This window comes from Bos indicus x Bos taurus, chromosome X, assembly GCF_003369695.1.
Source record: "Bos indicus x Bos taurus breed Angus x Brahman F1 hybrid chromosome X, Bos_hybrid_MaternalHap_v2.0, whole genome shotgun sequence".
In the NCBI taxonomy this organism is placed as follows: domain Eukaryota; kingdom Metazoa; phylum Chordata; class Mammalia; order Artiodactyla; family Bovidae; genus Bos; species Bos indicus x Bos taurus.
Genome location: NC_040105.1, coordinates 64,542,257 through 64,675,219, shown reverse-complemented (window position 1 = coordinate 64,675,219; position 132,963 = coordinate 64,542,257). Strand labels below are relative to the sequence as shown.

At 39.4% G+C, this 132,963-nt stretch overlaps 1 protein-coding gene, 1 long non-coding RNA gene and 1 pseudogene across 4 annotated transcripts; 2 read left to right on the top strand and 1 right to left on the bottom strand.

Moving 5' to 3' along the window:
- Positions 1–19,950: 19,950 nt before the first annotated feature.
- Positions 19,951–83,024, top strand: SNX12 (sorting nexin 12). Of its 3 annotated transcripts, none has more exons than XM_027533209.1 (5): positions 19,951–20,242; positions 25,041–25,136; positions 26,416–26,540; positions 26,951–27,041; positions 82,950–83,024. In XM_027533209.1, the coding sequence occupies exons 1-5, from the start codon at positions 20,078–20,080 to the stop codon at positions 83,007–83,009; spliced, it is 537 nt and encodes a 178-aa protein (XP_027389010.1). In that variant the 5' UTR covers positions 19,951–20,077; the 3' UTR covers positions 83,010–83,024. The 3 variants fall into 3 exon arrangements, with proteins under 3 accessions (XP_027389010.1, XP_027389009.1, XP_027389011.1); XM_027533208.1 differs by having other exon boundaries at positions 82,947–83,024; XM_027533210.1 differs by lacking the exon at positions 82,950–83,024 and adding an exon at positions 33,881–35,004 and having other exon boundaries at positions 19,952–20,242.
- On the bottom strand, positions 69,871–70,915 carry LOC113886764 (annotated as a pseudogene).
- A 36,042-nt stretch (positions 83,025–119,066) lies between the features above and the next one.
- On the top strand, positions 119,067–129,646 carry LOC113887436. The gene is made up of 3 exons (XR_003509741.1): positions 119,067–119,184; positions 121,971–122,178; positions 129,607–129,646. It is a non-coding gene; the product is annotated as an uncharacterized LOC113887436 (long non-coding RNA).
- Positions 129,647–132,963: the final 3,317 nt, after the last annotated feature.

The following is a 132,963-nucleotide window of genomic DNA, read 5'->3' as shown; positions in this document are numbered from 1 at the left end:
GATTCAGGATCGCTAGATGAGCGTGTGGAGAGATGCTAGACCGTTCCCTCTTTCCGTCAGAAGAGGGCAAAAGGAAAAAAAAAAAAATGCGGTCTCTGTAAGAAGCAGAAAACCGAAAAGCAAGAAGCAAAGAACTAACGAGGAAATAGAGTTGTTTTAGTGTTGAAGAGTTGGTCAGAGGGCTTGGGGAACATAAACGAGTGGTTAGCTGATCGTAGTGTCTCCCCTACCGCCCTCCACTCGGCATACGCAGTTCCCACCGATAGTGCGGTTGCTGACCAATCAGTTTTCTCCACTGACTCTTCTGGCCTCTTCTCAAATATTGATATTCTCCAGGTTCCCATCCTCAGCGGCTTCGCTTCTCATTCAACAGGTTCCAAACAGAACTCATTATCTGTTCTTGCGCCCACACTCCTATCCTCTGGATACTCTTATCTCTGAATTTGGTTAATGGTTGTCCTAATGTACCCGGTCTCCTAAGCTAGACTTACCCTTCGTCTTTTCATCTCCCTAACCTCCCACATCCAAATCCCAGTTCAAAATCTTATTTATCAGTGGATTAAATTGCAGTATCGCCTTAAGCCGACCTCCTACCATGAAGTTTTTCCCAACTGCTGTTTATGTTCTTTGCTGTCAACAAATAACTTTTCTAAGAAACACTCCTGGTAATAACAACTAAAATTTATGGAGCACTTATTATGTGCCAGGCAGTGTGCTGATTGCTTTATGTACATTAGCTCCTTTACTCCTCAAATCATCCTGAGGTAGGTACCCCTGTTATACCCATTTTACAGACAAGGACACTAATGCTCAGAGATTTAGTGACTTGCCCAAAGTCACACAGTTAGCAGGCAGGAGAACTGAAGTATCACTTATATGTGATCTTAGCACTTCCCTGCTTAAAACTTCCTTTGATTTTCCCTATTCCCTATGTGATAAAGTTCAAACTCCTTAGCAAGGCATACAGGGCTCTTCAGATTCAGGCTACCTTTCCTGCTTTCTCTTTCACTGGGCACATTAAGTTCCAATCAGTCCGAGTTTTGCACTGTTTCTTGGAAATATCATACATACCCTTTTATACCTTTCCCTCCTCATCCTGGAATGTTTTCCTTCTCATTATCCTTTCCCCAAGTCTCTTATTCTGGAAAACTCCTATTCAGCCTTCCTGGTCTCCCTTAGGTACAATTAGTTCTCCCTTTTCTGGAAGCATTCCCAAGCATTTTTTGCAGGCTTATGTTATACACCATAAACTGTATCATACTGTAATTCCTTGCTTTTAGGTATCTCTTCCACTAAACTGTGAACTCCTTGAAGGCAGAGACAAGTTTTATGTATCTCTGCGACCCCACATAGTAGACATTCAATAAATGTTGGTCGAATGAATGAGATAAGGAATCAAATCACATTGCACTTGTACATTTAAGAACGTTTTAATAAGTGTATCATATTTATTTACCGCCTAGCCGTGTCCCATTTTTCCTTAGACATAAAGTTCCTAGGGATAGGGACTGTAATGTAACTTATCTATATAGTGCCTAGAATTACACCATTGGCAGTGTGGCTTGATACATGCACTGTGATGACTAGTCCTACCTCCCATCAAGGTTGTAGAGCCATACAAGCCAGAATTTCTCAGAGGCCACAGCACATTGGACCTTCAAAGTGATATTAGTCTGCTCATGGTAACATAACCATTTGGTTCTACATATTTCCACCTTCTTTTACTCCAACATGCATTTGTCATGTAAGGGGTAAACAGAAGACAGTGTATTCACACCTGAGGTCCAGACTAGAGATAGGAGACAGTTGCTCACAATGACTGCAGACATTTCCTGTCCACGCCTGGGATATTTGGTAAGGGCTGCACAAACAGTGAATTTGGTAGAGGGGGGAGCCTTTTGGGCACTAGGTCACAAGGAGCTCTCTTCTAACTGAAACAGGTGTGGTGGCAGACCATGCAGAGCTGCTGAGATAGGGAAATGGCAAGGTGGGGCAGGCACTTGTCCTGGCTTGAGTTATATCTTGCATTATCTCCCTTTGTGCATTTGTTTGAAAATGTCCACCTCTCCACCAACTCATGTCCATCACCTTAAATTTCAAATTCAAATCTAAAAACTTACATGCCTTGGAAACTTTCCCCAACTAACCCAACCTGACAGATTACTTAACAACTCTACACCTCCCAAGCCTCTATGAACTCTGTATTCTTTCATTTTGTGCTGGTGGTTACATGGCTCTTCATTTCATGAGGGCATATTCTCTCCCCAACTAGAATACAAATTCTGCAATCAATCCACAAATGTTTATTGACTGTTAAGATGAGGGTATACCTTGGGACTCTGGACAGGTGAAAATGACCATAAACCATCGGACCAGATGCTTTGGGAGGGTGAGCTGAAGGATCGATGGAATGGTAAGAGCACTAAGACTTTAAAGCATGCATCTAGAGAGGTCAGAGTTATGCACTTTATTACTGTTGCTGTGTTGGAATACACAGCAGTAGTCAAGAAAGAAAGTTAACAAGGTAACCTTGGAAAATAGAAGAGACATCTTTCAGGATAGAAGACCAACACAGATGCAAGCTACTATATACAGGATAGATAAACAACAAGGACCTACTGCATAGCACAGGGAACCATATTTAATATCCTGTGATAAACCATAATGGAAAAGAATATGAAAAAAATAGATACATGTATAACTGAGTCAGTTTGCTGTACTTCAGAAATTAAACACAACATTGTAAGTCAACTGTACTTCAATTAAAAAAAAAAAAAGAGGACCAACACCAGGTCCCCAGAAAACTGGCATAGTCATAAATTATGAACAGAAATATGGCAGGATATGGGTGGGGAAGGCCTTTTTCCCAGTTGCAAGCCCAAAGTTGATGATCTCAACTGGCTCCCCTTTACCCACTTGTTTTTTCCCTCTTGATTGTCAAAGGGCTTGGCTCTCTTGCCTCTTTCACCGCTACCACCAACTCTTCTACCTGGGTGCCACCCCCCAAGCCTGCTGCCAAACCAGCTTTATTCATCCGAATTGAGATAAACATTTCCTCACTTCTTCTTACCATACCCAGCTTTGGAAAAAACCCCTCCTATCTAAGATTTGCACAGGACTTTTGCTATTACCTATAGTGAAAGATGCAGGGGTTAACAAAAATAACAATGAGAAAGCTCAAAGAATCTCAACTTGTCCCTGGTCTTCACGGACGAGTATGGAACATACATGTTTTTGTAACCCTCTTCCCTAAGTCCTTCTTTATGTGTTTCTGTGAAAGATTTCATGTTCTTCTCTTAGAAGCCAGCAATACCCTCCCAACCCTGTCGTTGTTTTTAAAAATCTTTTTAGTTAATAAACATTTCGTAAGAGCCTACATTTCCAGACACTAGGCTACGTGCTTTTGCATAAAGTACACCCCAGACTAAAATCCTAAGATTTAGCCCCAAGTAGATTTGAGTTGGCACTACTACTAAGATTGAGGCAGCTTTCAGTCCTTTCCAAACCTGGAAGTCAGTCTGATGTAGTGAGAAGAGCTCTAGATTGAGTTGGGAGATTGAGTCCTCATTGTAGTTCTGTCACAAACTAGTTGAATAATGATAATAATTGCACTACTATTAATAAGTAACATTTACTGAGTTTTAATTTTTTTTTTCATTTATTTATTTGGCTGCATTGGCTCTTAGTTGTGACAAGAGGGCTTAGTTGCCCTGAGGCATGTGAAATCTTAGTTCCCTGACCAGGGATCGAACCTTCACCCCCTGCACTGAAAGGCAGATTCTTAATCACTGGACCCCCAGGGAAATCCCTATTGAGTTTTTATTATGTATTAGGCACAGTGCTAAATGCTTTGCAAGGATTATCTGGTTTAATCCACAGAATAAGCATGTAAATTAAATACCATTACTATCTTAATTTCACAGAGGAAAATGAGACTTAAAGAGGGTAAAGGGATCTACTTAAGATCCAGAGTTACTAAGGAGAGAGCAGAGATACAAATCAGGGCCAGCTGACTCCAGAGCTTGCACAAATCAATTCACCTCTTTGGCTTTGTTTTTTTCTCTTGCAAAATGGGAATTTTGTATTAGGTGATCTCTAAAATCTCTCCTAGGTCTAAAATCCTATTTTCTGTGGTGCTTAAGATGGTTACAAGACTCCAGATTGAACTTTTGGCTTTAGACTGCCTTGAGCTTACACTTCACACCCATACAAATTCTGTCCTGGCTTCCTGCAGGAATAAGGTCCACAAAGCTTCATCTATCAGTATTCTGGCTCTTTGAACTGATCTTTGAGCTTTCTCATTAACCAGTCCTGTAGGCCTCTATGGTTCCAACCTTCAAACGGCATGATATTTACTAGGCTTATTATCAGAAGAGTGTCCAAAACACAAAAAGATGCTTGTATTTTATTTTTTAAAATTTTAACTTTTTTATTTTTATTTTTTTCTTTGGCTACACCTCACAGCATGTAGAACTTCCCCAACCAGGGATCAAACCCGAGCCCTCTGCAGTGGAAGTGTAGAATCTTAACCACTGGACAGCCAGGGAAGCCCCAAAATGCTTGCATTTTAAAATTTTATGAAAAGAGCTAGATGTGATACTTTATATGCTATATGCTCATAATTTTGTTTAAAATATGTTGAGAAAAAATAGGAAGAAATGTTTAAGTGTTAACGTGTTTTTTTTCTTTTTGCTTTCTTATATTTTTCCAATTTTCTTTGTGTATAACTCTTAAACTAAGGGCATTGTTTGATGTTTTGCTCTTTCTATAAGGAATTTGAGGCACTTTACCAGAACAAAAAACAGTACAAATGTCATCAGATTATAGAACTAGATCATCAGAGGCATGTAGAGGATGAAGCAGCTAGTGTGCAATGACTGAACATTAAATTAATCTCCTGAGCTGCCTAGGGGAACAGGGAAAACACAGTAAATTACACAATTCTTGTTATCAGAATGAAAGACACGTGGCCATTCCTCAAGAGAGATAGAGACTTTCGTCACTAAATTCTTTTTTCTTTCACTTGAAAAGACAGCGCTCCAGCAAACAAAATTTTTTGAAAAAAATAAAAAATTTGTAATCCTATTTGCCCTCATACAATTTTCAGCTTTGCCTTTTACAATTTTATGAAAACTTTTTTCAAGTTTCCTATCCTTGTCCACAGACACAAATAATTTTACATGGCTGCAATTAGATTCTATGTACCATTTTGTGTTGTTGCTTTTTTCAATGAACATATCATAAACACATTTTCATATTTTGTCTTCCAGAACTACAATTTTTACCAGCTACATAATGGTTCATCGCTGGCACTAAATTGCATAAGAAATTTCTCATATGGGATTTACCATAACAGATAATGTCCTCAGTAACAGTTTTGTAATGCACACAGAAGAGATTTTCATATTACTTTCTTGTAACTGTCCTGGCTAAAAGCCAAGGGTATAACATTAAAGCATTTCTGCAGGGGCCGAGCTAATATGGTTCAGGCATGTAACCTTCTGGTGCTCTAAGTTGATCTGAGGACACAACTTAAAATGCCACCTAAAGGAGTGGATGGATAGAATGTCCCTTACAATATATTCCATAAATATCTCTTCTCACAGTCAGGCTTTTGACAGGACCTCAGAAGCTGACTATACTTATTCTCTGATGAAGGCTAGAAGTGTTGGTATGCTCTGTTATTGACTGAGGCAGGATCCATATGTTTTGGAAGCCAAATGAACGAGTGGTTGGGTGACACGTTAACCTTCTGGCTTGAAAGTTGGGAAGTTTGACCAACTTTGTTGCCTGCATGGAAGTTTACCTCATATCACCGTGGAGGTAGGGTGCAGGTGATATCAGATTTTTCTTAGGAAGCAGCTTTTGGAACTGAGTTCCACACCACAGAGGAGGTATTTTTGATCTGAACAATTTTCAAAACCCATAACCAGTCAGGTGGCCTGAGCATAAGAAGGAAAGTCTTGTAGATATTCCAAAGGACCCTCTGCTTTTAGGAACTGTGGGATCCCATGTGTCTGCCAGTATGAATTAGCTGCAGAATGGGGGTTCATATTGACCAACTGAATCTTGGAGACTGTCACCAAGGACAATTGAAATTTTTTACGTAAATCATGTTGAGCTGTTATTTCTGGCACTAATTGTGTACCAGAGCCCATTGCCTCTGAAGAACCACATCTAATCTGTAGTAATATTATGTCAGCAGCATAAAGGTGGATTCTTCTTTTATTTAAATTTTTTATTGTATTAACATTACAGCCACAAGAAAAAAATTTTTTTTAATAGAAAAATAGAAGAAAATAATTTCCCACAAACTCACCGTCTTAACACAACTATCATTAGAATTTTGTGTACTTCTCTTATTTTTTTCAACATCAGATTTTTACATATTTATATTCATGCTTTGGCCACCTCATGCGAAGACTTGACTCATTGGAAAAGACTCTGATGCTGGGAGGGGTTGGGGGCAGGCGGAGAAGGGGACGACAGAGGATGAGATGGCTGGATGGCATCGCTGACTCGATGGACGTGAGTCTGAGTGAACTTGGGGAGTTGGTGATGGACAGGGAGGCCTGGCGTGCTGCGATTCATGGGGTCGCGAAGAGTAGGACATGACTGAGCGACTGATCTGATCTGATCTGATCTGATTCATGTTATGTATATAAATATGTGTCCTTTTAAAAAATATTTATTTATTTGGCTGCATCGGGTCTGGGTCTTAGTTGCGGTGTACTGGCCTAGTTGCCCCGAGGTATGTGAAATCTTAGGTTCCCCATAGTATGTGGGACCTTAGTTTCTTTGACCAGGGATTGAACCCACGTACCCTGCACAGCAAGACATATTCTTAACCACTGGCCACCAGGGAAGTCCCTGTGTCCTGTTTTAATATTTGCAGTTGCACAAGTAATACATGAGTACATTTTTCTTTAAAAATTCAGAACATTACAGAAAAATCCAAAAATTCCTTTGGTCCCTTATCTCACTCACCTTTCTTCCCTCCTTGAAGTTAACACTGTCATGGGTTTGATATGTACTCTTCCAGACCTTTTAAAAAATACTCTTACATAGGAAGAATGTAATATTGTTTTGTGTGCAATAAATGATTACATTCAGCAATTTTGAGATCTATCCTTATTGATATCTCTAGTTCATTCCCTTTAACTGCTGTATTGTATTCCATTTAATGAATATGCCACATTTCATTTAACCATTCCATAAGGGAGAATTCTTATCTTTGTGTGTGTGTGTGTGTGTGTGTGTGTGGTAAGAGGCTTAACAATTTTGCTAAACTGCCTCAGCTTCCCCAATGTCACTCTGAGCTGAGCATATTAATGCAAAGAGACAACCTGAAATTAAAAAAAAATAAGTCACTTTAGGAACACTACTACATTGTTGGTGGGAATGTAAACTGATACAGTCACCATGGAGAAAAATATGGAGATTTCTTTAAAAACTGAAAATAGAACTACCAGATGATTCAGCAATCCCACTCCTGGGGATATATCTGGAGAAAACCATAATTTGAAAAAAATACATTCTCCCCAATGTTTACTGCAGCATTATTTACAGTAGCCAGGACATTGAAGTAACCTAAATGTTCATCAACAGAAGAATGGATAAAGAAGATGTGGCAAATATATACAATAGAATGCTGTGCTGTGCTGTGCTGTGCTTAGTCACGCAGCTTACTCTGCCATAAAAAAGAATGAAATAGTGCCATTTTCAGCAAAATGGATGGACCTAGAGATTGTCATACTGAGTAAAGTAAGTCAGGCAGAGAAGGGCAAATATCATATAGTATCGCTCATTGGAAAAGACTCTGATGCTGGGAGGGATTGGGGGCAGGAGGAGAAGGGGACGACAGAGGATGAGATGGCTGGATGGCATCACCGACTGGATGGACATGAGTTTGAGTGAACACCGGGAGTTGGTGATGGACAGCGAGGCCTGGCGTGCTGTGATTCATGGGGTTGCAAAGAGTCGGACACGACTGAGCGACTGAACTGAACTGAACTGAACTGATCGCTTGTTTGTGGAGTCTAAAAAAAAAGCTACAAATGAACTTATCTACAAAACAAAATAAAGTTACAGATGTAGAAAATAAATTTATGGTTACCAGGGGATTAGGGAGGAGAGGGATAAATTGGAAGATTGAAATTACACATGCACACCACCCTATATAAAATAGCCTTTCTCTTCTCCACAGGATCTTCCTGACCCAGAAATTGAACCAGGGTCTGCTGCATTACAGGCAGATTCTTTACGAACTGAGCTATGAGGGAAGCCTATATAAAATAGATAACTAATAAGGACTTACTGTATAGCACATGGAAGTCTATTCAATACTCTGTAATGGACTATATGGGAAAAGAATCTAAAACGAGTGGATATATGTATATGTATAACTGATTCACTTTGCTATACACTGGAAACTAACACAATATTGTAAATCAACTATACTTTCATAAAAGAAAATTTTAAAGTCACTTTATATGCAGATACGGAGATGCTTGGTCCTCAGATCACCATCCTGTGAGTCTAGATTCTCAGTGCTATCCAATAGAAACTTCTGTGTTGATGGAAATGTTCTATATCTGTTCTGTTTGATACAGTAACCATTGGCCACATGTGTCTATTGAGCACTTGAAATGTGGCCAGGTGATTGAGGAGTTGAAATTTTAATTTAATTTAAATTTGGTCAAATGGCTAGTGGCTACTGTGTTGGATGGTGCAAGACTCTAGCATACAGTAATGGAAGCCACAATTTTCTATACTACAAATTGTATCATCAGGAGCTCTAAGACAATTGTGTCCCACTCTCTAAAGGTCAATGAATGATGCTAAGATCTTGTGTCGGTCCTTTACATATCCTACCTTTAAGGTTCAGTCTCCTTGTTCCTGATTTCCAGATGTGTTAAAAGATGGATTATCATATGGAAAAGACAGGGTTGCTAGAAAAGCTTTCTGGGAAATGACTGTACTCAAATCAAACCATGTAGAAATTAATTTCTAATTCCAGCACCCTCACTTGACATTTGATAATTGAATCCCCCCAACCAACCATCCCACTAGTCCAGTGAAAGCTTCAGGGATAACAGGGCAGTATGCAAAGTCAACAGAATAATATGAACATCTTACAAAAACAGTCTTGGCTATGAGCAAGCGTTGTACAGTTAGTCGAGTTGTTTGTCATAAATGGGTTTAGATCCAGCAAGAACTAATCTACTTGTTTTCTATAAATGCCTCTGGGACTTCCCAAATCCTTGTCCAGATCTCTTTTATCACCCAGAATGTTCCCAACCATCCCACATAGTCTGCTAAATCTATAGCTCACATAGTTAAGCACGTGGTTATGCAATTTGCTTTCAGAGTAGGCTCCAGAATGTCCAGACCTAGTGTCCAGTTGATCTTCCCTGGCAACATCAGGCAGATATGACAGCACATGTGGGCTGAAGAAATACACAGTCTGCCCCTGGGGAATAGTGAAGCACGAGGCACAAACACACGTACTCTTAATACAGATAATAATAAAATAACACAAAAAATATGCTAGCTATGCCTGTAATAAAAATCCACGACCAGCTCCTCTTTTTCACGCGGGTGCCCGATGTATGAATGTATATACATACACCTATCCCCTTGTCTTTTTCTCCCCACTCCCCTTTCCTGTTCTTTCATGTTTACTTTCTTTGATCTTTTTCTCCTTCTGCCTCTGGCAGTTTCCACTGCGGATTCACTTTCTTCTTTTCCTGTGACCGGTCTTATAGCATCCTTCAACAAGGTCATGCACTCAGTTAATCTGTGAGCGGTATCAGGCCGTTAAGGTACAAGTTAAAGAAAAAGGAGGTTTAACGCAGTCCTGTTTTACTCATGATTTAGTCCGGAATATCAGAGGACTTCTACCTACCTTTAGACTTTCTATTTCAAGCTTTTTAAACAAGAAAGTCTTCCTACAGTCAGAATAGAAATAATGCTGTTTAAATAATTTGTTCTTGAAATAAAAATTTTGAAATACAGAAAAGAATTGCTTAAAGTAACTGTGGTTCCATCACCCAATGAAAAACACAGTTAATAATTTGGCTATATTTCTTTCCAGCATTATTTTTCCCTTCCACATAGATTTTTAAACAATGTTGTATTCATACTATACATACAATTTTGTGTTTTGGGTTTTGTCTTTCTCTCACTCAACATATAAGTATGTTTTAAAATGATTACACAGATTTATAAATACAATTTTAGTGCCTAAATAATATTCTATGAGTTGGATGTATCATAGTTTAATGATTTCCTTATTACTAGACATTTATCTTGAAGTGGTATTGAATGAGGATTTTCACAAGCATTGATTACCAAGGAACTATGTTAAGCACATATGATAGTCTCCAAACAGTAATTGCCCATGAAATCACAGGAAAATGATAGTTCAATAAAAGATTCAGTTTTTCAAAGCACAGTAGATTTCTCCATAAAGTTTAAAAGAATGTAATAGTTTTCAATCTTATAGTAGTGTTAGAACCTCCCTTTCCAAGATGACAGCCTGGCATAGTAGAAAGTAAAAATACTCTGGAATCAGATATTCTTTTCTTTATTCAATAAATATTAATCGAGTGCCTATTACATGCACTGTAAATACACCAATAAGGAAAACATAGTGCTTGCCCTAATGGAACATTCAGTCTAGTGGAGGTCCCAGACAATCAACATAGTTAATTACATACAGCATGATAAATACTAAGATGGGAAAAATATGGGGGGCTATTGATGTACTAGTGAGGGACACCTAACTTGAGCTTGTGGGTCAGGAAGGCTTCCTGGAAGAAGTGGTATCTAAACTTAGTTGTGAGAGATGAGTAGGAGTCAGCAGGCTAAAGATAGGAAGGGGACTGGAGGAGAGACTCTGTATTCCAGACAGAGGGAGCAGCAAGGATAAAGGCTTACAAGCAAGACAGAGACTCTTCATCTGAAGTGGTCTTTATTTTGCTATCATTATTAAATAACATTTTTTACTGAACACATTAATAGAATTCTGGGTCAATAGTGTTTTTTTCCCCAGTAATTTAAAGATGTTTTTCTACTGTCTTCTAACATCCATAGTTTCTGAGAAGTCAATTGTTTTTGAATCATTACATGTAATGTACTATTTTTTTCTGGCAGCTTTCAAGATTTTCTCTTGATCTTTGGTTCTTAGCAGTTTGACTATGATACACATAAGTGCAGTTTTATCCGTATTTATCCTGTGTGGGCTTTGCTGAGCTTGAATCTGTAAATATATGTCTTTCACCAAATTTGGAAGTGTTCAACCATTATCTCTTCTCATAATGTTTCTGGCCTTATTCTCTCTTTTCTCTTCTTCTGGGATGCTAATCACACATATTTTAGACCGCTGATGTTCTCTCATGAAGCTGTAAGTCTCTGTTAATTTTTTTCAACCCTTTTCTTCTTCAGATCAGATACTTTTTATTGCTATACCCTCAAATTCACTTACTTTTTCCTCTGTTGTTTCTGCTATTAAATGCATCTAGTTAATTTTTAAAACTTCAGATATTGTGTTTTTCAGTTTTAGAATCTCCATTTACTTCCTTTTAAAATATTTTCTATTTCTCTGCTGAAGTTTCCTATCTTTTCATTCATTTCCAGGGCATTTTTACTCTCCTCATTGAGCATCATCATCTCAGGGTTGGCATCCATTGTTTTCCCCTTGAAAATGTGTCACGTTTTCTTGATTCTTCATATATTGAGTGATTTTAGAGTGTTTCCTAGACATTGTGAATGTTATGTTGTGGAGTCTCTGGATACTGTTATATTTCTCTTAAGAGTGAGGATGCATTTGTTTCAGCAGGCAATTAACTTGGTTAAATTAAAAATAAAAACCCTGCCTTGCCTGTGATGGGTGGCAGCTCAAATCTCAGTTCCGTTCTTTTATCTTAGATGAAAGTTGCTTTCAGTCTGCCCTGTGCATGCATGGTTTAGGATAAGTCTTGAGAGGAATTTATACGGATAATTTAGGGCTCCTTTTCTCAGGATCTCTTTCTGATCTATTCCCTCACTTTCTAGAGACTGTGGTTTCCCCAGATCCTGTCCTCTGGCTCTTCAGGCTAGAAATAGGATGGTTTTCTATTGTACTTTTAGCCATGTGGTTGGTGACTGCAGCCTGTTGTCAGGCTAAATCTGTAAAAAGTAGGAACCTTGGCCTATGCTGTCCCTTTCTTCCAAGTTCCAACCTCTGTCCAGTGTTTGCCTACTTTTGTTTTCTCTCTGGAGTTTTCAGGTGTGTGTGTGTGTGTGTGTGTGTGAGTGTGAGTGTGTGTGTGAGAGAGTGTGTGTGTGTGTATTTTGTCCAAAGTTTATAGTTGTTGCTGCTGCTGCTGCTGCTAAGTCGCTTCAGTCGTGTCCAAGTCTGTGTGACCCCATAGACAGCAGCGCACCAGGCTCCCCCGTCCCTGGGATTCTCCAGGCAAGAACACTGGAGTGGGTTGCCGTTTCCTTCTCCAATGCATGAAAGTGAAAAGTGAAGGTGAAGTCACTCAGTCGTGTCCAACTCTTAGCGACCCCATGGCCTGCAGCCTACCAGGCTCCACCGTCCATGGGATTTTCCAGGCAAGAGTACTGGAGTGGGGTGCCATTGCCTTCTCCGTTATAGTTGTTGTTGAGGGCTTATTCCACCAAACCTGTGAGAGATTCTCAGATGAGCTTACTTTATATTTTGGGAGGAAGAATCATAGCCCTCAACTTCTCTCTTTTTCACCTTAACATTTCTCTATATTATTACCCATATCCTCCTCTTGCTTCAGAGGAAAAAAAAGGCTAACTTGTTTGCTTTTTCCCATCACCTCCTGTTTTTAGCAGGAACTATAGTTATTCCAACCATTTTATTTATTCAGTTATTCAACAAATATGTATTGAGTCAGGCATTGAACTAGGCATTATAAGTATTAATAATAAGAGCAAGTCAAAATAGACTGTACTTCACTGAGACTGCTCTCTTCAAGGTGATCAAAGGTCTGGCTTCTTAATCACCAGATCAAATAACCTTATCTTAGTCTCATCCTTTCTAACTTCATTGATCCATCCTCTATTGACTCTGGTAACCAGTCTCTCCTTAAAACTCTTCTTTATCTCTCAGTTCTCTCACCTCATTGATTTCTCTTTTAATTTTCCAAGTAGAGGAATTCTCAGAGACCTTGTCCTTGGCTCCTTTCTTCTCTTGTCCTTGACAGTCTTACTCAACCTTAGTTTTTCAACTACCACTTCCACGCTCCAGACTCCAAGTCTCTATCTTCAGTCCTCATATCTCTCTTGAGATTGAAACTTGAATTTCAGCTGTTTGTATCCACTTGGTTGCCTAACAATTACATTAAACTACACATAGACAAAATCCAACTCCTTATCTAGCTCCTGAACCTACTCTTCCTCCTGTGCTTTTTATTTTGGTTAATTCTTGATACCATAAGGGTATAATTAAATAAGGGCTGAATCAGGGCCGTTGCAAAAGGGATTCTCACGTTGGGTGGGAAGTTTGACAATACAGAAAGCTCTAAAGTCCCTCCTAATTCTGTGATTCCATTATGGTTCCAGCACAGTGTTATCCATTTCCTTTAAGGAGCTGGGAATCAAACTGGGGGAGAAAACAATTGAGTGATAGTTCTGACTTCAAAGGGCTTCCCTTGTGGCTCAGACGGTAAAGCGTCTGCCTACAATGCAGGAGACCTGGGTTCGATCCCTGGGTTGGGAACTTCCCCTGGAGAAGGAAATGGCAGCCCACTCCAGTATTCTTGCCTGGAAAATCTCATGGACGGAGGAGCCTGGTAGGCTACAGTCCATGGGGTCACAAAGAGTCGGACATGACTGAGCGACTTCACTTCACTTCACTTCTGACTTCAAATGAAAGCAGGAATTCAGAGAAAGGAGATAGTGAGCATTGAAGTAGTAAGAGAAGACTAAGCTATTCAAAGGTAGAAGCTATATACTCTATTTAATTTCTATCCTCACAGCGCCCATTCTCTACACACTGTAGCAACTCTATAAAGACATTTTGAATGATTTTTGTAATCATCATTAATGTTTATTGAGTACACATTGAGTGCATAGTTCTTCACTAAATGATGCAGGGGTTAACCAAGATTTGATGTAGTCCCTGACCTTTCCCAATCAATCAGTCAACCAACAAATATTTGCTGAGTGCCTATTATTTGCAATACGCCATGCTAGGCATTATGGGGGATACATGATGCAAGAGAAATAAAAGTTGTAGTCTTTTCACTTAAGGAGTTTACAGTATGGTTGGTAAGATGAGACATGTATAAGTATAAAACTAATTAAAAATGTGAATCAGAGCCAAATGAACACTACAGATTATAAGTTTGTAGAAAATTTCAAAAGTACAGCTTACTGTAGACTGGATGAATATGGAGGTTTTATGGAGGAGGTGGGACCTGCACTGGGCTTTGAAGGATGGACAGAAATTAAATAATCTTGAAGTTACCATAGGCATTAAGAATATAGAATTCAATACAAAAAGTTTCAGATTAAAGGGCAGATGAAGAACATCTAGGCAGGAGCAGGCAATTTACACCAGAATGTTACTAAGCTGTTGTTAGTGAAATTCTACCCCTTATTCCATTTTTTTTTTTTGGTCTTTCTGCCCTTTTTCATTTTCTAATTCTTTTTTCATCTTACTCCCTTTATGGTGATATATAGGGCTAAAAGAATCTTTGTGAGGCAGGTTGAAAACCTGGGCTCAGAAACCAGACCGTGTGGGTTCAAATCCTGGCTTTACCATTCATTAGGTGTGTGATTTTGGGCAAATTGCTTAATCTGTCTGTGCCTCATCAGTAAAATGCAGCTATAAAAATAGCACCTATGCCATAGGATTATTTTGAGGATTAACTAACTGAGTTAAAATATATAAAGTGCCTAAAAGAGTGCCTGGCATATAGTATGTATTCAATAAATCTTAGCTTTTATTAAGGAAAGAAGGCTGGCTAACTACAACATTATTATCTTTCCAGGTCTTATTGTTGCTAGATAATTTGTTAAATAATTAACAAACACCCTTATGGAAGTTGGAGGCCAGCCTCCTGTCAGCTAAAGGTTAGGTCTTTAGTTAACACCTGATAAACACGCATAGACACACACACACTTAGGCCACACCACTTTTCCCCAGATAGCCCTCACCCCTAGGCAATCCAGAGACACTTTAGTAAAATAAACACAATCACCAACTCAAATAGACAAATTGAGTATTTAAAGAACTTTTCATTAACATTGTGAGGGAACTGACAACTTTTAGAAGGGATTTAGTTAAAGTAGAGGTGATCCCTAGGGAGGTGCCAGGTGAAATTAGGGTTAAATGAACTTCAAGGGGAGAAATCACTACTGGTAGTAGGCAGCTGGATGAATGTGTGCAGACAGCAGGGCATCATAAGAAGGTAGGTAAACTCTGGGCCAACATTGCCTGGAGGAGACTGTGTCATGAGTCCCACTTTCTGGATTTCCTCTCTCCACTACCTGTTTTGCACTCAGACCTTTCCCCTACTCCCTCCCTGCAGTTCTAGACCCCTGCTCCCAAGAACAAAAACACTCCAAATTATAGGTGTTCTTGATGTGCCAATTCCTCGGGACAGGCTGAAGAGAAACTAAAAAGAAGTTCTTGTCACTCTTGTTGCAAATGACTGATTCAGAGATTGTGCAATCTCCTTTGAAAAAAGTTAAAGGGCAGAAAGATGGATAAATGTATGTTTGATTAAAGTAAGTATTGCCTGTGGACAGGAGGATGAACTACTGAGATTCCTTCCAATTTGAGGATCCTAAATTCTCTCTTATCCTCCCCCCAACTCTGGATTCCTTTTGACAAAGGATGAACACAGTCAAAAAGACCCAACAGAAAAGAAAATAGGCATTGCTATCACATCACACTCTGATGTTACCTGTTTGCCAAGAGATCTGACTTGGCTATTCTATTCTGCATGTGTGTGTGTGTGTGTGTATGGGAGCCAGATGATAGCAGGAACCAGATGATAACAGCTGTCAATTGCATTATTACTGCAAAGGATTTAACTAGCCCAGTAATCAACTTCTCTCTTTCTATAAACTTCTACCCCCCTCCACAGCTGTTAAACATATTCAAATCTCCTTTCTCTTTAAACAAAACAAACAAATCTTTCTTTGTCAATGTATTGCTTTCTATCTACCACATTCCTGGATTCTTGGGCAAGCTTCTCAAAAGAATAGTCTCTACTAAACGTTTTCACTTCACCTCTGATTCAGTTCTTAATCTTCTGCAATCTGGGTTCTACTTCCAGTGCTCTGCCAAACCTTTCACCTTTAGATAATTGTTAAACTGAGTGGACATCTTCCAGGTCTTATTTGACCATTCTATTGTATTAAACATTGTTACCACCTACTTGTTCCTTTTGGAAACATTTTTTATTTCTCTCCCTTCAGATCACTAGTGTCTCCTGGTTCTCTTTCTACCTCTCTGACAACTCCTTTCTAGGTTTCCTTCACAAGATTCTCTTCCTGTGCCTGTCTTCTAATTTTTTCCCAACTATAAACAGTTTTATTTTTTTATTTTTCTGATGAAAAAAGATACATATTTATTGTTAAAGGGCTTCCTTGGTGGCTCAGTTGGTAAAGAATCTGCCTACAATGTGGGAGACCTGAGTTCGATCCCTGGGTTGGGAAATTCCATGGACTATCCATGGGGTCACAAAGAGTCGGACACGACTTTCATTTTCACTTCACCTATTGTTAAAAATTAGATCCTTTAGAAAATTATAACTAAAAACATAAAAGTGAAACTCTACAACCACACAGAGGTAACTACCACTAACATTTTGATTTATAACCTTCTGGTCTTTAAAAATTATTATATATATCATATACAGTAATACATGGCATTTTAATGGATGGTATCACTGATGCAATGGACATGAACTTGGGCAGAATTCCGGTTATGGTGAGTGACAGGGAGGCCTGGCGTGCTGCAGTCCATGGGGTCACAAAGAGTCAGACACAATTGGGCAAATGAACAACAACATACAGTAATACAAGTGGTATCATATTACAGTATCTTTTTTCACAAATAAGGTCTTATATTTGTCACCATTAAAAGTCTGCATTTTAAACAGATTCTTGGACTGGTGGCTCATACCAATCAGGTCGTTCAACTTCAGCACCTGTCTCATCCCCAATAGCTTTTCCAGAACTACTACCTTCACCATGTTGCTCCATGAGTTTTCCCAATTCAAACTTGGGCTTCTTCAGCATTTTTACTTTTCTAACAAAGACTTCATGAAACAGATAAATAGATTGGCAAGACTTTTCTATGTCTCTTCCAATGCTGTCTGGAATCAATTTATTTTTCAAGTCATTTGTCTGCACCTCTCGGGTCACAATTTCCTTCATCTTCTTCTGAACTTGGCAGATCTGCTGGTGCTGGGTATAAGAAGTCTTACAAATTTGATTGTTGCATTTTTAGTAAAACCCACACAGAAGAGATGAAGCAAATAATCATCAGTAGTCTTGACATCAATGTTAGCTTCAATCATGGTATTTTCTTTTTGGCTTCCTTTTTGTTGCCTTTCATAAGGCGCTTGTTCTTGTCGATCATCATGATTGAGGATATTTTTTTTTAACCAGCTTTCCCCCACTTTTTTTGTGGGCATTATCCCATATCAATGAATATAAGAACATTATTTTAAATGGATACATGGGAGAACCCTGAATTTGGCCATTTACACAAGACAGTGAGTTTTACTATTGAGGTGAAAATTTTGAGCCAAAAGTTTTGATAAATAACATCAAACAATTTTTTTGGCCATGCCCCCAAGGCTTGCAGGATCTTAGTTTTCTGACTAGGGATTGAACTTGGGCCCTGGCAGTGAAAGAGCCAAGTCTTAACCACTGGACTACAAGGGAATTCCCATTAAAAATTTTTTTTTAATACAAAAGCACTTAAACATAAATGAAATGAATATGAAAAACAACTCTCTCTGCTGTCCCTGATTCCTGTTTTCCAGTTCTGTTCTCCAGAGACAAGCAGTATTACGAGTTTCTTGAGGTCAAAGGCTTTTTTTTTTTTTTTTTTTTAATATATACTGCCAGTTAGCCTCCCAGAAAGACTATATGGATTTACACTCTCATCAACATTGCATGCCTTCACCAATTTTTAAATATTCTGTCCTTGCCTCTTCACATTTTTCTTTCTACACTATATGCTGATAGTTCCCAAATCTCTAGCCCTAATCACATCCTTGAGCTCCAGGCCAGTATTTCCAACCACTTCCTGAACATTTGGAGGTCCTATAGATACCCCAGATTCATCTAAATTGAACTCACTGTCTTCCCTCCCAAGTTCACTCTTCTTTCTGTAATGCCAGTTTTGATTGGTGGTACCAGCAATCTGGGCTTCCCTGGTGGCTCAGACAGTAAAGAACTTGCCTGTAATGCAGGAGACCTAGGTTCGATCCCTGGGTCGGGAAGATCTCCTGGAGAAGGGAATGGCAACTCACTCCAGTATTCTTGCCTGGAGAATCCCATGGACAGAGGAGCCTGGTGGGCTATAGTTCATATGGTCACAAAGAGTCAGACACGACTGACTGAGTTACTAACACTTTCACATTCACTGCATAGCAAGAAATGAGCAGTCACTGGATAAACTTAAAAAGTACACAAGGCTTCTGTTTGGGATCACAAAGAGTCGGACGTGGCTGGGCAACTTTCACTTCACTTTACTTCACTTTCACCAGCAATCTACCTAGTTACCTATCTCAGAAACCTAGGAGTCATTTTATTATTTTCTCTCTCTCCCTCAAATAGTAATAATAGCTAATAGTTACTGAACACTTACTGTTTGCACATATTTTATTTCATTTAATTCTCACCAAAGCCCCAGAGGTAGTTTTTAGTCTTATTTCCATTTTACAGAAGAGGAAAACTTGTTGGATAACATGTCAAGGCTGTATAGCTAGGAAGCAACGATCTAAACCCAGGCAGCCTAAGTCCATAGCTCACACATTTAGGCCCTACAACCACCATATCTAATCAGATACAACTCCTACCTATTTTATTTCCTCAGTCTCAGCCTTCTGTCTTCCCCTTTCTCCACTCCCACCGCCACCACCTGATTCCAAGTACTATTGCAGATACTCATAATTGGTCACATTCAACTCCGATACATCTTCTTCCATGTTGCCTGCAACATAATCCTTCTAAAACACAAATCTGATTGTGTCTTTTTTTTCTTTCTATTGAAGATCCTTCAGTGGTTTCTTACTGCCTACATTATAAAGCCAAAGATCCTTTGCTTAATATACAACAATCATCTTCATCTGACCATCCCCAGCCAGGCTACCTCTCTAAGCACTTCCATAACACAACCTGAATTGGTGATAACTGTCTAAAAATATTGTGCAGCTTCTTATCTGGATGACTTTGCATATGCTATTCCTTTTTGTCGCTTTCCTGGCATCATAAGTAGCGCTCACTGAGTGCTCAACTGCGTGTGAAATGAATTGAAACTATCAGTGGCACAAGTGGCCAGGCTGCGTTCTACGTTTTTAATATTGTTGGAACCCCACCCTCGGGAGACCACCTTTCTATTTTCGCGCAAAACCAGGACTTATTCAGGTCCCGGAGCTTCGGCCTATCACTGTAGGATCCCAGCTTGCGGGGAAGTGCCCACTGCTGATGGATGCATAATATAAAAACAATTTCTTGGGTTGAGGAGCAGCGATTGGCGGACCTCCCCTGTAGTCCTTCCTAGGATACTGGGGGAATACGTGTTGGAGATGCAGGTTCCGGGGCAGTCACACACACACTGCCCGGAAGTCTGAATGATGCTTTCTCGGTACAGGAGTGCAGGCCGTCAGCTTAGCCACTATTCAGGGTTCCGGGCCCTTGGCCGTGGCGGCGTGCGCGTGCGTGCGTGCGTGCGTGGGCGCGCGTGCGCGGCGCCGCCGTCTGTGGGTTGGCTGGTTATTTTGCAAGCGGGAGGGGCCGTGCGCGCTCTCTGTCTTCGGCCTCTGTCCCCCGACCCCCCCCTTTCCCCGGTCTGGGTCTCTCCTTCGGAAAGATGTCGGACACGGCAGTAGCTGACACTCGGCGCCTTAACTCGAAGCCGCAGGACCTGACCGACGCTTACGGGCCTCCGAGTAACTTCCTGGAGATCGACATCTTTAATCCACAGACGGTGGGCGTGGGCCGCGCGCGCTTCACCACCTATGAGGTTCGCATGCGGGTGAGTCACGGGGTGAGGGAGACAGCTGAGGGAGGACCGGGCGGCTGGGCGGGAAGGGCGGGGGCGGGGAGGGGGAAAGACTGCCATTGGGAAGGCTAACGGTGGAGGAAACACTTGAGGGGTCATTTGGGGGTTAGGGGCTTAGTAGGTTTGCTGAGAGGTCTGCACACAAGGTTGTGGCCTGAGGATGCAGAAAACTCCTGAGGGGGAACTCCTGGCCCAATGACCAGCCTGAGGGAAAACAAGTACCCAGGAGCAAGAAGGAAGCATGGCTGGAGACGGTGGGGGTGGAGAGGAATTCCAGGAAGTAGGAATCAGAACTGTAGCAACAGAAGGAGGGAAGGAAGAGTGGAAGAGGGCTGGGGAATGGAAAGCCAAAGCTATATGCTGCGGGGTCCCAAAACGAGGTTGTGGGAAGTCAGTCTGAGGAAGGGGATCAGGAAGGCCCAACTTCTTCCTAATGAGGTCTCCGTGGATGATCAGTTCTGCTCAGTCGTGTCCTACTCTTTGTGACCCCATGGACTGCAGCACACCAGGCTTCCCTGTCCATCACCAATTCCCGGAGCTTGCTCAAACTCACGTCGAGTCGGTGATGCCCTCCAACAATCTCATCCTCTGTCGTGGATGATGGGGTTGAGCAAAGCCTGGGTTAAAGGGAAGAGAGACTACAGGAAAGGGAGACAGTGGACTTGGTGGAGCAGAAATAAGAACGGGAGGCTCCTTGAGTGCTTCCCAGACTTGTGTGGAATTAACATCTGAAAGAAGTGTTCAGTGCTTGTTTTCTCAGGTACTACATGCTCACTGGAAAACCTGACCTTGCAACTCGGATTGGTGGATTGTTAGTCACTGCCCTCATCTTGTGCTGACCCTTTAGATTTGAAGTATCCAGAATGTTTATTTCAGTATTTACTGGCTCTCATTTGGGTTTTCTGTATATGAATGGCCATTTGCCCTTTCTGCCCTAGATAAACCTTTTGGATTCATTATATTAGTCCTTGGTCTGTAGTCAACTTTAATATATGACATTTAAGTACTGCTCTAGGAGTGGCTTCTTCCAGTGTGCACTACAGAGGACTTTATTCTCTAGTTCTTAGTCCACCATGCAAGGATGGAATGTGCAGAGTACATGGTTTGCAGGTTCTTTGCCCCCACTGAAGTGGCTACAGGCAAAAAGGTTGAGAGCCATTTCCTAATTTTCCTTATGTTTTCTTCTCAGACTAGAGGGCCAGAATATTCTCTATGGACAGCATGCTGCTCAAACAGCATTTGAAGACCTAAAAGAGTGTATGTGCTTTTATTTTTGAATGAATGAATTGAATGAGAGAGTATGCTGTCCCAACTGAACTTTGAAATCTAACTGAGAAGTGATGATCTCCAAATTCCAAGTTTGGCAAAGTCCAAACTGAAGAAAGAAACACGAATAGCAGAAAATGAGAAAAACTCATCTATATAAGAATTATATGAAATCATCTCTTTGGGGAAGAATGGATGTTAGATCCCTCAAAATATGATAAAACTTGGGAACTGTTAATGGTAGAGAATTTAATTACCTAAAGAGGCCTGGGCATAACTTGTTCAGTGTAAGAACTCTCTGCTGTGGGGTTTTGGAGACGTTGTCTTGATGTATTACCCAAGAGCTGTAGGGATTATGAATGGAATTGTTCGCTACTCTTCTTCTAATAACAAGAACTGTTCATCTAGTGCCTGTCGTGTGTCAGGCACTGAACTAGGATTTAATTTATAAATCCTTACAAAAACAGCATTTTACAGATAGGAAACTAAGGAGGAATGCAATATAAGTAATTTGCTCAAGTACACATAGCTAATAAGTGGCAGTGTTGGGATTTGAACCCAGATCTGTCTGACTCCAAAGCCCATCATACTCTTTCCACTACATTGTAGTGTCTTTGGCAGTGCTTAGTTGCAAAACTTTAGTTTGCAGGGTTTTTTTTACCCACTAAGCTTTTCATCAGGCCTTTCCACAATTACTAATTGTATGGTAATGATAGGATTGATGGCAGTTCCTAATTCTGTGGGTTTGAGTTAATTTGTATTTTTGTTAATTTGTATGGCTATATAGACTTAATATTTTGTTGAGCTCTGAGGGGAAATTGATGAAATCATTTGGTTTTAAATTGCTAATTTAAGTGACTGATCATGGTAGGTATTATAGGGAGTATGAGGCTCAGAGAGTGGGCTTTGAGAGTTGGGCGTTGTGTATGGTAGAAGCAGATGGCACTGACTTTTTTCATTTGTATAATAATAGCTCAGGGAAGGAATATCTATCCCCCTCACCCCCGCAAGAAATGAGTCTGGAGAGTTGTTCTGGTGACTTCACATGATATGTATGGGACTTTTCAAATGTCAGTTATCCTTTGGACTTGAACTTTGCTTCTTTCTTTCCTTTCCCTTGATTTTGTTTTGATCAGAGCCAAAGGACTGTGTATCCTGTACTACACAATCCTGTCTCTCTCATACAGTTTGTAGGTTGGACCTGAGAGAGTATCCTAGTACATAGTAGCCCCTTCCTTAGATGGCTAGGTGCTGAGACGAAGGGCCATTACTGTCACCATCCTGTGGGGGTAGGGAAGAATAGCATTTTTGTAAGTCAAAGGAGGAAGTCCACAAAATGACAGTGGGTGGTTTTACTGTGTCTTGGAAGAATCTACTCAACACTTTTTTCCTTACGTCTTTCTGTTGGCCTACTAGTTAAGGTTCTACTGTTTGGGGATCACAGTATTTGTAATGAACTCTGGTGGAAACCTAGAATCTCAAGATACTGAATGGCTTTTTTTCTTGAATGATTGTTTTTATTCCCAGCTTTATTGAGATATAATTGACAGATAGCGTTGTGTGTTGTTGTTCAGTTGCTCAGTCATGTCTGACTCTCTGCGACCCCATGGACTACAGCATGCCAGGCTTCCCTGTCCTTCACCATCTCCCGGATTTGCTCAAATTCTGTCCATTGAGTCAGTGATAACATTGTGTAGGTTTAAAGTATAGACTGTGATGGTTTGATACATGTACATATTTGCGTGCAGGATTCTGAGAATGTTCTCTATAATGGCTTGTTTTGAATAGTTAATACATGCACATGGTACAAAATCAAAAGGTACAAAAATGATATACTATATATATTGAAAAAAATCTGTGGACCCATGTGATTTAAAACTATGTTGTTCAAGGGTCAGCTGTACTGTAACAATGAGGTCTCCCTCTCCTGCCTTCTGGAGGTTCCTCTTTCTGAAGAAACTACTGCTTCCATTAATAAGATACTGCTTTACATATTTCTCATTCCACTTCAATCCACTGCCATTCCTGGGATCATGATCCTGAGTAGAGTTGTAACTAATGTAAGTTGGCCAGTTATTTGGCTTTATTGTTTGATGCTATATACCTAGATCCTGAAAAGTCAGTATCCAGACAAGGACTACAGAACATAACATAGCAAGGAATGTGTGAAGCTCCAGCATGGTGCCAATGCCCTTTTCCTGCTCTGAGTTAGTTGTGGAGAAAGTAGAAAAACTAGCTCCTTTTATTTCCATCTACTGATTTGAATTGACTGGTAGGAAGTAGTCGGTATTAATACATTTGTTTGGCTATTTCTGTTTAGAACCTATAGATAGGAGTGAGGATCAGGGCTTTTTGTTTGTTGGAGGTTCATGTTGCCAATGGAGCTTTGGGGAAATTCTCAGTGATTAAAATGTGGGAATCAGCTGATGTATATCAGGGAGCAAACTATGGAAAACCAACTTAATGTAATTGCTATTTCTGCTGCACTTTCTGGATAAGGGGAGGGTAAACAGATACATAGTTCACTGTTAATCAATTGAGTGTTTATTGAGTAACTTGCATAATCTGCATTTAGGGAGATGCAGCAGTAGTCATGGCTCCTGATTTCAATGAAATTATAATTTACTTTGGTAACAAGGCTAACATAATGCATAAAACAGTAGTGTGTCAGGCAATACCAAAGTCTTATGTGTCCTAAGAGTTCAGAGGAGGAGACCAATAAATTAAGCCAGTGTTGTCAGGACAGATTTCCTGGATGAAGTTGGACTTGAGCTGGGACTTTTAGAATGGAAAGGATTTGGACAGGAAAAGCAAAGGAAAGCATACTTTGAAGGTGCTTATCTCTTGTTTTTTTACAGGGACCGTAAATTCACTTTTCAATTGAAAATGTAATACATGCACATGATAAACTCAAGTTGTATAGTGAAAAATGTGACGTACCCATTCCAGTTGTCTAGTTTTATTCTCCAAAGTCAGTCACTATTATCAGTGTCTTTTCATAAATGTTTTAATTCATAAATATAAATAGATACACATATACATACCCCTTTTAAAAACACAGACTATATACTGTTCTGTGCCTTGATTTTAATGCTTAATATCTTTCCGTATTGGGACATATATATCTTTCTCATTCTTTTCATAGTTGTATTCCACTCTGCAAGTGTACCATAATTTATTTAACCAATTATCTATCTATAGACATTTATTATTATTACAAATGAGAAAATTCAGTGAAAACCCTTGTATACACATATTTATGTATAACTTCAAGTCTATTTGTGGGATAAATTCTAAGCAGCATGGGACTTCTGATCACTACCTCTGACAAGGCTGGATGTGGTGAGGATTGGTATTCACCCAGTGGTGTTTCAAAAGGGTTATAGGAGCATGGTCCTTAGGAGCTGTTTCTTTTCTTAAGATGTGTTCAAGTGGTTGTGACAGGTAGGCATCACAGGCTGAGTGTTATTTACCATCTCTCTTCTCTCATTCTTTCTCCTTGTAGACAAACCTACCTATCTTCAAACTAAAGGAGTCCTGTGTACGACGGCGCTACAGTGACTTTGAATGGCTAAAAAATGAGCTGGAGCGAGATAGTAAGGTATGGCCCTGTTCCCTGTGTGACCCTTGAGAGAGGAGATCTCCATAGGTTTATAAAATCTTGAAGGCAATAGGGAGGGTGAACATACTATATCTACCAAATCCCAATATGTTGGATCTGAGTGATACCCTTTGAGACCTGAAAGTGGGAAGTTCAGGAGAAATTGTAAAGAAAAATTATTACTTGACTCAGCGGATAGAAAAATCATGCAACTTAATTCCTATAGGTGCTAAAAATGGAAAGTTGAGCTAAATTCTTGGATGGTAGTGGACTGTTAAAGAAAGTGAAGAATATTTGAAGTTTATTTCCTTTCTTTTGAGATGGTAAACCTGTCCTACAGAAACAGAGTTGGATTAATTTTTGACCTGAGCCATCCTGTTCTTTTTTTTAAATTAATTTATTTATTTTAATTGGAGGCTAATTAGTGTACAATATTGTGGTGGTTTTTGCCATACAATGACATGAATCAGCTGCAGGTGTATATGTGTCCCCCATCCCAAACCCCCCTCCCACCGCCCTCCCCATCCCATCCCTTTGGGTTGTCCAAGTGCACCAGCTTTGAGTGCCCTATTTCATGCATCGAAGTTGGACTGGTCATCTATTTCACATATGGTAGTATACATGTTTCAATGCTGTTCTCTCAAATCAGAGTCCCACAGAGTCCAAAAGTCTGTTCTTTATATCTGTGTCTGTTTTATTGTCTCGCATATAGGGTCTTTGTTACCATCTTTCTAAATTCCATATATATGCATTAATATACTATATTGGTGTTTTTCTTTGTGACTTATTTCACTCTGGAAAATAGGCTCCAGTTTCATTCACCTCATTAGAGCTGATTCAAATGTGTTCTTTTTAATAGCTGACTAATATTCCATTGTGTATATGTACCATGACTTTCTTATCCATTCGTCTGCCGATGGACATCTAGGCTGCTTCCATGTCCTAGCTATTGTAAACAGCACTGTGATGAACATTGGGATACACGTGTCTCTTTCAATTGTGGTTTCCTTGGTATGTATGCCCAGCAGTGGGATTGCTGGGTCATATGGCAGTTCTATTTCCAGTTTTTTAAGGAATCTCCACACTGTTCTCCATAGTGTCTGTACTAGTTTGCATTCCCACCAACAGTATAAGAGGGTTCCCTTTTCTCCACACCCCTGACTGTTCTTATGATCTCAGTTCTTGCAAATTGCTGAACTATGGCATAGGATGGACCCTATTCCTAATAGGAAATTAAATGTACAATGCATTACCACGGATATTTTGCATCTGCCTACAGATTGTAGTACCTCCACTCCCTGGGAAAGCCTTGAAGCGGCAGCTCCCTTTCCGAGGAGACGAAGGGATCTTTGAGGAGTCCTTTATTGAAGAAAGGAGGCAGGGCCTGGAACAGTTTATTAACAAGTAAGCCAAGTTCCTGGGGGTTCCTTTTGCCACTTTTGCCATCTTAGTCTTTCTGTATGTTTCATCTCTCTGCTCTTTTGCAATGGGTAATATGATGTGGTGCTGATTGTGTGCTGGGGTCACTGGACAGTAAAACTCCATTCCTTTGAACAGAATTCTGGTCCTGTACCCCAGGGCCTGAGGAAGCATTGCATGTTGGATGTGTCCAGGAATTTGCCCCTACCTTACCTCTCTGTCCCCTTCCTCTCTGCAGTATTATGGTTGAAATGGTGCCCTGTTGCTGTCCTTTACTTGCTTGACCCTCAGGGCTGACTTTGCCCTTCTTCCCCTGTCCACATCCACAGCCCTGCCCCTCTGTGAATTCTCTCTGGTCCCCAAAACTACTGATAACCATCTTGGTCTCTTTATAGAATTGCTGGGCACCCACTGGCTCAGAATGAACGCTGCCTACACATGTTCCTGCAGGAGGAGGCAATTGACAGGAACTACGTCCCTGGGAAGGTGCGCCAGTAGGAGCCCCTCTCACCACTTGCCCTCTACTTTCCTGCTGAAATGACATTGGTTTTTACACTAAGCCTCTCTTTCTCTCTGATCTGAAGTTGTCTGTCCATCCCCTGGCCTGATAGACTGTCTGGCATTGTGTTCCTTGGTACCTGACTATACCATGGGCACTCTACTAGGATCCTCTTCTCTGAGGAGAGGTGGGAAACCACAGGCAGATGCCCTTTGCTTGGGATTGGGGGGGTGGGTGGGGGTATTGGACTGGAAGGCAATTTCTTGGGCATTTACCCATACCAGAAGGCCAACCTTGGGGGCGTGGGTCTTGTGTTGGTGGGGCACTTGGATACATACTGATGCTGCAAGTCCAGGGGATTTTTCTTACTCTTAGGTTTAACCAGGAACGCTGAGCAGGGAAAGACCCTGCCTTTCCTACCTGCATGAACTTTTTTCTTTGGGGAAGGTGGCAGAGACCCCAAAGCTCTCATTTTCTCTAGGCCTTTTCCCAGTTTTCTCAAGAGTTTCTTTTGTTATACTTTCTCTCTCCCTTGTTGCTTTTCATGGCAGTAATTCTAGGGTCTAAGCAGTCTGTTTATGGAGCAAGGTGTGTGGGTTTTTTGGGCCCATCATCATGGCTGCTTCAGAGTCAGAAGAAAGCCATAGGACAGTCAGGGAGATCCTGTTGCCTAGCCCCTCCTTTGTGGCTCCCCACTCTGACTACCTGTTTCTTGCTCACCAGCAGGTGAGTCAGTATGGGCTGGGCCAGCAGTTCCTCTCCCAAGCCCTCGCTACTTTTATGGGTTAGCTTTGCAGGTTTGGTGGCTTGAGGGCTGGGGGAAACTCACCACTGCCAGGTAACTCCCTGAAGGGTGGGAGTAGATCATTTTCTAGGTACCTCCCAGTGGTAGGGAAGGACATCACCACTCTCTTCCTTCCATTCTCCCTCCCCACCATCCTATTTAGTGCTGCCACAAGGTAGAAACACATGAACAAACCACACAGTCTGACTTCTCCTAAGCACTTTGAGCTGTTGAATGGGGCTTAGGGGCAAGAGTTGTCACTGCCCTCCCCAGCTTGGTCACAGGGTTATTGAACTGCCTGCACTTGTTTCCCATGGAACCCCAGCATTCTCCCCAGAAGCTGAGCTAGGGTTAGCAGCTGGGTATAGATTTCCTAAATCTTAGAGTCTGAAGCAGCTTCTTGAGGCTGGCAGCTGTCCTAGGCTTCTATCTGAGAGGTGGTGGTTTGCTTGCTGGAGCCCAATGTCTATCCCAAGTGGTGGGATGGGAGCAGGTTAACTCTGGTGTCAGGTCAAAAGTGGGGGCTCTTTGCTTAGACTTCCTGTCATGGAAGGGTTGGAGTTCTTTATATAGGGTCTTGGGGAAAAGGATTACTGATTCTGACAAGACCCTGAACAGAGAGGTTAAGGATTGGATTTTAACATGGGGTTTAAGTCCATCTATATGTTGAAGTTCCCTGAGACAGACCAGCTCTCCGGCTACCGGGCCTGAGCAGCCCCTAGAGAGACGCTCTGCTCCCTTTCCCACCTTTCCAGTGTTGGTGTTGTTGCTGCCTTTTTCATCTGTATCCTCTGTTACTATTTGTTTTTAAAGATTCCTTCTTTCATTGTGCACAAGTGCTGAAAGCCTGAGGTCCCATTTCTGCTGTGTATATATCCTGACTCGGGGCTTTCATTCAGCAAAATGTTCATTCTTCTGTCAGACAATGTCATATTCAACTCTGTTCATATTAAACCACTGTGAAGCAAGCCTCTGTTTTCCTGTTTAAGTTGTAAATTTAGTACTTTTTAGTTTCTAGAATATTCTGGGTATTGTGCAGAATTATATTAACACGGTCAATGTCCTAAAGTGATAAGTAATTTTTACATTTAAATTTTTAAAAAGCAGAATCCAAGCTACCTGTAGTAGTATTTACCTGTCCTTTTTGCAGCTTCCAATTGACTTTGTCACAGAGGTAATGCATCTGCTTGGAGGAAGTAGCCATAGGGCTCAGTAACTGTGGTTTGGGTCAGATTTAGCAAATTTGGTTTTTAAGCTTGTAGGTTTGTGCTAATTTGGGCAAAGCATATTTATAGTATGTGTGTGTATATGCAAATGCTATATGTGTACATAAACGTGTGCATATGCTCATCCTCCAATACACCCACACATGCCCTACAAACACTTTTTTTCATAGGCTTTTTACCTCAGTTGAGATGTTTTGCTTTCAAATAAATTTTATGTAGGCAGAAAGGTGAGTGAACTCTGAGAATTTTTGATGGATAGATAGTTTCACTTGACCAATGGGTTCTCAAATGGCTTCATGCACAAAGTGGGTTTTGGGAAAGGTTTGGAATGAGAGGTTAGTTAGGAATCTTGGCATTTGGGAAGTCAAAGCTACTTTTAATCATGTAGTTGAGCATGCAAAGAAGGTATAGAAAGTGATGTCATTAAAACATAATGAATTAAGAGGACTTAACAGTGATATTTGAGTCCAGGTAGAAAAGTGGGGACTGAATTGAAGAAGTTAAAGAGATTTGGGAATCAGATGCCTAAAGATATCTGAGGGAATAGGGAAGAACAGCTGTTTCTATGAGATGAGAAAAAGGAAGAGTAATAAGAGAAGTGTAGCCTTCATAGGCAGCAGTGTTGGAGAATGAATATAGAATAACCTGAAAAAGCAGCTATAAAAATATTAACAAAATTTTGACAGATAACGATATAAGTACTAATCAATAGCTGCCTGTGTGCCCAGCCTTATGCTAAAAGTTGGGCTGTGATGGGGTGGGTGCTCAAGGTACAAATAAAATGATTACATTCTCTTTCTTCATAGACTTTATACTTTTTATACTTTAGATCAGGAGATATCTCAGTAAGACAAAAATGCTAGAGACAAATTAAGAGGTCCAGATATATCTAGTTAGTTGTCCTAACTTTTTTCCTTTTTAATGTCAGTCAGGTAAATTATTTCTTTGGATTCAAATGTAACTGGGTTCTGAAAGAACCCGAAATCCAAGCCCATGAACAATGAGAAGGAGAAGCATACTTTTTATAAGAAATTCAAGTTTATGCATGCATCTAGGTATTTACTACTAATTAATCCTCTTTTTCCATAGCACAGAAGCAACTCAACTTTTCACTGGAAGCTGGGCGACAGAGGCTAACAAAAATTTTTGAATACAGTAGCTATACCCAAGGGAAGTCTAAGTCTTCACATTCCAAAGATGGCTTAGCTACCCTTTGACCCTTTCTTTGAGATGAGTTGAGCTAGTATAGGGTGGGAGAGATGAACAGCATTCAGGCTTCTTTGGAGTTTTTGTTTGATGAGGTGTCCTAGGTAAGGCATTTCCATCTTCAAATACATGCTGTAATAATTTAAGTAAAATTACTCTTTTGCTTTGGAAATGCAGACTAACTGCTGACTGAAATAGATATTTCTTCCTACCTTTGAGGATTGTTGAGTCATCTCTGGTCTTCTCAGACACAATAACAGTTCTAAGTTTTCCTCACTTCACTCATTTTTAACCCTTTTATCTTTATTATTCTGAAGTCTCTCCAAGGTCCTCATATGTCCCCAAGTCATAGAGTCTAAAACTGGATACCACTTTAATTATAGCCTGAAGTTTAGGTGGTTGTTAGTCCATCTATATATCGCAGTATTCAAGTTTACTTTAAAAATACAAACACTTTGTGACTAATTTAGCTTGTGGTTCTCTGCCACTCCCTTCCCGACCACCCACCACCCCTCATTCTTCTTATCTTTTTTATGTTATACAAAAGAATTGTTCCCTATTTTACTTTTATTTTCTCTCTCCGTCCTGTCTATCTGTCTATCTACCCTTCTGAGAACAGAAAAGTCATTCCTTAGAAAAGAGACAAACGGGTAATCATTAACAATATACAGAATAAAGGAGTTTTAAAATCACAGCAGGCTTCTTTTAAATATGTACTTCTGTGGTGGTTTTAAGTGTTTGTATATAGATAAACAACTACTTAATATAGAGAAACTGAAGGTAAAGGATTAAGAGGCACTGCCAATAGAAGAACAATCAAATTGGATAAAATGGTAGTTCTTAAGTGAATAGTAAAATACAGTTAGATTCACAGAAATTTATGCATTACTTTTCAAGAAAATATTTTTTTAATGTTATTTCTTATCCATTAATTTCTTTTGTCCAAATACAGTCAACTTTGATAATCTGTGCTAGTGGAGGGATATTATTAAATATTTTGTTATGCATTTTTGTCCTAAACTTTAAATACAGAAATGTCTAATGTTCATAAGACTTTAAAATATTCCCTAATATGTCATCAGAAAAGACACAGGAAGATCTGAAAAGTAGAAAGAGTACTAAACCTAAAGAGAAGCCTGGGTTCAGAGCTGGCTATGCTATTAGTTGGCCATAGCTCCTTAAGCAAATTGCATCACCACTCTGGGCCTGTTTTCTCAGCTATAAAGTGAGGGGGTTTAACTAAATGATATATGAGTTATCTTAAATCTCTAATGTTTATGGTTTTCAACCCTTGTTTCTCAAGGAGTTGAGAAACCCTGGAGGTGATGCTATCAAAAAAGGTAAAAGCACAATTTTCCCTCTGTGATGAGGTTTGCTATGGTGCAGTTAGGTTTTCTCTCCCAGAAATGAATGACTCTTCAGTTACCCTGATTAGATTTTCTTTGCACATATTCTGTTGTGTCATGAGTACCCATTGAATCTCAGTGGTGATTTGATGATAATTTTTTCATAGGCCTTCTAGCCAAAATTTTTATTATTTAAGAAAAAAATTTTTTTTTTGCCAAGTGACATGAGGGATCTTAGTTCCCTGACCAGGGATCAAACTGCATCCCTTGCAGTAGAAGGGTGGAACCTTAACCACTGGACCACCAGGAAGACCCTAGCCAAAATTTTTAAATAAAATAATCACCTCATAACTATATGTAGTTATTCTTATTTAAAATATATAAATTATAGCTTTGATTTGATTACAAAAGTGCCAATTTTGTTAAAATGTTTTATTGTGATGAAAGTTCAAAAGTAATTAATGCTAGTTGAAAAAATTCAAACAAAACATAAATATGTAAAAAGTGAGATTTCTCCTTATTCCCTAACCCTATTTCCATTCCTCAGGAATAACCTAATTTGGTATGGGTCTTCCTAGGCATTTTTCTATGCACAAATGCATGTATATGAATACATACGTATATTCATACACACGTAAACATCATTGAATACTCACATACTTGTATATAGTTTTAAAAACAAAATGGGATATTTTATGAAGTATTTTGGAACTTTATTTTGTAATATTGTGTGAACTTCCTCTCATTAGTACATGGAAATTTACCTCATTTTTTTAAAATGGTGACATAACATTTTACAGTGTAGTTGTATCAACATTTAATGATTCACTTATTGGTGGAAATCATCTACTATTATAAGTAATGCTGCATATAACCTTGTGTGTTTTAAGTGTTTCTGTAGGATAGATTTTGAGAGAAGGAATCCCTGGGTGAAAGGACGTGTGCATTTTACATTTTGTTAGGTACTACTAAGCTACTTTCTTAAAGAGTGCAGTTTAGTTTCCCACTTACAGAAAATGAGAATTTCTGTAACTTTACAAAAGTGGAGAAATCCTGTTTCCCTCCAAAACATTTCTTTGCCAAAAGTGGAAAAATATTAAACAATTCATAATTACCCATACTATTTGGTGAAAGTGGTGTTTTCTTAGTTTTAATTTGCATTTCCTGGCACATTTATTTGTAATGATACCACTGTCAGGTTTTTAAAATTTTCCCCATACTTTTCATTTTAGTTGTTCTATAAGCAGTTATCGCTGCTAATTGAGCATCCCTATACTTCTTATTATAGAAAAACCCATATCAATTAAAGGTTCAGGATGTTCCTAGCCTTCTTCCCACCTCAATTTGGAAGAAAATGAAACTACTAGCCTAGTGGCAAAGCAACATATCTGAGGCGCTCTCATGACGGCCAATATTTTTCTCAGGTTGGCACTACTTGAGGCCAGTCCCAGAACAGGACTGATAGCTCAACCACAGGCTCATCTGACCTCAGGGCTAATCTCCTTAGAAACTCAGGGAAATATCACTTTGCCTTTTGGACCAGGACCCCTCCAGCTTGGATCTCCTTTTCGGTTATTTAGATTACAGGTAGGGACGGGACAAGGGCAGTGACGTAGATAGAGTTGGGGACTGAAATAAGAAGCCGACTCGCCAGGCCTCCGCTTTTCTGGTTGGCTATCCACACGTCAGAAATGAGCAAACTTAATTGGTCCTATGCAACGGGAAGCACATGCTCTCCTCTGATTGGCTTCTTAATCGAGGGGGTGGGCCATAGGGATTCCAGCTGGTTGGCTGGGATGGAAGACCAATGGGGACCCTGTGGCACTGGTTTCGAAAGCATAACCTGCCTCAGGGCACCTAGAAGAGTCGGCGGGATACCTCGGAGCTCGTTTGGCTTGTTCGGTAACTTCCTGCATCCCGCAACCTAGCTACCTCTAACCACCCCCCAACCCCGTCACCCCAGGTCCACGCTTTGGCGTCTCACTGTGTCTCCGGATGTGCCGCCGCGAAACTGCCTGTAGTCTCCTTGCCTAGCACTTAGAGGGGCCGTGCCTTAACCTGCAGGGCTCCTTCCACCACCGCTGGTCCCGAGCTCTTCCTCTGATGCGGCCAGGGGAGTGAGGGTCGGGGACCTGGACGGGGGCCACAGAGAGAGGTGAAGCCGGAAGCGGGAGAGGCTGGGCTCTGCGGCTGTGAAGGCCTCCTTTGAATTAAATACCAAGAAGGAAGCAGGGGGTGCCTGACTCAGAAATTTCTCCATCTAGGTGTTCAAAACTGTTTGAGCCAACCATCCCCTCCGTCGCCTGATTTCACCGCTCGCTTTTCCTAGACTCATCAGCTCCAGACCGACTGCAGCAAATACATCGGCCATCTCAGCCTGGATTAGAGCCAGTGCCCTTTCTTTCTCAGTCAGTGGACCTGACCTCGTTGCTTTATTCCTTTACCCCAATTATTTTTAATTACACTAGAACAGTCTCCTTGGTGTGTGGGGGGGAAGCCCTCAAAACATTACACAAAAATGGTGCTAAAGTACACGTTGGCCATTACCCACAACCCTAGTCCTCTTAGCCTTCCCAAAGGTAGCCACTATCAACTGTTTTGTATATCCTTGTAGTTTTCCAACTCTTTTTAAAAGACAATGTGTTGTTGTCTATTTGTACAAAAAGTATACCATACTGTACATATCCTGAAAGTTTTTCATTCAATGTTTTTGAAACATTTCAATTTCACTAATATCAAGATTTACTTCATTAAAAAAAATGCCATAGAATTGGAGAAGGAAATGGCAATCTACTCCGGTATTTTTTGCTTGGAAAATTCCATGGACAGAGGAGCTTGGTGGGCTGCAGTCCATGGGGTTGCAAAGAGTTGGACAGGACTGAGCAACTGACCATACACAAACATGCCATAGAACAGCTATTAAATGGTTTATTTAACCATTCCTTATTGATATGGTTTTTACAAGGAGCCCTGCTATGAACATTTCCTGACTTGACATTTTTCTCAGAGTTTCTCTAGGAAAGTGGTTTTCAAACTTTTTAATGTCAGGACTCTCTACACTTCTAAGAGAATTTGTTTATGTGGGTTTATATCTATCACTATTCAATGTATTAGAAATTACAAAGTGATAATTTTAAAATAGTCATTAAAAATAACAGCAATAAACTACATGTTAAATGATATTTGTATATGAAAAATTACTTTTGCAAAGCCAAAAAAGAAGAGTAAAATTGTGCTACATTTTTTGCAAGTCTCTTAAATAGGATTAATAGGAAACATATGGATTCTAATATCTGCTTCTGTATTTGATCTACTATGATGTTTTGGTTGAAGTATATCACACAGGTGTAATTAGAAAAATGAGCAGTATTTTAATAGCCTTTTCAAATAATTGTGTATATTGTTTAATATTACATCAATCCTTAACAAGTGGTAGTTTCTTAAATAGAAGATTACTTTTAATGTGGATTTTGAAACTGTATTAGTAAATGTTTCATATTTTGTTACATTAAAACCCATGTCTACCTTGTACTTTAATAGATCTTTTACTGGTGCATGATTTTATAACATGTATTGGCAGTTTGGAAAGTGTTGTTTTCACTGTTACACAGATCTTTCAAATGTTGACACAGTTCATTATACAGAGCCAAAAAAGTCACATTCATTAATATCACCACTGCTCTCATCAGAAGTCTTTAAGTATTGAAAAGCTGCCAAACCTATCTATGGTGGAGGTGTAAGTTTTCAAAAATTCTACTTTTTGCTCGAAAGCTCAGATTCTGTCAGTTTTTCTTGAAGCAACAGGCTCATTTTGTCCATTTCGAGAAAACGCCTGCCAAGAACCCAAGTCTGAATATCCATGATTTATCTGTCAGTTGTTATTTCAAGAAAAATGGTGTTTCATTTAAAAAGTGACTAGTTCAGCTCACAACTCAGTTTCACAAGTGCTCTTCCTTGGCACAACCCAACTTGAGTATGCAACAGAAATACTTTATCTGTACTTTCTGTTTTGTTATACAAAATATTAAACCATGTACTCAACAATGGAGATGTAATAACTTTTACTGCTTCATCAAGGACATTCTTAAGTGTGTGGTGGTTAAAAAATAGTGACTGCTAGTACAGCTTGGTCCCACTGCCTTTTATCCACCTTTGCTTTTTCTTTTTCTCCCACATTTGCTTTTGCACCATCAGTGCAAATGTCAGCACAGTAAAAAAGGCAAACACATCTTAATACTTTATTTATTTATAGCTGCACTGGGTCTTCATTGCTGTGCACAAACTTTCTCTAGTTGCAGCTAGCAGGGGCTACTCTTGTTGCAGTGAGTGGGCGCTGCTCTCTAGTTGTGGTTCGTGGGCTTCTCATTGCAGTGACTTCTTTTGTTGTGGAGCACAGGTTTTAGAGTGCATTGGCTTCAGTAGTTGCAGCTCATGGTTAGTTGTGGCGGCACATACTTAGTTGCTTTACAGCATGTGGAATCTTCCTGGACCAGAGATCGAACCTGTGTCCCCTGCATTGGCAGGCACATTCTTAACCACTGGGCCACCAAGGAAGCTGTTTTGAATCTCACAGACCCTCAAATGATCTTGGGGGTTTCTAGAGATCTGTGGACCACCTTTTGAGAACATCTGAACACATACTCTAGGAGATGTACCTAGGAGTGGTATCATAAACTATATGCATTTATAATCTTAGTAGATAGATATTTTCATACTTTGGCCACCTGATGCGAAGAGCTGACTCATTTGAAGAGACCCTGACGCTGGGAAAGATTGAGGGCAGGAGAAGGGGACGAGAGAGGATGAGATGGTTGGATGGCATCACCGACTCAATGGACATGGGTTTGGGTGGACTCTGGGAGTCGGACATGACTGAGCGACTGAACTGAACTGGTGTGAGCCCTTCCAGAAATTGCCATTAGCCCAACCAACCAGTGGGAACACAGCCTTACTCATCAGCAGACAAGTGGCTTAAAATCTGTGTCATGTCTGCATCCTCTCAGGGTGGAACTGCTATGTGCCATCTTGCCTGTCTCTGACTAGCCTGCTTTCCACACTGGGGCTGTTGGCCTTGGGGCCAGTGGAGGGCGTAACCAGGTCCTTTTATCCTCTGTGTTTCATTAGGCATTCATCTGGCCAACCAGGGGATCCTCTTCATCCGGGCTCTGGAACAAGTGGTTGCCACAACCTGGAGTGGCAGACTAAGGGGTACATTTGCTGTCTTAGCAGCCTCTGAGCCTCCTTCCCAGAGCTCCCCACAGGCCTGTGTGTTTCCCCTAGGGCTTGTCCCTTTCCCCAGGCTGCCCTGTCGGGGGATCAGTGGGCAGAGATAGTGGTTCAAGGTTCAAAGCTCTTTAAGGCTGAGGAGAAAGAGCTGTCAGGAAACTCTGGTCTCACTGGAGGGCTGGGGTGAGGGTGGGAGTCCCAGCGGGGGGAGAGCAGGCAGCAGCCTCAGCTAGGACTCAAGACCTCAGGAACTTGCTCCCTTTCCTCACACACCTAAGCTGCAACTCTCTGCTCCTCTCCTCCCACTGCTTTTTACTTTTTGCTATGTCCCCCATTCCCTTCCCTTTTTTTTGTTTCCCTAGAAAAGCTTGATATTTAGCTCAGGCCAAACCTTCTCAGTAGAAAGGCAGCCTTGGGCAAAAGTGGCCCGAGACCTGGAGGTGGTGGTGCTTGAGGGTTTGCTCCAGCTGGCAAGGCCTCGGCTGCTCATTGCCTCTGCTTTCCCTTGCCTGGTACGGCGGGGCACTCTGGCCCATTCAGGGGGCTCTCTTGCCCACACGAGTCACCTGCAGGCTTTAATCTTTCATTGCTGGATTTGGCGTGGGGTGTTCCTGGCTGGCTCCTCCTCACACCTCCCATCATTCAGAGTAGCTGTTGGCCCTGCAGATGTGACCCCCAGAATGGGACTGGAGGATATAGCTGAGAGGCTAAAGTTAGGGACAGTTAGCTGAGGTTCACGTTTTCTCCCCACCCCCACCCCCCCTTTTTTTTTTTTTTTTGAGAGCCAAAGGCCAAGCTTGAATTCTGCTGCTGTATTCATGGTTATAAGCTTTCCATGCCTAGGTTCTGGGGAATTTATCTATGCATGTATATTTGTAAACATTGTTTCTTGGGTACTGGGCATGTGCCTGTCTGAGCCCCAGGCCCATCTGTCCACACCCCACCATCCACTCTGTCTCTTTCTTGGTTCCTAGAACCTAGAACTAGAGCCCATCATCAGCTGTTCTCTTCTGTAAGGAAATATAGTTTAAAAATGGCTAAAGATGACAGAGAGCAGGAGCTTGATAGATACAATCTTTTCCTTGTTTTCTTATTTGTTTCTGTTTTGGAAATGAAAGGGGGATTTAAATGGTCATTTGAATTCTCTTTTCCAAATAAAGGTTTACCTTCCCCCCCCCCCAAAAAAAATTTTTTTGATTCCAGCTTGATTTCATCTTGTGCTTCATCCAGCCTGGCATTTCGAATGATGTACTCTGCATGGAATTTAAATAAGCAGGGTGACAATATACAGCCTTGACATACTCCTTTCCCAATTTTGAACCAGTCTGTTGTTCCATGTCTGATTCTAACTGTTGCTTCTTGACCTGCATACATGTTTCTCAGAAGGCTGGTAAGGAGATCTGGTATTTCCATCTCTTTAAGAATTGTCCACAGTTTGTTGTGATCTACACAGTCAAAGACTTTAGCATAGTTAATGAAGCAGAAGTAGATGCTTTTCTGGAATTCTCTAACTTTTTCTATGATCCAACAGATGTTGGCAGTTTGATAACCTTTCCATAATAATTTCCCAATCATATCCTATCTGCCTTTGGTTGGATTATAGAGGGAATAGGAGGTAGAAGGGAGAAGCTCATAAAAGAAGCTAAGGAATGGGAAGAGACACAGGAGGAAAACTTGGAGGGTGAGGTGTCATGAAAACCAAGGGAATAGAGTATTGTTGGAAAGAAGAAAGGAAGGAGTACATTTAATACTGTATTAAATGCTGCTGAGAGACCAAAGTAAGATGAGGACTGAAAGGCATCTGTGAGATTTAGTGACCTTTGAAATGGCAATTTCTGTGGAGTGATGGGAAGCGGGAAGAACATTGAGTACATAACTCATTTAAGAATTTTCAGGGACTTGCCCAATGGTTCTGATTCCACTCCTTCACTGCAAGTGGCACGGGTTCCATCCCTGGTCAGGAAACTTAAGATCATGCATGCCACATGGTATGGCCAAAATTTTATTAAAATTAATAAAGTTTTAAAAATTATATAAAAAATAATTTTCAATTTTTTTATTTTATAAATTTTTTATTGGAGTGTAGTTGATTTACAGTATCATGTAAGTTTCAGGTATATAGCACAGCCACTCAGTTAGTACGTATATGTGTGTGTTAGTTGCTCAGTCGTGTCTGACTCTTTACGACCCCATGGATTGGGGCCCGCCAGGCTCCTCTGTCCATGGGATTTTCCAGGCAAGAATACTGAAGTGGGTTGCTATTCCCTTCTCCAGGGGATCTTTCTGACCCAGTGATTGAACCCAGGTCTCCCGCATTGCAGGCAAACTCTTTACCATGTGAGCCACTAGAGAAGACATACATATATACAAATATATTCTTTTTCAGATTCCTTTCCTTTATAGATTATTGCATAATGTTGAATATAGTTCCCTGTGCTGTATAGTAGGTCCTTGTTGGTTGTTAAAACTTATAGTTTATGTCTCCATTTTTTTTATCATTATAAGAAATTGAACACACAATATGCTGTTGTGCCATATTCTTTTAGGCCATTTCACTCATACAATTTGAAATTAATATTTAATAACTGTATGTTTTATATGGCTTGTGCATGCAGATATTCTAATTGTTGAGTTACATATATTAATTTTTTTAGTTTCTTGTTTACTTATTTCTGGCTTCATTTATCTTCTTTTACTATTTATGCACTATTGCCCTGCATTTAAATCTGAAATTAAATCAAGAAAATACAGCTACCACCATAAAATCACTGGTACCACTATGTAACGCCTGTATTGTTTTCTAATGACAAGAGAAAATTCTTTGTATATAAGAAGTGTGTATATCCATTATCAGTCACATGTGGATCCCATTTGTATATTTGAGTACTTGAAAAATACATAGAACTCGCAAGCTTTTGAGCCTGGAAATTTTATTTTAAGCTTTTATGTATAATTTATGTCTGTTTCCTCATAGTCTCATCCATTTTAAGTGTAACAGTTCTCCTGAATTTCTCAGCAAATCTTTTCCTAAGGTGAAGCTAGGATCTAACATTGTACTTCATTAGCACATGCCCTTTCTCACTTTAATATCATCAGGAGTCCCTATTATCTGAACACAGGAGGGTATACATCAGTGTCAGTCTTGAAATTTGAAATGTTTTGTTGAAATGTCAACTCTGTTTGCATAGACCTTAGCCATGCTTTTTACACCCTCAGTTTTCAGAGGAAAGAGGTAAACCATTCAGCAGTTCTGCCAACTTCTCCCTGTTGTTCTGCCAACAAGAATTCGTTGACTTATACTTTCTTTTCAACTTACAAATCAATTTTGTTTCTCTTAAGTCACTTTCTTATTTCGCTCCTTCAATTTACTATAAATTCTTCTTTTTGACCAATATCCCCCCATAGACTTTTCCTATTAATAATATTGAAGAAAGTGGTGTCTTATGTATTTGTTTCTCTAATCTGATAGTTTTTGATACTCTTTTTTTTTTATAACTTGATGAACAGTACTACTTTGCCATCGTTATTTATGAGTAGTAGTAAATATGTAAATGTTATTTTAAAAAATTCTTTTAGGAATATTATGAGTCCAAAAGCTTCCCAAGCACTTCCTGTTTCCCTTCCCACATTGTACATGCACATAAATAAAGCTAGGAGATATTTGATGTATTGAGAAAACATTTATGGTTGTTATAAAATGAACTTGGCATCATGCATTTTCCTTCATCCTGCCAGTTAAAAGTCCTCTTTAAAACTCTTTTTTAATCAGGAAATTGTGGAAAAGTATCAGTTCAGTTCAGTCCCTCAGTCATGTCCGACTCTTTGTGATCCCATGGACTGCAGCATGCCAGGCCTCCCTGTCCATCATCAACTTCTGGAGCTTGATCAAACTTGTGTCCATCGAGTCAGTGATGCCATCTAATCATCTTATCCCCTGTCGTCCCCTTTTCCTGCCTTCAGTCTTTCTCAGCATCAGGGTCTTTTCCAATGAGTCAGTTCTTCACATCAAGTGGCCAAAGTATTGGAGCTTAAGCTTCAGCATCAGTCCTCCCAATGAATATTCAGGACTGATTTCCTTTAGGATTGACTGGTTTGATCTCCTTGCAGTCCAAGGGACTCCCAAGAGTTTTCTCCAACACTGCAGTTCAAAAGCATCATTTTTTCATTGCTCAGCTTTCTTTATGGTCCAACTCTCACATCCATTTATGACTACTGGAAAAACCATAGCTTTGACTGGACGGACCTTTGCTGGCAAAGTGATGTCTCTGCTTTTTAATATGCTATCTAGGTTGGTCATAGCTTTTCTTCCAAGGAGCAAGCATCTTTTAATTTCATGGCTGCAGTCACCATCTGCAGTGATTTTGGAGCCCAAGAAAATAAAGTCTCTTACTGTTTCCATTGTTTCCCCATCTATTTGCCTTGAAGTAATGGAACTGGATGCCATGATCTTAGTTTTTGTGAATGTTGAGTTTTAAGCCAACTTTTTCACTCTCCTCTTTCACTTTCATCAAGAGGCTCTTTAGTTCTTTGCTTTCTGCCATAAGGGTGGTGTCATCCGAATATCTGAGGTTGTTGATATTTCTCCCGGCAATCTTGATTCCAGCTTGTGCTTCATCCAGCCTAGCATTTCTCATGATGTACTCTGCATAGAAGTTAAATAAGCAGGGTGACAATATATAGCCTTAACGTACTCCTTTCCCAATTTGGAACCAGTCCATTGTTCCTTGTCTGGTTCTAACTGTTGCTTCTTGACCTGATACAGGTTTCTCAGGAGGCAGGTAAGATGGTCTGGTATTCTCATCCCTTGAAGAATTTTCTACAGTTTCTTGTGATCCACATAGTCAAAGACTTTGGCATAGTCAATAAAGCAGAAGTAGATGTATTTCTGGAACTCTCTTGCTTTTTTGATGAGCCAACGGATGTTGGCAATTTGATCTCTGGTTCCTCTGCCTTTTCTAAATCCAGCTTGAACATCTGGAAGTTTACAGTTCACATACTTTTGAAGCTTTGATTCTTCAAGTAATTCATGAATATATTTTTGTTGTTTGAGTCAAACATTAAAGATAGTTTTTTTCAGCCTCTCCAATGTAGGTCCTTGTCCCAGAGGAAACTGGTGTTACCAATTTGGTGTTTGTCCTTCCAGATCATCTTCTGTGTATTTAAAAATACAAATATATATATTTTGTTTATTTTTCCCTGTATAAGTGATATACTCTACATTGTTCCACAGCTTGCTTTTTTATTTGGCAATATACCTAAGAGAGTGAGGTTAAATCAGTGTTTCTTACATAAGACATGCTGTATCATATTCTATAGTATGCATATACCATTTCCTACTTCCCTTTTTTAACTGTGATAAAATAAGCATAACATAAAATTTACCATTTAACAATTATTTTCATTTTTTGAATTGAAATATAATTGATGTATAATATTACATAAATTACAAGTGTTAGATATTGGTCCTTTGCCACATATAGTTTGAGGATCACTGAGAGAGAATTTCTAGTTTTTGGTTTTTTCCTATTAACTCTTTTTAAAAACTTTTACTATGAAAAATTTTTAATTGTTTTCTTATTATGAAAGTATAACATTATTGTAGAAAATGAGAAAATACAAATAAGAAATCATAGCAATACAATTAACCTGTCATTATGTGGATGTCAGTCTTTTCTAAGCAATGTCTAAAATTTATCTCATGTTCTCCTATTGATATACACTGGAATTTTTTGTTATTATAAATAATACTGTAATAAATACCTGGTATGTTGATTTTTTTTTCGTTTCTGATTATTTTTTTAGAACTAGTTCCTAGAACTGCTATTGGTTCAAAGCATATTGCATTTTTAAAAAACATATTATATTTTTAAGGCTTAAAATATTTTTATTGAAATATAGTTGATCTATAATATTATGTTAGTTTCAAGTATACAGCAAAATGATTCAGTTATATATACATATGTGTGTGTGTGTGTATATATGTTCTTTTTTAGATTCTTTTCCATTATAGGTTATTACAAGATATTCAGTACAGTTCCCTGTGCTATATAGTGGGTCCTTGTTTATTTTGTATATGGTGGTGTGTATATGTTAATTCCAATTCCTAATTTATCCCCCCTCATTACCTTTTTTTGTGGATATATGCAAGTGTTTCTATAGGATAGGTAATGAATAGAATTACTGGGTTGAAGGGTATGCACATTTTACATTTTAATAGATAGTACAGTATTGCTCACCAAAAGACTGAATATTTCCAACAACAGTGTGTGAGAGCACATATTTCCCCATACCTCTGCCAACAATTGATATCAATCAGACAGGGAATTCCCCTGGTGGTACAGTGGATAAGAATCTGCTTGCCAGTGTAGGGGACATGAATTCAATCTGTGGTCTGGGAAGATCCCACATGCTGCAGAGCCACTAAGCCCCTGCACCACAAATACTGAAGCCTGTGTGCCTAGAGCCTGTGATACCCCACAGGAGAGGCCTCTGCAATGAGAAGCCTGCACACCTCAACGAAGAATAACCTCTGCTCGTCTCAACTAGAGAAAGCCCACATGCAGCAGTGAAGGCCCAGCACAAGCAAAAAATTAAAATAATTTTTTTAAATCTGTAAGGCAAAAGGTGATGTTTTGATTTGTAGTTCTCTGCTTATTAGCCTAGTTATATATATTCCTTTCATATATTTATTATTTGCATTTCCTCTCTTCTTATTTGCTTATTATATCTTTTGCTCATGTTTCTATTGGGTTGTTTTTTCTCATTGATTTGTAGTTCTCTATTTTTTAGATATTAATTATCTGTCTTCTATGTATGTTACAAACACTTCCCCATTCTTTTGTATTTATTTTTTATCTCTTTAGAATAGAAACTTTAAATTTTGATGTAGTCAAATGCATCATTCTTTTCCGTTATGGCTTTTTATTTTTCATCTGTGTAAGAAGGCTGTCCCTACTCCAAGGTTTTAAATATACTCACTTATATTTTCTTCTCAAGTCTTTTTTTTTAAATTAATTAATTAATTTGGCTGTGCTGAGGCTTAGCTGTGGCACACGGGACCCTCAGTTTCATTGCAGCATGCGGGATCTTTAGCTGGGGCATGCAGGATCAAGTTCCCTGACCAGGGATTGAACCCAAACCCCCTTCATTGGGAGCATAGAGTCCCAGCCACTGGACCACCAAGGAAGTCCCCTCATGTTTATTCCTCCTTTTTATAAAAGGTTCATTGAGGTATGATCAATGTACAGTAAACTGTACATAAAGAATGTAGTTTGGTGAGTTTTGACATATGTACATGCCCATTAAACTATCACCACAATGAACATGTCCATCACCCCCCAAATCTCCTTATTCCTTTGTTCTCATATATTTCTAAGTGTGAATGTGTGTGTATGCATGTGTGTGCTCGGATTATGTTTTCATTTTTTAATTAAGGTATAATTATGTATAGTAAAATTCATTCCTTTTAGTGTACATTTCTACATGTTTTGACAAATGCATTATAGTTGTGTAACAACCATGATAATCAAGATACAGAATAGACCCATCACTTCAAAAAATTCCCCAGTTCTCCATTATGGTCAACTCCTCCCTACTTCCTAGTACTCACTACCTATTTTCTGTCATTGTAGTTTTGTGTTTTCAAAACTGTCATATAAATTAAATCATACAGGGACTTCCCTGGTAGTCCAGTGGTTAAGACTCTGTTCTTCCAATGCAGGGGGCACGGGTTGGGGGGAACTAAAATCCTGTATGCCATACAGGATGGCTAAAAAAATTATATATATATATATGAAATTATACAGTATGTAGCCTTTTGAAATTGGCTTTTTCCAATCCATGTCAACCTTTAAAATGTTTCCATGTTGTTGCTTGTACCAGTACTTTGTTCCTTCTTAGTTTGCTAAATAGATTTCAGTGTATGGATGCGCCACAGTTTGTTTTTCCATTCCCCAGTTGAGGGACATTTGGGTTGTTTCTGGTGTTTTATGATTAAAAATGCAGTCACTGTTAACATTAGCATCAGGTTTTTGGGTGAACACAGATTTTCATTTTGCTTGGGTGAATGCATAGGAATGGGACTGCTAGGTTGTGTAGTCAATGTATGTTTAACTTTATAAGAAACTGCCAAAATGTTTTCCAAATTGGTTATACAATTTTGTATTCCTTTCAGTAATGTATGAGAGTTCCAGTTAGTTCTAGTTCCTCAGCACTTGGTAGTGTCAGTTTTTTAAAAATTCTATTAAGTTTTTCATTGTGGTTTTAATTTGTATTTAATTTGTATTTGACTTAATGTATTGAGTATCTTTGGTATAATGTCTGTTCGAATCTTTTGCCCATTAAAAAATTGGATTATTTGTTTTCTCATTATTGAGTTTTGAGGGTTCTTATATTTTGAGTACAAGTCCTTTATCAGATATGCAGACATTTCCTCTCAGTCTGTAGCTTGTCATTTCTTTCTCTTACCAGTATCTTTTGAAGAGCAGAAGTTCATAATTTTGATGAAGTTCAGTATATCAATTGCAAGTTTCACACTCACTCATTTCACATGCTAGCAAAGTAATGCTCAAAATTCTCCAAGCTAGGCTTCAACAGTACATGAACCGAGAACTCCCAGATGTTCAAGCTGGATTTAGAAAAGGCAGAGGAACCAGAGATCAAATCTCCAACATCCATTGGATCATAGAAAAAGCAAGAGAATTCCAGAAAAACATCTATCTACTTCTGCTTCATTGACTACGCTAAAGCCTTTGTGTGGATCATAACAAACTGTGGACTATTTGTCTCCGCTGGAGACTCCTAAACACAAACAGGCAAGTCTGGCTCAGTCTCTTATGGGGTCACTAGAAAAGGTCAGTTTTCATTCCAGTCCCAGAAGAAGGGCAATTCCAAAGAATGTTCAAACTACCATACAACTGCACTCATTTCACATGCTAGCAAGGCTTCCCAGGTGACGCTAGTGGTAAAGAACACATCTGCCAATGAAGGAGACTCAAGAGAATGGTAAAACCAGACCCCCTTACCTGCCTCCTGAGAAATCTGCATGCATGTCAAGAAGCAATAGTTAGAACCAGACAAGGAACAAGGACTGGTTCCAAATTGGGAAAGCAGTACATCGAGGCTGTATATTGTCACCCTGCTTATTTAACTTATATGCAGAGTACATCATGCGAAATGCCAGGCTGGATGAAGCACAAGCTGGAATCAAGATTGCTGGGAGAAACATCAATAACCTCAGATACTCAGTTGACACCACCCTTATGGCAGAAAGTGAGAGGAACTAAAGAGCCTCTTGATGAAGATGAAAGAGGAGAGTGAAAAAGCTGGCTTAAATCTCAACATTCAAAAAAACTAAGATCATGGCATCTGGTCCCATCACTTCATGGCAAGTAGATGGGGAAACAATGGAAACGGTAAGAGACTTTATTTTCTTGGGCTCCAAAATCACTGCAGACGGCAACTGCAGCCATGAAATTAAAAGATGTTTGCTCCTTGGAAGAAACGCTATGACAAACCTAGACAGTGTATTAAAAAGCAGAGACATCACTTTGCCTACAAAGGTTGTATAGTCAAAGCTATGGTTTTTCCAGTAGTCATGTATGGATGTGAGACCTGGACAATAAAAAGGGATGAGTGCCAAAGAATTGAAGCCTTCAAACTGTGGTGCTGAAAACTCTTGAGAGTCCCTTGGACAGCAAGGAGATCAAACCAGTCAATCCTAAAGGAATCAACCTTAAATATTCATTGGAAGGACTGATGCTGTGAAGCTGAAGCTCCAGTCAATCCTAAAGGAATCAACCTCAAATATTCATTGGAAGGACTGATGCTGTGAAGCTGAAGCTCCAATCTTTTGGCCTCCTGATGCGAAGCACCAACTCATTAGAAAAGACCTTGATACTGGGAAAGATTGAAGGCAGGAGGAGAAGGGGCAACAGAGGACAAGATGATTGGATGGCATCACCAACTCAATGGACATGAGTTTGAGCAAGCTCTGGGAGGTGGTGAAGGACAGATAAGGCTGGCGTGCTGCAGTTCTGGGGCTGCAAAGAGTCAGACAGGACTGAGTAACTGAACAATAGCAACTCAACACTACCCACACTACTCCAGAAAGTTTGTTCTAATGTACATTCTTACCAGCCATACATGATATGTCATATGTCACCAATGCTGGAGAGTTATTTGTCTTTTTCAGTCATTAGTCTTTTTTATTTGTTTCACAGTAGAAATTATCATCATTCTTATTCTTCACTATTTTCAGACCATTGCTTTCAACACTCAGATTAAAAGGCTCATGCCTTCTGGTAATATTCAATGTTCATGTCTCACAGAGAAGGCAATGGCACCCCACTCCAGTACTCTTGCCTGGAAAATCCCATGGATGGAGGAGCCTGGTAGGCTATAGTCCATGGGGTCGCTAAGAGTCGGACACGACTGAGCGACTTCACTTTCACTTTTCTGGTATTATTACTTTTTATTCTTTTTTTTTTTTTTCTGGTTGCCTCCCACAGCTTGTGGGATCTTCATTTCCTGACCAGGGATCAAATCCTGGGCCCCTGGCAGTGAGAGTGTGGAGTCCCAACCTCTGGATTGCTGAGGAATTCCCTTTTTATTCCTTCTTCTTTTTTAAAAAGTATTTATTTATTTATTTCTTTAGCTGTGCCAAGTCTTATTGCAGCATGTGGGATCTTCAATCTTAGTTGTGGAATGCAGGATTTTAGTTGCAGCATATGGGATCTAGTTCCCCCAACAGGGATCGAATCTGGGCCCCCTAGTTTTGGAGTGTAGAGTTTGGGTAGAGGGGAGAATAAGAGCCAGATGCCTGAGTTCTCAAAAAAAATATAAGGAAATATAAAAGAAGTTAATAAATTACTACATCAAGAAGGAATTGGGACTTCCCTGGTGGTCCAGTGGCTAGGACTCCACACTCTCAATGCAAGGGGGCCAGATTTCGATCCCTGGTCAGACAAGTCCCAATTTTTCAGGCATCTAGCTTTTATTCTCCCCTCTACCCAAACTCCAGCTCTTCACCTGATCAGACAGCTCTGTGATTTGACTAGCCAAGCAGCACCCCAGCTTCACAGTTCTCTGGCCACTGCTAGTGTTCTCCACTCTACTTCTGCAACAAAAATCTCTCTGCCTGCTCCTGGATTTGGCCATTTCCCAGAATTACTCTACTGAAAATGTAAAATTCCATTATTGCAGTCTTTGTCCTCTACTTTGGTTTCTCACTACCTTAATCCTTTTGTCATTTCCCTTCAAATCCATAACCCCTTCACTTTCTTTTTTTGAATTAATTAATTTTTGGTCACACTGGATTTCTTGCTGTGCTTGGGCTTTCTCTAGTTGTGGCAAGCAGGGGCTATTCTTCATTGAGATATACTGGCTTTTCATTGTGGTGGCTCCTCTTTTTGTGGAGCATGGGCTCTAGGTGCATGAGCTCATTAGTTGCAGCACACAGACTTAGTTGCTGTGCAACATGTGGAATCTTCCCAGACCAGGGATCAAACCTGTATTCCCTGTATTAGCAGGAGGATTCCCATCCACTGAGCCACCAGGAAAGTCCACCCTTCACTTTATTTTTCAAAAGGTGTTCTTATTATTTTAAAAATAATATGTATTATAAAAGAATGGCTTAATAACTAAACCTACAGTCTAGAGAGTTCTATCTGGTAGTTCTATTACTCTGAGATAACCTCTGTTAAGAATTTAGTGTAGGTCTTCCAGAGTTTCATCTATACACATACTTTTATATTTTTATAATAATGGGAACATATTATATTTTATATGCCATTCTGTACTTCCTTTCTGCATAATCTATTTTGGACATTTTGGTCATTTTATACATACAGCATCAATGCATTCATTTTTAAAAATCCAAACAATTTTCTATTGAGGTGTAAATGGACATATAGTTTCAGGTTTACAACATAATGATTCAATATCAGTTATTGAATTTCATATTGTGAAATGATCACCAAAATAAGTCTAGTTAACATCCATCACTATAGATAGTTATGAACTTCTTTTTCTTGTGTTGAGAACTTATTTAAGATTTACTTTCCTTTTTTTAAAAGTAGTTTTTATTGGAGTATAGTTGATTTATAATATTGTGTTAGTTTCTTGTGTACAGCAAAGTGGTTTAGTTATATATATTCATTTATTCTTTTTCAGATTCCTTTCCCATAAAGGTTATTGTAGAGTATTGAGTATAGTTCCTTGTGTGATACAGTGTGTCTTTGCTGATTATATTAAAAATTTACTCTCAGCAATTTTCAAATATGTAATACAGTAATACATAAATAATACATAAGTAATACAGTAAATAATACTGTAATACAGTATTATTAATTACAGTTACCATGCTTTATATTACATCCCCATGATCCCCTCTCCCATATTGCCTCCCGCCTCTGGCAACCACTAATTTGTTCTCTCATATCTATGAGCTTGATTTGTCTTGTTTTTTTGTTTGTTTGTTTTTAGATTCTACATACAAGTGAGATCATATGGTATTTTTTTTTTCAGACTTATTTCCCTTAGCATAATGCCTTCAGGGTCCATCCATGTTGTCACAGATGGCAAAATTTAATTTTTTGTGGCTGAATAATATTCTATTGTATATATTTACCACATCATCTTTATCCATTGATGAACATTTATTTTTTTAACTGATAAATTTTTTTATTTAACTTTTGAGTTTTTACACTTTTCCTGATTATTCCATGTAAGGTGGAAATTATGTTTAAAAGACATACACAAATCTTTTATATCAATAACCAAGTTTTTTTCTCTTTTGCTCTACTATTTTTACAACCACAGGTATGCTTGCTAGCAATATAGCCATCACAGGGGTAAACGTGAGGTAGGATACTGGTAAGGAAAAACAAAGTGAGAGAGAGAACCATCAGATATACAGACAGGCTTGTTCCACATCATTCATGGACATTTAGGTTGTTTCCAAATCTTGACTATTGTAAATAATGCTCCACTGAATATGGGGGTGCATGTACCTTTTTGAGTTAGTGGTTTAATTATCTTCAGATAAATACAAAAAGTGGAATTGCTGGATCATATGGTAGTTCCATTTTTAATTTTTTGAGGAATCTCCACAAACTATTTTCCCTACTGGCTGTACCAATTTACATTCCCATCAGTGATGCACACAAGGGTTCCCTGTTCTCCACATCCTTACCAACATTTGTTTTTTCTTGTCTTTTTGATAATAGCCATTCTAACAGGGGGCTTCCCAGGTAGTGCTAGTGCTAAAGAACCTGCCTGCCAATGCAGGAGCCATAAAACACCTGGCTCCATTCCTTAGTTGGGAAGATCCCCTGGAGGAGGAAATGGTAACCCACTCTAATATTCTCACCCTGGAGAATTCCATGGACAGAGGAACCTGGCGGGCTACAGTCCATGGGGTTGCAAAGTTTCGGACATGCCTGAAGTGACTTAGCATGCATTCTAACAGGTGTGTGGTGATACTGTGTGGTTTTGATTTGCATTTCCCTGATGATTATTGATGTTTTATTTTTCATGTACCTGTTGGCCATTTGAATGTCTTCTTTGGAAAAATGTCTATTCAGATCTTCTGCTCATTTTTAAATCAGATTTTTGTTTGTTTGTTACTATTGAGTGTGGGCTTCCCAGGTGGCACTGTTGGTAAAGAATCTGCCTGCCAATGCAGGAGATGCAATAGATGCAGGTTCAGTCCCTGGGTTGGGAAGATCCCCTGGAGAAAGAAATAGCAACCCACTCCAGTATTCTTACCTGGGAAAGCCCATGGACAGAGGATCCTGATGGGCTACAGTTCATGGGGTTGCAAAAAGCTGGACATGACTGAGTGTACACACAATTGAGTGTACCTATTGAGTGTATGAATTTTTTATGTATTTTGAACATTAACCTCTTAGCAGATACATGAGTTTCCCATATGTTCTCCTATTTATTAGGTTGTCTTAATTTTATTGATGGTTTCCTTTGCTGTGCAGAAGCTTTTTAGTTTGATGTAGTCCCACATGTTTATTTTTGCTTTTATTGCCTTTGGTTTTGATGTCAAATCCAAACAACCATCACCAAGATCCATGTGAAGGAACATAGTTTTCCTCTAGGAGTTTTTATAGTATCCAATTTTAAATTTAGGGCTTTAGTCCACTTTAAGTTTATTTTTGTATATGGTGTTGGAGGATGTTCCTTTTTTTTTTTTTTTTTGCTTGCACTGAGTCTTCATTGCTGCACATGGGCTTTCTCTAGTTGTGGTGAGTGGGCCTACTCTTCATTGCGGTGTGCAGGCTTCTTATTGCAGCGGCTTCTCTGTTGCTCAGCACAGGCTCCAGGCACACAGGCTTCAGTAGTTGCAGCAGATAGGCTCAGTAGTTGCACCTTGCAGGTCCTAGAGCATGCAGGCTTCAGTAGTTATGGCCCACAGTAGCTTAGTTGCTCTGTGGCATGTGGAATCTTCCCAGACCAGGGAGAAAACCCATTTCCCCTGCATTGGCATGTGGATTCCTATCCACTGTACCACCAGGGAAGTCCGAGAATGTTCTAATTTTATTCTTTTACATGTAGCTGTCCAGCTTCCCCAGCACTATTTACAGAAGAGACTGCCCTTTCTCCATTGTGTATTCTTGTCTCCTTTGTCATAGATTGGTCATATGGTCAATTGAGTGTAAGAGCATGGGTTTATTTTGGAGCTCTGCACTCTGTTCCATTGATCTATATATGTGTTTTTAATGCCAGTAACACTGTTTTGATGACTGTAGCTTTGTAGTATAGTTTGTAATTGGGGAGTGTGATACCGTGTTCTTCTTTCTCAAGATTATTTTGCCTATTTGGAGTCTTAGCTCATTCATTTAAAATATTTTTATTTATTTAGATAAATAAGAATTATATATATGTATATATATTTAAAGATTGTATATATTTAAGGTGTAAAATGTGATGCTTTGATATATGTACACATTGTGATATGATTACCACAACCAAACAAATTAACATAACTCCCATAGTTACCATTTTTTGGTGTGTGTAGTGTGAACACTAGAGATCTACTCTATTAGCTATATAATACATTGTTATTAACTATAGTCACCATGCGTATATTATGTTTTCAGAACTTATTTATCTTATAACTGAAAGTTTGTACCCTTTGATACAAAAAAATTATTTTTTCTTTTCCCTCCACCCCCAGCCTGTGGTAACCACCATTATACTTTCTGACTTCAATCCCAACTAATTAATTTTAATAGCTGTATAGTGTCCCATTGTGTATATGGACTATCATTTTATTTAGCCAAATCTACTGATAGACATTTGGGTTGTTATGGTATGCTAAGTGCTAAGTCACTTCAGTCGTGTCCGACTTGTGTGACCCCATAGATGGCAGCCCGTTAGGCTCTCCCGTCCCTGGGATTCTCCAGGCAAGAACACTGGAGTGGGTTGCCATTTCCTTCTCCAATGCATGAAAGTGAAAAGAGAAAGTGAAGTTGCTCAGTCGTGTCTTGACTCTTAGCGACCCCATGGACTGTAGCCTACCAGGCTCCTCTGTCCATGGGGTTTTCCAGGCAAGAGTACTGGAGTGGGGTGCCATTGCCTTCTCCATTGGGTTGTTATAATGTATGACTATTACAAACATTCTTTGTACATGTATTTATGTGCCTATGTGAGTATATAGCATGAAGTTTTAGAAATGTATTGCTATGTGAAAAGGTATGCACACTTAGAATTTTAATTACAGTTATAGAGTCTACCATTTTACATGCTTTACCAAGAGAATATGAAGGTGTGTTTTTCCCACGTACTTGTCAATATTGGGTATTATCAATCATTTTATATCCTTTCCAAGGAGAGTTGTTTGTAATCCATTTTGTTTGCACTCAGTAGCATGTTCTGAACTTTTTTCTGTGTCAATGAATATACATTATACCATAATTTTAAATGGCTGTGTAGTATTATAATTTGTGGATGTAATATAATTTTATTTAATTTTCTCTTAATGGACTTTTAGGTTATTTTCAGGTTTTCTTGCTATTATAAGCACCTGTGATGAACATTCTTACCCATGAATCTTTGTGTAATTGTCTGGTTCTGTCCTTAGTAAAATGTTTTACTTGTTAATGCATTTATTAACCAACATTTGCTTCAAAATCTATAGCTTTTAAGGACCAGTTTATGTGTAATGCTTCTTTTGCTCAGCATAATGTTTCTGAGATTTTCCCATGTTAATTGTGCATATCAAGTTTTCTCCCTTTCATTATTGAGTGATATCGCATTGTGTGAATATACCAGTCTGTCCTTTCTATTATTGATGAACATTTGGATTGTTTATGTTTTTTTTTAGCTATTATGACTAAAATCTTTTCATAAACATATACTTTTGTTGCTTTGTCTTTTGTAGGGTTTTTTTTTTGGTAAGTATCTAGATAGAAGTGGCATTTCTAAACTGTAGGGTAGATATATATTTAAATTTATAAGACACTTCAAAACAGTTCTTGTAAATAGTTGTACCATTTTAATTCATATTGATAATGTATAAGAATTCCACTTGTTCTATATCTTCTCCAACATTTGATATGGTTGGTCTTTTAAATTTTAGGTATTTTACTGTGTAGTAGCATCCATTGTAGTTTTAATATGCATTTCTCTGATGACTAGTGATGTCAAGCACTTTTTCACACGCTTATTTCCTATTTATACATTTTTCTTTGTGAAGTGTCTATTCAAATATTTTCTCCTTTTTCCAAACTGGATTGTTTGCCTTTTTAAATTATTGAATTGGGCAACCCACTCCAGTATTCTTGCCTGAAGAATCCCATGGACAGAGGAGCCTGATGGGCTACAGTCCATGGGGTTGCAAAGTGTTGGGCAAGACTTGGCGACCAAGTATGAGTTCTTTTTTTCTGTATTTTTTAATAAAGACTTTTTGGGGGGGGGAATTTTTAGGTTCACAACAAAATTGAGGGGAAGGGGCAGAGATTTCCCATATACTCCATGTACCTATGCATACAAATGAAGTTTTTATAGCTATTGCTGGCAGGGCGGTAGGAAAACGAGCATACTCATGCCAAGCCTGTGGAAGTGGTTCCTTTAGCTCCTGTTAAGACTGTGGAGAAGGCACCTCCTCTTGTTCTACATACAGGTCTGGTTGCTGTGACCACAGACCATCCAGTAAACAATGATGGCATTTATCTTCCTCCTAGATTGTGACTTTCAACACATTCTATATCTTTTGACATAGTCTTCTAAGATAGGAGTTCATTATACTCTGGTTACAAGTTCTTTGTCAAGTATATGTTTTACAAATATTTTCTCCTAGTCTGTCACTTGCCTATTCATTTTCTTAGTGGTGATTTTTGATGAACAGGTTTCTTTTTTTTTTTAATTTGGTGAAATCTAATTTATAATTTTTCTATGAATATTGCTTTCTGTGTTCTTTCTAAGAAAGCTTTGTCTATCCTCGTCTCAAAGATCCTTTCCTGAGTTTTCTTCTAGAAACTTTATAGTTTTAAAAATTATATTTTGTGACTGGTTCCACAATCTATCTTCAATTGGTTTTCTAAAAATTTCAGCTTTATTAAGGTATAATTGACATTCAGTTAGTTTTTATGAATGATGTAGGATTGGGGTCGAGGTTTATTTTCTCTGTATTGATATCCAATTTTTCCAGCACCATTTGTTGAAAGACTTTTCCTTTCCCCAATTCAATATTGCTTTGTCAAAAATCAAATTACTTTGCGTGTATAGAACTCTCTATTCTGTTCCATTGGCCTATTTGTCTATCAAATACTGTGACTTTCTTTGTAGTAAGTCTTAAAGTCAGGAATATAGATCTACCAACTTTGTTAATCTTTTTTGAAATTCCTTTGGATATTGTAGGTCCTTTGCATTTCCGTGTACATCTAAAAATCAGCTTGCCAATTTTTATTTTAAAACGTGATGGGGTTATGATCACAATTTTATTGAGTCTATAGATGAATTTATAGAGGTTTGACACCTTAACAGTATTGTGTCTTTCAATCTAAGAACATGGCAGGTCCATTTATTTAGGCCTATAAATTTTTCTTATAGGAATGTTTTATAGTTTTCAGTGTAGAACTTTCTAGGTCAGTTTTAATGGATATTATCGAATGCTTTATAGTGGGTTGCCATTTCCTTCTCCAGAGGATCTTCCTGACCCAGGTATCGAACCCAGGTCTACCTGCACTGCAGGCAGACGCTTTACCCTCTGAGCCACTAGGGAAGCGATAGAAATGTTATACCAGTTTGCATTATCACCAATAGTACATTTTCCCATACTTTCATCAACACTGGATTTTATCAATGTTTTTATTCCTTGTCAGTCTCTCATAGATTAAAATTTATATTAAAAGTTTTATTGGCATGTCTTTGACTAGTGGTGAGATTGAACATTTTTTCCACTAACTGTATTTATTGATTATCTATATATAATTTTTAATAAATTATCTTTTGCCCATTTTTCTATAGGGATGTTCATCACTTTCCTGTTGATTTGTAATGATTTGTAAAAGCTCTTGGTAAGTTAGGGAGGAATGAGTGTGTCTGTATAACTAGAGAATTAATAGTATTATCTTTACAACTTGAAGAAATTGAAGCTAAGAAAAGCTAAGCAATTTGCCTGAAAGTGAAAGGGAGAGTCGCTCAGTCATGTCTGACTGTTTGTGACCCCATGGACTGTACAGTTCATGGAACTCTCCAGGCCAGAATACTGGAGTGGGTAGCCTTTCCCTTCTCCAGGGGATCTTCCCCACCCAGGGATTGAACCCAGGTCTCCTGCATTGCAGGCAGATTCTTTACCAGCTGAGTCACAAGGGAAGCCCAAGAATACTGGAGTGGGTAGCCTATCCCTTTTCCAGGGGATCATGCAAATACGTGACAGAGCAAGGATTTGAATCCTGGCCTGTGTGACAAAAAATACTGTTCCTTCTTTTATAAAAAGATTATTTTTAGTCTCTTAATAACTTTTTCAAGACTTATAAAAATTCTTTTAAAAATTATTTATTTATTTATAGTTTTGGTTGCACTGGATCTTCATTCCTGCTCATGGGCTTTCTCTAGTTGAGGAAAGTGGGGGCTACTCTTTAGTTGCAGTGTATGGGCTTCTCACTGTTGTGGTTTCTCTTGTTGTTGAAGACAGGCTCTAGGTGCACGGGCTTTGGTAGTTGCAGCACTCAGGCTCAGTAGTTGCGACTTCCAGGCTCTAGGGAGCATGGGCTTCAGTAGCTGTGGCTCGTGGGCCCTAGAGTGAGCAGGCTTCAGTAGTTGTGGCACAGGGGCTCAGCAGTAAATGGCTCATGGGCTCTAGAGCATGGACTCAGTAGCTGTGGAGCACAGGCTTAGTTGCTCTACGGCATGTGGAATCTTCCTGGACCAGGGATTGAACCTGTGTCCCCTGCATTGGCAGGCAGATTCTTAGCCACTGTACCACCAGGGAAGTCCTAAGATTTGTAAAACTTCTCTAAGATTATTGTCTTTTGGGGGAAGAGATCAAAATGGTGAAGTATGAGGATGTTGATCTCACCTATCTCTATAAATACATCAAAAATATATCTATGGGTGGAGCAATTCTCACTGAAAACAAACTAGAGAAAGACAGAAAGGCTCTTCTGCAACCAAAGCTGTAAAGAAAGATCCAAATGAATTTGGTAGAGAGGGAGAAGCAGCAATCTGATCAGAACCTGCACACTTCAGAGAGAACACAGCAGAGGAGATTATATGAACTTGGAGACCCTTCCTAGGGAGTGAATGGCTCAAACCACATATTGGGGTCCAATACTGGGAAGACAATTCCTCTTAGCTGGTTTGAAAACTAATGGGACTAATAGAGTTATAAGAAACCAAGACTGTGCCCCTGAAGAGCAGGCACACACTTGCTTATTCTCAAAACAAGGCAGAGGAAGCTGATAGAAACTGCCTGGGACTCTGACCTATCACGATGTGTGCCCTGGCCCACACCAAGAACCCATTATGGCCTCTCTTGCACCAGCACAGCTCCCCACTAGGACAAGGGCTACTGTTGCTGAGGAGAGTATACAGTGTACTAACTGAATTCAGTTCAGTTCAGTCACTCAGTCGTGTCCGACTCTTTGCGACCCCATGAACCGCAGCACGCCAGGTCTCCCTGCCCATCACCGACTCCCGGAATTCACCCAAACCCACATCCATTGAGTCGGTGATGCCATCCAACCATCTCATCCTGTATCATCCCCTTCTCCTCCTGCCCTCAATCTTTCCCAGTATCAAGGTCTTTTCCAATGAGTCAGCTCTTCTCATCAGGTGGCCAAAGTACTGGAGTTTCAGCTTCAACATCAGTCCTACCAATGAACATCCAGGACTGATCTCCTTTAGGATGGACTGGTTGGATCTCTTTGGAGTCCAAGGGACTCTCAAGAGTTCTCCAACACCAAGGTTCAAAAGCATCAATTCTTCAGTGCTCAGCTCTCTTTATAGTCCAACTCTCACATGCATACATGACTACTGGAAAAACCATAGCCTTGACTAGATGGACCTTTGTTGACAAAGTAATGTCTCTGCTTTTCAAAATGCTGTCTAGGTTGGTCATAACTTTCCTTCCAAGGAGTAAGCATCTTTTAATTTCATGGCTGCAATCACCATCTATAGTGATTCTGGAGCCCAGAAAAATAGAGTCAGCCACTGTTTCCACTGTTCCCCTAACTATTTGCCATGAAGTGATGGGACCGGATGCCATGATCTTAGTTTTCTGAATGTTGAGCTTTAAGCCAACTTTTTCACTCTCCTCTTTCACTTTCATCAAGAAGCTCTTTAGTTCTTCTTCACTTTCTGTCATAAGGGTGGTGTCATCTGCATCTCTGAGGTTATTGATATTTCTCCTGGCAATCTTGATTCCAGCTTGTGCTTCCTCCAGCCCAGCGTTTCTCATGATGTACTCTGCATATAAGTTAAATAAGCAGGGTGACAGTATACAGCCTTGACATACTTCTTTTTCTATTTGGAACCATTCTGTCGTTCCATATCCAGTTCTAACTGTTGCCTCCTGACCTGCATACAGGTTTCTCAAGAGGCAGGTCAGATGGTCTGGTATTCCCATCTCTTTCAGGATTTTCCACAGTTTATTGTGATCCACACAGTCAAAGGCTTTGGCATAGTCAATAAAGCAAAAATAGATGTTTTTCTGGAACTCTCTTGCTTTTTCCATGATCCAGTGGATGTTGGCAGTTTGATCTCTGGTTCCTCTGCCTTTTCTAAAACCAGCTTGAACATCTGGAAATTCAAGTAGTAATTTAAATAACTCCCAGAAAACACAAGTCCAATACTGGAGAGCTTCATAGGGGATTTCTACTAAACATATAAAGAATCCTATCCTTCTCAAATGATTCCAAAAAATTGAAAAGGAGGGAACACTCCCAAATTCATTCTACAAGGCCATCATTACCCTGATACCAAAACCAGATTAAAAACACTACAATAGAAGAGATTACATGCCAGTATCTCTGATGAATATAGATACAAAAATTCTCAACAAAATGTTAGCAGACTGAATTCAACAATATATGAAAAGGATCATACAGCATGAACAAATGGGATCTATTCTAGGGATGCAAGGATGGTTCAACATTCACAAATCAATGTAATACACCTCATTAACAAAAGGAAGGATAAAAATCACATGCTCATCTCATTAGATGCAGAAAAAGCATTTGACAAAATTCAACATTCATTCATAATAAAAACTCTCATCAAAGTGGATACAGAGGGAACAAATCTCAACATAATAAAGGCCATATATGACAAACCCACAGTGAGCACCATACTCAATAGTGAAAGGCTGAAAGTGTTTTCTCTTAAATCAGGAACAAGATAAGGATGCCTACTCTCACTACATATATTTACCATAGTATTAGAAGCCCTAGCCACAGCAATCAGACAAGACAAAGAGATAAATTGAATCTAAATTGGAAGAGAAGAAATAAAACTCACTATTTACAGATGATATGATACTAAATATAGAAGACCCTAAAGTCTCCATCAGAAAACTAAGAACTAATCAGTGAATTCAGTAAAGTTGCAGGATACAAGATTAGTAGACAGAAACCTGATGCTTTTATATACATTTGTAATGAACTATCAGCAAGAGAAAGCAAGAAAACAGTCCTATTTAAAATTGCATCAAAAAGAATAAAACATCTAGGAGTAAACTTAGAGGAGGTGAAAGACCTATACTCTGAAAACTATAAAATACTGATGAAGGGAATTGAAAATGATGCAAAGAAATGGAAAGATATCCCGTCTTCATGGTCTGGAAGTATTAACATTGTTAAAATGGTCATACTGGTCTTCCCTGGCTCAGTGGTAAAGAATCCTCTTGACAATGCAGGAGACATGGGTTGGATCCCTGGTCCAGGAAGATCCCATATGCTGTGGAGCCAGTAAGCCTATGAGCCACAACTATTGAGTACTCTAGAGCTTGGGAGCCACAACTACTGAGCCCACATGCTGCAACTACTGAAGCCTGTGCACCCTAGAGCCCCTGCTCGGCAACAAGAGAAGGCGTCACAGTCAGCAGCCCTCACACGACTAGAGAGTAGCTCACTGCACCTAGAGAAAAGCCTGCGCAGTAATGAAGACCCAGCACAGCCAAAAATAGAATAAATAAATACAAATATTTTTTAAAATGACCATACTGATGCAATTGCTATTAGAATACCCATGACATTTTGCACAAAGCTAAAACAAATAATCCTAAAACTTAGATGGAAATCAGAAAAGATCCCCAGTAGCCAAAGCAATCTTTTGAGTAAAAGAACAGAGCCAGAAGTATGCTCACTGATTTCTTGCCATAAAAATAGACACTTAGATCAATGGAACAGAATACAGAGCACAGAAATAAACTCATACATTTATGGTCAATTAATCTACAACAAGGTAAGCAAAAATATTGTTCTTGTTGTTCAGTCGCTCAGTCATGTCTGACTCTTTGCAGCTCCATGAACTGCAGCACGCCAGGCTTCCCTGTCCTTCACTGTCTCCTGGAGCTTGCTCAAACTCATGTCCGTTGAGTCGGTGATGCCATCTAACCATCTTATCCAATGTTGTCCCCTTCTCCTCCTGCCTTCAGTCTTTCCCTGCCTTCAGTCTTTTCCAATGAGTCAATTCTTCGCATCAGGTGTCAAAGTATTGGAGCTTCAGCTTCAGCATCAGTCCTACCAATGAATATTCAGGGTTGATTTCCCTTAGGATTGACTGGTTGGATCTCCTTGCAGTCCAAGGGACTCTCAAGAGTCTTTTCCAACCTCACAGTTCAAAAGCATCAATTCTTCGGTGCTCAGCCTTCTTTATAGTCCAACCCTCACATCCATACATGACTACTGGGAAAATCATAACTTTGACTATATGGACTTTTGTTAGCAAAGTAATGTCTCTGCTTTTTAATATGCTGTCTAGGTTTGTCATAGCTTTTCTTCCAAGGAGCAAGCGTCTTTTTAATTTCATGGCTGCAGTCACCATCCACAGTGATTTTGGAGCCCAAGAAAATAAAGTCGGTCACTGTTTCCATTATTTCCCCATCTATTTGTCATGACGTGATGGAACTGGATGCCATGATCATAGTTTTTTGAATGTTGAATTTTAAGCCAGCTTTTTCACTTAAGCCAACTTTTTCACTCTCCTCTTTCACCTTCATAAGAGGCTTTTTAGTTCCTCTTTGCTTCCTGCCCTAAGGGTGGTATCATCTACATATCTGAGGTTATTGATATTTCTCCCAGCAATCTTGATTCCAGCTTGTGCTTCATCCAGCCCAGCATTTTGCATGATGTACTCTGTATATAAGTTAAATAAACAGGGTGACAATATACAACCTTGACGTACTCCTTTCCCAATTTGGAACCAGTCGGTTGTCCCATGTCCGGTTCTAACTGTTGCTGCTTGACCTGCATACAGGTTTCTCAGGAGGCAGGGAAACTCGTCGGTAGTCCCATCTCTTTAAAAATTTTCCACAGTTTGTTGTGATCCACACAGTCAAAGGCTTTAGTGTAGCCAATGAAGCAGAAGTATATGTTTTCCTGGAATTCTGTAGCTTTTTCTATGATCCAATGGATGTTGGCAATTTGATCTCTGGTTCCTTTGCCTTTTCTAAATTCAGCTTGTACATCTGGATGTTCTCGGTTCACATACTGTTGAAGCCTAGCTTGAAGAATTTTGAGAATTACGTTGTTAGCATGTGAAATGAGTTCAATTGTGCAGTAGTTAGAACATTCTTTGGCATTGCCTTTCGTTGGGATTGGAATGAAAACTGACCTTTTCCAGTCCTGTGGCCACTGCTGTTCAGTTTAGTTGCTCAGTCATTTCTGACTCTTTGCGACCCCATGGACTGCAGCATGCCAGGCTTCCCTGTCCATTACCAACTCCTGGAGCTTGCTTAAACTCATGTCCACTGAGTTGATGATGCCATTCAACCATCTTATCCTCTGTTGTCCCCTTCTCCTCCTGCCTTCAATCTTTCTCAGCATCACAATCTTTTCTAATGAGTCACTTCTTCACATTAGGTGGCCAAAGTACTGGAGTTTCACTCAGCTTAAGCGTCAGTCCTTCCAATGAATATTCATGACTGATTTCCTTTAGGATTGACTGGTTTGATCTCTCTGCAGTCCAAGGGACTCTCAAGAGTCTTCTCCAACACCACAGTTCAAAAGCATCAATTCTTCAGTGCTCACCTTTCTTTAGTCCAACTCTCACATCCATACATGGCTACTGGAAAAACCGTAGCTTTGACTAGATGAACCTTTGTGAGCAAAGTAATGACTCTGCTTTTTAATATGTTGTCGAGGTTTGTCATAGCTTTTCTTCCAAGGAGCAAGCATCTTTTAATCTCATGGCTGCAGTCACCATCTGCAGTGATTTTGGAGCCCAAAAAATCACTGGGCTCTGTTAGCTTTTGCCGTCTTCATTTTGTACTCCAAGGTCCCTGCTGAATTTTCCAAATTTGCTGACATATTGAGTGCAGCACTTTCACAGCAGCATGTTTTAGGGTTTGAAATAGCTCATCTGGAATTCCATCACCCCCACTAGCTTTGTTCATAGTGATGCTTCCTAAGGCCCACTTGACCTCACACTCCAGGATGTCTGGTGAGTGATAACACAATCATGGTTATCTGGGTCATTAAGATCTTTTTTTGTATAGTTCATCTGTGTATTCTTGCCACCTCTTCTTAATATCTTCTGCTTCTGTTAGGTCCCTACCGTTTCTTTCCTTTATTGTACCCATCATTGCATGAAATGTTCCCTCGGTGTCTCCAATTTTCTTGAGGAGATCTCTAGTCTTTCCCATAATATTGTTTTCCTCTATTTCTTTGCATTGTTCACATAGGAAGGGGTTCTTTTTTCTCTTTGGTATTCTTTAGAACTCTATGTTCAGATGGGTATATCTTTCCTTTTCTCCTTTGCCTTTAGTTTCTCTTCTTTTTTCAGCTATTTGTAAGACCACCTCAGACAATCATTTTGTCTTTTTGCATTTCTTTTTCTTGGGGATGGTTTTGATCACTACTTGCTGTACATAGTTCTTCTGGCACTCTGTTTATCAGATCTAATCCCTTGAATCTATTAGTCACTTCCACTGTATAATCAGAAGGGATTTGATTTAGGTCATACCTGAATGGCATAGTGGTTTTCCCTCCTTTCTCCAATCTAAGTCTGAATTTTTCAGTAAGGAGCTGAGCCACAGTCAGCTCCTGGTCTTGTTTTTGCTGACTGTATAGAGTTTCTCCATCTTTGGATGCAAAGAATATAATCAGTCTGAGTTTATGTTGACCATCTGGTGATGTCCATATGTAGAGTCGTCTCTTGTGTTGCTGGAAGAGGGTGTTTGCTATGACCACTGAGTTCTTTTGACAAAATTCTGTTAGTCTTTGCCCTGCTTCATTTTGTACTCGAAGGCCAAACTTGCCTGTTACTCCAGTTATCTCTTGACTTCCTACTTTTACATTCCAGTCCCCTATGATGAAAAGGACATCATTTTTTGGTGTTAGTTCTAAAAGGTTTTTTAGGTCTTCATAGAGCCATTAGTGGAGAAGGCAATGGTACCCCGCTCCAGTACTCTTTCTTGGAAAATCCCGTGGACGGAGGAGCCTGGTAGGCTTCAGTCCATGGGGTCACTAGGAGTCGGACACGACTGAGGGACCTCCCTTTCACTTTCCACTTTCATGCATTGGAGAAGGAAATGGCAACCCACTCCAGTGTTCTCGCCTGGAGAATCCCAGGGACGGAGGAGCCTGGTGGGCTGCCGTCTATGGGGTCGCACAGAGTCGGACACGACTGACGTGACTTAGCAGAAGTAGCAGAGCCATTCGACTTCAGATTCTTTGGCATTAGTGGTTGGGGCATAGACTTGGATTATTGTGATATATAATAGTTTGCCTTGGAAACAAACCAAGATCAGTCTGTCATTTTTGAGACTGCACTGGGGCAAAAAAGCAATCTCTTCAGTAAATGGTGCTGTGAAAACTGGACAGCTACATGTAAAAGAAGGCTACTATGCTCAGTAAATCAGAGATAGAAAGACAAATACTGTATATAATGTTATCAGTTATATGTGAGACCTTAAAAATAAAACAAATTAATATAATGAAACAAAAATAGACTCACAGATATAGAGATCTAGTACCAGTGGGGAGATAGAAGGGGGAAGGGAAAGAGAGGGCTACAGATTTAAAGATACAAACTGCTGCTGCTGCTGCTAAGTCACTTCAGTCGTGTCCGACCCTGTGTGACCCCAGAGACAGCAGCCCACCAGGCTCCCCCGTCCCTGGGATTCTCCAGGCAAGAACACTGGAGTGGGTTGCCATTTCCTTCTCCAATGCATGAAAGTGAAAAGTGAAAGTGGAGTCGCTCAGTCATGTCCAACTCTTCGTGACCCCATGGACTGCAGCCTACCAGGCTCCTCCGTCCATGAGATTTTCCAGGCAGGAGTACTGGAGTGGGGTGCCATTGCCTTTTCCAAAGATACAAACTACTATATATGAAATAAACAAGCCATGCGGGCATATTGTATAGCACAGAGAATATAACCAATTTTATATTCACTATAAATGGAGCATAATCTGTAAAAATTTTGAATTGCTATGTTGTAAACATTAAATGCAATATTGTAAATAAACTATATTTCAATTTTTTAAAAAGGTTATTATGTCTTTTGCTAAAAGCTTTGGTTTTGGAATTTGGCTCCTGCTGTTAATCTTGATAGAACTTTAGTGAACATTTGGTATAGTTTTCCCCTTTTAAAATATCATTTAAAGTTTAAAAACAAACATCACTTTGAAGTAATTTCAAACTTAAAAGTTGGAGGAATAGCACAAAGCATTTCCATATGCTATCTACCCAGATTCATAAACTTTTGACATGTTGCCACATTTGCTTTCTTATTCTATCATCATCTGTCTGTAATTTTTTGAATCACTTGAGTAATTTTCGGACATAAATTTCCTATTCTCCTAAATCCTTAAGCATGTCTTTCTTAAGAGCAGAGACATGCTCTTACAAAATCACAGCATAATGATCAAAATCAGAAAAACTCACATTGATATTAATATAGTATTATCACTATCTATATTTAGATTTTACTTCTTGTCTCAGTAATGTCCTCAATAGCAATTTTCCCCCAGTCCAGATTACAAGCCAATATTATTTATTGAATTTATTTGTCATGTCACTTTATTATTCTTTAATCTGAAATGGTTCCTGTCTTTTTTTTTTTTCATTGTGTTGCCATTTTTGAAGAGTTCAGGCCAGTTATTTTGTAGAATGTCCTTTAGTTTGGCTTTATCTGATGCCTCCCAATGATTAACTTCAGGTTATGCATTTTTTATAGGAATATTGAAGAAGTGATTTGTTCTCAATGCATTACACCAGAAAGCACATAATGTTTGCCTGTCCCACGATCGCTGATGCTAAGTTTGGCTATTTGGTAAAGTGAAGTCTGCCAGGTTTCTCCACTGTAAATTTACTATTTTTTCTTTTGTAATCAATATACAATTTGTGAGGGGATAATTTGAGACTGTATAAATGTCTTGTTCCTCATCAAATTTTCACCTAATAGTTTTTAGCACTCACTGATAATTCTTACCTGAATTACTCATTACTATGTAGTTTGGAAAATAGTGGTTTTCTAAATATATCTTTATTTCTACATTAGTTGGCATTCTGCTGAAACAAAGAGCTTTCCTTTTACCCCATGTATTGATAGATTGATTATCAGTATGGATACATGGGTTCTTATTTTTTGCATGAGTTATAATATTTTATAGTGAAAGTGAAGTAGCTCAGTCGTGTCCAACTCTTTGTGACCCCATGGACTGTAGCCTACCAGGCTCCTCCATCCATGGGATTTTCCAGGCAAGAATACTGGAGTGGGTTGCCATTTCCTTCTCCAGGAAATCTTCCCGACCCAGGGATTGAACCTGGATCTCCTGCATTGTAGGCAGATGCTTTACCATCTGAGCCACCAGGGAAGATAGCCCTATAATATTTTATAACGTGGGTTATAATGTGAGGAACAGGGAGGCTTTGGGGTTGCAAAGAGTCAGACACGACTTAGTGACTGAACAACAACAATAGTAATGTTTTACTGTCATTATTCAGTTTTATAGTTAAATTGGCCCAGACTTGGGCAGTAGGAGCCCTTTCAAGCTGATATCTGTGTCCATTTACATATCCCCATCATTATTTAGCACTTCCTTACTTTCTGGGACAATAAGACTATTTCAAGCTTATCATATACTTGCTATATGATATATATGCATTACAAGCTTATCATATACTTGCTTATCATATACCTGCTATCCCCCTGGGACCAGCTATTTCTCCAAGGAGCTTTGGCTCTCTTAAATGAAGAATGATATTTAGAAACTAAGATCTTGTACTAGGTATATTTATTACTACTGGAGTATCATGGCTTTTGGCTTTTTTAGCAGAGAGACCTATGAATTATCCCAGGCTTTTGAATCTCTCTCAATGTTCCCATAAAATGATTGTCTAGGTCTGTGCTTGAACACGTCATTATTTGAGGATATGCTCCAGAGACAGTCTTTTCTATTGTTGCGCAGCTTTGGTACTTGATGACATTTACATTTGAAAACAGTGGTCATTGGTTTCCTCTACTAAGTCTTGTCTTTATGCTAAAAATCTGCAATTCCTTTACTGTCACTATTCTCATGACAGAGTTTTAAGATCCACTCATCATTCTGGTTATTCTGTTCTGCTCTTACTTCAGTTCACTAATATCTCTCTTTAAAGATTGGCATCTAGAATGAAATGTACTATTTCAAGCAATGAAATGTACTATTTCCCCTCACTACAGAGAGGAGAGTCAATGCCTTTTTGTTTTAGATCCTATGCTACTACTCATGTAGGCCAAGATTTATTTAGCTTTTGCCTTTTTTTTTTTTTTTTCTTTTTCTTTTTGACAATCACGTCAATCACTCTGTTGACTTATGTTGAGGTAGTCGGAATTCCTAAGACTGACTCTGCTGCTGTGTTCATCCATTTGGTACTTGCACAGTTGTGTTTTAGGACTCGGAATGCACTCTTTAAGTTGATCTCTTTCTCTTCACCTTGTTAAATTTAGCCTATTATTCCTGCTTGTCAAGCTTATTTTGAATCCTAAATGTCGTCCGGTTGACTAGCTTTCTTTCCGTCTATCATCTGCAGATTTGCTTAGTATGCTTTTGGTGTGTTCATACAACTAACTATTTAAAAATATCAAGAAGGGAAATTTGCAGCTCAACTCTTTTCAGCCTGATTGGAGACTTTTCTCCCATGTTGAAATCAGTCTGTCAAATAAGGGTTAGTGCTGTTCATCTACCTTCAGTTACTGTTGTATATAGGGTCTGAACTAACAGACCTGTCACAGTACACAAAGTAGGTCCAATTTCTAAGTGTTTTCATGGGCCAGTGCTTCAAGGTCATAAGAAGGCTTATTTCTTGTAAAATAGAGGCCTTTCACATAGTCCAAACTTATTTTTGCATGAAAACTGACCTGGTCTGGCTCGTTCTGTGTCATCCTTGGTGACAGAGTCAAGGGAAAATGTTTGAGGGAGCCAAGACCATTATACTTTAATCATAGAATCCTTATTGAATCTAAGAACTTTAAGGATCATCTAGTTCAAGCTTCAAAAATCTGACTGTCAAAACCTCCTAATAATGTACCCTTCTATATACCCTGCTAAATTTGACAACAAGTGTTTACATACTTTATTAAAAAGGAGGAAATATGCCTTACTCTGGAAGGTGCTCTCAGAATTGCAAATAAGGATGGGGAAAGGTTATTGTCTTAAAATTAAATATAATGGATAAAAGTAGCTATCTGAAAGCATGCTTCTAAGAGAATTAACCTACCTTAAGACAGTTTCTAAGTTTTCTTTTAATGAGACTAAGGTATCTTTCAAGTTTCCATCAAAGAAGAGAATGAAATGTAATAATGCAAAAAATCCTAACTTACTCAGCTGCCTTATAACTTGGCCCTCTGAGATAGAAAACTGTGTATAGAAGTGGAAGGGTGGTTATGGCAAGGAGCCTAGAAAGGAGAAGAATGATATTTTGTTTCTTTATCCTTTTCTGAGGTTTATTTGCTTTAAACTACTGAGCGCCGAAGAATTGATGCTTTTGAACTTTGGTGTTGAAGAAGACTCTTGAGAGTCCCTTGGACTGCAAGGAGATCCAACCAGTCCATTCTGAAGGAGATCAGCCCTGGGATTTCTTTGGAAGGACTGATGCTGAAGCTGAAACTCCAGTACTTTGGCCACCTCATGTGAAGAGTTGACTCATTGGAAAAGACTCTGATGCTGGGAGGGATTGGGGGCAGGAGGAGAAGGGGACGACAGAGGATGAGATGGCTGGATGGCATCACTGACTGGATGGACGTGAGTCTCAGTGAACTCCGGGAGTTGGTGATGGACAGGGAGGCCTGGCATGCTGCGATTCATGGGGTCACAAAGAGTCGGACACGACTGAGCGACTGAACTGAACTGAACTGAACATAGATAATAAGGTTAAAGATATGGGGCTACAGGGAATGTATTATGCTTTGCTTTTCTGTTTTGTTTTTTGGCCAGGCTGCATGGCTTTTGGTATCTCAGTTCCCCAACTAGGGACTAAAGCCAGGCCATGGCAGTGAAAGTCCAGAATTGTAACCACTAGACCATCAGGGAACTTCTGCTGTTTTCTTTTTTTTTTAAATTGGGGTTCTCTTATCTGTTCCCATGGCTTCAGTTGCTTACTATACATTCACTTTACACAAGTGTATGTTCAACTCAGACTTCTTTTCTGAGTTTTAGACCCAGTGTATCCATCTGCCTATGTGGATAGGCATCTCAAATTCACCATTTCCCATATTGAGCTTGTTCTTCCCTTTTCTGTCAAAACTTGTTCCTCCTCTTCTGTTCCTTATCTCAGAGAATGGCACCACTGTTAGTTCAGTGGCCCAAGCCTGAAACCGTCATACTGTCCTCCCTCTAGTTATTCTACCACCAAATCCTTTTAGGTCTACTTGCTAAATATCTATTGAATCCATGTACTTCTATTTTCTTATTGCCTATTCCTATTCTGGTCCAGGCCACCATCACATTTCACCTCCACTATTGCAACTATCTCTTAATTCATCTACCTGCCCCCACTTTCCTACTCCCAAAGCATTCTCCACACTATAGCCAGAGAACACTTTCTAAAACATAACCCTTCAGTGGCTTCCTAATCCCTGTAAGAGAAAGTCCACAATTCTTTGAGTAGCTTCCAAGATCCTACATCTTGCTCCTGTACCAGCTTCTTTTATCAAAACTTCCTATCTCAAACTCTAAACCCCGTTTTCCATTATTGAGAATTCCATGCTCTCTTCTTCTTGAATCGAAACCTTCACACATGCTATTCTAGTATCTGGTTGCAAATTGGTGACCATTTGATCCCCCCACTTTAAAGTTCCCTATTTGTCTTCCATTAGTTTTAGCATCCAGTGATAATCATTATCTGGAGTAGCAAATGTCAACCCACTCCAGTATTCTTGCCTGGAAAATTCCATGGACAAAGGAGCCTGGTGGGCTAAAGTCCATGGGATCACAAAGAATCGGACATGACTGAGCGACTAACATTAATGTATGCACAATGATCATTGTCTAAATCAGTTATTTTATAAGAGGCTTCAAACTGGTAATTTTTCTAGTTCTATCATTCTTTCTACATCTATTAGCTGGAAATCTTTTGTAAAGAATTTTCTCTGACTGGCTAGGTCTATTTGGTATACTGAAACATAGTTTAAACATGATTGGCAGGATGAATATTTAATTCTTTTATGGTTATATTTTTAAACATTTTTAAAATTAGTGACTTGAAGTTTTGGACAATTTTATCAGAAAAACTAAGAGTAGTGGTTGTGTTTTCAGAGTAGCAGATTAAAAGCCTACAGGGTAAATTAAGCATTATACATAAGCAATGAAAAATAGAAAATATTTTTGTAATATTAGTTATTAAATGAAAACTGGATGAATTTTTGAAGTTTAACTTGAGTGAGAGAAAGGCAGTGCTAGTAGTGAAGAACCCACCTGCCAATGCAGGAGACTTAAGAGTCATGGATTTGATCCCTGGGTGGGGAAGATTTCCTGGAGGAGGGCATGGCAACCCACTCCAGTATTCTTGCTTGGAGAATCCCATGGACAGAGGAGCCTGGTGGGCTACAGTCCATAGGGTCTCAAAGAGTCAGACATGACTGAAGTGACTTAGCATGCATACACTTAGAGGAAGAAGATGTAGGTAGATACTAACAGTGCTTTGAAGGGATCTATGGAGTATTTTCAAGAGTTTTTAGAATTTGATGGCACTGGTTCTTATGTTTATTTACTTATTTTTATAAATAATATCTGGCAGTTTATTAAAAAATGGAGCATACTGAACAACAAACTATCTTTCATCTTTCAGGAAGAAAAAACACTAAATTTGAAAAGACATCACCCACTGAATTTGGACACAACACCTCTACTTAATTAAGAGAAACATTTGTACAGTCCAGGTCTTTATTTTTACACCCATCAGGCCATAAATTCATAGGGAATGGGCTCCAACAGTTTGGGTTCCTTTCCATTGGTCCTCCCAAAGTGTGCTTCTTTGGGTGGAGCAGGCTGGCACTTCAGCTGAACCCAAGTCCCTTTCTCTTTGACTTCCTTCTTTTTCTGATCATTTTCCTTCATACATTTCAGGAAGCTATCTCGGCTCTTAGAGTGCTTAATATGCTCCATACGCACCTTAATTCTCTTGGCAAGAATCTTGTCCTTAACTTGTTTGTTTACAATGATGACAACAGCATGCTGGGTAACATTGTAGACTCTCCCAGTTTTGCCATGGCAACATTCATGGGGCATTCCTTTTTGAACAGTACCCATTCCCTTGATATCTACAATATCACCCTTCTTGTAGATTTGCATGTATGTGGCCAAAGGAACAACTCCATGTTTTCTAAAAGGCCTAGAGAACATGTAGTGGGTGCCCCTCTTCTTTCCCTTTGTGTTGGTCATTTTGGCGAATTACTGGAAAATGGTGGTTCTGGCCGAAAAGCTGGTTCTTATGTTTAATTTCACTAAGGATTTAAGCTATTTCCATTTCTGTGACTGGTGTAACACCAACACTTCCCTTGTACTCAGCAACCAGGGCCCACAGTCAGGGGAAATTTTCAAGTTACAAATGGAGAGAGGCACATTTTCCCATATGCCAACTGTCAGAAGGGAATTAAAGAGGTACATGTGAGTGCACCTGAGACCAGAGTGATAAAAGATAGAAGGACTTTAATGTTTGGACTTAGGTGTGAGGAGGGACCAGATCTAAGGTAAAGCAAAATGAGATGCCTGTAGTGCCGATGCTACACTTGCTTGACCCTGAGAGTGAGTGCCTCCTTAAATGTTGTGCTGTAAGATAGTGACTTTTGAGCTCTCTCAGTGGGAAACAGTCCAGTGAGATCCGTGGAAGGACGTGGTACAGCAGTTCCTAGGTACAGTTTGAAACTGAGCAAAGGCTCTAAGGCTACAGATAAGAACACAGATATTATATGATAGGAGAAGAAGGTTCAAACCAAAGTAGATTGAATATTGGAGGTCAAGAAAGGGTTCATGGAGACTTGTACTGATGTCAGAAAGCTCTCCTCAGGCCAGAAAGTTTTAGGAGGAAGTGTGATAACAAAAAACAGAGGAAACAGGAGCAAAGGCATGGGGATGTGAAATAGGTTTAATGACTGTAATTTAGGGAGTAGTAGGAGATGAGGCTGGGGACTGCATTATGTAGAGCTTTACAGACCATGCTATGGATTTGAGCTTTATCTCTGTGGACCTTGGAGAACTACTGAAGTTTTTTTTTATACTCAGAAGTTACATGGTCAGATTTGTGACTTTAAATAAATGTCTTCAAATGTACTCATAAAGAGGATTATATAATGAACCTTCATGTACCCATTAACTGCTGCTGCTAAGTCACTTCAGTCATGTCTGACTCTGTGCGAACCCATAGATGGCAGCCCACCAGGCTCCCCCATTCCTGGGATTCTCCAGGCAAGAACACTGGAGTGGGTTGCCATTTCCTTCTCCAATGCATGAAAGTGAAATGTGAAAATGAAGTCACTCAGTTGTGTCCGATCCTCAGATACCCCATGGACTGCAGCCTTCCAGGCTCCTCCATCCCTGGGATTTTCCAGGCAAGAGTACTGGAGTGGGGTGCCATTGCCCTCTCCAGTACCCATTAACTACATTCAATAATTACCAAGATTTTGCCAATCTTGTTTCAGCTATCTCTTTTTTCCTTTCTCTTTCCTTTCTTTTTTAAAAAAATTTATTTATTTTAATTAGAGGCTAATTACTTTACAATATTGTATTGCTTTTGCAATACATCAACATGAATCTGCCACGGGTGTACACGTGTTCCCAATCTTGAACCCCCCTCCCACCTCCTTCCCCATACCATCCCTCTGGGTCATCCCAGTGCACCAGCCCCAAGCATCCTGTACCCTGCATCAAACCTGGACTGGCGATTTGTTTCTTATATGATATTATACATGTTTCAATGCCATTCTCCCAAATCATCCCCCCGTCCCTCTCCCACAGAGTCCAAAAGATTGTTCTATACATCTGTGTCTCTTTTGCTGTCTTGCATACAGGGTTATCATTACCATCTTTCTAAATTCCATATATATGCGTTAGTATACTGTATTGGTGTTTTTCTTTCTGGCTTACTTCACTCTGTAAAATCAGCTCCAGTTTCAACCACCTCATTGGAACTGATTCAATGTATTCTTTTTGATGGCTGAGTAATACTCCATTGTGTATATGTACCACAGCTTTCTTATCCATTCATCTGCTGATGGACATCTAGGTTTCTTCCATGTCCTGGCTATTATAAACAGTGCTGCGATGAACATTGGGGTACACATGTCTCTTTCAATTCTGGTTTCCTTCTTTTTTAAAATTTGCTGAAATTTTTTTAAAAGCCAATCCCAGGTATCATGTTATTTCACCATATACATTCACTAGGCATGTCTAAAGTACAGACATTTTCTTATATAACAGTTATGCTGTGGTTATGCTATCTTGCTGCTGCTGCTGCTGCTAAGTCACGTCAGTTGTGTCTGACTCTGTGTGACCCCATAGACGGTAGCCCACCAGGCTCCTGTCCCTGGGATTCTCCAGGCAAGAATACTGGAGTGGGTTGCCATTTCCTTCTCCAATGCATGAAAGGAAAAGTGAAAGTGAAGTCTCTCAGTCATGTCCGACTCTTCTCGACCCCATGGACTGCAGCCTACCAAGCTCCTCCATCCATGGGATTTCCCAGGCAAGAATACTGGAGTGGGTTGCCATTGCTTTCTCCTTATGCTATCTTACAAAATTAAAAATTCCTTAATAGTATCTAGTACCCAGTTGATTATAAAATTTCTCAGGTTATCTCAAAAGATTGTCCAACAGTTGGTTTGTTCATATAAAGATCCAAACAATGTTCTCATATTACATTTGGTTATCATCATTTTTACCTTCTTACTGACATTGCTATAGATTAAATGTTTGTGTTCCACCCCCTTCCCCAAGTTTGTATGTTGAAACCTAACCCCCATTGTGATGGTGTTAGGAGGTAGGGCATTTAGAAGATGATTACGTCGTGAGGATAGAGCCCTCATAAATAGGATTAGTGCCTTTATAAAAAAGACTTCAGAGAAATCCCTTACCCATTCCACCATGTGAGGACACAGAGAAAAGAGAGTTGTCTATGAAGAGGGGATCTTACCAGACACTTAATCTGCCAACACTTTGATCTTGGACTTCCCTCCCTGTCTCTAGAACTATAAAAAATAAATTTATGTTATTTATAAGCTATGGTATTTTGTTATAGCAGCCTGGACAAACAGACTAAAATGAGGTGTAATTGGAGTAGGAAATGGCAAACCATTCCGGTATTCTTGCCTGGAGAATCCCACGGACAGAGGAGCCTGCTGCTAAGTCACTTCAGTCGTGTCCGACTCTGTGCGACCCCATAGACGGCAGCCCACCAGGCTCCCCCGTCCCTGGGATTCTCCAGGCAAGAACACTGGAGTGGGTTGCCATTTCCTCCTCCAATGCATGAAAGTAAAAAGGGAAAGTGAAGTTGCTCAGTCGTGTCTGACTCTTAGCAACCCCATGGACTGCAGCCTTCCAGGCTCCTCCGTCCATGGGATTTTCCAGGCAAGAGTGCTGGAGTGGGGTGCCATCACCTTCTCCACAGAGGAGCCTGGCGGGTTGCAAAGGGTTGGACATGACTGACCAACTGAACACACACACACACATACACACAAGTATATGGTATTTTGTTATAGCAGCCTGGACGAACAGACCAAGACAAGGTGTAATTGACAAATAAAAGTAGAATATATTTAAGGAATTATCTGGCAGTCTAGTGGTTAGGACTCCATGCTTCTAATGCAGGAGTCCAACTTTGATCCCTGGTCAGGGAACTAAGAGCCTACAAAGCGCTACCAGAAAGAAAAAAAAAAGCATATATTTAAGGTGTACAACTTTATGATTTGATACAAGTATACACTAGGGAATATTTACCATGACCAGGGAGGATAGGGGTTAAAGGGAAAAATGTTGATCAAGGTATACAAAGTTTCAGTTATCAAGATGGTTATTATTTCTTCAGTTCAGTTCAGTTCAGTCGCTCAGTCGTGTCCGACTCTTTTCGACCCCATGAATCGCAGCACACCAGGCCTCCCTGTCCATCACCAACTCCCAGAGTTCACTCAGACTCATGTCCATCGAGTCGGTGATGCCATCCAGCCATCTCATCCTCTGTCGTCCCCTTCTTCTCCTGCCCCCAATCCCTCCCACCATCAGGGTCCTTTCCAGTGAGTCAACTCTTCGCATGAGGTGGCCAAAGTATTGGAGTTTCAGCTTCAGCATTATTGTTTTTGCTTTGGCTCCATCCCTTCATTCTTTCTGGAGTTATTTCTCCACTGATCTCCAGTAGCATATTGGGCACCTACAGACCCAGGGAGTTCCTCTTTCAGTATCCTATCATTTTGCCTTTTCATACTGTTCATGGGGTTCTCAAGGCAAGAATACTGAAGTGATTTGCCATTTCCTTCTCCAGTGGACCACATTCTGTCAGACCTCTCTACCATGACCCTCCCGTCTTGGGTGGCCCCACACAGCATGGCTTAGTTTCATTGAGTTAGACAAGGCTGTGGTCCATATTATTTCTTAAGCCTCTCTTAATCTAGAGCAGTCTGCACTTTACTTTTTCAAGCCATCGACTTGTTACAAAAAGTGGGTCAGTTGTCCTACAGAAAATCCCACATTTTGGATTTGTCTCTTACCTTTCTTATGCTGTCATTTACTTTATTCCTCTATACACTCCATATTTTTCTATAATGGAAGTTAGCTTTAGAGGCTTGATTCAAGTTCAACTATTTTTTTTTGTCAAGAATATTACACAAGGGTTGGTGTGTAATGCACTTTGAGTCACATCTGGAGCATCATGTCTATTCCACTTTTAATGAGCAGGTGACAGTCTGATTCCTTCGTTATGATGTTTCCCATCAACCTTTCATCTATTGATTTAATTCATTGATGATCATTAGCAGAATTAATTATTTTACTAGGAATTTCAAGGTGGTGATTTTCCAGTTTTATCTTCTACATTAATTAGTTGGAATTCTTCTGAAAATAAACTTTCTCTCATCAATTACAGCTATTGAGTTACTTATGCAGAGAGGATAGGAGAGATACTTAATTCTTTATCTTGGACTTGATTGCCAGTTTTTAGAATAAACGCTTTGTGCCCTGTTGACTTACTTTCAATGATATCCAGTGAGTTGTATGTGTCTGTTCTCGCTTTATCATTATGAACCCATGTTTTTAAAAATATATTTAGTGGGTTTCAATTGATTGCATTCATTATCCTTTTTAACACTCAAATTGTCCCATATCTTGCCAAAATGTTACCTCCTGTATCCCTTCAACACTAGTCATTAGGTTTTCATAGCTTGCTTGATTTTTGGCATAGAGATTACCTCATATATTTCCTGCCTGAGACCTGCCATTTCTCTAAGGAGCCTTAGTTTATTTATATTTTCTTTTTTAACAATATCTTTATTGAGGTACAACTTACATACCATAAAATTCACCTATTTGAAGTATACAATTCAATGATTTTTAGTAAATTATATAGTTGTACAACTATGACCACAATCTGACTTTAGAATATTTCCATCAGACCACAAGATCTTTTGTACCCTTTGTCTGTCAGTCTCCTTACTCGTCCCTATTCCTAGGCAACCACTAATCTACTTTCTGTCTCTATAGATATGCCTTTTCTATAAATTTCATATGAATGGAATCACACGCTATATAACCTTTGGCATCTGGCTGCTTTCATTTAAATATTGCTTTTTTAAAATTGAGATGTAATTCACATACCATAAAATACATCATTTTAAAGTATATAACTCAGTGGTTTTTAGTATATTCACAAGGTTGTGCAATCATCACCACCATCTAATTCCAGAATATTTTCATCACACCAAAAAGAAACTGTACCGGTTAGCAGTCACTTCCCATTTTCGCCATCCCTTAGTCCCTGGAAACCAACAGTCTACTTTTTGTCTCTATGAATTTGTCCACTCTGAATATTTTATTGCAGCTGAAGATTGAGAAGCTCTATACGGTCAGCAAAAAACAAGACCGGGAGCTGACTGTGGCTCAGGTCATGAACTCCTTATTGCAAAATTCAGACTTAAAATGAAGAAAGTAGGGAAAACCACTAGACCATTCAGATATGATCTAAATCAGATCCCTTATGATTATACAGTGGAAGTGACGAATAGATTCAAGAGATTAGATCTGATAGACAGAGTGCCTGAAGAACTATGGACAGAGGTTCGTGACATTGTACAGGAGGCAATGATCAAGACAATACTCAAGAAAAGGAAATATGAAAGACAAAATGGTTGCCTGAAGAGGCCTTACAAATAGCTGAGAAAAGAAAGCTAAAGACAGTACTCAAGAAAAAGAAATAGGAAAGACAAAATGGTTGCCTGAAGAGGCCTTACAAATAGCTGAGAAAAGAAAGCTAAAGACAGTACTCAAGAAAAAGAAATAGGAAAGACAAAATGGTTGCCTGAAGAGGCCTTACAAATAGCTGAGAAAAGAAAGCTAAAGGCAAAGGAGAAAAGGAAAGATATACCCGTTTGAATGCAGTGTTCCAAAGAATAGCAAGGAGAGATAAGAAAGACTTCCTCAGTGATCAGTGCAAAGAAATAGAGGAAAACAATAGAATGGGAAAGACTAGAGATCTCTTCAAGAAAATTAGAGATACCAAGGGAACATTTCATGCAAAGATGGGCACAATAAAGGACAGAAATGGTACAGACCTAACAGAAGCAGAAGATATTAAGAAAAGGTGGCAAGAATATACAGAACTATATAAAAAAGATCTTAATGATCCAGATAACCACAATGGTGTGATCACTCACCTAGAGCCAGACATCCTGGAGTGCGAGGTAAAGTGGGCCTTAGGAAGCATCACTATGAACAAAGCTAGTGGAGGTGATGGAATTCCAGTTGAGCTGTTTCAAATCCTAAAAGATGCTGCTGCTAAAGTGCTGCACTCAATATGCCAGCAAATTTAGAAAACTCAGCATTGGCCACAGGACTGGAAAAGGTCCGTTTTCATTCCAATCCCAAAGAAAGGCAATGCCAAAGAATGTTCAAACTATCACACAATTGCAGTCATCTCACATGCTACCAAAGTAATGCTCAAAATTCTCCAAGCGAGGCTTCAACAGTACGTGAACTGGGAACTTCCAGATGTTCAAGCTGGATTTAGAAAAGGCAGAGGAACCAGAGATCAAACTGCCAACATCTGTTGGATCATAGAAAAAGCAAGGGAATTCCAGAAAAACATCTACTTTTGCTTTATTGACTACACCAAAGCCTTTGACTGTGTGGATCACAACAAACTGGAAAATTCTGAAAGAGATGTGAATACCAGACCACCTTACCTGCCTCCTGAGAAACCTGCATGTAGGTCAGGAAGCAACAGTTAGAACTGGAAATGGAACAATGAACAGGTTTCAAATTGGGAAAGGAGTACATCAAGGGTATATATTGTCACCCTGCTTATGTAACTTATATGCAGAGTACATCATGCAAAATGCCAGGCTGGATGAAGCACAAGCTGTAATCAAGATTGCTGGGAGAAACATCAATAACCTCAGATATGCAGATGACACTACCCTTATCACAGAAAGCAAAGAGGAACTAAAGAGCTTCTTGATAAAGGTGAAAGAGGAGAGTAAAAAAGCTGGCTTAAAACTCAACATTCAAAAAACTAAGATCATGGTATCCAGTCCCATCACTTCATGGCAAATAGATGGGGAAACAGTGGCAGACTTTATTTTCTTGGGCTCCAAAATCACTGCAGATGGTCACTGCATGAAATTTAAGCAAAATATAGCAAAAAAATAAAGCAAAACCATGAAATTTAAAGATGCTTGCTCTGTGGAAGAAAAGTTATGACAAACCTAGACAGCATATTAGAAAGCAGACATTACTATGCCAACAAAGGTCCATCTGGTCTAAGTTATGGTTTTTCCAGGAGTCATGTATGGATGTGAGAGTTGAACTATAAAGAAAACTGAGCGCCAAAGAATTGATGCTTTTGAACTGTGGTGTTGGAGAAGACACTTGAGAGTCCCTTGGACTGCCAGGAGATCAAACCAGTCAATCCTAAAGGAAATCAGTCCTGAATATTCATTGGAAGGAGTGATTCTGAAGCTGAAACTCCAATACTTTGGCCACCTGATATGAAGAACTGACTCACTGGAAAAGATCGTGATGCTGGGAAAGATTGAAGGCAGGAGGAGAAGGGGATGACAAAAGATGAGATGGTTGGATGGCATCACCGACTCAATGGACACAAGTTTGAGCAAGCTCCAGGAGTTGGTGATGGACAGGGAAGCCTGGCGTGCTGTGGTCTATGGGGTTGCAAAGAGTTGGACACGACTGAATAACTGAACTGAACTGAACTGAGCATTTTATATAAATGAAATCATACAGTATTTCTCCTTTTGGTCTGACTTTTTTACTTAGCATAGTGTTTTCAAGGTTCATCCATGTTATGTGACAGAACTTCCTTTATTCCTTTTTATGTCCAAATAGTATTCCATTGTATGAATATACCATATTTTGTTTATCCATTCATCAATTGATGAAAATTTGGGTTGTTTGAGACATATGGTAGGTTACTCCAAGTTTAACCTTTTGAGGAACTGGAAACACCTTTTTTTTTTGCCACTTTGCTTTTTTTAATTGAAGGATAATTTCTTTACACAATTTTGTGGGTTTTTTGTCAAACATCAACAAGAATCAGCCATAGATACACCCATGTCCCCTCCCTCCCTCCCATCTCCTTCCCCATCCCACCCATCTAGATTATCAGAGCCCCTATTTGAGTTCCCTGAGTCATACAGCAAATTCCTATTGGCTATCTAGTTTACATATAGCATTGTAAGTTTCCATGTTACTCTCTCCATACATCTCACCCACTTCCTCCTTCCCTCCCACTGTGTCCATAAGTCTGTTCTTTAGGTCTGTTTCACCATTGTTGCCCTGAAAATAAGTTCATCAGTACCATCTTTCTAGATTCCATTTATATGCATCAGAATACAATATTTATATTTCTCTTTCTGACTTACTTCACTCTGTATAATAGGCTCTAGGTTTGTTCACCTCAGTAGAACTACTTAAATGTGTTCCTTTTTATGGCTTTTATTCCACTGTATATATGTACCACAGCTTCTTTATCCATTCATCTGTCAGTGGACATCTAGGTTGCTTCCATGTTCTAGCTATTGTAAATAGTGGTATACTGTTTTCCAAAGCAGTTACACAATTTTACATTCCCAGAAACAGTGTATGAGAGTTCCAGTTTTTTCCATATCCTTGCCAAAGCTTGTTTATTGTCCATCGTTTTGACCATAGCCATCCTATTGATTTTCCACTATATTTATCTGGCCAATCCCTACTCACAAATCAACCCAACGATTTCTTTTTTCTATTCCTGTTTACAAATTACAAAGTACTATTAAGGAAAATCCTATACTCCTGACCACTAGTTTCTCCTCCACCCAACTGATCTTCTATTGCTATCAGAGTGATCTTTTACTTTTGGCAGGGGAGGGGGCTGCACTGAGTCTTCTTTGCACCACACAGATTCTCTGGTTGTGGTATGTAGCCACTTTGGAAAACAGTGGGTGTAGCCACTTTGGAAAACAGTTGGCAGTTCCTCAAAAGGTTAATTTCAGGTTCTGATTCCTACCCATTCTGTCTCTGAGGTTGCTGTGGTGGCTTGCCTGGATCAATTCTGTGAATTCTCTCTCTTCAGTGTGTAGCCTATTAATGTTTCTACTCTTTTTATTTGTAAGCTTGGCTTCCTTGGTGTCATACAGGTCAGGATAGCTTAGCGTTCAGCCAATTGTTTTATTAGAGATTGTGTCTAAATACCTTGGGCCAGTATTGTCTTTTACTCTTTGTCGATGGAATTGTGTGTAGGTTTAGAAGTATAGCCGAAGTTCAGGAGAGTTTAAAATTTTCCTTGATTTTTACTTTCTGCTGGGCCTTCTTGTGTCTCCTCTGTACCTTTGTAACGCTTCGCATTCAAGCAGGGAAATGTAGTTAAGTAGGATCCTCTCTAGTACCTTGAGCTTGAGTGCAACCTTGTACATACTAGCATTGTAGACCCACGGGGGTATGAGTGAGCTTATTAAGCCCTACCAGGGTTGTCTTTCTCTCTGCATCTCTCTGCTAAACTTTCAGCAGGCCTGCTGTTCTGTTGCTTGCCCCAACCAATGCTGTAATCTCAGGTAACTGTGATGATCATTTTCTCTGATCTAAGGAGTTTGCTGTTATCTTCAACATCCCTGGGCATAGAAATTTTTTTGTGTGTGCTCATTCCCATACAAGTAATTCCCCTCCAGCAGCCAAGTTGTTGGTTTTTATGGTTTGACTTGCCCTAACCTTATAATATCAGCTCCAGTAGAGCTGGGGAGGGAGGTGGGAATATGAACAAGCCTCAGGCTAAAACACCATAGATTCCCACTGTTCTTAGCCAACATTTAATAGATTTTCTTAAATACTTTTAAATTTATTTTTTAATTTTGGTCTATTTCCAGAATCTTGAAATGGTTGTTTTTGACAAATCTGTACAGTTATATCATTGTTTTCATGGGGAGAAAATTAGCTGAGCCCCTCATTCTGCCATTCATGAAGTCTTGCTTAATCTATGTTTTAAAAGATCATTCTGGCACTTCCCTGGTGGTCCAGTGGTTAAGAATCTACCTTCCAATGCGGAGGACATGAGTTTTATCCCTGATCAGGGAACTAAGATCCCACATACTGAGGGCAACTAAGCCCACACACCACAACCAGAGAGTCTGTGTGGTGCAAAGAAGACTCAGTGCAGCCCCCTCCCCTGCCAAAAGTAAAAGATCACTCTGCTAGCAATAGAAGATCAGTTGGGTAGAGGAGAAACTAGTGGTCAGGAGTATAGGATTTTCCTTAATAGTACTTTGTAATTTGTAAACAGGAATAGAAAAAAGAAATCGTTGGGTTGATTTGTGAGTAGGAATTGGCAGGATAAATATAGTGGAAAATCAAGGGGATAGGAGAATTGAGTGTGCTGGTTACTGTCAATGAAGTCCCACTGTCCATGGAGTCTTCCCTAGGTAGAGAAGGAAGTGAAATCCAAAGGGACATTGAGGCCTTTGAGAAGAGTTAAGAGTGTTGATGAATCGAAGGCCTTTGGAAAGTTGAAGGGTAAATTCAAAGACTGTAAAGTGTAGGACAGGCAGAAAAACAGGTAGTTCTGAGTGCAGACTCTGGTTTTGGAGGTAGAGCCATTCCAGGTGTCACTACAGAAATGGATGGCTGAGCTGAAGAAATTAAAATAGGATATGTCATGGAGCTGTGAAGTTTGGATGTTAGATCATCAAGGGGAATAGTGAAGGCTTTCAGATGAAAAGGGGAAAGAAAACAGTTGGTACCAAAGTCCTCAGTGAATGTCAGGGGGAGATCTGAAAGTTGACATTTAACATTAATAGGATGATAAAATTAAGCAGTGTAAACTCTGAAGAAAGAAGGGCTATTGAGTAAAACAATACTTTGGGGATCCAGTGAACAAGACCTGAGATGATGTTAACTTGGTCTTGATTTATGGGAAGGGATGAATAAAGGAAAATGAATAGCTTCCAATTAAGAAATTTGCAAGGGAAACAAAATTGGGATACCTAGAGTTAAGGAGAGGAGATAGAGACTCCTTGAATGGATGAGCAAGACCAAAAGCAAGAAGGTTTTAGGAAATGGTGGATAGTTCTTTTTTTTTTTTTGGCTTAAGCAAGCATAGGTGTAATTCAGAGTATGCGTGTGTGCATGCTCAGTCGCTTCAGTTGTGTCCAACTCTTTGCGACCCTATGGACTGTAGCCCACCAGCCTCCTCTGTCCATGGGATTCTCCAGGCAAGAATACTGGAGTGGGTTGCCATGCCCTCCTCCAGGGGACCTTCCCAACCCAGGGATTGAACCATGTCTACTGTCTTCCTGCATTGCAGGTGTATTCTTTACCACTGAGCCACCAGAGAAGCCCGTAATTTGGAGTATATTAGAAGATAATATTGTTTGAATTCAAACAATTCAAATTAGTTTGAATCTACACTATAAATAGTGTTATTGTTAAAAGTATTATTAGTTAGATGAAATACTAAGGAAACTGTTTGAAATTATTGTATTTAGATCTTAGGGAAATTTTGGAACTGATATTGGTAGCTGGGAAGCAATTTGACAACTTTAGAATACTTTGTGACAAATGGGATTTGGTGTATGTTTGATAAGTTATTAATGCCACCACTGGAATTGAAGGTGACTATAAATCATAATTTTGATAGGAATATATCCAGGAGACTGATGAGTTTTGGCCTTTTGTAATTAGAAAATTGGAGCTTTAAAAATGTATTGACTTTTTGGAATAATCTTCTTCTATTTTCTAGAACCATCTGTAATTCACTATATATAGAGGACTGTGTAGAATCTGCTTGAGTATGGGGGTTTTTATCTCAGTTGCCCTGACTGATTCTATTTGACATGATTGTGTCTATGTATAAGAAACATAGGTGTGTAGGAGAAGAGAAAATGTAAAGCAAAAGTGAATCTGAATTGTAGATGTAGAGCTCCAGCTATGAAAACTTTAAGAAGATTAACTGCTGTGATGGTAATCTGGCACATTTTCAATTCTAGCTATCATTTGTTATGAACTGAAAGAACATTGAAATAATTGGATACCGAGGTGTATAATTGCTGGCGATGGGATGGAGGAGGGGAGTTGGTTAGCTAGCAAGAAGACTTACAGCTGTTTTTATGTTAATACTGTATATTTGGCATTGGTTGATAACAGCAGGAAAATTATTTATGATTATGCTGAGGACTTGTTATATTGATTCTATTTTGTAATAATATGAAAGAGTTTAATGGTTACTCTTATTAGATGTAATATTTCTTTCTTTTTTTTTTTGTCATTCCAGCAGCCATCAGAAAAGAGACCACAAGAAAGCAATTGCCTGTACAGTCCTCTTCATCGTTTGTGACCTAGGATATTGAGCTCTTGGGCTGTCAGAATTCCAGTTCATGAGGCAATCTATGTCATTCTGGTCTAGCCAGGTAAGTAGTCCCTATGGACTAATTTCTTGTTCTCTGAAAAGAACAAGAAAGAAAAAACCAAAGTAGGGGAGTATGAAAAAATCTAGATATGAATCTTAGACCCTAGAGGAGAACTTAAGGCTTGGGCCATAAGCAGCAAAACAGGTGAAGATGACCCTGGGGGTTATATACAAGTTCACTAGAGTGGAATTCATGAAAAAAATACTGGGAGAATTACGTCTGTTTTGAGACCTGGCTTGACTTCAAGCATGAAGAAACTTAGGTTGAACTGCAAAAAAAATTCCTATGAAGGCAAGGTTAAATAGGAAAGAAGTATGCTTTGAAGTTAAAATGGATAGAAGCTTAATTTTAATGAAGTACCTTTTTCTTTCTTTTTTAGAAAACTAGCAATATTTTATTTTTTGTTTTTTAGTTTTTATTTTATATTGGACTGTATAGTTGGTTTACAATGTCGTGTTAGTTTCAGGTATACAGTAAGGTGATTCAGTTATGAAGTATCTTTTTCTAAAGCAATATTAGCTCTATAGAGATAATAATAACATTTTAAAGATTTCTTTTATATTTAGGAGAATGAATCCCAGCTCTTTAAATTATTAGTTGTGTGATCATGGGAAAATTAGTTACCTTCTCAAACTTCAGTTTCTTTACCTATCAAATAGATTAGGTATACTTATATGGTTACTGTACAAATTAAATGAAAAAATATATAAAGTGTATAACATGATGCCTAGCACATACTTAGAGCTCAATATACAGTCACTATTATCAGGCTTTGGAAGGAAGAGTAAATGAGATGGGAGTGCAGTAATGTGATGAATGATTCTTCACAGGTAGGCATGCAATTAGTTATTTCTTGTCAGGTTAGTTTGCAGCAAAAAGTTTCAAGGTCAGAACATCTTGGAGATCAGGACTACAATGGGTGCTAATCAGGCCAGTTTGAAGGAGGGTAGCTTTCTTTGTTTCTTGAGTTTGTAACAAATTAAGTCTTCTACACTTCCCTTCCAGAACAGTGCATTTAACATTAGCATTTTAGCTAGATTTATCTTTAGTGTTTTTAATATTTTTGTTTGTTTGACGTGGATCTTGAATTCTGGGTAAGATGGCAAAAACCATCAACAGATCAAGTAGACAGACCATGCTAGTTAAAAACAGAGAAGATGGTAAGTGGTAAGAGTATAAAAGGTACAGATTTCTCCATGGTTAGTGTAGATCACCTTTTGGATTTACTTCATTAGGTCACTTGTCTGGGTAGAGTGAAACAGAATGCCTAGAGTTGAAGTGCCACAGGGAGTCTAAAACAGAGATCCTAATGAGGTTCTCTGATTAGCCTATTCAAGTTAAGGAGGAGGAACTAGGCTTCTCAGTCTAAATAGCAAAGGAGGACATGGACTGTACTTTTTATGGACCTAATTTTGCTAGGCCTAAAAAACAGCCATGGGACAGAAAGTATAAAGCTATAGTATTTTTTGTTTTATTGTTATTTCACATTCTATTTGAAGAGTCTCTGATTTAAACAATTTTAATAGACTTTATTTTTAGAGCAGTTTTATGAAACTCCAGTACTTTGGCCACTTGATGCGGAGAGCTGACTCATGATGCTGGGAAAGATTGAGGGCAGGAGGAGAAACGGACAACAGAGGATGAGACGGTTGGATGGCATCACCGACACAGTGGACATGGGTTTGGGTAGACTCCGGGAGTTGGTGATGGACAGGGAGGCCTGGCGTGCTGCGGTTCATGGGGTCGCAAAGAGTTGGACACGACTGAGCGACGGAACTGAACTGAACTGAACTGATGTTCACATCAAAATTAAACTGAAAGTTCCTATATACCCCCTGACCCCACACAAGCATAGCCTCCCCCACAATCAACATTCTGCACCAGAGTGGTGCATTTCTTAAAATTAGTGAACCTATAATGACACATCATTATCACCCAAAGTCCATAGTTCATACTTGGTACTGTACATTCAGTGGGTTTTGACAATTGTATGATGACATATATAGCCACTTATAGTATCATACAGAATAGTTTCACCACCTTGAATATCTTCTGTGTTCTTATTTATCTCTCTCTCCTCCCTAACCCCTGGTAACCACTGGCCTTTTTACTGTTTTTACAGTTTTGATCTGATTTTTAAAAATAGCTTTATTGAGGTATAGTTCACACACCACACAACTCACCCATTTAAAGTGTACAATCCAATGTATAATTTAGTATATTGACCTTTTTAAAGGACCAGCTTTTAGTTTCATTGATTTTTTTTCTATTGATTTCTATTTTAGGGCTCATTGATTTCTGCTCTAATTCTTATTATTGTCTTTTCTTCTGCTTACTTAGAATTTAATTTGCTCTTCTTTTTCTAGCTTCCTAAGGTGGAAACTGAGATTACTGATTTTAGATCTTTCTTCTTTCGTGCGTTTAATACTATGACTTCTCTCTAAGCACTGTTTTTGTGGTATCCCACATATTTTGATAAGTTATATTTTCATTTTCATCTAGTCAAAATATTTTTAAATTTCTCTTGAGATTTCTCCATGACCATGTGTTATTTAGAAGAGTATTGTTTAATCTCCATATATTTTGGAATTGTTCCAGTCATCTTTCTGTTATGATTTCTGGTTTAATTCCACTGTGGCCTGACAGTGAAAATTGTTTGATTTCTATTCTTTTAAATTCTGTTCTTCAAATTGTTAAGGTGTGTTTTATGGCCTAGACTGTGATCTATCCTGGTACATGTTTCATGTGAGCTTGAGAAAAAACGTGTGTCCTACTGTTATTGAATGAATTAGTCTATAGATGTCAATTATATCCAGTTGATTGATGGTGTTGTTAAGTTCAGCTAGATCCTCACTGTCTGCTAGAACTGTTCATTTATGACAGTTCTATTTTATGGAGGCATATTGAAGTATCTAAACAAGATATTGGATTTATCTACTTGTCTTTGCAATGCTATTAGTTTTTGCCTCACATAAGTTAATGCTCTGTTGTTAGGTTGTATATACATTAAGGACTGTTATGTCTTCCTGGAGAATTAGCCCTTTTATCATTATGTAATGCTCTTCTTTATCCCTGATAACTTTTCTTGCTTAAATTTCACTCTGTGTGAAATTAATATAGCTACTCCTCTTTTTTTGTTAGTGTTAGCATGGTATATTTTATTCCATCCATTTACTTTTTAATAAAAAATTTTTATTTATTTGGCGGCATCAGGTCTTAGTTGCAGCACATGGCATGCGGGCTTAGTTGCTTTGCAGCTTGTGGGATCTCAGCTCCCCAACCAGGAATTGAACGCATGGCCCTAGCATTACAAAGCAGATTCATAATCACTGGACCACCAGGAAATTCCCCATCCATTTACTTTTAATCTATATGTGTCTTTATATTTAAAATGGGCTTCTTATAGATAACATATACCTGGGTCTTATTTTCTTAATTCATTTTTATAATCTCTATCTTTTCAATGGTACATTTTGATCATTAACATTCAAAGTGATAATATTTATCATATTCATTAGTGTTTTCTATTTGCTGCCCTTGTTCTTTGTTCCTGTTTTTATCTTTTATTCTTTTTGTATCTTCTGTGGTTTTAACTGAACATTTTATATAGTTCCATTTTTTTCTCCTTTCTTAGAACAGCAACTATACTTTTTTCCCCCTTTTTAGTGGTTGCCCTAGAGTTTTCAATATACATTTGTAGCTAATCCAAGTCCGCTTTTCAAATAACACTACAGTTGACCTCTGGACAACATGCATAGGTCCACTTATATGCAGATTTGTTTCCAATAAATATATAGTTAGCCCTCTGTATTCATAGGTTTTGCATCTGTGGGTTCAACAACTGCATATTGAAATTTCCATTTGTGGTTGGTTGAATCCACAGTTGTGAAACCTACAGATATGGAGGGGCAACTGTACTATGCCATTTTATATAAGGGACTTGAGCATCCATGGATTGAGGACTCCTGGAAACAGTCCCCTGTGGATACCTAGGGACAACTGTACACTGTTTCACAGGTAGCACAAGTGCCTTATGATGACAAAATAATCCTAATTCCTCCCTCTTGTTCTTTCTTATCATTGCTGTCACTCATTTCACTTCATTATAAACACACACACACGTATACATAATTGAATGCACTGTTGCTATTTGAGCAAACTGGCATCTATTAGATCAATTTAGAATAAGAAAAATTTCTTCTTTTTTTAATTCCTTCTCCTGGTATTCCCATTTTGCATATATTACACTTTTATTTTTGTTGACCCACAGTTCTTAGATATTCTTTTCCTATTTTAGAAAAGTCCTTTTCAGTTTGCTTTTTATTTCTGGAAGATTCTATTGATATTCTCAAGTTCAGTGATTCTTTCCTCAGCCATGTCCAGTCTACTAATGAGTCTGTCATAGGCATTCTCCATTTCTGTTACAGTGTTTTTGATCTGTAGAAAATCTTTTTGATTCTTAGAATTTTCATCTCTCTGCTTAAATTACTCATCTGTTCTTGCATGTTATCTGCTTTTTCCATTAGAGCCCCTAGCATATTTATCATAGTTGCTTTAAATTCATGGCTGATTCTAGCATCTGGTATGTCTGGATCTGGTTCTGATGTTTGCTCTGTCACTTAAAACTGTGTTTTGCCTTTTGGCATGCCTTGTTGTTTTTCACTGGAAACCAGACGTGGTGTATGAGGTAAAAGGAACTTTGGTAAATAGGACTGTTGTAATGTACTGGTAAAGTATGGTGGGAGGGGAAGTGTTTTATAAATCCTCTGATTAGCCTTAATCTTTCAGTGACCCTGTGTCCCTGGGCTGTGAAATTTATGTGTCTCTCAGATTTTTATTCTCCCCACTTAGGTGGTACAGAGTGTTTAGAGGGGTCAAGAGTTGACTATTTCCCTTCCTCTAGGTTGAGCAGGCTCTAATAAGACCCCAAAAGATTAGGCTCTTGTAAAACAGTTCTTAAGGGTAGAACAGAATGGCCTAGCATATTTCAAAAAGATTACTTTCTCCTCCTCCTACTGGAATCCTGAGAGTGTGTTATCTCCATGACTGGGTCTTCCTGGATTTTTTTTAATCTCTCAGGCTTGTCTACTCTGATACTCCAGCATTTCATCAATAGTTCAGAATTTTCTACCCCAATACTGGTTCCCATGGAAGTTTCTGCTCATGGGTTTCTGTTCTGGCAAGTTGTAATTCTCTGAATCTGCCTGCTTGTTCCCCAACTTGGGGGGCAGTGTTTGCCTTATTCACTGACAGATCTAGAAGAGTTGTTAATTTTTTAGTTTGTTCAGCTTTTTACTTATTAGCATGGAGTGATGACTTCTTATGTGCCAGACTAGAAATTGGAAGTCTCCTTTGTCAATTTTTTAATTGGATTATTCATTTTAGTACAAAGTTGCAAGAATTTATGTATTTATGTATGTTTAGTCCCTTAACATATATATGATTTGAAAATACTTCTCTCTCATTCTGTGTGTTGTCTTTTCACTTTTTTTCTTTCTTTTTCTTTTTTCATTACTCCCTGGAAGTCTAGTACCTTCTTTCCTTGTTGTCCTGGAGAAGCTCAAACTTTTCCATTACTTTTCCCCTCAGATATTTAAGCCACTGCCTATACCAATACCTTATTATAAGCTGCCATCTCTCAAACAAGATCTGATGGCAGGCACTGGGGGATATTTGTCTTTCATGTATTTGTCAACTTCTTAAGTTCTGTCATAGAACAGTTATTGAGAAGGTCCTTGGCTATGGAGCCTACATTCTGGACACATTCATGTGGCCACTGATTTAGAATGGAGAAGGTCTAATACCTTTCATTTTTTGATGTTTTACAGCAGAGAGAATAAAACACAAATTATTGTCTAAGTAAATCATTGTCTGAATTCTTCCCAAGTAAATTTTTGTGCTTTAAAAATAGTTTTTCTGCTGAATTGTGTCTTTATAAGTATCCTGTGCATCTCAGGTGCCTGTGCATCTGCTTTCTGTAAGCAGTTATTCTCATAAGTAGAGTGATGTCTCAGATATGTTTTACATTATCTCTGAACATTTTTAATTTGGGTATGTGAGATTACCTTCAAGAATAAAGTTAGATAGGCTGATTGCATTTGAAGAGATCTTCATAATCCTGAATGTCTTATACTTTAAACCTGTAAGAAAATTATTTTTAGATGCAGTTAACAGATATGACCTCTTTATTCTCCTTGTCCAAGTTTTTCAGACCCTGCTTATATATGGAGATCTCATTTCTTATTCTCCTGGGATCTGACATGGACTGTCTTGCCATGGGTCCTTTTATTAATGGAGTCTTTTCACTTTTTTGATATATCCTTTGAAATACCAAAGTTTAAAATTTTGGTTAGTCAAGTATATCTATTTTTTCTTTAATTACTCATGTCTTTGGTGTCATACATAAGAATCCATTGCCCAATTCAACATAATGAATATTTACATTTATGTTACATTTAGGCCTTTGATCCATTTGAGTTAATTTTGTATATGATGTGAGATAAGGGTCCAACTTCATCTTTTGAATATGGCTATCCAGTGTTCCCAGCACCCTTTGTTGAAAACACAACTCTTTCCCCATTGAATGTCCTTGGCACTCTTTTCAAAAATCAATTGACCACAGATACATGGGTTTATTTCTGTACTCTTAGTTCTATTCCATTGATCTGTGTGTCTATCCTGGGCTTCTCCAATGGCTCATTGGTAAAAGAATCTGCCTGCAATGCAGGGGACACAGGAAACGTGGGTTCGATCCCTGGGTCAGGAAGATCTCCTGAAGGAGGAAATGGCAACCCACTCCAGTATTCTTGCCAGGAAAATCCCATGGACAGAGGAGTCTGGTGGACTACAGTCCATAAGGTAGCAAGGAGATGGAGATGACTGAGTGACTGAAGACACATACACATGTGTCTATTCTAATTCCAGAACCACACTGTCTTGATTATTGTAGCTGTGTTTAATAAGTTTTGAAATTTGGAAATGTGATCACTCTAGCCTTGTTTTTATTTTTCAAGATTGTTTGGTCATTCTGTGTCTTTTGAATTTCCATATGAATTTTAGGTTCAGCTTATAAATGTCTGTAAAGGAGAAAGCTGGAAATTTGATGGAGATTACTTTGAATCCATACATCAATTTGGGGAGTATTGACATTTTAACAATACTAGACATTATGTTAGACATTAGACATTATGTCTAATAGTGTTAAAATGTAATCCATGAAGTGGTATGCCTTTCTACTTATTTAGTTTTTTTTTTTTTAATGAGGTCTTTTCCATTTTATTTATTTATTTAGCTGTGCCATGCAGGATCTTAGTTCCCTGACCAGAAATTGAACCCGCCCTGTGCAGTGGAAGCATGGAGACTTAAAACACTGGACTGACAGGGAAGTTCCTATTAAGTTATTCAAGTTATTTTAACAATATTTTATAGTTTTCAGCATATACATTTTGTACTTCTTTTTATGTTTATTTACAAGTCTTTTTAATGCTATTATAAATGATATTGTTTCTTTTTTATATTATTTATTTTTTTAATTGGAGAGAATTGCTTTACAGTGTTTCATTAATTTCTGCTGTACAACACTGCATATCAATCATCAGTTCAGTTCAGTCGCTCAGTCGTGTCCGACTGTTTGCGACCCCATGAACCACAGCACGCCAGGCCTCCCTGTCCATCACCAACTGCCGGAGTCTACCCAAACCCATGTCCATTGAGTCGGTGATGCCATCCAACCATCTCATCCTCTGTTGTCCCCTTCTCCTGCCCTCAATCTTTCCCAGCATCAGGGTCTTTTCAAATGAGTCAGCTCTCCGCAGGTGGCCAAGATATTGGAGTTTCAGCTTCAACATCAGTCCTTCCAATGAACACCCAGGACTGATCTCCTTTACGATGGACTGGTTGGATCTCTCAAGGGACTCTCAAGAGTCTTCTCCAACACCACAGTTCAAAACCATCAATTCTTCAGTGCTCAGCTCTCTTTATAGTCCAACTCTCACATCCATACATGACTACTGGAAAAACCATAGCCTTGACTAGACGGACCTTTGTTGACAAAGTAATGTCTCTGCTTTTTAATATGCTGTCCAGGTTGGTCATAACTTTCCTTCCAAGGGGTAAGCATCTCTTAATTTCATGGCTGCAATCACCATCTGCAGCGATTTTGGATCCCAAAAGAATAAAGTCTGTCACTGTTTCTACTGTTTCCCCACCTATTTGCCATGAAGTGATGGGACCAGATGTCATGATCTTAGTTTTCTGAATGTTGAGCTTTAAGCCAACTTTTTCACTCTCCTCTTTCACTTTCATCGACTATATGTATATCCCCTCTCTCTTGAGCTTCCCTCCCACCACCCCATCCTACCCCTCTAGGTTGTCACAGAGTGCCAGGCTGGGTTTCCTGTGTTACACAGCAGCTTTCCACTAGCTATCTATTTTACACATGGTAGTGTATATGTCAGTGCTAACTTTCTCACTTCATCCCACCCTCTCCTTCCCTCACTGTGTCCATGAGTCTGTTCTCTATGTGTCTGCATCTCTATTCCTGCCTTGCAAATAAGTTCATCAGTACCATTTTTCTAGATTTCATATATATGAGTTAGCATATGATATTTGTTTTTCTCCTTCTGACTTACTTCACTCTGTGTAACAAACTCAAGTTTCATCTATGTCAGTTCAACTGATTCACATTTGTTCTTTTTTATGGCTGATGAATATCCCATTGTATATATGTGCCACAACTTCTTTATCCATTCCTCTGTCAATGGACATCTAGGTTGCTTCCATGTCCTGGCTATTTTAAATAATGCTGCAGTGAATATTGGGGTACATGTGTCTTTTTGAATTATGGTTTTCTCAGGGTATATGCCCAGTTTTGGGATTGCTGGGTCATATGGTAGTTTTATTCCTAATTTTTTAAGGAATCTCCATACTGTTCTCCATAGTGGCTGTATGAGTTTACATTCCTATCAACAGTGCAAGAGAGTTCTCTTTTCTTCACATCCTCTCCAGCATTTATTGTTTGTAGACTTTTTGATGATGGCCATTCTGACCAGTGTGAGATGATATCTCATTGTAGTTTTGATTTACAGTTCTCTAATAATGAACGATGTTGAACATCATTTTTTCTGCAAGTGTATAGAAATATCATCAAATTTTATACATTTATCTTGTATCTTGCAATTCTGCTGAATTCATTTATTCTAATTATTTTCTAGTGTTTTTCTTAGGATTTTCTATATATAAGACTAAGTCATCTACACATATAGTTAGTTTAACTTTTTTCTAGTCTGGATGCTTTGTTTTCTTTTCCCTTTTTTCTTCCTTTCTTTTCCCCCCCCCTAATTTCCCTGGCTATATCCTCCAATACAGTGTTGAATACAAGTAGTGAGAGTAGACATACTGGTCTTGCTTATGAACTTAGGGAAAAACATCCTTTCACCATTAAATATTATTCATACATGCCCTTTACCAGGTTGAGGAGGTTACCTTTTCCCATTTTAAAAGAAAAAAAAATTTTGTTTATCATGAATAGTTTTTGCGGTTTGTCAGTCTGTGTCTATTGAGATGATAATATGTTTTTTGTCCTTTATTGATATGGTGTTTAACACTAATTGATTTTTGGATTTTAAACCAACCTTGCATTATTGGGATAAATCCTACTTGGGCATGGTTTACATTTCTTCTTACATATTGCTGGATTAATGTTGCATATGAGTGTGGGTGTTTGTGTGTGTGTGTGCATGTGTATGTCTACAGTCATAAGAGAGTCCATAATTTTCTTTATAGTAATATTTCTGGTTTTGATGTCAGGGTAATACTGACCTCATAGAATGAGCTGGGAAGTGTTCCCCTCTCATTTTGGGGGGGATAATTTGTGAAAAATTATTATTAACTCTTCCTTAAATATTTGGTAGACTTCACTAGTGAAGTCATCTGTGTCTGGGCTTTTCCTTGTGGGAAGGGCTTTGATTACCATTTCAACCTTTTTACTTATTTAGATCTATTCAAATCCTCTATTTCCATGTTCTAGCTATTGTAAATAGTGCTGCAATGAACATTGTGGTATATGCATCTTTTTCAATTTTGGTTTCCTCAGGACATATGCTTAGGAGTGGGATTGTTGGGTCATATGGTGGTTTTATTCCTAGCTTTTTAAGGAATCTTAAATTTTAAGGAATCTTCCATAGTGGCTGTATCAGTTTACACTCCCACCAGCAATGCAAGAGTGTTCCCTTTTCTCCACACCCTCTCCAGCATTTATTGTTTGTAGACTTTTTGATGATGGCCATTCTGACTGGTGTGAGGTGATATCTCATTGTAGTTTGATTTGCATTTCTCTAATAATGAGTGATGTTGAGCATCTTTTCATGTGCTTGTTAGCCATCTGTATGTCTTCTTTGGAGAAATGTCTGTTTAGGTCTTTTCCCCACTTTTTGGTTGGGTTGTTTGTTTTTCTGGTATTAAGTTGTATGAGCTGTGTGTATATTTTGGAAATTAATTCTTTGTCAGTTGTTTCCTTTGCTATTATTTTCTCCCATTTTGAGGGTTGTCTTTTCACCTTGTTTATAGTTTCCTTTTCTGTGCAAAAGCTTTTAAGTTTAATTAGGTCCCACTTGTTTATTTTTGTTTTTATTTCCATTACTCAGGGCAGTGGGTCATAGAAGATCTTCCTTTGATTTGTGTCATCTAGTGTTCTTCCTATGTTTTCCTCTAAGAGTCTTACAGTATCTGGTCTTACATTTAAGTCTTTAATCCATTTTGAGTTTATTTTTGTATATGGCATTAGGAAGTGTTCTAATTTCATTCTTTTGCACATAGCTGTCCAGTTTTCCCAGCACCACTTACTGAAGAGGCTGTCTTTGTCCCATTGTATATTCTTGCCTTCTTTGTCAAAAATAAGGTACCCATAGGTGCGTGAGTTTATCTCTGGGTTCTCTATCTTGTTTTCTTGGTCTATATTTCTGTTTTTGTGCCAGTGTCATACTGTCTTGATGACTGTAGCTTTGTAGTATAGTCTGAAGTCAGGAAGGTTGATTCCTCCAGCTCCGTTCTTTCTCAAGATTGCTTTGGCTATTCAGGGTCTAGAATGTGGAAGCAACCTAGTTGTCCATTGACAGATGAGTGGATAAAGAAGCTGTGGTACGTATATACAATGGAATAGTACTCCACCATAAAAAGGAACATATCTGAGTCAGTTCTAATGAGGTGGACGAACCTAGAACCTATTATATAGAGTGAAGTAAGTCAGAAAGAGAAATATAAATATCATATACTGATGCATATTATGGAATCTAAAAAGGTGGCACTGATGACTTTATTTTCAGGGCAGCAATGGAGAAACAGACATAGAGAACAGACCTATGGACATGAGGGGAGGGGAGGAGGGAGAAGGTTAGATGTATGGAGAGAGTAACATGGAAATTTACAATACCATATGTAAAATAGATAGCCAATGGGAATTTGCTGTGTGACTCAGGGAACACAAACAGGGGCTCTGTGACAACCTAGAAGGGTGGGATGGGGAGGGAGACGGGAGGGAAGTTTGGGAGGGAGGTTTGGGAGGGAGGGGACATGGGTGTACCTATGGCTGGTTCTTGTTGATGTATGACAGAAAACCACAAAATTCTGTAAAGCAATTATCCTTCAATTAAACAAAATTATTTTGAAGAATATAAACATCAAAGGAGAAGGCAATGGCAGCCTACTCCAGTACTCTTGCCTGGAAAATCCCGTGGATGGAGGAGCCTGGTAGGCTGCAGTCCATGGGGTCACGGAGAGTCAGACACGACTGAGCAACTTCACTTTCACTTTTCACTTTCATGCATTGGAGAAGGAAATGGCAACCCACTCCAGTGTTCTTGCCTGGAGAATCCCAGGGACGGGGGAGCCTGGTGGGCTGCCGTCTATGGGATAGCACAGAGTCGGACAGGACTGAAGCGACTTAGCAGCAGCAAACATCAAAAAATAAACTAAAATATTAGAATAAAAAATCTTCTGTTTCTTCTTGAGTAATTTTACTTTGTGTCTTTCTAGGAATTTGTCTATTTCACCTTCAGTTCAGTTCAGTTCAGTTCAGTCGCTCAGTCATGTCCGACTCCCTGCGACCCCATGAATTGCAGCACGCCAGGCCTCCCTGTCCATCACCAACTCCCGGAGTTCACTCAGACTCATGTCCATCGAGTTAGTGATGCCATCCAGCCATCTCACCCTCTGTCATCCCCTTCTCCTTCTGCCCCCAATCCCTCCCAGCATCAGAGTCTTTTCCAATGAGTCAACTCTTCGTATGAGGTGGCCAAAGTACTGGAGTTTCAGCTTTAGCATCATTCCTTCCAAGGAATACCCAGGGCTGATCTCCTTTAGAATGGACTGGTTGGATCTCCTTGCAGTCCAAGGGACTCTCAAGAGTCTTCTCCAACACCACAGTTCAAAAGCATCAATTCTTTGGCTCTCAGCCTTCTTCACAGTCCAACTCTCACGTCCATTTCATTATAGGGGACTGGAATGCAAAAATAGGAAGTCAAGAAACACCTGGAGTAACAGGCAAATTTGGCCTTGGAATACGGAATGAAGCAGGGCAAAGGCTAATAGAGTTTTGCCAAGAAAATGCACTGGTCATAGCAAACACCCTCTTCCAACAACACAAGAGAAGACTCTACACATGGACATCACCAGATGGTCAACACCAAAATCAGATTGATTATATTCTTTGCAGCCAAAGATGGAGAAGCTCTATACAGTCAACAAAAACAAGACCAGGAGCTGACTGTGGCTCAGATCATGAACTCCTTATTACTAAATTCAGACTTAAATTGAAGAAAGTAGGGAAAACCACTAGACCATTCAGGTATGACCTAAATCAAATCCCTTATGATTATACAGTGGAAGTGAGGAATAGATTTAAGGGCCTAGATCTGATAGATAGAGTGCCTGATGAACTATGGACTGAGGTTCGTGACATTGTACAGGAGACAGGGATCAAGACCATCCCCATGGAAAAGAAATGCAAAAAAGCAAAATGGCTGTCTGGGGAGGCCTTACAAATAGCTGTGAAAAGAAGAGAAGTGAAAAGCAAAGGAGAAAAGGAAAGATATAAACATCTGAATGCAGAGTTCCAAAGAATACCAAGAAGAGATAAGAAAGCCTTCCTCAGCGATCAATGCAAAGAAATAGAGGAAAACAACAGAATGGGTAAGACTAGAGATCTCTTCAGGAAAATTAGAGACACCAAGGGAACATTTCATGCAAAGATGGGCTCTATAAAGGACAGAAATGGTATGGACCTAACAGAAGCAGAAGATATTAAGAGATGGCAAGAATACACAGAAGAACTGTACAAAAAAGATCTTCATGTCCCAGATAATCATGATGGTGTGATCACTGACCTAGAGCCAGACATCCTGGAACGTGAAGTCAAGTGGGCCTTAGAAAGCATCACTACGAACAAGGCTAGTGTAGGTGATGGAATTCCAGTTGAGCTATTTCAAATCCTGAAAGATGATGCTGTGAAAGTGCTGCACTCAATATGCCAGCAAATTTGGAAAACTCAGCAGTGGCCACAGGACTGGAAAAGGTCAGTTTTCATTCCAATCCCAAAGAAAGGCAATGCTAAAGAATGCTCAAACTACTGCACAATTGTACTATTTCACCTAGGTTATCTAATTTGTTGCTATACAGTTTTTCATAGCATTCCCTAGTAATCATTTTTGTATTTCTAATGTGAGTAGTGAAGTCTCCACTTTCACTTCTTTTTTAAAAATTAATTTGACTGTACCATGTCTTAGTTGCAGCTCTTGGGATCTTTGATCTTTGTTACAGCATGCAGGATCTTTTAGTTGCAGCATGTGTAATATTTAGTTGCGGCATGTGAACTCTTAGTTGTAGCATGTGGGATCTAGTTCCCTGACCAGGGATTGAACCCAGGCACCCTGCATTGGGTACGCAGAGTCTTAGCCCCTGGACCACCAGAGAAGTCCTCTCATTTATGATTTTAGTAATTTGAGTCTCTTTTTCCTCATCGGTCTAACTAAAGCTTTAGTAGGTTGTTCATCTTTTCAAAGATTTAACCTTTTGATTTCATCGACTTTCTATAATGTTTTTCTAGTCTCTATTTTATTTGTTTTCATTCTAATCTTTATTCTTTCCTTTCATTTCCTTTGGGTTTAGTTTACTCTTTTTTCCCCATTGTCTTCAACTGGAAGGTTAGGTTGCTGATTTGCAATCTCTTTTTTTAATGTTGACATTTATGTCTATACAGTTCTTATAAGTACTGCTCTAGTGGCAGTCTATAAGTTTTTGTATGTTGTGTTTGAATTTTTATTCATCTCATAGTATTTTCTAAATTCCCTTATGGTTTTCTTCTTTTAAACCCTTGCTTTTCTAGGAGTGCATTGTTTAATTTCCACATATTTGTTAATTCTTCCAAATTTTTTTGTTACTTAAATTTTTAATTTCACTCCACTGTGATTGGAGAATATAGTTTGTACAATTTCAGTCACTTAAATTTTACTAGTCTATCCTAGAGAATGAATGTTCCTTGTGTATTTCATAGGAATGTATATTCTTCTGTTGTTGGACATGTTGTTCTATAAATGTCTATTAGGGCTAGTTTGTGTATAGTGTTATGTAAGTCTTCAGTTTCCCTGTTAATATTCTGTCTTATAGTTCTAGCCATTATTGAAAGTGGAATATTGAAGTCTCCAACTATTATTATTGTATTCTCTATTTTTTCCCTTCAATTCTGTCAATGTGTGCTTCACATATTTTGGGGTTATGTTGTTAGGTACATATATATTATAATTATTATATATTCCTGATGTGTTTGTCATTATAAAATTTCCCATTTTATCTCTAGAAATATTTTATTCTTAAAGTCTATTTTATCTGATATTAGTCTATCCAGTTCAGCTTTCTTATGGTTGCTATTTGCATGGTATATATTTTTCCATCCTTTTATTTTTAGCCTCTTTGTATCTTTGATCTAAAGTGTTTCTCCTGTAGGGAGGAGATCACGATGGCAGAGTAGGAAGATGCTGAGCTCACATCCCACACAAACACATCAAAAATAGATCTACCTGTGGAGTAATGCTCACTGAAAACAAACTGGAGACAGACAGAAAGATTCTTCTATAATCGAGCCTGTAAAGAAAGAGCCATACATAGTCAGTTAGGGAAGGAGGAAAAGCAATCAGGTCAGGATCTGTGCCTCCAGGAGGGAACACAGGAGAGCAGGGGGATATCACTTGGAGATCCTCCCTGGGAAGTGAAGGGTTTGAACCACATACTGGATATCTCAACCCAGGGGTCAGATACCAGAAATAATGAGTCCCCTTAGCTGGTTTGAAAACCAGTGGTACTTCAGGAGGGCTGTAAGAAATCCAGACTCCACTCATAAATAGAATGCACATGCTTGCTTACTCCGGGAATAAGGTGGAAGAATCAGACTGAAATTGCCTGGGGCTTTGGCCAGTTTCCCATGACCATCCCAGTCCTTTCCCCGACCCCTCTAGCTATGGCACAGCTTCCCCACTAGGATGAAGGCTGCTGTTGCTGAGCAGAGTACACACTTAGTGGGGAAAGAGCTGGCTTAGCATGAGCATTGCACCTGAATGTGGTGAGGTCAGCCATTACTGGTGCCTGTGGGGGTGGTAGATCAGAAGTGGTCTGGAGCTCTAATTGACGTGCTAGGACTGTCTCTGTGCACTGGCCCATGCTGAGCACTGGCTCTGGCTTGACTAATTTCTCCAGCACAGCTCTGCACTAGGACAAAGGCTGCTATTACTAAGGAAAGTGCACACTTAGTGGGGACAGAGATGGCTCATACCTGGCACTGCATCTGAATCTGAATGGTGTGAGGGCAGCCTTACTGGTGCTCATAGGAGTAGCAGATCAGGAGCAATCTGGAACTCTGACTGGTGTGCTGGGATGGTCCCAGCACATGCCATGGCCCATACTGGGAGTCTGGATCAGCACCTCTTGCTCCAGCATTGCTACCTTCTGGGATGAAGGTGCTGTTGCCAGGAGTGGGGAGAGAACACACTTAGAGGGAACAGAATCAGTTCAGACCAGACCCTCAGAGCTTCTGCTTTAGCACCTTGGGACCCAACCCTGTCCCTAGTACTGGCCACTGAGCATAGGAGAAGCCCCGGCTCTGGCCCTAACCCCTCCATCTCCAGTCCCACCTCCCACCAAGGTGATAACTGCCATCAAACCTGAGAGGAAGATATGACTTGTGCTCACTTAAGGTCCAACTCTCCCACCAAAGCCACTGGGCACATGTAGGCTGTATAAAGGTGTGCCCATACAAGGACATGTCTTCAAGACCAGGATAGGTAACTGTTTCACCTAATTTCATAGACACAGAGAAACTTAAAGGAAATCAGAAGACAGGGGAATTTGTTTCAAACCAAAGAAAGATTTTAAAAACCTTGAAAAAACAACTAATAAAACAGAATTTACTAGGTAAAGAGTTCAAAGCATTTGAACTTGAGAAAAGAATAGATGAACACAGTGATAATGTTAATAAGGGACTAGCAAATATAAAAAGAACCTGTCAGAACTGAAGAATATAATAACTAAAGTGAAAGGCACACTAGAAGGATTAACAGTAGACTAAGCCACCTCATGCGAAGAGTTGACTCATTGGAAAAGACCCTGATGCTGGGAGGGATTTGGGGCAGGACGAGAAGCGGACAACAGAGGATGAGATGGCTGGATGGCATCACCAACTTGATGGACACAAGTTTGGGTAAACTCGAGGAGTTGGTGATGGACAGGGAGGCCTGGTGTACTGCGATTCATGGGGTCACAAAGAGTCGGACACGACTGAGCGACTGAACTGAACTGAAGTGATACAGAAGAATGTGTAAGTGATCTGGAGTTTAGAATAATGGAAATCACAAAGTCAGAACAGCAAAAAGAAAAAAATTAAATAAGAACAGTTTAAGGGGCCTCTGTGACAAAATAGAGCATACCAACATCCACATTAAAGGAGTCTCAAAAGGAGAAGAGTGAGAGAAAGGTGTCAAAAATGTAGTTGATGAAACTATGGCTAAAAAAATCCCTGAACCTGAATGAAACAGATATCCAGGTACAAAAAGTACAGAGGTTCTCAAATAAGATGAACCCAAACAGACCCACACCAAGACATATCATAATTAAAATGGTAAAAGTTAAAAGAGAATTCTAAAGACAACAAGAAAAAAATAAAGTCATATACAAGGGAACCTCCAGAAAGCTATCAGCTGATTTTTCTGCAGAAGCTTACAGGCCTGAACAGGAAAACTCTACAAAGTAGGATACTCTGCCCAGCAAGATTATCATTCAAAACTGGTAGAGAGATAAAGAACTTCTCAGACAAGCCAAAACTAAAAGAGTTCATCAGTATTAAACTGATCCTAAAAGAAATGCTAAAGGATCTTCTCTAAGTTGCAAAGAAAGGACCATAGCAAGAAGTAAGAATCTATAGGGAAGGAAAAGTCCCACTAGTAAAGGCAAATATATATTAAGGGCTTTGGATCAACATTTCAGTGGTTAAATAAGCTAGAACTAAGATTTAAGTCTTATGGACTCTGTGGGAGAGGGAGAGGGTGGGAAGATTTGGGAGAATGGCATTGAAACATGTAAAATATCATGTATGAAATGAGATGCCAGTCCAGGTTCAATGCATGATACTGGATGCTTGGGGCTGGTGCACTGGGACGACCTGGAGGGATGGTATGGGGAGGGAGGAGGGAGGAGGGTTCAGGAGGGGGAGCACATGTATACCTGTGATGGATTCATTTTGATGTTTGGCAAAACTAATACAATTATGTAAAGTTTAAAAATAAAAAAAATAAAAAGAAAAATTATAAAATCAGCTATAACAAACCATTAAGGAATAAACATGAGAGTGTAAAATATGACAGCAGAAATATAAAACTGTGAGAGAGGGGAGTAAAAAACTGTAGATCTCTTAGAAAATTTTTGTAGTAAAATGACTACCAGTTTAAAACAAATACATAGGTTAACATATATGAACCACATGTCAACCACAAATCAGAAACCTACAATAGATACACAGAAACTAGAGAGAAAGGAACACAAACATGCGTATGTGCTCAGTCACCTCATTTGTGTCCATCTCTTTGTGACCCCATGGACTGTAGCCTACCAGGCTCCTCTGTCCATGGGATTCTCCAGACAAGAACACTGGAGTGAGTTGCCATGCTCTCCTCCAGGGGATCTTCCTGACCCAGAGATCAAACCTGTTTCCTGTGTCTCCTGTATTGCAGGTGGATTCTTTACTACTGAGCCATCAGGGAAGCCACTGAACACAAATACTGCTTAAGAAAATCATTAAACAAGTGAAGAAACTAAAAGAAGAAAAAAGGAACATCTTTGGAGAGATGTCTATTTAGGTCTTCTGCCCATTTTTAACTTTTTTTGAATATTGAGCTCCATGAATTGTTTATGTGTTTTGGAGATTAATCCTTTGTCCATTGCCTTATTTGCAAATTCTTTCTCCCATTCTGAAGACTGTCTTTTCATCTTGTTTATGGTTTCCTTTGCTGTGAAAAAGCTTTTATGTTTAATTAGGTCCCATTTGTTTATTATTTTTTAAAATTTTCATTACTCTAGGAGGTGAGTCTAAAAAGATCTTGCTGTGATTTATGTTAAAGAGTGTTTTGCCTATGTTTTCTTCTAAGAATTTTTAAAATTAATTATTTAATTTTAATTGGAGGCTAATTACTTTACAATATTATAGTGGTTTTTGCCATACATTGACATGAATTAGCCATGGGGGTACATGTGTCCCCCATCCTGAGTGTTCGGTCTTACCTTTAGGTCTTTAATCCATTTTGAGTTTATTTTTGTGTGTGGTGTTAGAGAATGTTCTAATTTCATTCTTTTACATGTAATTGTCTAGTTTTCCCAGGACCACTTAGTGAAGAGGCTGTCTTTTTTCCATTGTGTTAATATATTCTTGCTTTCTTTGACATAGATTAGGTGACCATTGGGCTTCCCTGGTGGCTCAGACGGTAAAGTGTCTGCCTGCAATGCGGGAGACCCAGGTTCGATTCCTGGGTTGGGAAGATCCCATAGGTGCATGGGTTTATCTCTGGGTTTTCTAACCTGTACAGTTGATGTATATATCTGTTTTTGTGCCAGTACCATATTCTCTTGATTTCTGTAGCTTTGTAGTATAGTTTGAAGTCAGGGAGCCTGATTCCTCGAGCTGTTTCTCTTTCTCAAGATTGCTTTGGCTATTCAAGGTCTTTTGTGTTTCCATACAAATTATAAAATGTTTTGTTCTAATTCTGTGAAGAATCCCATTGGTAATTTGATAGGAATTTCATTGAATCTGTAGACTGCTTTGGGTCAGTTCAGTTCAGTCACTCAGTCATGTCCAACTCCCTGCGACCCCATGAATCGCAGCACGCCAGGCCTCCCTATCCATCACTAACTCCCGGAGTTCACCCAGACTCACGTCCATCGAGTCAGTGATCCCATCCAGCCATCTCATCCTCTGTCATCCCCTCCTCCTCCTGCCCCCAATCCCTCCCAGCATCAGAGTCTTTTCCAATGAGTCAACTCTTTGCATGAGGTGGCCAAAGTACTGGAGTTGACACTGCTTTGGGCAGTATAGTCATTTTCACAATATTGATTCTTCTAATCCAAGAATATGGTGTATCTCTCCATCTGTTTGTGTCATTGATTTCTTTCATCAGTGTCTTATGCTTTTTGGAGTTCAGGTCAGTTAAGTTCAGTCGCACAGTCATGTCCAACTCTTTGCGACCCCAAGAATCGCGGGCCTCCCTGTCCATCACCAACTCCCGGAGTTCACCCAAACCCATGTCCATCGAGTCGGTGATGCCATCCAACCATCTCATCCTCTGTCATCTCATCCCCTTCTCCTCCTGCCCTCACTCTTTCCCAGCATCAGGGTCTTTTCAAATGAGTCAGCTCTCCGCATCAGGTGGCCAAGGTATTGGAGTTTTAGCTTCAACATCAGTCCTTCCAATGAACACCCAGGACTGATCTCCTTTACGATGGACTGGTTGTATCTCCTTGCAGTCCAAGGGACTCTCAAGAGTCTTCTCCAACACCACAGTTCAAAAGCATCAATTCTTCGGCTCTCAGCTTTCTTCACAGTCCAAGTCTCACATCCATACATGACTACTGGAAAAACCATAGCCTTGACTATACGGACTTTTGTTGACAAAGTAATGTCTCTGCTTTTCAATATGCTGTCTAGGTTGGTCATAACTTTCCTTCCAAGGGGTAAGAATCTTTTAATTTCATGGCTGCAATCACCATCTGCAGCGATTTTGGAGCCCAGAAAAATAAAGTCAGCCACTGTTTCCCCATCTATTTGCCAGGAAGTGATGGGACCAGATGCCACGATCTTCGTTTTCTGAATGTTGAGCTTTAAGCCAACTTTTTCACTCTCCTCTTTCACTTTCATCAAGAGGCTCTTTAGTTCTTCTTCACTTTCTGCCATAAGGGTGGTGTCATCTGCATATCTGAGGTTATTGATATTTCTCCCAGCAATCTTGATTCCAGCTTGTGCTTCCTCCAGCCCAGCGTTTCTCATGATGTATTCTGCATATAAGTTTTTGGAGTACAGGTCTCTTTTTGTAGGTTTGTCCCTTTAGGTAGGTTTATTCCTAGGTATTTTATTCTTTTTGTTGCAATTTTAAATGCGGTTGTTCCCTTAATTTCTCTTTCTGATCTTTTGTTGTTTGTGTATAGGAATACAAGAGGTTTCTGTGTATTAGTTTTGTATCCTGCAACTATTAAATTCATTGATGAGCTCTAGTAGTTTTCTGGTGGCATTTTTAGGATTTTATATGTATAGTATCATGTCATCTGCAAACAGTGACAGTTTTACTTCTTTTCCAATTTGGATTCCTTTTATTTCTTTTTCTTCTCTGATTGCCATGGCTAGGACTTCCAAAACTGTGTTGAATAAGAGTGGTGAGAGTGGATATCCTTGTCTGTTCCTGATCTTAGAGGAAATGCTTTCAGTTCTTTTTTTTTTTTAATTTAAATTTATTTATTTTAATTGGAGGCTAATTACTTTACAATATTGTATTGGTTTTGCCATACATCAACATGAATCCACCACGGGTGTACACATGTTCTCCATCCTGAACCCCCCTCACACCTCCCTCCCCGTACCATCCCTCTGGGTCATTCCAGTGCACCAACCCCGAGCATCCAGTATCCTGCATCGAACCTGGACTGGCGATTCGTTTCTTATATGATATTATACATGTTTCAGTGCCATTCTCCCAAATCATCCCACCCTCCCCCTCTCCCACAGAGTCCAAAAGACTGTTCTATACATCTGTGTCTCTTTTGCTGTCTCACATACAGGGTTATCATTACCATCTTTCTAAATTCCATATATATGCATTACATTGAGAATGATGTTTGCTGTGGGTCTGTTTTATATGGCCTTTATTATGTTGAGATAGGTTCCCTCTATGCTTACTTTCTGGAGGTTTTATCATAAATGGGTGTTGAATTTTGACAATTTTTTTGCATCCATTGAGATGACCATGTGGTTTTTATTCTTTAATTTGTTAATATATTATATCACATTGACTGATTTGTATATATTGAAGAATCCTTGTGTTCCTGGGATAAATCCCACTTGATCATGGTGTACGATTCTTTTAATGTGTTGATGGATTCAGTTTGCTAGTATTTTGTTGAGGATTTTTGCCTCTATGTTCATCAGTGATACTGGTCTATAATTTTCTTTTTTTGTGATATGTTTGTCTGATTTTGGTATCAGGGTAATGGCGGCCTCGTAGAATGAATTTGAGAGTGTTCCTCCCTCTGCAATTTTTTTGAGAAGGATAGGTATTAGCTCTTGTCTAAATGTTTGATAGAGTTTACCTGTGAAGCCATCTGATCCTGGATTTTTGTTCGTTGAAAGATTTTTAGTTACAGTTTCAATTTGATTACTTGTGATTGGTCTTATTTATATTTTCTAATTCTTTCTTTCTTTAGTTGTAGCATGCAGAATCTTTTTCGTTATGGCATACAAACTCTTAGTTGTGGAATGTGCAATATAGTTCCATAACCAGGGATCAAACCCAGACCCCCAGTATTGGGAGCACAGAGTCTTAGCCACTGGACCAGTAGGGAAGTCCCACTCCTTTGATGAACTTTGAATAGCACTGAGACGTATGAAATGGTAAGTGACTAAAGATGAGGATAAGCAGGTAGAGGCTAGGACTGATGGGGACTGCTAACCTCTATCAGTTGCTGTGGTTATTGGAAAAGAGTCCTATAGTACTTCAAGTAGGTTTTAAGAAAATAGAATTTAGTTTTAAATGGATAATAATGGTGGCTATGTGGTAGGTGGGAAGAAAATAGTTATTGGCCAAGATCCAAGACTGGGAGACTAGTGAGTATATAATAGTTATACCATATACAAGATGGCAAGGGCGTGAACTAGGCCAATTGTAGAGTTGGAGAGGATAGATTCTAGAGATCTAGATAAGAGTAGAACACAACTTTAGTGGGAACTAAGATATGTATATATTGGTGATGGCATTGTTGAATAAAAGATGACTTCCAGGTTTCTAGCTTGACTTGAGGAAAATGGTACCATTGACTGAGATAAGGAATACAGGAGGAACAAGTTTGGTTGTCAGAGTGACAATAAGTTCAGTTTTAGACATGTTTGGGGAATCCAAGAAGATGCAGTTATTCAGAAATGAGATCTAAGAATTCTAGCTCAGAGGAGAGGTGAACGCAGGAAGTAGAGATTTAAGAACTACTAGCACTTAGCTACAGAGAAGGCAATGGCACCCCACTCCAGTACTCTTGCCTGGAAAATCCCATGGACGGAGGAGCCTGGTAGGCTGCAGTCCATGGGGTCACTAGGAGTTGGACACGACTGAGCGACTTCACTTTCACTTTTCACTTTCATGCACTGGAGAAGGAAATGGCAACCCACTCCAGTGTTCTTGCCTGGAGAATCCCAGGGATGGGGGAGCCTGGTGGGCTGCCATCTATGGGGTCGCACAGAGTCGGACATGACTGAAGCGACTTAGCAGCAGCAGCAGCAGCAGCACTTAGCTAATGGTTAAAAGCATGGGGTTATATGAGATTGTTTACGGAGATTATAATAAGAGGAACAGGTTAACGTTAGTACCCAAGGGAATGTTTAGAAGGTGGGTTAAGAAATAGCCCAGAAAGAAGATTTCTATCTTCTATCCTTGGTTTTTCTTTTTTATCTTATACATTCTCTACAAGAAATCTTATCTATACTGATGGCTTTAAATACTTATTTTTTTCAAAATTCAGTTTATTTTTTCTAACTCTGTACTGGACTCTTCTTCCCTGAATGTTTCAAACTTAGCATCTAAAACTTAGATTATTCACCTCAAATAATATCATCATTATTAACAATATCAGGCCCTCCTTTCCGAGAGTATAGGCATAATTGGGGGTGTCATCCTACCAGGTGGTCTCATTGAGCATCTCTGTACCCTTAGCCTGTTATATTTTGGGTGCCCTTGAGTGGAATACAGAGAAATCAGGGGATGGAGATGAGCAAAAGACTGCAAGCCACCCAAAAGCCCACCTACAGAAAGATGAATAAAGGACTGAGGGATGACTGTACCTCAATGTCAAGTCAGTGAAACAGGGACCACAGCCCTGACATCACTCTGGACTCTTATCATACAGTGCAGAATAAATACAGGGTTTGGAAGTTTATCAATATGATGCCATTTTAATAAAGCTCAATACTAAATATACATTTCATAGGATTCATACATATGTGCTATAATTATGAAGGAAAGCAAGGGAATCAACACAATGGCCACAATGCTTCCCTATGGGGATGGTACAGGGGTGTGTTTTGGGGAGAGTGAAGGTGTATGACATTCTTGTGCTCAAGGGGAGTGGTGGCTTCATGGATTTTTACCTTATGCTTCATATGTTATATGTTCATATGTCTTATATGTTATATGTTTGTATGCTATACGTTCTTCATATGTTATATGTTCTCTTCGTATTTTATAAGTACCAAATATTATGCAAATAAAAAACCAAGAAACCAACTAGACTTAACAGACATATATACAGAACATCCCACCCAACAACATCAGAAATACACATTCTTTTCTGGTGCATGGGGGACACTCTGCAGGAGAGACCACATGTTAGACCACAAAACAAATCTTTATAAATTAAAAAGATTGAAATCATTACCAAAAATAACACAATACTAGATGATATTGAGCACTTACTACATGCTCAATACTATTCTTGGTGCTTTATGTATTTTAAGTCATTTTATTTTTCTCAACACCTTGATGAAATTGCATATTATATCCATCTTCTAGATGAGGAAATTGATACATGGAATGGTAAGTAACCTGTCCAAGGTCACACAGCTAGTAAGTGGCTATATCTGAATTAACCTAAGCAGTCTGGCTCTAGAGCCAATAATTTTAACCACTATGCTCTACTACCTTTTTTAAGTTTCTTCTCCCTCCTTTGTTCTTAATTTCAGTTAATGTCACCATCCATCTGGTTTTTTAAGCTAGCAAATTCAGTGTCATCTTCTTGACTTATCCCTGTTCCTTATCCTGAACATTACACACACTATTATTTTGCCTTTTCTCTAGCCTCTTTTTAATCTTTGTGTGTGTGTGTGTGTGACAGAATTTCTTTTTTTCCTGCTCTAGGTCTTCATTGCTGTGTGCAGGCTTTCTCTAGTTGCAGTGATCAGGGGCTACTCTTTGTTGTGGTACGTGGGCTTCTATTGCAGTGACTTCTCTTGTTTCAGAGCATGGGCTCTGGGGCATGTGGACTTCAGTAGTTGTGGCATGTGGGCTAAGTAGTTGCAGCTCATGCATGGGCTTTAGAGCACAGGCTCAGTAATTGTGGAGCACGGGCTTAGTTGTTCCACTACATGTGGGATCTTCCCAGATCAGGGACCAAACCCATGTCCCCTGTATTGGCAGGCAGAATCTTATCCACTGGGCCACCAGGGAAATCTAAACCCTTATTCTACTCTTATTAGACTATTACAATAGTCATCCCTGTGGTCTTCCTGCCTCCTGTCTCTTTCCCGTTCCAGCTTTCTTCTATACTTTGCTATAGCTCCTATCCTACTGTCCATTACTTTGCTTAAAAGTCTCTGTTGGGGTTCCTCAAAAAGTTAAACACAGAATTATCATATGACTTGGCAGTTCTACTTCTAGATATATTATCAAAGATAATTGAAAATAGGCTTTCCAATGTATACTTGTACATGAATGTTCATAACAGCATTATTCATAATAGCCCCAAAATGGAAATAACCCAAATATCCATTGACTGATAAGCAAAATGTGGTATACCCATACAATGAAACACTATTCAGCAAAAAAAAAGAATGAATGAATGATGTACTGATACATGCTACAACATGGATGAAGAGAACAAAATCCTAAGTTTAAAAAGCCAGACAGAAAAAGCCTCACACTGTATGATTCCACTTATATGAAATATCTAAAATGTAAAATTCTTAGAGACAGAAATCAGATTAGTGGTTTCCAGGGGCTTGGAGGGTTAAGAGGGAAATGAGGAGTGACTGCTTAATAGGCACATAGTTTCTTTTTGAATGATGAAATGTTCTGGAATTAGTGGTAATGGTTGCACAACAATATGAATGCACTAGAAGCTACTGAATTTGTACACCTTAATAGTTAAAATGGTGACTTTTATGTTATGAAAACTTTATCTCAACTACAAAAACATTATTTCTCTACTTATAGGATAAAGTTAAAATTCTTTAACTTGGCATACAAGGTCTCTTTTCATAATATCCATGCACTTCCTCTCACAAATACTCTAAACATGTTGAATGTAATACTTCCCTTTTGTATCTGTGTCTTTACATATTCTGTTCCCTCTGCCTAGAATACTAATATTTTTCTATTCTACCTTGGCAAACTTATACTCACTTTGGAAGATCCTGCTAAAATATTACCTTCATGTGAAGCTTTTTCTAGCTACCCTAGGCACACATAGTTGCTCCTTGGTCTATGTTCCCACAACACCTTATTTATATTTTTGCTCTAGAATTTAGCTTAATTGTTTTGTAACTTGTCAGCAGTATATGTTTCCCATTTAATCACTGAGTTTTTTACTTTTTTGGAGGTCATAGATGATATAAAGTGTAGACTCTTTCTAGATAAATACACATATATTAATATATTTACAGTTTTAATGTAATTTAATTGAGTTCATGAACCTCCCAAAGGGCATGTGCAGACCCACTCATCTGCCTTAGAATCACCTGGAGTTTTTTTTTAGCCAATTCCTAGGTCCTACACCCGGTTACTAAATCAGGATCTTTGGAGGTGATAATTTTATTCACTAGACACTATGGAACACTTTGAGAATAAAAATATGAATGTAACTTTTGCTCTTAAGAAATAAAGACAATCTAGTGGTAAGGGAAACAAATAGAAAAAATGTGATAAAGTAACAACAGAGAGTGAGATTAGATATATCTTCAGAGAGAATGCAATTAAACAGAGACAGAGAATGAATAAGCACTTACTAAGTGCACAAGGTAAGGAAGGGCATTTCAGGAAGAAATTAAATTACCCAGGCATGAAATGGTAAAACTGCATGGCCCATTCTTGTAATTGAAAATAGACTGGTATAAAGAATTGATAGAAGATAAAGAAGATAAAGTTGGATAGGTGGGCAGGAGTCAGAACACAAAAGGGCCTTTTATACCAAACTATGTGGTAGCCATTGGAGAGTTGGGGTTTTTTGTTTTGTTTTTTGCCATACCACATAGCTTACAAGATCTTAGTTCCCCAACCAGGGATTGAACCCCATCTGGCAGTGAAAGTATTGAGTCCTAACCACTGAATTTCCAGGGCATTCCCACTGGAGAGTGTTAAAGGGGAAAGTCCACTGTGTTTTAGACAACCAGTTACAGTTTAAGAATACACTAGGAAAGACCCGAGGAAGGGAGATTAGTTTAGAAGGCTATCGGAATTGTCTCAGGGAGAAGTGAGGTCCTAAACAAAAGAGAGGAAGTGATAGATTTAGAGAAGTATTTCTGAAGAAGGTTCAATAGACCTTTGTTTACTAAGTGACTGTGAAGAGTATGAGAGGAATTATGAAGGGAGTGGCATTGGGGGGCTTCCCTGGTGGTTCAGTGGCTAAAACTCTGAGTTCCCAGTGCTGGGGGCTTGGGTTTGATCCCTGGTCAGGGAACTAGATCCCACATGCCACAACTAAGATCCAGCACAGTCAAATAAATATTAATAAATACTTTTTTAAAGAAACTGAAAAAAAAAAGAAGGGAGTAGCATTAAAATGGCCTAAAGCCCTAAAAGGCCCTGGTTTAGGAGTCTAGATTAATGGTGAGACAATTAACTAAGAATAAAACTGTTGGCAACAAAACAAGTTTGGGGAGTAGTAACTGTAATATAATAATCACTAACATTTATAGAGAGCCCATTGTATGGCAGGCACTATGCATGCATGCTAAGTTGCTTCAGTCATGTCCAACTCTTTGCAACCCTGCCAGGTTCCTCTGTCCATGGGATTGTCCAGACAAGAATACTTGAGTGGGTTGCTAAACCCTCCTCCAGGGGATTTTCCTGACCCATCTCCTGAATCTCCTGTGTTGCAGGTGGATTCTTTACTGCTGAGCCACCAAGGAAGCCCCAGCAGGTAAAACCCTATCTCCACTGCTACCCCTGCTAGATAATAAATTCTACCTGGATTATTGTGATAGATTAGTCTGTCTGCTTCCACTTTTGCCCTTCAACAGTTTGGTTTTTCTCAGAGTAGATACAGTGATCTTTTCAAAAGAGTAAGGACTTATCCTTCTGGTTATAATGGACTAAAAAGGACTGGATTTACTCTTTGACCTTAAATAACTACAAAACTGGACAAAATAAATGAAACAACAGTTCAGAGAGAGTGAGCCTGGCTAGAGTCCAGCAATCTCTTTGAATTTAGAAGGCAGAGTTGAGAATCCAGGGAAACGGAAGTGGCTAAAATTCACAGGGCACAGTAAAAAAGAGAAGAAACATGCACATAGAGAGACAGAGAGAGAGATACAAAGAGAGAAAGAGAAAGAATATTGCCTCAGTAGTACAGATAAATTAGCTTTAGACCAAAGACTTTCCCGATGGCTCAGCAGGTAAAGAATCTGCCTGCAGTGCAGGAGACATAGGAGATGCAGGTTTGATCCCTGGGTCAGGAAGATCCCCTGGAGGAGTGAATGGCAACCCGCTCCAGCATTTCTTGCCTGAAAAATCTCATGGACAGAGGAGCCTGGCAGGCTATAGTCCAAAGGATCTCAAAGAGTCAGACACGACTGAGCAACTAAGCATGTGCACACATGTGTGCGTGCGTGCACACACACACAAAGGTTGCTTTAATTCTGCCTAACAAAACTTAAGAGCAAGCCTTAAAGGATTAAACTGTTTCTGAGTAACTTTATTATCTCAGAACAAATTGCAAAAGTATTTAAAGGAAAAACGAAGAAAAATTCCAGCACTCAACAACATAAAATCCCCAATGCCTTGTATCTAGTAATAAATAATGAAGTATACAAAGCAAGAAACTATGAGCAAAATCAATCAACAGATACAGACCCAGAAAGAGCACAGATGATAGAATCAGTAGACAAAGACTTTAAAGTTCGAATGTACTCTATTTGTTCAATAAAGTAAAGGAAAATGTGATCATATTGAGGAGAGATATGGAGGATATTAAAAGACTGAAATTAAACATAGATATTAATGTCTGAGAAAAAATTACTTGACTGGATTAATAGATTAGACAAACCAAAGGAAAAATTAATGAACTTGAAGACACAGCAGTAGAAACTATCTGAAATGAAACACACAGAGAAAAAAATGAGTAGAAGAAAAAATTAACAGAGTATCAGTGTGCAGTGGGACAACTTCCAGTGGTCTGAACTTGGGAGAGATATTGAAAGTAGAAATAGAGATTTGCTAGTCTCAATGATAATAGGTGGTATTTGAAGACAGAAGACTGGATGCCACTGCAGAGGGAGAAAACAGAGGTGAAACAGAAGAGGGCCAATGACAGAATTTGGGAGAATGGCTTTGTATAAGTAAGGGGTCTCTTTCTAGCAGTGTTTGTTAGAAAGTGGATTCCAGAAGCTCTGGTTTCAAAATTTGTCACTGACAAAAGTTTCTCAGCCTTCATAGCCAGATTTCTTGAAAAACCATTCTATATTCTCTACTGCCTCTTCTTGCATATGTGATTGCAAAGAAAAATTTGATGGTATTCAAGGGCTATGATCTAGGCAGAGGGAGCAATATATAGATGAGCAGATAAGTATGCATGACCATAGTATTTGGGGGAGAATTTCAAGTAACATGTTATTAATGTGTAGGGATTATGTAATGGAGTAGCAAGAACTGAAGCTGTAAGGATCAGCATGGATCACTAGGGAACCATGGCAGGCTTTTAAGCAGAAGACTAATATGATTACATGTGTATTTTAGAAAAGGCCATCCTGGTGGAGTGTAGAAAATGGATTAGAAGTAAACATGTGGAGGCAGGGAGATAAGTTAGGAAGTATATTAGTTTCCTAGAACTGCCATAACCACTTACCATAAATTAGTTGGCTTAATGCCCTTCCCAGGTGGCACAGTGGTAAAGAATCTGCCTGCCAATGCAAGAGATGAAAGAGATGTGGATTTGATTCCTAAGTCAGGAAGATCCCCTGAAGTAGGAAATGGCAACCCACTCCAGTATTCTTGCCTGGAGAATCCCAGGGACAGAGGAGCCTGGTGGGCTGCCATCTATGGGGTCGCACAGAGTTGGGCACAACTGAAGTGACTTAGCAGCAGTAGCAGGGTCGTCTTTGCTATGTGAGGGTTTTCTCTAGTAGTGGCACATGGGCTTCTCATTGTGGTGGCTTCTCTTATTGTGTCAGCTCAATTATTCTTAAACAAACTGTCTGATAATTATTTTTTCCAACTTTATTGAGCTATAATTGACATATAACACTGTGTAAGTTCAAGGTATACAATGCATTGATTTTATACACATATATATTGTAAAATGATTACCACCCCACATAATTACCATTTCTTTTTTGTGGTGAGAATATTTAAGGTCCTCTCTTAGCAAAGTTCAAGTATATAATACAGTATTTTTAATTACAGTCACAATCCTATACATTAGATACTCATCATTTATTTATTTTATAACTGAAGTTATGTACCCTTTGAACATTTCTCCTTCTCCTCTACTCCCCAGCACCTAGAAACTACCATTCTGCTCTCTGTTTCTATGAGTTCAGTTTTTTAGATTCCACATATAAGTGACAGCATACTATATTTGTCTTCGTCTGACTTATTTCACTTAGTATAATGCCCTTAAAGTTCATCTATGTTGTTGCAAATGGCAGAATTTCCTTCTTTCTTGTGGCTGAATATTGCATTGTATGTATGTGCATATATATATGTGTGTGTATGTATATCCCACAACTTTTTTATCCATTCATCTGTCAGTGGACACCTAGGATGTTTCCATATCTTGGCTGTTGTGAATAATTCTGCAAAAAACATTTGTTGTTGTTGTACAGTCACTAAGTTGTGTCTGACTCTTTGCGACCCCATGAACTGCAGCATGCCAGGCTGCTGTCCCAACTATCTCCCAGAGTCTGCTCAAACTCATGTTCATTGAGTCAGTGATGCTATCCAACCATCTCATCCTCTGTCACCCCCATCTCCTCCTGCCCTCAATCGTTCCCAGTATCAGGGTCTTTTCCAGCGATTCAGCTCTTCACATCATGTGGCCAAAGTATTGGAGCTTCAGGTTCAGCATCAGTCCTTCCAGTGAATATTCAGGATCAATTTCCTTTAGGATTGACTGGTTTGGTCTCCTTGCTATCTAAGGGACTCTCAAGAGTCTTCCCCAGCACCACAATTCAAAAGCATCAATTCTTTGGTGCTCAGCCTTCTTTATAGTCCAACTCTTACATCCATACGTGACTACTGGAAAAACCATAGCTTTGACTAGATGGACCTTTGTTGGCAAACTGATGTCTTTGCTTTTTAATATGCTGTCTGGGTTTGTCATTGCTTTTCTTCCAAAGAGCAAGTGTCTTTTAATTTCATGGCTGCAGTCATTGTCCACAGTGATTTTAGAGCCCAAGAAAATAAACTCTGTCACTGTTTCACTTTTTCCTCTTCTATTTGCCATGAAGTGATTGGACTGGATGCTATGATCTTAGTTTTTTTAGTATTGAACTTTAAGCCAGCTTTTTCACTCTCCTCTTTCACCCTCATTAAGAGGCTCTTTTAGTTCCTCTTCATTTTCTGCCATTAGAGTGGTATCATCTGCATATCTGAGGCTGTTGATATTTCTCCCAGCAATCTTGATTCCAGCTTGTGATTCATCCAGCCCGGCATTTTGCATGATGTCCTTGCATTAAGTTAAATAAGCAAGATGACAATATACAGCCTTCACGTACTCCTTTTCCAATTTGGAACCAGTCCATTGTTCCATGTCCAGTTCTAACTATTGCTTCTTGATCTGCATACAGGTTTCTCAGGAGGCAGGTAAGGTGGTGAAAATATTTGTGGTCTGGTATTCCCATCTCTTGAAGAATTTTCCACAGTTTTTGTGATCTACACAGTCAAAGGCTTTAGCATAGTCAATGAAACAAGTAGGTGTTTTTCTGGTATTTCCTTGTTTTCTCTATGATCCAGCCATTGTTGGCAATTTGATCTCTGGTTTCTCTGTCTTTTCTAAACACAGGTTTTACATCTGGAAGTTCTTGGTTCACGTACTGCTGAAGCCTATTACTTAAAGCCTAATTGGCTGTTTGTGATTGGCTGTCCTTATTATTGTGATTTTGAAACCTTGAAGCTTAGATTCTGGCTTGCCTACATAGGCCACCATGGCATTAGAGCCACATCAGTGTAATGGCCTCCTTATTTAATTAATTTAATAACATATATATTTATATATGTATCTGTATTAAGGTAAAAATGAATTCATACTAATATTTCCAATTCATATCTATTACCCTGTGGGTCATTTTACCTTCTTCCCTTTGCTTATCTATATCCTCCCACTTCAACACTAAGAAACCTGGCTCCTACAGTCCACCATCAGATACTTAATTGTTCAATTCCAGTATACACGTATAGTGGTTTCAGAATTATTAGCCTGTACCCTTAGGGGAAAAAATTTTGTCAACTAGAATAGAATGCTTATGTACAGTCCCTTTTGCCTATACTCTTAAACATCACTCATTTACAAAGTTACTTAGGTTTGCACCCACTTCAGAAACGTTCTTTTGTACGTTTGTAACCCAAATTGCAAATTCTTTTTTCATGTTGTGCATTCTGACCTTTGTATCGCTTGATCTCCTAAGTGATTTTTTTGTTTTAGTTAAATATATTAAGTTTTTTTCATATTTTACTTTGTGCTCTAAAGTTCTATGGGTTTGGAAAAAAATATGAAGCATCCACCATTACAGTATCATAGAGAAAAAGTTCACTGTCCTAAAATATTCCCCTGTCCTTCAACTTCCTCCTCTTCTCCAAATACCTGGAAACCAGTGATGTTTTTACTGTCATTTTAGTTTTGCCTCTTTTAGAATGTCATATAAATGGAATCATACAGTATGTCATCTTTCATACTGACTTGTTTCACATATAAATCATATATGTTTATGATTCATCCATGTTTTTGCATGGGTTGGTAGTTCATTCCCTTTTATCTTTCAGTAGTATCCCATTGTTTGGATATACCATAGTCTGTTTATCTAGTCACTTACTGGATTACATCTTGGTTGCTTCTAGTAATTATGAATAAAGCTTCTGTAAACATTCACATACCCCCCGAAAAAGATCCTCACAGAAGAAATATTTGAGCTGAATATTCAAAGAAAAGGAGGAGATTACTAAGTAGAATGAGTAAGAATATCATGAGGAAGGGCAGAGAGGGATGAAAGAAGAAAGCATATTTGGGGCCATCAGAAAGTTTTCCCTAATTGAAATGGTACTTTTATGATGACAAAATTGGAAAGGTAGGATGGGACTAGGTCATAAAGATTCATGGAGTTTGGGCTTTATCCTTATAAGCCAATGTTTTCCAACTTCACTTATTCATATTCTACCTTTACCATTTTAATTTTTTAAATTTAGTCAATAATATTTTTGAAATTATGAGTTTAATATATTTCCTATGAATATTAAAATAAAAATATGCCTCTTAAAAATGTTTTCATTTGTTTTCCAGCAGTGGTACACTATAATTGTTTAGAAAGATAGTTCTGAGAGTGTTATATGAGAGAGAATGGATGGGTGAATAAAATATGTGATTATTGACAGATGATGAAGTCCTGAATTAAAAAAAAACAAAACACAAGCCTTATTCGCAGGGATGGTAAAGAGGGGAAGGGATTTAAAAGATATTTAGGAACTAGAATAGACAGGACTTATTAATTAGAAGAAGGTCGGGATATTTATGAGCCAAAATTTGGATTTAGTGACTAAGTGGAAGGGTGGAAGATTACAGAGAAGGAAGGATCTTGAATTACTTGTAGGTCTCTTGTCTTGGAAGTGAATGATGATATCAGTCCACCAGAGCAGAGAACAAGAGTAAAATTAGGTTTGAGGGGAAAAAATTTCTCTCAAAAATTTATTTAATTGACATTTTCTTTTAAGTTACAAATATGTTTGTTCTCATTGTAGGAAGTGAAATAATAAATGCAAGAAGATAAAGGACTTCCTTGGTGACCCAGTGGTTAAGAATCAATCTACCTGTTAATGCAGGGGACACAGGTTTCATTCCTGCTCTGCAAAGATTCCACACGACCTGAGGTACCTAAGCCCGTGCACCAAAACTTTTGAGTCTGTGCTCTAGAGCCTGTGAGCCACAACTACTGAGCCTACATGCTGCAACTACTGAAGCCTGCATGCTCTAGATCCCCTGCTCTGCAAACAAAAGAGGCTACTGCAATGAGAAGCCCATGCACTGCAACCAGAGGGTAGCCCTCTATTCCGCAACTAGAGAAAGCCCATGTGCAGCAACAAATGGATTTTATTTATTCATTTTTAATATTATTTACTTATTTATTCATAAAAAAAGAAGAAGATAGAGGTAAAATCTCCCCTTTCAATGGTAACAATGACCCTATATGCAGGACAGCAGGGGAGACACAGATGTAGAGAACAGACTTTTGGACTCTGTGGGAGAAGGCGCGGGTGGGATGATATGAGAGAGTAGCATTGAAACATGTATATTACCATATGTAAAACAGATGACCAGGGAAAGTTCAATGTATGAGGCAGGGCACTTAAAGCCACTGCTCTGGGACAACCCAGAGGGATGGGATGGGGATGGGATGAATCACCCGTGGCTGATTCATGTCGATGTATGGCAAGAACCACCACAATCTTGTAAAGTAATTAGCTTCCAATTAAAATAAATTAATTTTTAAAATTAAAAAAATCTCCCCTTTCATATTCCCTTCCCCTCCCCTTGTAACATTGAGGGTACCAATTTGTGCAGCCTTTCACACCTTCATCATGTGTATGTATTTATACACACAGATACAATTTTTTAAAATAAAAATGAAATCATATTCTTCCTCCCTCTCCCTCCCTCCTTCCCCCTCTCTCTCTGAAACTGTGTCACACAGCCGCTTTGTGGTTCCTTCCATAGCACCTGCACATCATTCCTCAGTGGTAGCAGGCCCAAAGTGGGAGGTGACAGTAAGAACAGAGGGCCAAGAAACAGAACTCTGTTAGAGCCATCCATTGGAAGCAAAACTTCTCATTGCACAAGACAGGTCTGTATAGTCTTCATTGGTCCCACACACAGCAATAGAGCATGCTGTCCTCCCCACACACAGCTCACTGCTTGGAGCCAAGTTCTCACTGAGTCCTGACAGCAGCCCCTTCCGTTTTACTCACAGTTGAATGCATTCTGTTGTATGTGCATGATACTCTCCTTCCACTGCTGGGACTTGCTCTGAGATGACTGTGTCTTAATCTCACTGGTCCCACACTGATGCCAAAGTCTAAGGAGTCCACATGGGGTAACTGTAGTCATGCTTAGAGACCTTGCCCTTGGCGAAACACTGGTCGGGGTCTGCATCCTCCAAGTGGTCCAGGTATTTGTCCCTTGCACACACTGGTAATCCTCTTAGTGCTTGTCCCAGATCTTCTCCCTGGATTGATGCGCACGGTCTCCTCACCTGCCAGTGGGGCCTTGCCATCAGCTGTTTGATATGATAACGGTCTGTGAGGTATGGGTCCGGGAGGTGACCCAGGCTGTAAGTCCTCTGGTGCTAACAGGATATGAGGGAGGAGATCCTCTGAACAAGTTGTTCCTTCTGAGACGAATTAGCAGTTGTATTAATAAAACGTTGTCATCGCAAAGCTCCAGTTTCATAATGGACAGTGAAAGATGATGTTGAGCTTTTTATAAGGTCTTTGGTTTCCTCACTCAAGGCTTTGGAAATTAAGTCAAAACTAACTGTTGTCAACCTTCCAATGATGAAAGGTTGGGTTGACTTTGATGTGAAAGTGAAAGTGAAGTCGCTCAGTCGTCTCTGATTCTTTGCGACCCCATGGACTGTAGCCTACAACGCTCCTCCGTCCATGGGATTTTCCAGGCAAGAGTACTGGAGGGGGTTGCCATTTCCTTCTCCAGAGGATCTTCCCAACCCAGGGATCGAACCTGGGTCTCCCGCATTGTAGGCAGATGCTTTACCATCTGAGCCACCAGGGAAGACTCTGGTGTAGACCGAGTCATTTCTTAAAAGTGTTCCAATACCACCAGTTTGTCTTTCTGTCCTTCACTTTTTCTCTTTCCGTCTTTTATGAGAAAGCTGATTCGTCCGTTGCCATCACGACTGAGCGATACGCACACGCACACGCACACGCACGCGCACACGCACACGCACACGCCCGCACGCACGCACGCATGCGCACACACACTCATGCGCGCGCATGCGCGCGCACAACATTACAGATTCCGCTTTCCTTCTTGTGGGAACCAACCCGCCCAGCTGAAGTCACCTCAGGTCATAACTACAGCCTCTTCGTGCACAATATAGCTGTCCTCACCCAGGTGTGATTCTTCTATCATTTGCCTATTCACCTACATTCCTGTCCCGTGATGGTGGGCAGCTTTTCTCCCTTCATCTTCCTGTCTGCTACCCTCCCCGCTTATTTACATCTTCAGAGATCACCTGATTTAGTTGGAGGCGGAGAATGGTAGCAACTGGAGCGACTGGAGTGCAAGAGCAGGGTTGCATATACAATCTGGTTGGGGGAGCGGAGACTGAGCACCCGTGAGGCGAGAGGATGGAGGCCAGCAGGGACTCAGGGGACTTGGGAGTCAGTTGAGGGGAGATGGAAACGATTTGGGTGGAAAAACTACCACGTGGCTGAGAGGCGGGGACTGCTGGGAGAAGGAGAGGGCCAGCTGTTGGAGGGGGGCTCAATCCTGGACCTCTCCACCCCCCACCGCCAGACCAATCAGAGCTTGGGGGGAGCTAGGGGAGTTATACCTTTGAGGCGGTACAGGGCACCTCACTGAGCCCTATCTATTTCCCCCAATTTATTCCATATTGGATTCTTAACCATCCTCAACGCGGGGAGCTTCCCTTTTTCCCATTAGGACACCAGTTGTATTATACTGGGCTTCCTAGGTGGTGCAGTGGTAAAGAACTCGCCTACCAATGCAGGAGACACAGGTTCTTCCCTGGGTGGGTAAAGAACTTGCCTACCAAGCATGCTGGCACCCTGATATCTAACTTCCAGCCACTAGAACTGTGAGAAACAAATTTCTGTTGTTCGTAAACTACCCCCGCTACAGTACTTTGTCATAGAAGCCAGAACTAAGACAACCCTGTTTCCAGATAAGGCCACATTCACAGGTACTGGTATTAGGACTTCAATATATCTTGCTATGGGATACAATTCAATCTATAACAGTAATTAGTGATAAAAAATAGTAATTATTGATATGTTAAGACTTGAGTCTCCCATTTCATTATTTTCTGTTTGTTTCCTCTGTTCTTCTTTCTCTTCTTTTGCTTTCCTGTGCTTGCTTGAACATTTTTAAGGATTCTATCTTGATTTATTTATAGTATTTTTGAGCACACTGCTCTATTTAGTTTTCTTAGTTGTTGTTATAAGTGTTACAATATAAACATGTAACTTATAATCAGTTCAGTTCAGTTGCTCAGTTGTGTCTGACTCTTTGTGACCCCATGGACTGCAGCACTCCAGGCTTCCCTGTCAATCACCAACTCCCAGAGCTTGCTCAAACTCATGCCCATTGAGTTGTTGATGTCATCCAACCATCTCATCCTCTGTCGTGTCCGCTTCTCTTCCTGCCTTCAATCTTTCCCAGCATCAGGGTCTTTTCAAATGAGTCAGTTCTTCACATCAGGTGGCCAAAGTATTGGAGCTTCAGCTTCAACATCAGTCCTTCCAGTGAATATTCAGGATTGATTTCCTTTAGTATTGACTGGTTGGATCTCCTTGCAGTCCAAGGGACTCTCAAGAGTCTTCTCCAACACCACAGTTCAAAACCATCAATTCTTCAGTGCTCAGCTTTCTTTATGGTCCAACTCTCAGATCCATACATGACTACTAGAAAAACCATAGCTTTGACCGTACAGACCTTTGTTAGCAAAGTAATGTTTCTGTTTTTTAATATGCTGTCTAGATTGGACATAGCTTTTCTTCCAAGGAGCAAACATGTTTTAATTTCATGGCTGCAGTCACCATCTGCAGTGATTTTGGAGCCCGAGAAAATAAAGTCTGTCACTGTTTCCATTGTTTACCCATCTATTTTCCATGAAGTGATGGGATTGGATGCCATGATCTTAGTTTTTTGAATGTTGAGTTTTAAACAAGTTTGAGAACCCCATGAACAGTGACTTATAATAGTCTACTCTTATTAGTATTTTACTATTTCAACTACAGTAGAGAGACCTTATTTTCATTTAGATTGCTTTATGATACCCACATTAAAAATGTATAATTGTCTTAAGTATTTCTTCTACATGTATTGAGCCACCACATTAGATAGTGTTATAATTTTAGCTTTAACCATCAAATATGACTTAAGAAACTCATGAAAAAGATAGTATTCCCCCATTTTCACCCATTCTGATATACTTTCCTTTCTAAATTTCCAGACCTCCTTTTATCATTTTCTTTCCATTTAGAGAACTTCCTTTAGCTGTTCTTTAAGGGCAGGTTTGCTAGCAACACATTCTCTCAGTTTTCCTTTGAATGAAGGATAGTTTTGACAGATACAGAATTTGTTGTTGACTGTTAGTTATTTTTTAAAATTTTTTGACATGTACACACTGCTTTATTTATTTTTGGCTATGCTGGGCCTTCGTTGCTACATGCAAGCTTTCTCTAGTTGCAGAGGGCAGGAGCTGAATAGCCCCCTCTACTCTCCCATTGTGGAGCATGGGCTGTAGGAACATGGGCTTCAGTAGTTGCAGCTCGCAAGCTCTACAGCACAGGCTCAGTAGTTGTGGTGCATGGGCTTAGTTGCTCTGAGGCATGTGAAATCTTCCCAGACCAGTGATCAAACTGGCGTCCCCTGCATTGGCAGGTGGATTCCTAACAACTCTGGGAAGTCCAACAGTTGTTTATTTTTGACTAATCTTTATTTTTTAGAACAGTTTTAGGTTTACAGAAAAATTGAAAAGATAGTACAGTTTCCATATACCCCACACTGTTTTCCCTATTGTTAACATCTTACATTAGTATATTTGTATGGTACATTTGTTACAGTTAATGAAGTAATATCAATACATTATTATTAAAGTCTATACTTTATCCAAATTTCCTTTGTTTTAACCTGATGTTCTTTATCTGTTTCAGAACCACCCAAGATACCACATTACATCTAGTCATCATGTCTTCTTAGGCTCCTCTTGGCTGTGACAGTTTCTCAGATTTGTATTCCTTTTGATGACCTTGATGGATTTGAGGAGCACTGGACAGCTGTTTTATAGAATATCCTTTACTAGAATTTATCCAATGCGTGATAAAACTGGAGTTATAGGTTTTGGGAAGGAAGACCACAGAGGTAAAGTACCATTTTCACTGCATCGTATCAAGTGTACACACTATCAAATGATTTCTCACTTTAGATGTTCACATTGAACACTTGGCTAGGTGGTGTTTGTCAGGTTTCCTCAAAGTAAAGTTACTATTCTATCCCCCTTCCTGTGTTGTACTCTTAGAAGTCACTGTGTATACCCAAACTTGAGTAGAGTTTTGCTCTACTATCTCCTTGGGAGCAAACTATCAAAATAAATTATTTAGAGTTTTGCATGGGAGATTTGTCTTTTTTCCTCCATATATGCATGTATATATGTATATACATATATGTGGCATTATGAATAAATGTATTAATATGCTTGTGTGTATGTATTTATCCATCAAATCAATCATTATATGAGTATAAGTATATACTCATGGATATTTATTTTATACTTTGGGTTATAACCCAATACTATTTTATTATATTGCTCAAATCATTCTGGCTTTGACCATCGGGAGCTCTTTCATTTGGCTCCTCTGTCCCTTTGACATACTCCCATCACTGTGGTTTTTTATTTTTTTCCTTTGCACTTTTCTCAGCACTTTCTTACTTTCTGGCTCTATAAGATGTTCTAGGCTCATCTTATGTATTGCCCTAATCTGACAGTTATTCTTTTACTGTGCTTGAAAAATTTTGTGCCACTATCTTCTGACCTGCATGGTTTCAGGTGAGGAATCTGTCATCATCCAAGCTGATGTTCCCTTTTAAGTAGTGCATCTTTTTCTTTGGCTGACTTCACGATTTCTTGTCTTTCAGTTTCAGAAGTTCAATTATAATGTGTCTTAGCATGGATTTCTTTGTAATTCATGCTTTCTAATAACTGCATTGTATTCTATATTTGAAGATATCACAATTAAAATATATGCTACAGACATAGAATCACTAATACAAAAATATATAAAGAATATTTATTGTAACATTATCATTAGTGGCAAAAATAGCATTAGACTATAGGGTCAAAGAGAATGTGTTATTAACTAAGGAGAGGTTCTCAGTGCTGTGGGCTGAGTGAATCATATTCCTCAATTTATGGCATATTGTCTTCATTGACCCATGCAAGATTCCTCCTTTATTTGTTTATATATTTTCTTTTAGCCCCATTCCCCACTCTCATGCCCTCTTCACCCCACATGCAACCATTCCTTAATGTATATCCTTTTGTTTGAATGTAAAATGCAATTTGTTATTTTATATGTGTATTATTTATATTTATATAAATCATATTATGTTAAACATTCAGTTTTTTTTCACTCAGCACTCTGTTGTAGAAGCCATTTTAATAAGAAGCTTGGGGTGAACACACTCACACTACTATATATAAGACAGATAACGAACAAGGACTTTCTATATAGCACAGGGAAATCTACTCAATATTCTGTGATAAGCTATATGAGAAAACAGTCTAAGAAGAATGAAAGTATGAATATGTGTAACTGAAGCACTTTACTGTGCACCTGAAATTAACACAACATTGTAACTCCAATAAAATTTAAAAAAAGAAAAAAAAAGTCATTCCTGTTTACTGCATACATACATCTAAGGTATTCCCTCTGACTTGGATATAGTACTCCGAGGTATATGTCTACTATCAGTTTCTCCAGTGATGAGCAAGCAGATTATCTCCAACTTCCTGGTAACACAAACAACAATGTGATGAGCATACTCGTATATGTACCCTATGGACCTGTGTAGCAATTTCTTTGGCATATAAAGGACATGCATGTATTTTATATTTTAATAGATATTGCCAGGTTACTTTCCAGAAAGGTTATAATAAGTCTTTCTTCTATCAGAGGTGTATGCTGCTGCTGCTGCTGCTGCTGCTAAGTCGTTTCAGTCGTGTCCAACTCTGTGCAACCCCATAGACGGCAGCCCACCAGGTTCCCCCATCCCTGGGATTCTCCAGGCAAGAACACTGGAGTGGGTTGCCATTTCCTTCTCCAAAGCATGCATGCATGCTAAGTTGCTTCAGTCATGTCCAACTCTGGGTGACGCTATGGACAGCAGCCCACCAGGCTCCTCTGTCCACAGGATTCTCTAGGCAAGAATACTGGAATGGGTTGCCATTTCCTTCTCCACAGAGGTGTATGAGAGTCCCTGTTTTCCCTAATCATTGCCAGTGTTGGATGTTATCAGTATCATTAATTTTTTGCCAGGCTTGGTGAGATATATTGCATTTATTGCTTTAATTTGCATTTTCCTGATTTCTAGGCGAGATTGGGCATCTTCTCATTTGTTTTTGACAACTTGAATTTCTTCTGTAAATTGCCTTGTTTAAAACTGAATTCTGAATGTGTTGAGTTTGTCATCTAGGAGCATCTAGATGACCTGTCTAGTAGGCAACTCAAAATATGGGCCTCTAGTTCCAAAGAGAATTAGAGTTGGTAAATAGCAAATTGGGAGTTGACAGTTTATAGATGACAGCCAGAATCATCTAAATTGGATCTAAATGATAGGATCATCCTTGAAAACAGTGTAAAGTGAGGGAAAAAAGCTGAGCAAAACCCCTGCAAATTCAACATTTAAGCAGCAGATAGAGGAAGAGTCAGGAAGAATGTAAGGAGAAAGAGAAGCAGGAGAGGCTGATGCCAAGGAAGACAAGGGAGGAGAGATATTCAAAGAAGATATGATCTGCCATGTCAAAGGCTACAGAGAGGTTCAGTGAGGTTAGGACTGAAAAATATCCATTACATGTGGCAAATAGGGCATTATTTACCACCTTAGTGAATGTAGTTCCAATAATATGGTGATGGCCCGAAGCCAGATTACAGGGGGTTGAGAAGATCCCTATCAAAGGTAGGAAGTAGACATAGTGAGAAGTAGATGATCCTTTAAAGAAGTTCAAACCTAAAAGGAAGGAGAGAAGGCAATAGTTAGAGGGATTATAAGGTTTGTGGAGGGCTTCATTTGTTTTAAGAAAAAAGAGACTTGATCATTTGTACAGGCTGGGAGAAGGAAAGGTTAGAGGCAAGAGGAACAGAGATTTTCTAAAATGTCTAAAGTGGCACTCCTGATTTCCCTTCAAAACTTGCTTCCCCAAACTTTCCAATCTCAGTAAATGGCACCACTATCAGTTTCTCAACCCCCAAACCTGGATATGACACTTGAGTCCTCCCTTTCTCTCATTCCATTTAATGAATAAGTGGGAATGCTGAGAGAGCACATACATTTTCTAATATTCCAATAACCTTACCTGGCTTACTGAAGCCCTGTCAGAGCAGGATGTAGAAGCCATGCAGGTCAGGGTCAGAAAGAGAGTGAACTTGCTTTTTTAAATTTCCTGACCATGTTCAAAGGTAATAGTCAAGTCTGAGAACAGAACAGGTGTTAGTCTTAAATAGTTAACTGAATCTCTTGATATTAAGAACAATACATTTGCTTGAATGCTGTCCTCAGTATAGTGATGAGAAGCGTCAACAAAATAGCACAAAGTGGTGATATAGCTCCTCTTCCTAATAGGTATTAATTCTGCTCTTCTTTCTAGTTCTTTGGCAAGGAAGAGAGAGGATTAGACGCCTGTCTAATAATGAAAGAGAAGGACATGGGTAGGGGCTTAGTGTGAAGGAAATTAGCCTATGTTTAACAATGTACTCTGGGACTTAAAACTCACTAGACTTAAGTCATTAACAGTAAGGACTGTGTCTGTACCCTCAACACCCAGCACACAGTGTCAGTGCTCAATAAATGTTTGAATCTAGAATATTAAAATACCTTATTTAATCCCTGCAATAACCCTATGAGGTAAATAATTTTACCCACACTGTATAGATTAGGATACAAAGGCTTAGAGAATTTAGTAGCCTGCTCAAATTTAGACCTATGGGCATGTGCATGTATAAAATGTCTTTAGTGCAGTGTAAACGCAGGTTTGGGATAAGGGGTGAGGCTATGGCAAAGAGGGTAGTGCTTTCTCCACACTGACTTGCTTTAGAACAGGGTTTTCCAGCCTTGAAATTTGATACTTGCAGCTGGGTAATTCTTTGTTGTGGGGGGCTGTCTCATGAATGATATGTTTACTAGTATCTCTGACCTCTGCCCACTAGACGGCTGTAGCATACCCTTCAGGCCTACCACATGGTGACAATTGAAAATGTCTCCGGACATTGCTAAGGGTTAAAATCACCCCTGATTGAGAATCACTGCTATAGAGGTTCACAGAACACAGCAGGTGCTGCCCAGGAGCCTCTTTATACCCAAAGAGAGTAACTCTTCCCCAGTCTTTTCTCCCTACAAAGTCAGTGGTAGAGAACATGCTATGAATACAAGGTGACATGGCTGGTTCTAAGTCTTAGCCCTTTTCTGTGCCCTTTATTCTCCTTCCTCTCTGTTGTATATTTGTTTTTTTCCCTTCCTTGGATCCCCCAGCCCTTTCTCCCATTTAGACTGAAGTTATGTTTTGTGTAAGAACGGTACCCCTTGGGCAACTCAGGATGTTTTTGAACTTTCTGATAAAATCCAGGCCCTCTCTGCTATTAAACTCTACTCTAGTCCCTGAGGCTTGTTGGCTCTCTCCCCGATGTTTTCCTTTGTCACATGGAGATACCAGTCATATTTGTGAGATTCCATCCAAGTATTAACAAAATGGTGGAGTCAGATCTACCTGAACCCAAGGCCCAGGTTCTTACCTTTCCCTCCATTGTTTTCAAATTTTAGATCAGAATCTATAGATCAGAATCCCTTGGCGGTAAAGTTGCCAGATTTTGAAAAATAATAAGACAAAAACCAACCAAACAAAAACAAAATGTCCAGTTAAATTTTAACTTGAATATAGTTATATACCAAATATTGCAAATATTTATAGTTAAAATTGTTTGTTTTTAAAATAAAATCAAATCCCTTATGATTATACAGTGGAAGTGACAAATAGATTCAAGGAGTTAGGTCTGATAGAGTGCCTGAATAACTATGGATGGAGGCTCATAACCTGGTACAGGAGGCTGTGATCAAAAGCATCCCCAAGAAAAAGAAATGCAAAAAGATAAAATGGTTGTCTTAGGAGGCCTTAATAGCTGAGAAAAGAAGAGAAGCAGATGTACCCATTTGAATGCAGAGTTCCAAAGAATAGCAAGGAGAGAGAAGAAAGTCTTCCTAAGTGATCAATGCAAAGAAATAGAGGAAAACAATAGAATGGGGAAGACTAGAGATCTCTTCCAGAAAATTAGAGATGGGAACATTTCATGCAAAGATGGGCGCAATAAAGGACAGAAACGGTATGGGCCTGACAGAAGATGTTAAGAAGAGATGGCAAGAATACACAGAAGAACTGTACAAAATAGATCTTCATGACTCAGATAACCATGATGGTGTGATCACTCACCTAGAGCCAGACATCTTGGAGTGCAAAGTCAAGTGGGCCTTAGGAAGCATCACTACAAACAAAGCCAGCAGATGTGATGGATTCCAGTTGAGCTATTTCAATCCTAAAAGATGCTGCTGCTAAAGTGTGCACTCAATATGCCAGCAAATTTGGAAAACTCAGCAGTGGTCATAGGATTGGAAAAAGTCAGTTTTCATTCCAACCCCAAGGAAGGGCAATGCGAAAGAGTGTTCAAACTACCACACAATTGCATTCATTTCACATGCTAGCAAAGTAATGTTCAAAATTCTCTAAGCCAGGCTACAACAATATGTGAACCGTGAACTTCCAGATATTCAAGCTGGATTTGAAAGGCAGAGGAACCAGAGATCAAATTGCCAACATCTGCTGGATCATCAAAAAAGCAAGAGAGTTTTAGAAAAACATCTACTTCTTCTTCATTGACTATGCTAAAGCCTTTGACTGTGTGGATCACAACCAACTGTGGAAAATTCTTAAAGAGATGGGAACACTAGAACACATTACCTGCCTCCTGAGAAACCTGTATGCAGCTTAAGAAGCAACAGTTAGAACCGGGCATGGAACAACGTACTGGTTCCAAATTGGGAAAGGAATGTCTCAAGGCTGTATATTGTCACCCTGCTTATTTACCTTATATGCAGAGTACATCATGCACAATGCCAGGCTGGATGAAGCAAAAGCTGGAATAAAGATTGCTGGGAGAAATATCAATAACCTCAGATATGCAGGTGGCACCACCCTTATGGCAGAAAGCAAAGAGGAACTAAAGAGCCTCTTGATGAAAGTGAAAGAGGAGAGTGAAAAAGTTGGCTTAAAACTCACCATTCAAAAACCTAAGATCATGGCATTTGTCCCATCATGTCAAGAAGAGGTGACAAGAATACACAGAAGAACTGTACAAAAAAGATCATTATGACCAAGATAATCACAATGGTGTGATCACTCACCTAGAGCCAGACATCCTGGAATGTGAAGTCAAGTGGGCCTTAGAAAGCATTACTACGAACAAAGCTAGTAGAGGTGATGGAATTCCAGTTGAGCTATTTCAAATCCTGAAAGATGATGCTATGAAAGTGCTGCACTCAATATGCCAGCAAATTTGGAAAACTCAGCAGTAGCCACAGGACTGGAAAAGGTCAGTTTTCATTCCAATCCCAAAGAAAGGCAATGCTAAAGAATGCTCAAACTACCGCACAATTGCACTCATCTCACTCGCTAGTAAAGTAATGCTCAAAATTCTCCAAGCCAGGCTTCAGCAGTATGTGAACCGTGAACTTCCAGATGTTCAAGCTGGTTTTAGAAAAAGCAGAGGAACCAGAGATCAGATTGCCAACATCTGTTGGGTCATAGAAAAAGCAAGAGAGTTCCAGAAAAACATCTACTTCTTCTTTATTGACTATGCCAAAGCCTTTGATTGTGTGGCTCAATAAACTGTGGAAAATCCTGAAAGAGATGGGAATACCAGGCCACCTGACCTGCCTCTTGAGAAACCTATATGTAGGTCAGGAAGCAACAGTTAGAACTGGACATGGAACAACAAACTGGCTCCAAATAGGAAAAGGAGTACGTCAAGGCTGTATATTGTCACCCTGTTTATTTAACTTATATGCAGAGTACATCATGAGTAACGCTGGGCTGGAAGAAGCACAAGCTGGAATCGATTGCCGGGAGAAATATCAATAACCTCGGATATGCAGATGACACCACCCTTATGGCAGAAAGTGAAGAGGAACTAAAAAGCCTCTTGATGAAAGTGAAAGTGGAGAGTGAAAAAGTTGGCTTAAAGCTCAACATTCAGAAAATGAAGATCATGGCATCTGGTCCCATCACTTCATGGGAAATAGATGGGGAAACAGTGGAAACAGTGGGCTCCAAAATCACTGCAGATGGTGATTGCAGCCATGAAATTAAAAGACACTCCTTGGAAGGAAAGTTATGACCAACCTAGATAGCATATTCAAAAACAGAGACATTACTTTGCCAACAAAGCTCCATCTAGTCAAGGCTATGGTTTTTCCAATGGTTATGTATGGATGTGAGAGTTGGACAGTGAAGAAGGGTGAGCACCGAAGAATTGATGCTTTTGAACTGTGGTGTTGGAGAAGACTCTTGAGAGTCCCTTGGACTGCAAGGAGATCCAACCAGTCCATCCTAAAGGAGATCAGTCCTGGATGTTCTTTGGAAGGAATGATGCTAAAGCTGAAACACCAGTACTTCGGCCACCTCATGCGAAGAGTTGACTCATTGGAAAAGACTCTGATGCTGGGAGGGATTAGGGGCAGGAGGAGAAGGGGACGACAGAGGACGAGATGGCTGGATGGCATCACCAACTCGATGCACATGAGTTTGGGTGAACTCCGGGAGTTGGTGATGGACAGGGAGGCCTGGCGTGCTGCAATTCATGGGGTCGCAAAGAGTCGGACACAACTGAGCTACTGAACTGAACTGACTGAGATGGGGAAACAATGGAAACAGGGAGAGACGTTATTTTCTTGGGCTCCAAAATCACTGCAGATGGTGACTGCAGCCATGAAATTAGATGACACTTGCTCCTTGGAAGAAAAGTTTTGAGCAACCTAGACAGCATATTAAAAAGCGGAGACATTACTTTGCCAACAAAGGTCCATCTAGTCAAAGCTATGGTTTTTCCAGTGGTCATGTATGGATGTGAGAGTTGGACTGTGAAGAAGGCTGAGTGATGAAGAATTGATACTTTTGAACTGTGGTGTTGAAGAAGACTCTTGAGAGTCCCTTGGACTGCAAGGAGATCAAACCAGTCAGTCCTAAAGGAAATCAATCCTGAATATTCATTGAAAGGACTGATGCTGAAGCTGAAGCTCTACTTTGGCCACCTGATGCAAAGAACTGACTCATTAGAAAAGACCCTGATGCTGAGAAAGAATGAAGGCAGGAGGAGAATGGGATGACAGAGGACGAGATGGTTGGATGACATCACCAACTCAATGGACATGAGTTTGAGCAAGCTCCAGGAGATGGTGAATGACAGGGAAGCCTGGAATGCTACAGTCCATGGTGTGGCAAAGAGTTGGACACGACTGAGCAACTCAACAAGGAACAATAACAAAAAATTATTTGTTGTTTATCTGAAATTCAAAATTAACTGGAACATTTTGTATTTTATCTGGTAAACTTTCCTGGAAGGCATTATTAAAACACAGCTTGCTGGGCCTCACTTCCCAATGGTTTTGATTCTGTAGGTCAGGATGGGGCCTGAGAATTGGTGCCTGCTGGTCTAGAGACCACTTTTGAGATCCATGCCACATAGGTTAAATGGTGAGAGATAAGAAAGTCCGTGGGAAGCTTTTCCCTCTGATCCTCATATTCCACCAAAGCAGAAGGAAAGAAATGTTTAAAACTTAAAGCAGGATTCTACTTTTTTTTATCAAACTACTGAACCACCTGATCAGAAATCCATTTGTGAGAGTATATGAATTTCTATCAATAACAATAGTCCTCTAGCTATTCAAAACTATGAATTTTGAACAATAATACAAAAACATTCTAAAAGTGAGCTTAGGAAATTTTATTTTACCAAAGCCTAGTGTTAGTCATTGCTCAATTTTGATTACGTCAATGAGAATGCTTCATTTTATAAACTGATTCTTGAAACTATGTGATTATCAGTCTTTAAAATTTTTTTCTTTAATCACTGCTTTTGATAGTCACAAAAATAATGTATGCTCGTTAAGTTTTAAACAAACAACCAGAGAGTTGTGGCTTGGAAAGAAAAATTCTCTATGATCCTAGTCCCAAGAGATAAGCTGTGTATTTGCTGTACTTTTACAGAGGCCCTTTGCATACCGCTGACATGTATGATTTTACTTATTTTCAACAAAAATTCACTCATTTTGAACTCATGGATTTGAATATATTTGATATCTCAGACACCATGTACATTTCCTGTCCCAAATCTGGAATCAGCCACTTCTCCAAAAGGCCCTGTTTTCTCTTTAGTGGAAAAAGGTATTTTAAGGTCACAGTCTAGATGCTAGCAGTGCTCATAGGTACAGGGCTGGTCACTGTTTCTAAGCCTTTTAAGAAAAAATGCCTCATGAGTTCCCACAGATACTTTAATTCAAAGTCAAGCCTATGGGATTTTACTTAACTCCTATGTTGTATTTGAATCTCCTTTCTTTCAAACTTGAGAATCTTGGTTCCCATTGTTGTTGTTTAGTTGCCAAGTTGTGTCTGACTCTTTGTGATGCGATGATCTGCAGCACCCCAGGCTTCCCTGTCCTTCACTGTCCCCTGAAGTTTGCTCAAACTCATGTCCATTGAGTCGGTGATGCCATCCAACCATCTCATTCTCTGTCACCCCTTCTCCTTGTGCCCTCAATCTTTCCCAGCATCAGAGTCTTTTCCAATGAGCTGGCTCTTCGAATCAGGTGGCCAAATTATTGGAGCTTCAGCATCAGTCCTTCCAATGAATATTCAGAGTTGATTTCCTTTAGGATTGACTGGTTTGATTTCATTGCTGTCCAAGGGACTCGCAAGAGTCTTCTCCAGCACCACAGTTCGAAAGCATCAATTCTTCAATGCTCAGCCTTCTTTATGGACCAACTCTCACATCTGTACATGTCTATTTGTAGCTCAGTCAGTAAAGAATCTGCCTGCAGTGCAGGAGACCCGGGTTCTATCCCTGGGTTGGGAAGATCCCCTGGAGAAGGAAATGGCAACCCACTCCATCCTTGCCTGGAAAATCTCATGGACAGAGGAGCCTGGTGGGCTGTAGTCCATGGGGTCGCAAAGAGTCGGGCATGACTGAGTGACTAACACTAACTAACTATTGGAAAAACCATAGCTTTAACTATATGGACCTTTGTTTTGCAAAGTGATGTCTCTACTTTTTAATACGCTGTCTCAGTTTGTCATAGCTTTTCTTCCAAGAAGCAAGCATCTTTTAATTTCATGGCTGCAATCACCATCCTCAGTGATCCTGGAGCCCAAGAAAATAAAATTTATCACTGTTTCCACTTTTTCCCCATCTATTTGCCATGAAATGATCAGACCAAGTGCCATGATCTCAATTTTCTGAATGGTGAGTTTTAAGCCAACTTTTTCACTCTCCTCTTTCACTTAAAAAAAATTAATTTGTTTATTTTAATTGGAGACTAATTACTTTACAATATTGTGGTGTTTTTTGCCATACATTGGCATGAATCAGCCATGGTATACATGTGTCCCCCATCCTGAACCCTCCTCCCTCTTCGCTCCCATCCCTCAGGGTCATCCCAGTGCACCGGCCCTGAGCAGCCAGTCTCATGCATCGAACCTGGACTGGCCATCTATTTCACATATGGTAATATACATGTTTCAATGCTATTCTCTCAAATCATCCATCCTTACCTTCTCCCACAGAGTCCAAAAGTCTGTTCTTTATATCTGTGTCTCTTTTGCTGTCTCACATA

What these genes read in the sequence shown, in the direction of transcription:
- SNX12 (XM_027533208.1), top strand. Translation starts at nt 20,078, where the DNA reads ATGTCGGACACGGCAGTAGCTGACACTCGGCGCCTTAACTCGAAGCCG. An exon ending in CCTATGAGGTTCGCATGCGG is followed by an intron (nt 20,243 to 25,040) that starts GTGAGTCACGGG and finishes TTCTCCTTGTAG; the next exon opens with ACAAACCTACCTATCTTCAA. An exon ending in AGCTGGAGCGAGATAGTAAG is followed by an intron (nt 25,137 to 26,415) that starts GTATGGCCCTGT and finishes ATCTGCCTACAG; the next exon opens with ATTGTAGTACCTCCACTCCC.